The sequence below is a fragment of the Bos indicus genome, chromosome 4 (assembly GCF_029378745.1).
Source record: "Bos indicus isolate NIAB-ARS_2022 breed Sahiwal x Tharparkar chromosome 4, NIAB-ARS_B.indTharparkar_mat_pri_1.0, whole genome shotgun sequence".
In the NCBI taxonomy this organism is placed as follows: domain Eukaryota; kingdom Metazoa; phylum Chordata; class Mammalia; order Artiodactyla; family Bovidae; genus Bos; species Bos indicus.
In genome coordinates, this window is record NC_091763.1 from 81,454,515 (window position 1) to 81,598,693 (window position 144,179).

The following is a 144,179-nucleotide window of genomic DNA, read 5'->3' on the forward strand; positions in this document are numbered from 1 at the left end:
TTCTTCTCTCCCCACTGGTCCCTGGAAACCACTACTTTACTTTCTGTATTCCACTTTCTGTTAATTTCACTACACTAGAAATCTTATGTAAATGGAACCACAAAGTATTTGTCCTCTTGTGATTGGCTTATTTCACTTAGCATAATGTTCTCAAAGTTCATCCATGTTGTAGCATGTGTCAGAATTTCCTTTCCTTTTAAGGCTGAATGATATAATAATAATATAATATGTAATATAATATGTTATATAATAATATAATGTATAATATAATAATAATATGAAGGAATGATGCTAAAGCTGAAACTCCAGTACTTTGGCCACCTCATGCGAAGAGTTGATTCATTGAAAAAGACTCTGATGCTGGGAGGGATTGGGGGCAGGAGGAGAAGGGGACGACAGAGGATGAGATGGCTGGATGGCATCGCTGACTCGATGGACGTGAGTCTCAGTGAACTCTGGGAGTTGGTGATGGACAGGGAGGCCTGGCGTGCTGCGATTCATGGGGTCACAAAGAGTCGGACACGACTGAGCGACTGATCTGATCTGATCTGATAATAATTTTAAGGTTGAATAATAATAAAATGTGCATGCATATGCCACATTTTCTCTATCCATTCATCCATCGATGGATATCTGGGTCACTTTCACATTTTTACTATTGCAAATAATGCTTCTATGAATATAAATGTCTCTTTGAGATCCTGGTTTTAATTATTTTGGGTATATATTGGACTGTATGGTAATTTTATGCTTAAGCTTAATTTTTGAGGAATTGCCATATTATTTTCCATAGTGGCTGCATCATTTTACATTCTCACCAAATGTACAGAAGAATTCCAATTTCTCCACATGCTCACTAACACTTATTATCATCAGTTTTTTTTTTTTAAATAATAGCCATTCTAATAGATGTGAGGTGATATTGAGGTTTTATGTGCATTTCACTATTTATTAGCAATGTTCAGCATATTTTCATATACCTGTTGGCCACTTGTATGTCTTCTTTGGATAAATATCTATTCAAGTCCTTTATTCATTTTCAAATCAGTTTGGTTTTGTTGTTGTCGTTGAATTGGCCCTGTAATTTTTTTTTTTTTTTTTCGGCTGCACCACACAGGATGTAGGCCCCCAGTTCCCTGACCAGGGATCAAACCCGCATCCTCTGCATTAGAAGAGTGGCATCTTAACCAATGGACTGCCAGGGAAGTTCCCACCCATGTAATTCTTTATGGTTCTATTTCTCTAGGTAACTTTTGTCCATGTCCTCCACTTTCTTCTTCTTTTTTTCAGCAAAGCATGTAGCTTCTTAGAACTCTGGTGTGTCATCCCAGTATTCATTTAGGAATGAAAATGAACAAGTTGGGGGAAAAGAATGAAAAAAAGCAAAAGAAACATAGTAACTTCTGGAACCTGGTGAATTATACATTTCACAAGAAATCTTTTGAAGAGGAATCATTTGACTCATGCAAGCTGAAATGTAGAGGCAGAGCAGACCAGCTAGTTTACATCTTAACATGGGCTCAACAAAATCGCCTGGATCCACCTCACACTGCTGCTTCTGGGTCTATTCCATTCTGAGACAGCCTTTCCCAGTGTGGTTTCAAGGTGGCTGCCAACAGTAATTTTCTTCCTTTTCCTCCTCTGTTGCCACTTCCTCCTCCCTCTCCTGCACTTGCTCGAGTAAACTTTGCTTTGACATAATTATAGATTTACAGAAGTTCCGAGAATAGCAAGACTTATTTCTGTGTCTGCTCTGTAAAGGAAAACTCACTTCCTCTGTGTGTCCTTCACTCCCCTACTTACGCACTCCACTCCACTTCTGACACCAAGTGTGTGATATATAGTATATATATATTATATATATAATATAACTCGATTCTGACACTAACTACTCAAAGAGTGTCAGATCCCACAACTGAAGGGCTCAGTCCTATGAGATTGCATCTGCCTTTCCAGATGCCAACAGAAATTCCAGACCAACTGGCTATAAACTGGAGATTCTCATAACCCCGTTTTCAAGTTCAGTTGCCTTGCTAGAATGGCTCACAGAGCTCAAAAATATTTATTTCCAGATGAACAGTCAGATGAAGAGGCACATGGGCTAGGTCTGGAAGGGTCCTGTGGAGAAGAGCTTCCGTTCCAATGGAACTGGGGTGCACCACCTCCTCATGTGTGGAAGCTTTCACCAACTAGGAAGCTGGTCAAATCTTGTTGAAGAGTTTTTGTAGAGCTTATTGCCAGCCTCCTCACCTTCCCAGAGGTCGGTAGGTGTGGCTGAAATTTCCAGCCTACTCATCCCTTTGCCTTTCTGGCGACCGGCTCCATCCAGGGGTTATCTTGGTACCAGCCTTCAGTAACTCATTAGAATGTACTTAGGTGTGCACAAAAGGGGCTCCTTATGAATGACAAGACATTTCTATCATTCAGGAAATGCCAAGGTTTAAAAGTAGTGCGGTGGTAAAAGATCCACCTGTTAATGCAGGAAATTAATGCAGGACATGCAAGAAGCATGGGTTCCAAGCCTGGGTCAGGAACCACTGGAGGAGGAAATGGCAACCCATTCCAGTGTTCTTGCCTGGGAAAGCCCACGGACGGAGGAGACTGGTGGGCTACAGTCCATGGGGTTACAAGGAGTCGCACACAATTGAGCATGCACGTACACACACATACACACAAAACCCTCCTAAAGGAGCTCAGAGTCAGAAACTATGACAAGGACTAAATATATTTCTTGCTGTACCACACCCCTTAATCAGGTTCCCCAGTTACTTCTTATCGCATTTTCTTTTTCATTCTTTTCCTGCCCCCTACTTTATACATTTACAATCTGCATGTGTATGTGTATAATGGCATTTTTTTTCAACCACGGGCAATGAGTCATAGATGTAATAACTTTTGATCTCTAAATACATCAATGTGCATCATCTAAAAACAAGAATACCAACCACAATATAGTTATCAAAAAACAATGATTAAAAACAAGATATTAGTTCAGTTCGGTTCAGTCGCTCAGTCATGTCCAACTCTTTGTGACCCCATGAATTGCAGCACGCCAGGCCTCCCTGTCCATCACAAACTCCCGGAGTTTACTCAAACTCACGTCCATCTAGTCAGTGATGCCATCCAGCCATCTTATCCTCTGTTGTCCCCTTTTCCTCCTGCCCCCAATCCCTCCCAGCAGCAGAGTCTTTTCCAATGAGTCAACTCTTCGCATGAGGTGGCCAAAGTACTGGAGTTTCAGCTTTAGCATCATTCCTTCCAAAGAACACCCAGGACCGATCTCCTTTAGAATGGACTGGTTAGATCTCCTTGCGGTCCAAGGGACTCTCAAGAGTCTTCTCCAACACCACAGTTCAAAAGCATCAATTCCTCAGCACTCAGCTTTCTTCACAGTCCAACTCTCACATCTATACATGACTACTGGAGAAACCATAGCCTTGACTAGACAGACCTTTGTTGGCAAAGTAACGTCTCTGCTGTTCAATATGCTATCTAGGTTGGTCATAACTTTCCTTCCAAGGAGTAAGCATCTTTTAATTTCATGGCTGAAGATATTAAACTTGATATAAAAACTCAAGTTTTCTTGATTTCACTATATATTTCGCTAAAAAAGCTATAGATTTCACTAAAGGTCCCAATAACAACTTTTATAGGGGAAAAAAAATCATGGGTTATGAATTGCTTCTATTGTCAGTCTCTTTAGATATTGCTGAATTCTCCATAAGCTTGTAACATTTTGCATTCTCTGCCAGGAACATATTATAGCAGTAGCTGTATTCTTACTCCCACCCAAGGAGAAAAAATAGGTCCAGGTAAGCCACCAATGGGCTCAATTTCTTGGTATTGAATCTTTTATGCCCTGATTGGTCTCATTTGATTCATGTGTTCTTCTCTGAATCAAGAACAGTTGTCAGGGGACATAGGTATGCTGTTCAACTTAGCCTGGATCACATACTTCTTTCCAGGAGCCATGGTGGATTCACTGAAGCATGTGGGCTCAAAGTGTGGGAAAGGGGCAGTTCCTCAAAGCAAAATTCAGGGTACCATCACCACAGAGTAAAACTGTGTAAAAACAATGGCAACTACAACAAATATCCAATACATTCTCCCCTTAAAGGATGTCCAACATCTGTACCAAAACAACAAATGTTTACTGAACCCAGCAAAAGAAGAACAAATATATCAAAACTCGAGCGTAGGTAGTTGTTGGTTAGTCCCTAAGTCGTGTCTGGCTCTTTGCAACCCTATGGACTGTAGCCTCCAGGCTCCTCCATCCGTTGGATTTCCCAGCAAGAATACTGGAGTGGGTTGCCATTTCCTTCTCTAGGGGATCTTCTTAACCTAGGGATCGAACCCACATCTCCTGTGTCTCCAGCATTGGCAGGCAGATTCTTTACAGCTGAGCAGATTCTTTACAGGAAAGCCCAGAGCTAGGTAGACTCCAACCTAATTTTTCATTTTCACATATTAAAATTTTAATTTTATTTATTTATTTAGGCCACACCATGGAGCACACAGGATCTTAGATCTCTGACCAGGGATCCAACCCATGTCTTCTGCATTCGGAGTGCAGATTCTTAACTACTGGACCATCAGGGAAATCCCTCATGCAGTAAATATTTTCATCTCTCTTCTTTTATTCATGTTGTTCAGTCACAACGTTGTGTCCAACTCTTTGTGATTCATAGCACAGAGATATTTTGACCTAGCCACCGCCTCTGTTTTGTTTTATTTTGTTTGTCAATTTAATTGATTCTCACAACAGCTCTAGGTAGCACCAGGAAAGGTCCATGCCCCGCCTGACCAGTGCTGCTTGCTTCACCTACACCATATTCACCTGACTGACCTTCCTACATACTTGCCCCAGGCTCTAGCTAGTAATTTTTCTTTTCAAAGGATTGGTGGTTTCCTAGGTAACCCGTGAGCCCACGGACAATCTCCTCTTCCCCCAGGAGCAAGGCCTGCTGCTGTGTCCTGCCCGCTGTCGGCTGCACACAGTGAAGACTTGCTACAGGTCCAGGACCCTGCTTCAGATGTGCAAGCTCTCTCATCCATTAAACCACTGACATCTTTGTCACTGAGTTGAGACTCTTTCTTTCTCTTTAAAAATTATTTTCGCCATGCTGTGTGGCATGTGAGATCTTTAGTTCCCCGACCAGGAATTGAACCTGAACCGCATCATTGGAAGCTCAGGGTCCCAACCACTGTACCCTGAGAGGCAATTTCCCTCTTTCTTCTGTCTTAAACCTGGCAAGTGCAGTCCCTGCTGGCCCATGGGGTGCAGCCCAACACATATTCTTTCTACTTTTGAAAAGTATGTCTTAGGAAAATAAAAGTATGTGCTTAAAATCACTTTACTAAGTCTTACGCAAGTAAATAAACTTAAACCAGGTTTTTTGTTTGTTTTGCTGTTGGTGCAAGCCACAGCTCTTCTAAGATTGTGACCTTTTTAAAGTAGCTTCGATGCTATTTTCATCCCTGTTTCTCACAAACAGAAAATCTTAAGAATTTTCATCATTAGAATGTTTATTTTTTTCTGCCTTTTCAAATGACAGAGAGTTTTCATCTTTCATAGAAACTGGAGGGCTCACTGTGTAGCATGGTGATTTGTTGCTGTTCCATATTTCTTCTCAAGCTCATTTTTCTTCTGATTGTACAGATTCTAAATGGTCAGTTGCTGTCACAGCAGGTCTTCACATTCTTGCTGTCCTGCTCTCAGCCCCGTCTTCTGGGCAGTTTCTTTAAGGTCAGAAACATTAACCCTCCCAGACATGTCACACAAGGACAAGGTGAATTCTTGTTTTAGATCCAAAGAGTATTTGGCAAAGTGTTTTCTGAACCTAAATGCTTAGTGTAGTTTGAAGTACACACGTCTTATTCTCCTAGTCACTAAACCTCAAAAAATATCCTACCATTCCTTAACATAGGAATGAACTCCTTTTTTATTTTGTATAATTAACTTCTAACTTTCTGCCTAACAGAGACCAGAAATACCATAAAAAAAAAAGAAAAAGTCGAATTTAAATGCCTCTCTCCATTCTTAGCCAACAACCAGACTAATAATAACCAGGGGAAATTCAGTGGTGGCCTGCCTGCCTCTTCTTGTATTTAAAGAGAGAAGATACAGGGGTTCCCTGGTAGTCCTGTGGTTAGGACTTTGAGCTTTCAATGCAAGGAGTGTGGGTTTGATCCCTTGTCAGGAGACTAAGATCCCACATGGTGCACAGTGTGGCATAAATAAATAATAATTAATTATGTATTTTTTGTATGAATAAATGTGATCACCCCAAGGAGGCAAGGTGAACCCAACCATCAGGTATCAAGCTGGTGACTACTACCTAGGGTCTCTCTTCTCTTCCTTTGGCTTGTTACCTGGTGAATGAACTATTTGTGGGTATGACTGGCACTTGTTACAGGAGGAGAGAGAAAAGAATAGAGGAGAAAATCAGAGCTATCACATGATAGATGTTTTGTGAGACTCTTGCTTCATTTTTACACAGATATACCAGCGGCTCTGTTGCCTGCTGGCGAGCATGCGTTCTGAGCATTACAGGCTGGCTGGCCTGTGTGCTTCTTTGACCTGTTTCTGTCTGTTGGGGCACTAACACCCTGAGCTGTGCTGCTTTGTGCTGCATTTCCTGAGTCCTCCCAAGCCTCCTTCACACTTGTAATCAATGTTTGTTGTAAGTTTTGATCATTGATGTTTAGGGTCTGGAGAATAGCTTTGAGACCCCCTTTCAGGTTAGCCATGGGTCAGATGTCTCATAGCTTTTGCTAGATGCTACCATGCTGGAGGAGGTCACCCCTCTCCAGACCCCTGTGGCTACTTGGGATCCATACAGTGAATAGCAACGGAAGTTTGAATGGTTTACAGACAGCATTGCAGTCGGTACACAAGATGGAGCTTGCTGGAGAGTTGCTGCTTTTTTTCCCATCACAGAGTCATCCCTAACTAAGGATGGACACAAGGATCAGCATAATTAGCTATACTTCAGGCGGTCATCTTAGCCCTGGCCCCAGCTGCACATGTTTACAGATGTGTGAGTCATTCGTTTCCAATGGTCAGCCATCTGGTCCAGCCGATGGCAGCAACAATTCCTGACCCAAGGTTGCATCCTTATAGGTAAAAACTCTAGGAATCTGTACCTTCACTAAATATTATAAACCAAGGTCACACATACCTCTGCACCTACAAAAGCCACAGTGTGAGGGCTCACCAGGATACTTCTTACCTCATTATTGCAGTTTCAACTATTATTGATAATGACCAATGCACACATTTCATTTTGCGAAATATACAACACTGAACTCAAACAGGTATTCAACAGAACTCTCACCTCCTAAACCAGTCTCAGGCTGCAGGCTTTGTAGAACACCATAATGGACTATTTATTACAGGTTCAAATTCAATTAAATGAAGCATGGCACATTTTAGTCACTGGTCCAATATCAGGAGTGAATTTTAGTAAGGAGTCTAACTCTGTCGTTGCTATTTGACTGTTGATGTCTTTCAACCTCTGTCCCTTACCTGGCCCTCTTGTCCTACAACTGAAGGCAATAACAAAGCACAATGAGCTGCCTCCCTTTGCACCAACAAAAAGTTCAGACCACAGACAATTTGGCCCAGCTCCACCCCCAACCACCAAAAAATTCCAAATCTGTCACCTCTCTTTGGTTTCGTAAGCTGTGTTTGGACCTTCCTTGAGAGCCTGCCCTGCTCTTCCCAGAAAGCCTCATTATGTGCAGTAATAGAATTCTTTATACCCTCTTGGTGTGTGTGGTATGTCAAATTGTGAGCCAAATTTTTATACATTAATGTATTTATTTTAATTGAAGGCTAATTACTTTACAAGATTGTAGTGTTTTTTGTCATACATTGACTTGAAGCAGCCATGGGTGTATGTGTGTCCCCTATCCTGAAGCCCCCTCCCACCACCCTCCCCATCCCATCCCTCAGGGTTGTCCCAGTGCACCAGCTTTGAGTGCCCCGCTTCATGCATCAAACTTGCACTGGTCATCTATTTCACATATGGTAATATACAGTTTCAGTGCTATTCTCTCAAATCATCCCACCCTCACCTTCTCCCACAGAGTCCAAAAGTCTGTTCTTTATATCTGTGTCTCTTTTGCTGTCTCACATATAGGGTCATTGTTACCATCTTTCTAAATTCCATATATATGCGTTAATATACTGTATTGGTGTTTTTCTTTCTGTTTTATTTCACTCTGTATAAAAGGCTCCAGTATCATCCACCTCATTAGAACTAACTCAAATGTGTTCTTTTTAATAGGTGAGCAATATCCCATTGTGTATATGTACCACAGCTTTCTTATCTATTCATCTGTTGATGGACATCTAGGTTGCTTCCATGCCCTAGCTATTGTAAACAGTGCTATGATGAACATTGGGGTACACATGTCTCTTTCAGTTCTGGTTTCCTTGATGTATAGGCCCAGTAGTGGGATTGCTGGGACGTATGGAAGTTCTATTTCCAGTTTTTTAAGGAATCTCCACACTGTTCTCTATAGTGGCTGTACTAGTATGCATTCCCACCAACAGTGTAAAAGGATTCTCTTTTCTCCACACCCTCTCCAGCATTTATTGTTTGTAGACTTTTGGATAGCAGCCACTCTGACCGGCATAAGATGGTGCCTCATTGTGGTTTTGATTTGCATTTCTCTGATAATGAGTGATGTTAACAAACACTTTTCATGTGTTTGTTAGCCATCTGTATGTCTTCTTTGGAGAAATGTCTGTTTAGTTCTTTGCCCCATTTTTTGATTGGGTTTTTTATTTTTCTGGTATTGAGCTTCATGAGCAGCTTGTATATTTTTGAGGTTAATTCTTTGTCAGTTGCTTCATTTGCTATGATTTTCTCCCACTCTGAAGGCTGTCTTTTCACCTTGCTTATAGTTTCCTTCATTGTGCAAAAGCTTTTAAGTTTAATTAGGTCCCATTTGTTTATTTTTGCTTTTATTTCCATTACTCTGGGAGATGGGTCATAGAGGATCCTGCTGTGATTTATGTCAGAGAGTGTTTTACCTATGTTTTCCTCTAGGAGTTTTATAGTTTCTGGTCTTACATTTAGATCCTTAATCCATTTTGAGTTTATTTTTGTGTATGGTGTTAGAAAGTGTTCTAGTTTCATTCTTTTACAGGTAGTTGACTAGTTTTCCCAGGACCACTTGTTAAAGAGGTTGTCTTTTCTCCCTCGTATATTCTTGCCTCCTTTGTCAAAGATAAGGTGTCTATAAGTGCATGTAGTTATCTCTGGGGTTTCTATTTTGTTCCATTGACCTATATTTCTGTCTTTGTGCCAGTACCATACGGTCTTGATGACTGTGGCTTTATACTATAGTCTGAAGTCAGGCAGGTTGATTCCTCCAGTTCCATTCTTCTTTCTCAAGATTGCTTTGGCTATTCGAGGTCTTTTTGTATTTCCATGCAAATTGTGAACTTATTTGTTCTAGTTCTGTGAAAAATACTGTTGGTAGCTTGGTAGTGACTGCATTGAATCCATAGATTGCTTTGGGTAGTATACTCATTTTCACTATATTGATTCTTCCAATCCATGAACGTGGTATATTTCTCCATCTATTTGTGTCATCTTTGACTTCTTTCATCAGTGTTTTTTAGTTTTCTTTATATATGGGTCTTTTGTTTCTTTAGGTAGATTTATTCCTAAGTATTTTATTCTTTTCATCTCAATGGTGAATGGAATTGTTTCCTTAATTTCTCTATTTTCTCATTGTTAGTGTATAGGGATGAAAGGGATTTGTGTGTATTAATTTTATATCCTGCAACTTTACTATATTCATTGATTAGCTCTTGTAATTTTCCAGTGGTGTTTTTAGCATTTTCTATGTAGAGGATCATGTCATCTGCAAACAGTGAGAGTTTTACTTATTCTTTTCCAATCTGGATTCCTTTTATTTCTTTTTCTTCTCTGATTGCTATGGCTAAAACTTCCAAAACTATGTTGAATAGTAGTGGTGAGAGTGGGCACCCTTGTCTTGTCCCTGACTTTAGGGGAAATGCTTTCAGTTTTTCACCATTGAGGATAATGTTTGCTGTGCATTTATCATATATGGCTTTTATTATGTTGAGGTATGTTCCTTCTAGGCCTGCTTTCTATGCCTGTTTTTTTTTTTTTTTTAATCATAAATGGATGTTGAATTTTGTCAAAAGCCTTCTCTGCATCTATTGAGATAATCATATGGTTTTCATCTTTCAGTTTGTTAATGTGGTGTATCACATTGATTGATTTGCAAATATTGAAGAATCCTAGCATCCCTGGGATAAATCCCACTTGGTCATGATGTATGATCTTTTTAATATGTTGTTGGATTCTGTTTGCTAAAATTTTGTTGAGGATTTTTGCATCTATGTTCATCGGTAATATTGGCCTATAGTTTTCTTTTTTTGTGGCATCTTTGTCTGGTTTTGGTATTAGGGTGATGGTGGCCTCATAGAATGAGTTTGGCATTTTACCTTCCTCTTCAATTTCCTGGAAGAGTTTGAGTAGGATAGCTATTAGTTAGCTCTTATCTAAATTTTGTGAGCCAAATTTTAAGTGTGGGGTCCATGTACTTCCATGGGAGAGGCCAGAACAATACCAATAATAAACCCATTTCATGTTAGGTAAAACAGTGACGCATTTTTTAAAAAATAGAAAATAAACATCTTCTTCAAAATAGAAAAGCATTTAGTGAGAAGAATGGATTTTTTAAATTAAAAATGTTTTAAGGCCTAACTTAATAGAAGATAGTTGATCTTAATAGAAGATATTTGATTCTCATCTGATTCTTTATTCAGTTCAGTTCAGTTCAGTCACTCCATCATTTCCGACTTTTTGCAGCCCCATGGACTGCAGCATGCCAGGCTTCTGTGTCCATCACCAACTCCCAGGGCTTACTCAAGCTCATGTCCATCAAGTCAGTGATGCCATCCAACCATCTTATCCTCTGTCATCCCCTTCTCCTTCTGCCTTCAATCTTTCCCAGTATCAGGGTCTTTTCAAATGAGTCAGTTCTTTGCATCAGGTGGCCAAAGTATTGAAGTTTCGGTTTCAGTTTCAGAATCAGTCCTTCCAATGAATATTCAGGACTGATTTCCTTTAGGATTAACTGGTTTGATCTCCTTGCAGTCCAAGGGACTCTCAAGAGTCTTCTCCAGCATCACAGTTCTTTATTAGTCTGTTGCTATTTGTTGCTCTGGTTAAAACGTTTGAAGAAAATTCATCCTCACTGTTATGCAGTTTGAAAGGGGAATGATATTTTGTTTTTAGGTGATTTTTATATAATTGTGGCTGTTGTTTCATACCACCCCAACACTACATAAGTGGTAGTTTCCCAAATTGTAATATGTAATCCAAAACTGTATCAATGAACTTTTCATATTCTGCTACATTAAAACCCATTTTGTACTTCAAATAGATCTTTTTACCCATGCGTGGTTTCTTAACATCATGGATTGAAAATGTGGAAAACACTGATTTACTGAGTTCTTCAAATCTCACAAAATTTGACACATTTCATTATGTAATATAAAAAATATCACCTTTGTTAATATGGCTATAGATCTTATCAGAAAAGTTTTTATATATTGGGAAACTGTCAAGTGCATGGTGGTAGGCACAAGTTTCCCAGACTTCTGATTGTTATTTGAAGGATCAGATTTTATCATTGGCAACAAATGCTGTCAGTTGTCTTCATTTATTAATTTTTGTGGAAATACCTGCTAAATACTCAAATGTGAATAACTAGTTTGGCAGGTGTTCTTTTCAAGTAAAAACAATGTTCCATGGAAACGCAATTCAGTTTGCAATTCAAACAATAGCTCAACTACTCTTCGTGGACAATCACTATATTTCAGTATGCCATAAAAGTGCTTTATACATGTTTATTTCATACACAGGATATTAAGAAGATGTGTAGGCATGTATCAAGATTTGATAACATTTATGACTTTATGCTGCTTTATGACTGCTTTATGACTTTACTGGCTTTTTTAAAAAGTGTATGGAAGACTTCTTGGCTGTCCATCTGTAACCTGCAAACATAACCTTGTTTGGAAATAGGGACTTTGCAAATGTAATCAAATTAAGATGAGATCCTGCCAGATTGGGGTAGGGCTTCTGATAAGGAGAGAGACATTTGGAGACAGAGACACAGATACAGAGAGAGGAAGGTTATGAAGCTGTGGGGGCAGAGACTGGGGTCATGAAGCTTCAAGCTGAGGAATCCGAAGGAAAGCCAGTAGCCCAGAAGCTAGAAGAAGCAAGGAGAGGTTCTCCCCTACAGGTTTCAGGGGAAGCCCGGCCCTACCAACACCTTGATTTCAGACTTCCGGGCTCCAGAACTGAGAGGAAATAGTTACTCTAAGCCACCTCACTTATGGTACTTGGTTACAGCAGCACTAGGAAATTAATACAGTATCTTAGAAAGCATCCATTTGAGAAAAGTGAGGGTCACTAATTCTAAATAGTTCTTAGACATCTCTAGGTCTGAAATTTAGGTGGAAACATGGCCTTGTGCATGTGACCTTTACAGATATGAGTTTGTTTTTTTTTTTTCTTTTATTGGCTGCACAATGCAGCATGTGGGATCATAGTTCCCCAAACAGGGATCAAACACCCCCAACAGTGAAAGCGTGGAGTCTTAACCACTGAGCAACCAGGGAAGGCCTAAGATACGAGATTTTAAAGATAACAGTGAAAACTTATTGAATTGCCATGTTAAGTCAAGAGGCCTTATAGATATAACCTGTGTTTTTCTGACATTGGCCACTAGCTCCAACTCCCTGGAAAGACCCATTTTTCCTCCACACATTTTTAGGAGTCTCTAGGGCAGGGCCTGGGCTTCTCTGGTGGCTCAGATGGTGAAGAATCCTCCTGCAATGCAGGAGACCTGGACTCGATCCCCGGGTTGGGAAGATCCCCTGGAGGAGGGTAAGGCAACCGACTCCAGTATTCTTGCCTGATAAAGGAGCCTGGTAGGCTACAATCCGTGGGGTTGCAAAGAGTTGGACACAGCTGAGCTAAGCGCACAGCACAGTGCAGGGCCTGGCCTGGGGTGAGACAAGGGGGACAGGGCAAGTGCTTCCCCAAGTGCTATGCCCAGGGCTTGCTCTTACTCTACTTCCGGCCCTGCCCCAGAGTGCTCACAAGTGTGCATGAACAAAAGGACATACGTCCAAGGGTGTCCAAAGACACCCTGGACGAGGCTTTCTGGGTGAGAAGTTAGAATCTGCATTTTCTTGACACTTTCTGGGTAACTCTGAGGCTGACTCAGGTTGGGGACTGGGTCACAGCCAGGCCCAGAAATATGATTTAAAATGTTTCTTTTTGCTTTAAGCTGCCACATTTATATGGGTTTACAGCATAAATTTTCCAAGGAAAGATAACACAGTGTCACATTTGTAGCAAGGAAGCCTGGGGGACCTAGGGAAGAGGAGAGGCTGGAAATGAAGAACAAATGAAATCAAGACTGAATAATAAGGAAAGTACAAAGAATTAATGAGATTCCATTTGTATGAAATATCCAGAATAGGCAAATCCATAGAGACAAAAAGTAGATGAGCATTTGCCATGGGCTGGGAAGACCAGGACTTGCAGAATAAGTGTTTAATGAGTACAAAATTTCCTTTTGGGGAGATGAAAAAGTTCTGGTGAATGGATAAATTATGGTATATCAGACGAAATATAATTCAGCACTGTTAAGCAATGATCTATGAAGCTGTGCAAAGAAATGGAGGAAACTTAAATGCGTATTACTAAGTGAAAGAAACCAACCTGACAAGTCTACATACTGTATGATTCCAAGTACAGGACATTCTTGTGGAGATGGTAAAAGATCAGTGGTTGCCAGGGGTTAGTGAGTGGGGAGAGATGACTGTGTGGAGCACAGAGGTTTGGAGGGCAGTGAAAACATTCCAGATGATACTGTAATGGTGGATATGTGTCATTACAAACATGTCCAAGCCCATAGAACGTACAGCAGTGAGACCGGACCCTAAGGAAAGCTATGGACTGAGGTGGCACTAATTCCCTGATAGCCTGCATAAACAAACTGAAACCTAGGCCAGGGTTAATGCACTCAATTCCCAGAAAACAAAATTTAAGGACAAACAGCCAAGTAGATTTCCCCCAAAAAGGCAACTGCTCAGGCTATAGCCAATGAAATCATTGCTTTATTTCTGCATCCTCCTATAAAAGCCTTTCCCCAATTCCTGTTGGTTCTGTGCTCCTAACTGCTTTGGGTTTTGTTGTTGTTGCTGTTTATTTCTTCAGTCGTGTCCAACTCTTTGCGAGCCCATGGACTGTAGCCCACCAGTCCATGGGATTTCCCAGGCAAGAATACTGGAATGGGTTCCCATTTCCTTTTCCTGACATTGGGATCAAACCAGAATCTATTGCATTTCCTCCATTGGCAGGCAGATTCTTTACCACCGTGCCACCTGGGAAGCCCGCTTTGGTTTGGTACTGCCCAATTCAAACTGATGTTTGCTGAAATAAACTTTTCAATGGTGTCATGTGCATTAGCTTATCTTTTAACAATCTTGGTGTGCTCAGTGTGCACAGAGATGGGAAGAAATCACTAGGACACCCTCCAGCTCCAGGATGCTGTGATAAAAGTGATCAGACAATCAACCAGACTCAGAGGAAATCTCAAGTTGTTAATCAGGTTTTCTGAATCCACAGATACTTTCTCCACTAGCTTACTGAGATGCAGCACTTTTTTTTTTTTGCACCTTGGTTATTTCACTCTACAATTTATTTCAAAGGTATTTTCACATCAGCACATTCTTAATTATGCATTGCAGTCAGCCCTGCTGTAAGAGGCACAAATTTGTGCACACAATTGATATATTAGGGAACAATCTGAGCATAATGGGAATTTTGCATTTGCTTATGTGTGATTTCTTCTGTAGGAAATGCTAAATGCACACAGAAAACAGCACATTGCTGGACTGAAGCCATGGAAGGGAACTGCACACGGGTACCCACCACAAACATCCTTCAGGACTGCAGCTTTCTGCTGCGCTTTGAGTCACACCCTGGCAGATGCAGTGCTTCTGAAGAAAGGACTCCACTCAAGGAAGAAGCGATCCACCCAACCTGCATTTCACTTTTACCAAAGAAATGCTTGAACCTGTTTTTCTGGAGAGTTCATTCCAAAACACCAGAAAGGCAAAATCACAAGTAGCTGAGACATTTAAAGAGACACTCAAACTTCTTAAATGCAAGAGAATCTCATTCCCTTCTGACATTAAAAAGATTCTGAACACAGATGTGGGAGGATCAGATTAACACCACTGGAGAAAAAAGGTGACAAAACTATGTGGCCAGGAGGTGGCGCTTGGCGTGCATGTGGCTAGGACTCTGCCAACCCAGAAGCTGCCTTCTGGAAAAGTGAGGCTGGTAAGTCATGACCTTCCAGAGAATTGAGGTTTCTCCAGCACTGCTGGTGGTAAGGAGACTAAATCGAGAGCTTAGTGGTCCAATAGCAAAACAGAACAATGAAGAATGACTTTTTTTTTTTCATCTTCCACTCACTCCTCAAACTCCTTGGGGTACCCAAGAATCACCCAAGATGTATTAAAATGTATAAAAATTATATATTAGAGACACTGATGCTGGGAAAGATTGAGGGCAAGGAGGAGAAGAGAGTGACAGAGGATGAGATGCTTGGATGGCTCAAACTCAATGGATATGAGTTTGAGCAAACTCCAAGAGATAGTGAGGTACAGGGAAGACTAGTGTGTTGCAAACCATGGGATTGCAAAGAGTTGGACATGACTGAGCAACTGAACAACAACCCAAGGTTCAGAACTACTGAAGTCTGCATTAAAAGAAGCATCCCAGGGAGTCCTGGTGTAGGTGAGGTTCTTAGGTCACAGCCATGATAATTTTAGGAAAAATAAACACATTTTACAATGTTAAGTTTGGGCATGATAACTGACATTGAGTCTCACCTCTCGGTTTACACATCACAGGTATTTTTTTTTTGACTCAGAATGATCCTTGTCTCTCTCTCTCTCTTTTTTTTTTTTTGGCCTCACACCGTGTGGCTTGTGGGATTTTTGTTCCCTGACCAGGGATTGAACCTGGATGGACCTTTGGCAGTGAGAATAAAGTCCTGACCTCTGGACTCCCAGGGAATTTCCCCAGATGACCTTTTTATTGTGATAGAAAATGAGGAGTCACTCAAGTCAGCCCACAAGCACAGTTCCAGCTTCCGAATTCCCCATCCTTCCTCAGCCACAAGGCCCCTGTCAAAGAGAGGCCAGACCTGGGTCACTTCAGTTCTCAAAACATGAGAACCAAGATAAGCAATAAGCTCCAAGGATATATTGTACAATACAGGAAATATAGCCACTATTTTCTGATAACTATAAATGGAATATAACCTTTAAAAATTGTGAATCAGGACTTCCCTGGTGGTGCGGTAGATAAGAATCTGCCTGCCAATGCAGGGGACACAGGTTCAATCCTTGGTCTGGGAAGATTCCACATACCATGGAGCAACTGAGCCCCTGTGCCCCAACTACTGAAGTCCAAGCTTCTAGAGCCTGTGCTCCGCAATAAGAGAAGCCATTGCAACGAGAAACCTGGACACAGAAACAAAGAGTAGCCCCTGCTTGCCGCAATTAGAGAAAGCCTACATGCACCAATGAAGATCCAGCCTAACTAAAAATAAATAAATACATTAAAAAAAAATTGTAAATCATTAGAATTCCCCGATGGAACAGACTGGTTCCAAATAGGAAAAGGAGTATGTCAAGGCTGTCTATTGTCACCCTGCTTATTTAACTTATATGCAGAGTACATCATGAGAAACACCGGGCTAGAGGAAACACAAGCTGGAATCAAGATTGCCAGGAGAAATATCAATAACCTCAGATATGCAGATGACATCACCCATATGGCAGAAAGTGAAGAGGAACTAAAAAGCCTCTTGATAAAGATGAAAGAAAAGAGTGAAAAAGTTGGCTTAAAGCTCAACATTCAGAAAACTAAGATTATGGCATCCGGTCCCATCACTTCATGGGAAATAGATGGGGAAACAGTGGAAACAGTGTCAGACTTTATTTTTTGGGGCTCCAAAATCACTGCAGATAGTGACTGCAGCCATGAAATTAAAAGATGCTTACTCCTTGGAAGGAAAGTTATGACTAACCTAGACAGCATATTCAAAAGCAGAGACATTACTTTGCCAACAAAGGTCCATCTAGTCCAGGCTATGATTTTTCCAGTAGTCATGTATGGATGTGAGAGTTGGACCATAAAGAAGCTGAGTGCTGAAGAATTGATGCTTTTGAACTATGGTGTTGGAGAAGACTTTTGAGAGTCCCTTGGACTGCAAGGAGATCCAACCAGTCCATCCTAGAGGAGATCAATCCTGAGTGTTCATTGGAAGGACTGATGCTGAAGCTGAAATTCCAATATTTTGGCCCCCTGATGCGAAGAACTGACTCATTTGAAAAGACCCTCATGCAGGGAAAGATTGAGGGCAGGAGGAGAAGGGGACGACAAAGGATTAGATGGTTGGATGGCATCACTGACTCAATGGACATGAGTTTGGGTAAACGCCAGGAGTCGGTGATGGACAAGGAGGCCTGGTATGCTGCAGTCCATGGGGTCACAAAGAGTCGGACACAACTGAACAATTGAATTGAACTGAACTGAACTGATGGTTCATTGGTTAGGACTTTTGGTTTCCACTGCAGGGGGCACAGGTTCCATCCCACACATCGCATGTGCTGGGTTCAGTCATGTCCGACTCTTTGAACCGCATGGTGAGAGCAAAAAAAAAAATTGTGAATCACTATGTTGTACACCTGAAATTTTTATAGTATCATGCAGCTAGACCTCAATTAAAAACAAACCAAAAAAACAAAAAACAAACCAACCCTGAGAACTGGATCACCTGGGAACTTGTATACAATAGAGTTTGGGGGGCTCTACCCCAGACCCATAGACCCTGGAGGAGTGCCTCAGTAATCTGTGTTTAACATGGCTCCTCAGGTGATGCTGAGGCTTGAAAGCCGCACTTGGTTACCTTATCCAGACCCTAAAACTTACCAGCATCCTCAGTGTGCAGATCTCACCACACTGCTGAGCACAACCAGCGGTGGGAGACATTGTGGAGGGTGGAGCGGGTGGGACGGGTAGACTGGAGCCAGCCTGCTTGTTGCTCAACCTTGCTCCCTAGTCAAGCATGAACCAGTGCCTTGGAGCCTGCCTATCTTTTCTGCTTCTTGGAAAGGCCACACTCCAGTCCATATTTTCCACACTTTTCCCCAGGAAGTGTATCTGATAGCAGATCAATTTTTTCAGAGCCTGCCTGATTTGCAGCCCCACCCTTCTCTCCCTCAGGCCATCTGGATGCCCAGACATGCAGACCTAGCCCCAACTTAGGGCCTAGTACAAGCTGTCCCTAAGAAGAAGGTTTGGAAGGAGGACCAGCCCCACCCTCCATGGACTAAGTCATCTGTGTTCTCATCTGCCAGCCTGGGTCCTACTGCTCACACAGACTTTTTTTTTTCAATTGGAGTATAGTTTCTTTACAGTGTTGTATTGGTTTCTGCTGTAGAGCAAAGTGAATCATCTATCAGATCAGATCAGTCGCTCAGTCGTGTCCGACTCTTTGCGACCCCATGAATTGCAGCACACCAGGCCTCCCTGTCCATTACTAACTCCTGGAGTTCACCCAGACCTACGTCCATCGAGTCAGTGATGCCATCCAGCCATTTCATCCTCTGTCATCCCCTTCTCCTCCTGCCCCCAATCCCTCCCAGCATCAGAGTCTTTTCCAATGAGTCAACTCTTCGCATGAGGTGGCCAAGGACTGGAGTTTCAGCTTTAGCATCATTCCTTCCAAAGAAATCCCAGGGCTGATCTCCTTCAGAATGGACTGGTTGGATCTCCTTGCAGTCCAAGGGACTCTCAAGACTCTTCTCCAACACCACAGTTCAAAAGCATCAGTTCTTCGGCGCTCAGCCTTCTTCACAGTCCAACTCTCACATCCATACATGACCACAGGAAAAACCATAGCCTTGACTAGACGAACCTTTGTTGGCAAAGTAATGTCTCTGCTTTTGATGTGCTATCTAGGTTGGTCATAACTTTCCTTCCAAGGAGTAAGCGTCTTTTAATTTCATGGCTGCAGTCACCATCTGTAGTGATTTTGGAGCCCAGAAAAATAAAGTCTGACACTGTTTCCACTGTTTCCCCATCTATTTCCCATGAAGTGATGGGACCGGATGCCATGATCTTAGTTTTCTGAATGTTGAGCTTTAAGCCAACTTTTTCACTGTCTGCTTTCACTTTCATCAAGAGGCTTTTTAGTTCCTCTTCACTTTCTGCCATAAGGGTGGTGTCGTCTGCATATCTGAGGTTATTGATATTTCTCCCGGCATCTTGATTCCAGCTTGTGTTTCTTCCAGTCCAGCGTTTCTCATGATGTACTCTGCATATAAGTTAAATAAACAGGGTGATATATAGGTATATATTATTTTTATTCAGTGGCTTAGTCGTGTCCGACTCTTTGTGACCCCATGGAATGCAGCACGCCAGGCTTGCCTGTCCTTCACCACCTCCCGGAGCTTGCTCAAACTCACATCCATCGAGTCAGTGATGCCATCCAACCATCTTATCCTCTGTCGTTCCCTTCTCCGCCTACCTTCAATCTTTCCCAGCATCAGGGTCTTTTCAAATAAGTCAGTTCTTCGCATCAGGTGGCCAAAGTATTGGAGCTTCAGCTTCAGCATCAGTCCTTCCAATGAATATTGAGGACTGATTTCCTTTAGGATTGACTGGTTGGATCTCCTTGCAGTCCTAGGGACTCTCAAGAGTCTTCTCCAGCACCACAGTTCAAAAGCATCAATTATCGTGGGCTCAGCCTTCTTTATACATATATACATATATGTATATATATATACATATACCTATATATATTCCCTCTTTTTTAGATTTCCTTCCCATATAGATCACCACAGAGTATGGAGCAGAGTTCCTTGTGCTATACAGTAGGTTCTCATTAGTCATCTATTTTATAGTAGCGTATATATGTCATTTCCAATCTCCAAATTCATCCTACCCTCTCCCTCCTTGGTATCCATACATTTGTTCTCTACATCTGCTCACACAGACTTCTGATCCTGGTTGTTTGGCTCTTCAAAGCTGAGAATCCCCTGCCCCTTACAAGGAGATCTGTGATAACTTGTCTTGCCTACAAAGCCCAACTCCAGCAACGCCTTTGTGACAACTTTCCAGGTACCCATCTCAACCCCTTCCCAGGAAAAGTGAGCCAGCTTGCTTCTTCTGGGCTCCTGGGACCCCTTGGGCTTAATTCAGGATATTTACCTCACTGTATTATGTCATCCCCTCTCCTGAAATCCTTTTCGGATTCCCAGTATCTGTCTACTCCCGGCCCGAAGGAGAATGTCAGTAAATGTTCCTTAGATGAGATGAATGTCTGATTCCCTTTGATTGGTATACTGTGCTTTATGTATCTAGAGTGCTAGTACTCAGGGTAACAGAGCTGGCACTCAAACAAGGATGCCTGGGGCAGGTTGGTGAGCCAGAGCATTACCATTCCTTCTGCCTCTGTCTTATGTTAGGCCGAACAGTTTGGACCCTCTGCTGCTCTCCCTTCTTTTTACCTTTTGGGAACCAGTCCAGTATCCCTGGATCCCTGCTCTTCCAGACCTCAGGCTTCCGTGTCTTGCTAACCATTGAGACCCTAGTTGGGTTTGTCAACTCAAAAATATTTTCACAACCTGAAAGTTGAGAGTTCTGCTTCATTGAAAGTGAGAAAGAAAGTGAAGTTGCTTAGTCACGTCCAACTCTTTGCAACCCCATAGACTGTTGCCTACCAGGCTCCTCTGTCCATGGGATTTTCCAGACAATAGTACTGGAGTGGATTACCATTTCCTTCTCCAGGGGATCTTCCCAACCCAGGGCTCGAACCCAGGTCTCCCGCATTGTAGACAGATACTTTACTGTCTGAGCCACCAGGAAAGTCTTCATTTGGCAGGAATTTTTAGGACTTCAAACCAGTAAGTCAGCATCTCAAGTAACCCTGAGAGAACTGCTCCATGGAGGTGAGTGGGGAGCTAGGATGTATAGCAGTTTTGCAACAAAGGACAGGTAGTCTGAACATCAAAAGATGATTATAAATTTAAAAAACCCAGATATCCCAAATTAAGGAATTTCACACTTTTCTGTGTATAGGAAAGATGCAAGAGTCTGGACTCACTGACATTATTCCTTTGCTATGAAAGTGAATCTGTTAGTTGCTAAGTTGTGTCCCAGTCTTTGCGATCCCTTGGACTGCAGCACACCAGTCTTCCCTGTCCTTCACTATCTCCTGTCCTTCACTATGTCCTTGCTCAAATTATGTCTAATAGATTTCCATTACTGGAAACTATATCATGTTTTCTTTTTTCAACATATTTTAAATATAATTTTTATTGCAGTATAGTTGCTATACCACATCATATTAGTTTCTGCTGTAGTACAAAATTTTGGCTGTGGACAGACCAGCTTAGGAAAAAAATTGAGTTTTACGGGTCTTCTTTGACTTCCAGCTGCCTCAGTCATCTCCTCAGTTTTGACATTTCCTCCACTTTCTCGGTGGGTTACCTGTTTCCCCAGATGCTCAGGGGCCCCAGAAAGACCCTCAACCTGATTATAACCCCCAGCCTGTCTTGCTCTGCAGTTAGAAAGCATTTCCCCATGCTTTATCTCTTTGGCATCACACAATAACTTTCTGGGAGGGGAGTACTTGGAATGCCTGGGTGTCTGTCAGAGAAACACAAGACACCACAGAGTGTGAATCAGAGGAATTCTATGTGTACAAAAATACCCTCTCCCTCACTGGGCTGCCTCCTCCAAGACAGAGCCATTTACTTGCTTACCGAAACTGTGTAACTCAGATTGGGACTTGAACCCACAGTCTTTTAACTGAGATCACACACCTGATCTCAAGACTTCAAGAAGCTCAGGTTCTTGATGTCTCATGGCAGAAAGAACTCAGTGAGAGATAAGTGATAGGTAAGAAGTGGATTTATTTATAGAGAAACATAGACAGTATGGTCATCTCAGGTGAGAGTGGCACCAGGGTACAGGGTTGTCAGTTTTTACAGGGGTGGGTAATTTCATAGGCTAATGAAGGAGAGTACTCCAGCTCTTTTAGGGAAGGAGTGGGAATTTCCAGGAACTGGGCCATTGCCCACCTTTTGACCCTTTATGGCTGGCTTCAGATCTCTCCTGACACGGGGGCGGGGGCAGTCATTTATTGTGCTGCTGTGTTACAATAATTTTATACTGAGGCTCAAGGTCTAGTGGAAGTCAACTTGTCTACCATCTTGGCCCTATTTGGTTCTAATCAGTTTATGTTGTGTCCTCTGGCTATGTCATTCTTTCAAAAGTTGTGCTCCACATCCTTCCCTCCTGTTTCATTGAAAAAAAGTGAAAGTCAAATTTGCTCAGTCACATCTGACTCTTTGTGACCCCATGGACTATACAATCCTTGGAATTCTCCAGGCCAGAGTACTGGAGTGGGTAGCCTTTCCCTTCTCCAGGGGATCTTCCCAACCCAGGGATCGAACCCAGGTCTCCCGCATTGCAGGCAGATTCTTTACCAACTGAGTCACAAGGGAAGCCCATGAATACTGGAATGGCTAGCCTATCCCTTCTCCAGCGGGTCTTCCTGACCCAGGGATTGAACCTGGGTCTCCTGCATTGCAGGCAGATTGCTTATCAACTGAGCTATCAGGGAAGCCTCATTACTGCATCATATTGGAGGGTGATGTCACTCCCATGACAAAAGGTTTGCCCATATTTCTAAAAGGTCCTTTGAAGAAGCTGCTTCTCATGTACTCACTTACAGATGGTTAAATGCTTAACAGGGAGAGGAACCAAAAGCTGCACTGTTCCAATTTGCTGCTTATTGTAAATGTAATTTAAGAATAAGATAGGACTTCTCTGGTGGCTCAGTGGTAAGAACCCACTGGCCAAAGCAGGAGACATGGGTTTGATCCCTAATCTGGGCTTCCCTGGTGGCTCAGATGGTAAAGAATTTGCCTGCAATGTGGGAGACCTGGGTTCCATACCTGGCTCGGGAAGATCCCCTGGAGAAGAGAATGACAATTCTCCTTCTCTTGCCTGGAGAATTCCATAGACAGAGGAGCCTGGTGGGCTACAGTCCATATATGTATATGTATATATACATAAATATGTATATTCTTTTCCATTATGGTTTATCCCAGAACATTGAATATAGTTCCCTGGTCTATACAGTAGGACCTTGTTGTCTATCCATTCTATATGTAATTTATCACCAGTAATATTTTTTACGGAATCAAATAGGAAGCTACAATGCCAGATGTCCTGTTCAATATGGAGCCCAGGGAGTATTCAGACACTGGGCTGAACTGCCAGTGCAGGAAAAGTAAGAGACGGGGGGTTGATCCCTGGGTTGGAAAGATCCCCTGGAGGAGGATCCACTCCAGTATTCTTGTCTGGAGAATCCCATGGACAGAGGAGCCTGGCGGGCTATATAGCCCAGAGTTGGACAGGACTGAAGCAACTTATCAGGCAAGCACACCTCATTCCCACAGCTAGAAGGAGGCAGCCCTGGTGCTAAAGACTCAGTATCTCTGGATCCACACCACCCTTTCAGCCAGAGCCGCCCGCTTGCCAGTCCCCAGCTTGTTGCATTCATTTGGGTCTCTTCCAATCAGCTAGAGTGGGAAGAGCATTGTGTCAGCAGATAATCCTGTTTACGAGTCCCCATTCATGACTTGTCTCTGGACACACCCTTCTCTCACTACAGCCAGCAGCATTCTTTTCCCTTCTCTGAATGTGCCTCCCACCTCAGGGCCTTTCCCTTTGTGAGTATCCTGCTGGAAATTTCTTGCCGTTACCTGGCTTACTCTTTCTCCATAGGAAACTGAAAGTTCTATAGGTGTCCTATAGGATCAGCTATCTGTCTTCTTCACACTTAGTAATACCCGACACATAAAAAGTACCTGCAAAAGCACCCAGGCTTTAGGTGTTCTTCCCCATCAACGTGAGTGGAAAACTACAGCGACTCCTGAGATGGGAAAGCTTCCAACACCGCCATGCAATTTTAGAGTTCTTCAGAATTCTATGTTATCTTTGTACCACTAGGAATAAAAAGCCAAGGGGACATGTTGCTAAGCAACTAAATGGTTGTTCTAAGTAGTTATTTACAAACAAAGGAGACAAATAGAATTCCTCTCATTTCTTTTTCTTTTTTTGGTCACTCAGCATGTGGGATCTTAGTTCCCGGACCAGGGATTAAACTTATGACCCCCGGCACTGGAAGCACAAAATCACGACGATTGGACTGCCAGGGAGTCCTGAGATGGGTAGAATTTCTGTAAGATACTGAATTTAGGAACTGTATTCATTTACTTCTTTTGTACAATGTCATTGAAAGACCTCCCTGGAAGAAGCTTTCATTCACAAAAGTGACGAAAAGTATAAACTACCGAGGAATAAATTTTATTTATAAAAATAAGTGTGTAAAAGTGACATGAAGAAAACTATAAAGCTTTGTTAAGAAACATGGATTTTAATAAACACAGGGGAATTCTGAAAATTAAGATAGTAAATCAACCTGTGTGTCCTGCACTATCCAAATCAAAATGCTAACATTCATTTCCCTAAGATTTTTAGCACATGATACTAAAGTACATCTCTATGAAAATAACATGCAAAGATACACCAAGAATTGGGAAAATGGGAGAAAGTGTCCCTTTCTGGAAAGAAATGACTGATAGAAAGCACAAAGTTTGCTTCTGGTATGATGGCGTCACATGAGAATTCATCTGCAAAAATTCACTATTAGCATGAAAAAACACATCAGTGAAAATAAGTTATTGCTATACTTGACCTCATAAGCTCACAAAGATCATACTGAGTGAGAGAAATCAGACACAAATGTATGTACACTGAATGAAAACGTTTACATAATGTTAAGAGTCAAAATCAATCTGTGATATTAAACTTTAGAAGAGTGGTTACGTCTGGAAAGGTGAGAGCAAGAAAGGTTGAGAGGAAGCATGAAAGGGGTTGGGGGTTCATAGTTTTCTGTTTGTTGTTCTGGGTGATATTTACACAGGTGTGCTCCTTTGTGATGCTGGGTCACGCTGTCCACCTATGATTTGTGAGCTTACTGTATACATGACATGTGCGTGTGCATGGTAACTCGCTTTAGTCGTGTCCGACTCTTGGCGACCCTATGGACTTTAGCCCACCAGGCTCCTCTGTCCTTGGGGTTCTCCAGGTAAGAACACCAGAGTGGGTTACCATGCCCTTCTCCAGGGGGTCTTCCCCACCCAGGGATTGAACCCGTGTCTTTTATGTCTCCTGCATTGGCAGATGGATTCTTTACACTAGTGCCATACTTGAAGCAAAAAGTTTGTTTTTGGGGAATTCCCTGAAAGTCCAGTGTTTGAGACTGTGCACTTCCAATTCAGGGTACAAGGGTTTGATTCCTAGTTGGGGAACTAAGATCCCCCATGTCACACAGTACAGCCAAAAAATTGAAAAAATTAAAGTTTGTTTTTGGAGCCTTTCTGTTTGCCTCCTTGCATTCGAGAAAGCAAAACAGGTCACCAGCAGCTCTACTGGAGCCATCTAAGAAAATTCAGCCAGGGTTCTTGCTCTTGCTGCCTCTGCTCAAACCAGCACAGTCTGATCCATCAGTACATGAAGGATATTGGGTTCATTATGGATACTGGACTAAGTGAACATCCTCGAATGGTTATCCAGAACATCCTCATGGCCAAAACAACATAAAATAAAAATTTTAAAAATCTTTCAAAAATAAAATCAAAAGTTTGTTTTCCAAGAAAGTTCTATGCATTCCCTTTGACTTTGCAATTTCCAGAAATTTTTCCCCCTAAGAAAGCTATAATAAAAGCACCCAAATATGTACAAAGATATTCATTGAACACCATTTGTAATAAATAAAAATTAGAAACCATATAGATATCTAATGATAGGGAAACTAGATAAATAATTTAGGAGACATGTGTATACTGAGATACCACCCAGCCAACTGTAGATGATATAAATCTGTATTTAGACCTAGAAAAATAACCTCACTATAAAGGCTCACATGACAAAAACAGGGAAACATTAATACTTCCAAATATTAATACAACCCCAAAATGTTTTCTGTGGTAACTTGGATGGTCATGGCAAATGATTATTTTTCCCATTGCTCCTATGTATTTTCTGACTTTTCTATAAAACCCTTATCTTTAAAAAGACATTTAGTCATTTTATTCGAGGAGGGCATGGTAACCCACTCCGGTATTCTTTCTGGAGAATCCCATGGACCGAGGAGCCTAGCAGGCTACAGTCCATAGGCTTGCACAGAGTCAGACATCACTGAAGCAATGTAGCATGCATGCATTTTATTCAACCTTAGACAGCCTCATTGTCTTGGGTAAACAGATGACTTGCCTCCCCTGAGAACTCAGGGTCTATGGACAGATCTGGAATGATGTTCCAGCCCCAACCTTGTGTTAGCCATGCTACTTTGGAGGTGTTACCTCAGTATAAGAGCTTCCTTTTACAGACAAATAAAAAATGAGATACCTTTTAAGGGTTAAGAATTAAGAGTATTTTAAATGATTCACATATGTAAAGTGTGTATCCTTGAGCAACACACACAAAAAGACATCAATAATTGTCACTGCCCTGCTTTTGCTAGGTTCCAGGAACTTAATTTCAGAGTGTGGATTTCAGGTACAAGAAATCATTTCAAAAGATGCCTACTTTTCCACGGGATTAGAAAATAGTCTACAGTCTCTCTTGCTCTGATCAAGTTTGTTTTTCCCCTGTGTCAGTAGCTTTTAATCAGAATTGTTGACAGTACTCGGGCCGTTTTTCTTCATGAGAGAAATGGGATTGCCCTTCGAGGGCAGAGTATTCTAGTTTAATTCTGTCAGCAAGTGGAGTGGCCACGCTGTGTTCCCCATTTCATACCTGAAGAGTCAATACCACAAGGGGCGGAGGAGGTGCTCTGGTGATACTTCAGACCCGATTTGTGTAGGTCAGCATCCCTGGAGAACAGCAGGTGGGTGCCTTCACCATTGTATCTCTCTATGGGACAGGTAACCTAGTGACCTCACACAGACAGGACCTGCCATTCCCCACTGACCTGGCCCCAAAGTTTCAGCCTCCTTAGTGTCTTTTTTCCAATAAGCTAAACAAGAAGGCCAGGCTGCAGATATAAGCACAACATTTGGTTGGTAGAGAGAAACCTGGGTTCCTTCCAAACCCACTCCATGGATCCAGCATGTTGAGTTGCACTCCCCAACACAGCAAGACTTCGTATAAACCCCAATGCCTTGCTGATGTTCCAAAGAGGAAAATGCAGTGATCAGAAGCTTGCCAGAACAGGAAGCATGTTAGGACATGAAAATTACATGATTTGTGAAGCTGAAGTTCATTTACTCTAAGACGGTACAACATTAGTTTTTTTAATTATGATAGGAACTAAAAACAATGTAAACTGTGAACCTCTTCATATGAGGAGATTGGTCAGGGAAGAAATATGTGTAAAAAATCTTATTTTATCCACTGAAACACTGTCTTATTTCCTCACTGTTCCAAACCACAGTAGCAGTGAAGACTTATATACCCCTTAGTAAGATTTCATATACATTAAATGGTTTATTCTATGTAACTACTAACAAGGCAGGTAGTATTTATTTTCCATTATGATTTAGTACAGGATATTGAATATAGTTCCCTGTGCTATACAGTAGGACTTGTTGTTTATACTTTGTTTATATATAATCGTTTGCATCTGCTAATCCTAAACTCCCAATCCGTCCCTCTCCCACCCCTCCTTTGGCAACCACAAATCTGTTATCTATATCTGTGATTCTATTGCTGTTTTGTGATTAAGTTCATCAGTGTCGTATTTTAGATTCCATGTATAAGTGATATCGTATATTTGTCTCTGACTTACTTTGCTTAGTATTGATATCATAATCTTTAGGTCCATCCACATTGCTGCAAAGGGCATTATATCATTCTATTTTATGGCTGAGTAATATTCCACTGTATATATTTATACCATTTCTTCATCCTTTCATCTGTTGGTGGACATTTAGGTTATTTCCATGTCTTGGTTATCGTAAATAGTGCTGGTCTGAACATTGGGCTACATGTATCTTTTTGAATTACAGCTAGGGTTAGAGTTGTATGTATGCCTAGGAATGGGATTGTTGGAACATATGGCAATTCAATTTTTAGTTTTTTGAGGAACCTCCATACTGTTTTCCATAGTGGCTGCACCAATTTACACTCCCACCAACAGCGGAGGAAGGTTATCTTTTCTCCACACCTTCTCCAATATTTATTATTTGCAGACTTTTTGATGATGGCCATTCTGATCATTGTGAGGTCATTGAAGTTTTGATTTACATTTCTCTAATAATTAGTAATGTTGAACATCTTTTCACATGCCTATTGTCCTTCTTTGGAGAAATATCTATTCATATCTTCTGCCCACTTTTTGATTGAATTGCTTGTTTTTCTGTTATTGTGTGAGCTGTTTGCATATTTTAGAAATTAAGCTCTTGTTGGTTGTGTCATTTGTCAATATTTTCTCCCTGTCCATAGGTTGTCTTTTCACTTTGTTTAGGTTTCCCTTGCTATGCAAAAGCTTATAAGTTTAGTTAGGTCCCATTTGTTTGTTTTTGCTTTTATTTCTATTGCCCTGGTAGGCTAACAAAAGTAGACATTGGTACAATTTATGTCAGAGAATGTTTTGCCTATATTCTCTTCTAGGAGTTTTATGGTGTCAGGTCTTACATTTAAGTTTTTAAGCCATTTTGAGATTGTTTTTATGTATGGTGTGAGGCTGTGTTCTAACTTCACTGATTTGCTTGTGACTGTCCAACTTTCCCAGCACCACTTGCTGAAGAGACTGTCTTTTCTCCATTGTATTAATATATTCTTCCTTCCTTTGTCAAAGACTAATTGACACAGATGTGTGGATTTTATTTCTTGGCTCTCTATCCTATTCCATTGGGCCATATGTCTGTTCTTGTTCCAATACCATGCTGTTTTGATTACTGTAGCTTTGTAGTATTGTCTGAAGTCTGAAAGAGTTATAAGAGAGGTAGTATTTTTGTTTGTTTGTTTCACTGGGTCTTCATTGATACACAAGGGCTTTCTCAAGTTGTAGTAAGTAGGGGCTACTCTTTCTTTGTGGTGTACGAGCTTCTCATTGGGGTGGCTTCTTTTGTTGTGGAACACAGGCTCTAGGAGCACAGGCTTCAGTAGTTGTAGTTTGCAGGCCCTAGAGTGTGCAGGCTTTAGTAGTTGTGATGCACAGGCTCAGTAGTTGTGACTTGCAGGCTCTTGAGCTCAGGCTCAGTGGCTGTGGTACATGGGCTTAATTGCTCCTTGGCTTGCGGAATCTTCCCAGACCAGAGATTGAATCCATGTCCCCTGCACTAGTAGGCGGGTTCTTATCCACTGTAACATCAGAGAAGTTGTGGGTAGTATTTTTATCAACATTTTAAAGCTGAAGAGACTGAGATTGACATTTGCACAAACCTGGGCAGCACAAGCCTCCTTATTCTGCTTTGTCCTTATTCAGCTCTTGCAGCTGCTTTTGTAGTCTGACTAAAGATCAGTCTCCCTTTCTAGGCCTCTTGGTGATGAGACCAGAGCTGGTTTTCTGCCACCAATTGAGGTTGGTGATCCTAGGTTACCTGTAGTTGTCTAGAACTGTTATTGCTGAAATTGCTGGCACTGCTCACTGCCAGTCAGATTGCCAGTGCCAGTAATGTGTCACCCAAATGGAAACCCACTCCATTGTCCCACCAGGGCTGTTGTTACAAGTCTGCCAGGAGGGAACACTGATGATGCTCTGCTTCAATCTGACAGGGATTCTCAACTTTAGCTGCACATTGGAATCACCTGAGGAACTTTCAAGAATCTGTTGCCCAGGCCATGCCCTAGACCAATTGCATAGAATTTCTGGGGATGAGTATTTTTTAAGACTTCCGGGTGAGCTACGGTTGAGAATGACTGTTGGTTGTCACTGGAATAGGGGAGGCCAGATCTCTATGGAAACAGTCTTCAAACTGAACTGTTTGTAAACCCAACACAGGGCTGTGATCTGGCCTCCCTTTTTTTCTAATTTGTTTACAAAAAGTACAAAGCTTTGAAATGGGCTGGATTCCCATTTTCTTGTTACAGAGAACATAAAGATAAACATTCTGTAATAAACATGTGGTATGCATTATTCCTTCAAACTAGGAGGGACAAAATAAAAGATAACACTGTCTACCGGATAGTCATTATCAGAAAGAACAGTCACAGATTGACCATTTAATTGTTTTAATTTTTTTTCCTGCACTGCATGGCTTGCAGGATTTTAGTTCCCCAACCAGGGATCAAATCCAGGTTCATAGCAGTGAAAGTGCTGAGTCCTAATCACTGAACTACTAGGGAATTCCTCATTTACAAAAAACAATTATTTATTTGGCTGGACCGGGTCTTAGTTGCAGCCCTCAGGATCTTTGATCTTTGTTGTGGCATGTTAACTCTTAGTTGAACGATGCAGGATCTAGTTTCCTGACCAGGACTGAACCCAGACCCCCTGCATTGGGAGTGAGGAGTCTTAGCTACTCGATCACCAGGGAAGTCCCCCCCACCATTCTTTAAATTTAACAAGTATTTATAGAGCATCTATTCTATGCCAAGTATTATGCTTGATACTGGGGAAGACAGATAAGCAGTTAGTTCAGGAAGCCTTCCTAGAGGAAGTGATGTCTAAGCTGAGATCAGAAGGATGGAGAACAGCAAATAGCCTGGTGAAAATGTAGGTGGCACAGCTGGAACAAGGAGCAGGGTAGAGTCTAGGCAGAGGGAAGAGCTTATACAAAAACTTCAAGGTACATTTTGAGGATCCATGAGATGTGATGAGATCCATGAGAGATGTGATGATGTAAACTGTGGCCCTTTCATGAAAGGTTTTGTGAGCTTTGGGTTCCAGAAGCCATAAATTAACTAGAAGAGTGAGGAAGGTGAACACAGCACAAGGAAAGATTTCTCTGTTCCACAGGGACCCCTCTTGGACCAAGGCTTCATTGCTCTGGGGTCTACTTTCAGTTGATGCTGAAGCTCCAATACTTTAGCTACCTGATATGAAGAGCTGACACATTGGAAAAGACTCTGATGCTGGGAAAGATTGAAAGCAAAATGGGAAGGAGGCAGCAGAGGATGAGATGGTTAGCTAGCACCACTGACTCAATGGACATGAATCTGAGAAAACTCTGGGAGAGAGTGAAGGACAGGGGAGCCTGTTGTGCTTCAGTCCATGGGGTGGCTAAGAGTCGGACACAACTTAGCAACTGAATAAAAACAACTGAGGTGGGAAACAGAGTCCAGTGGTTCTCAAAGCATCATCAGAATCAACAAAATCTGTATTTCAGGGGACTTGGATCTCTTACATAGCATCCTTATTCCTGTTGGCAGAGGTAGATTGGTTCCTGCCTAGTTCATCCCTCTCCAGGCTGCTAGATCAGAAGTGGGCACTGGACTTTCACTGGCTTATTCCTTCCAAGACCTACCCAGAGAAGTGGAGAGAGACACATGTTCTTGAGTGAAAGAATGAAGACATTACACAGTACACCGTTGAGGCCACAGGTCAGGAGAGATCTGAGCTGGCTACAGAGATTCAGGAATGACCTGTAGAGATGGCATTTGAGCTGAGAAGTGAGCCTAGGCCAGTACCCAGTGGGATGCCTGGCAGAGGAGTCATGTTTCATCTTGGTATCATTTTCCTGAGCTTTGTAATTGTCCTGATTCCTTTTTTTCTTGTCCCCAACTGTATTCCTAGAGTAAATGTTGTTTAGTCACTAAATCATGTCTCTTTTATGACCGAATGGACTGTAGCCCACCATGTTCCTCTGTCCATGGTATGTCCATTTCCCAAGTAAGAATACTGGAGTTGCCATTTCCTTTCCCAGGGGATCTTCCCAACCCAGGTATGGAACTCAGGTCTCCTGCATTGCAGGCAGATTCTTTGGCACTGAGCCAGTAGGAAGCCATTTATAGTATTTATTTTATAGTATTTATAAATACTATAAAAGCCATTTATAGTATTTATAGTAAATACTACAAAGTCCCTAATGTAGTAAAGTTGTGTGGCCTTGCCTTAAGCATAGTGAAGACAAGACGAGAGATAGGGTTTAGGGATTTTCCTAGCTGTCCAGTGGTTAAGATTCCATACTGCCAGTGCAGGAGGTGCAGTTTCCATCTCTGGAAGGGAACTAAGATCCCATACGTCTTGCTGTGTGGCCAAATGATTAAAAAAAATAAAATAAGATATAGGGTTTTATTCAGCTCTACAGCAGGCTGGAGTAAAGATCTCAAGGAGGGGGCTGTGAAGTGACCCAGATGAGAGAGAAATAAGCTGTGTTCCTGGGAATTACAGAAATGGGGGAGGGATGGGGGAGAAGAACTGGAGAAGCCAAACTAGACAACGGGAAAAAAGAATTAACAGAATAAGCTTAGGGACACAACACTGAATACACTTAATAAGAATATATTTTCTTTATTAAAAATTAAATACACTATAGTGATTTTTTTTTAATTAAGTGCTGTGTACTTGGCACTTACTCTACACATTTTTTCCTAATTATAGGGACACACCATGGAAGAGGGGTTCACAGTCCTCAGTCTGAGTCTGAGTGACCTTTCAGAGCCTCAGTTTCCTCATTTGTAAACTGAAAGGTCACTCAGTGTCTTGCTCATTAGAAGCACTGGAAATGACCTAGGCTCTGATTCAGTTACTTCCTAAGCAAGTGACCTGAGGTTGGTTCCTTCATCTGAAACCCTCAAAGACAACTGGCCATTGAAAGAGATCCCAGGCTTAGAAGACAGGCTGGAAGGGGCTCTAATCACCCTCCACCCCTTCTCCCATGTTCCAAGTCTCAACACTCATATTTTACAGATGAAGAAACTGAGGTAGGATACAAGGCCAGGTCAGGAATCCAGGCTCCTGGATGAACCGCTCATTCCTGATTCTGAAGCCGAAATTGCTTCTGGATCATCTCCAAATATCTTCTCTGTGATTTGAGGAGAGACTAATCCAAGGCCACGATGTGAAAAACAAAGCTAGTGGCCGCAGACTCTAGTGCCGATGGAGGCTGAGTGCCTCCTTTCTGCGCTGGTGCTGCGGATGGACTAGGGAGCAGGGTGGATCCGGTTTCCGGTTTTCAGGCACGACAGACGGAGCAGTCTCTGCCCAAGGAGATCCCATCTCCTAGAGCGGGCTGGGGGAGGCCCACGTGGGCGCCTCGGGTGCAGCCAGCTTACAGTCACCAGGGAAACAGCCTTCGAGATCTCAAGGGACCAGGCTCTCCCTTCTTCCCACGCACGGGCAGAGGAATATCGACCAATGAGATAGCGGGAATCCCAAGACGTCAAAGGTATCTAGGCAGGTGTGGAAGAGTTGGCCGCGAGCAGAGGCAGACGCCGGAGCCACTAGTCAAGAGTTTGGAAAAATAGTACCTGGCAAGGAGTAAGTCTGAGATGCGCAGCTTCCTCTCCTCTTAGATGTTCCACAGGCACGTCCTCTCATGCGGTCCCCAATTTCACTTCTCCCCTCCCCTCAGATGATACTCTTGAATTCAGTTCATACTTATCATACTTATCAGTAATTACCTTAAACGTAAATGGGTTGAATGCCCCAACCAAAAGACAAAGACTGGCTGAATGGATACAAAAACAAGACCCCTACATATGTTGTCTACAAGAGACCCACCTCAAAACAGGGGACACATACAGACTGAAAGTGAAGGGCTGGAAAAAGATTTTCCATGCAAATAGGGACCAAAAGAAAGCAGGAGTAGCAATACTCATATCAGATAAAACAGACTTTAAAACAAAGGCTGTGAAAAGAGACAAAGAAGGTCACTACATAATGATCAAAGGATCAATCCAAGAAGATATAACAATTATAAATATATATGCACCCAACACGGGAGCACCGCAGTATGTAAGACAAATGCTAACAAGTATGAAAGGAGAAATTAACAATAACACAATAATAGTGGGAGACTTTAATACCCCACTCACACCTATGGATAGATCAACTAAACAGAAAGTTAACAAGGAAACACAAACTTTAAATGATACAATAGACCAGTTAGACCTAATTGATATCTACAGGACGTTTCATCCCAAAACAATGAATTTCACCTTTTTCTCAAGCGCACATGGAACCTTCTCCAGGATAGATCACATCCTGGGCCATAAAGCTAGCCTTGGTAAATTCAAAAAAGTAGAAATCATTCCAAGCATCTTTTCTGACCACAATGCAGTAAGATTAGATCTCAATTACAGGAGAAAAACGATTAAAAATTCCAACATATGGAGGCTGAACAACACGCTGCTGAATAACCAACAAATCACAGAAGAAATCAAAAAAGAAATCAAAATTTGCATAGAAACGAATGAAAATGAAAACTCAACAACCCAAAACCTGTGGGACATGGTAAAAGCAGTCCTAAGGGGAAAGTTCATAGCAATACAGGCACACCTCAAGAAACAAGAAAAAAGTCAAATAAATAACAGTTCTCAACGCTGCCCATCCATTTACGCTAGGAGTGGTGGCCATGGTACCGGAGGGTGGAATCCATCGCTGTGTTTTGATTCTGCCTGGAAAAGCTGAGTGGGATTCAGGTGGCGATGGGAGAGGGGCCCTTTTCATGAATGTGGATGTCAGAGGAGGGAAGTACCATCCTGGGAAACAACAGACTAAAGTGTACCTGAGGGGAAGGGAGGGCTAGTTAGAGCCAAGTTGTAGGGAGAGGAATGCCAGCTGTATCCACTTTGTCCTGCTAGACATGGCCAGCACACAGTGGAAGATGTGGGTATGTAGCCACAGAGGCCAGGCTGGACATTCCTACATGGCATGCATCTACTTACTATTTGTGTGTCTGTGGGGTAGAGATGGGGGAGTGGTATCTTTTGGACCCAAAAGGCCAACGTACTATTCCTCAAATGACTGCAGAACCTGGTTCAGCCTAATCTGGGGAGGGTTCCTGAAAGGAGGTAAGTCCTCCTCCTTTCCTTTGTTCAGTGTGTATTAAGGGTCATCTTTGCTCCAGGCTTTGTTCCAAGGACTGGGGATACAGTAACGAATAAATCAAGGTTCTAGTCCTCAAGGAGTTTGGATTACCAGAGGCATTAGAACTGCAATTCTAGACTTTATAGCTCAGCTGCTGCTTTGATGTAGCTTAAAAGTCAGAAATCTAGATCAGATTTTTTGTGTCACTTTTGTGTCTTTTGTACTTTTCTGTCACTGTACAACTCGGCCCCACCCCAATTCTCTGGGACTATGAGCCCAGAACGTTGTAGCTGGGACCTGAAGAGGGAAAGGATCACAAGGGACCGGGGATGTCCAGGAATGAAGACATGTTCACTAATTTATCAGCTATGACCGACCCATCTATGTCAGTATTCACCTAGATGGTGTGCCTGAAAATGCCAGCACTAGAAGTCTTAAAGAATTTCCCCCAAAAGAAAAGTTCTAAGTTCAAAAAGTGTGAGAAACAGAACTTTTTTTTTTTTGAGTACAGTTAATTTTCAATGTATTAGTTTCAACTGTATAATAAAATGATCCACCTAAATATACATATATATTCTTTTTAAGTGGAGTAGGAAATGGCAACCCACACAAGTATTCTTTTTAAGGTTTTCTTATTATAGGTCATTACAAGATAATGAGTATAGTTCTCTGTGGTATACAGTAGGTCCTTGTTGTTTATTATATATATAGTATGTGTTAATCTCTTAATTTATTTCCCCTTCCTCTTTCCTCTTTGGTAATCAAAAGTTTGTTTTCTGTGTCTGTGAGTCTGTTTCTGTCCTGTAAGTAAGCTCATTTGTATCATTTTTTTAGATTCCACGTATTAGTGATATCACGAGTATTTGCCTTTCTCTGTTTGACTTACTTCACTTAGTATAATAATCTCTAGGCCCACCCTTGTTGCTGCAAGTGGTACTATTTCTGTTTTGTAGCTGAGCAGTATTCCATTGCGTGTGTATATACCACATCTTCTTTATCCATTCATTATTGGACATTTGGATTGCTTTCATGTCTTGGCGATTATACTGAATAAATAGTGCTGCTATGAACACTGGGGTGCAGGTATCGTTTCACATTAGAGTTTTCATCTTTTCTGGATATATGCCTAGGAGTAGGTTTGCTGGATCGTACGTCCACTCTATTTTTAGTTTTTTAGGCAACCTCATTCTGTTTTTCATAGTGGCTGCACCAATTTACATTCCCACCAACAGTGTAGAAGGGTTTCCTTTTCTCCTCAGCCTTTCCAGCATCTGTTTGAGATTTTTTTTGATGATGGCCATTCTGACCAGTGTGAGGTGATACCTCATTGCAGTTTTGATTTCATTAATGATTAGTAATGTTGAGCATCTTTTCATGTGCTTTTTGGCCACCTGTATGTCTTCTTTGGAAAAATGTCTCTATCTTCTGCCCATTTTTTTTATTGGGTGGTTGGGTTTTTTTTTTTTAATATTGAGCTTCATGAGCTGTTTGTATATTTTGGAGATTAATCTCTTGTGGGTTGCTTCATTTGCAAATATTTTCTCCTAGTCTGAGGGTTGTCTTTTCATTTTGTTTATGGTTTCCTTCACTGTGCAAAAGCTTTTAAGTTTAATTAGGTCTCATTTGTTAGTTTTTGTTTTTATTTTCATTACTCTAGGAGGTGGATCAAAAAAGATCTTGCTGCGATTTATGTTGAAGAGTGTTCTGCCTGTGTTTTCCTCTAAGAGTTTTATAATGTCCAGTCTTACATTTAGCTCTTTAATCCATTTTGAGTTTATTTTTGTGTATGGTATTAGGCAGTGTTCAAATGTTATTCTTTTATATGTAGCTGTCCAGTACCACTTATTGATGGCCATTCTGACTGGTGTGAGGTGGTACTTCATTATAGTTTTGATTTGTGTTTTTCTAATAATTAGTGATACTGAGCATCTTTTCATGTGCCTTTAGGCCATTAATCCCTTCTTGGTCATATCATCTGCAAATACTTTTTCCCATTCTGTGGGAGATCTTTTCGTTTCATTTTGTTTATGGTTTCCTTTGCTCTGCAGAAGCTTTTGTTTGATTACGTCCAATTTGTTTATTTTGGTTTTCATTCTCATTACTCTAGGAGACAGATCAAAAAAAATATTGCTGTGAACACTCAGAAATTTTAATATGCACTATGCAGTAGATAGGGTGCAGCATGTCCAAATGTTTCTTTCTCCCCAGAAGCTTTTACAAGCACATTAAATCCCACAAGGGTCTGTGTCTTCTAAAATGCATCTCTACATGAGTATATATGTGTGTGTTATTGCAGAGAGTTTTTGGGAGGAAAAATAAGCTATACAAATGGTGGCCTCAGGACGTTCCTGGCAGTCCAGTGGTTAAGACTCCATGCTTCCACTGCCAGGGGCATGGGTTCAATTCCTGGGTGGAATGAAGATCCCATATGTGATGCAGCATGGCCAAAACAACAACAACAACAACAAAACAAAATACAAAAACCAAATGGTGGCCTTTGGGGAGCTGGGTGGGAATTAGGCTTTCTTTACACTGAACAGCTTTCAAGGCTTTTGGCTTATGATTACTATGTGACTAAGATGGTTAAGAATCCACCTGCAATGCAGGAGACCCAGGTTCAATCCCTGGGTGGGGAAGATCCCCTGGAGAAGGAAATGGCAACCACTCAACTATTCTTGCCTGGAGAATTCCATGGGTGAAGTCCTGATAGGCTTCATGAGATCACAAAGAGTCGAACATAATTGAGCAACTAACACATACGTTAAAATAGATACAATAAGTTTGTGGAAGCTTAGATGAGTCTCCAAGCTGGATGTCTGGTTGACATCATATTTAACTGAATCCTCCTTAAGAATGACAGCTGTCACCCTCCCCTGAGAACCAGCATAAGAAATATCCCTCAGAAACTCATCATCCAGCCTGATGTAAGAATGACATTGAGGATGCTATAAAATAGAAAAGCAAAAGTGAAAAAGAACACTCCAAACGGATTTAACTACTTTTAGTATAAAACTGGATCTGCCATATTTCTAAAAGCTCTGATGTGCTGCCAGAGTTGAGACCCACGGGGACTGGGAGTGATATGAAAGACACGCTCCTCTGCTAGCCATTCCCTTGTGTTGGGTGAAGCCCTGGGCATGGGGAATTCTAGAGGGAGTGAGATTCAGTCTCTATCTTCAAATGGCTCCTGGAGCAGGAAGTTGCTTTTTATCTTAGGAAAAGATTTTCCAGACAGAGCCTCAGCTTCACTGGAGCTGGGTTTGCCCAGAGAGAACTGAGTTTGTCAAGTCAGCCTTGGGAGATAAAGAGCTTTGGGTCACCTGGAACCAGAGGGTAGCCTGGCCCATCCAGGCATTTCTGAGAGCCTCCATGTCCCAGACCTCATTCTCAGGCCTAAAACTGTAAGTAGGGACAGGGCTGGCTTGTGTAACAGCTGGATCTGGAATTTGCCATGGAAAAAAGTTTTTTCAATTGCCAGCCCTCTACAGTTTTTAGTATCCCAGATACAGATTCACCCAACCTTTAAAAAATTTATTTATTTTTATCTTATTTTTTATTGAAGCATAGTTGATTTACAATGCTGTGTTAGTTGCTAATGTTCAGCAAAGAATATATTTGTTTCCATTATGGTTTATCATAGGATATTGAATATAGTTTCCTGTGCTCTACAGTGAGACCTTGTTGGTTATCTATTTTATATGTAGGGTAGTCTGTATCTGTGAATCCTAATTTATCCCTCCCCCACCCTCCAAAGAGGGGAAACACTTTTGTAACTTTAAGTTTGTTTTCTATGTCTGTGAGTCTGTTTTTGTTTTATAAATAAGTTCGTGCGTGTATGTATGCTCAGTCGCTTCAGTCGTGTCTGATTCGTTGTGATGCCATGGACTTCAGGCTGCCAGGCTCCTTTGTCAATGGGATTCTCCAGGCAAGAATACTGGAGTGGGTTGCCATGCCCTCCTCCAGGGGATCTTCCTAACCCAGGTCTCCTGCATTGCAGGCAGATTCTTAACCCACTGAGCCACCTGGAAAGCCTGATAAATAAGTTCATTTGTAACTTATTTAAGTTACAAATAATAAGTTCATTTCAATCTAACATTTTAGATTCCACATAAAAGTGGTATCATATGGTATTTGTTTTTGTCTGACTTCACATCCTATGATAGTCTCCGTGTCTTGGCTACTATGAATAGTGCTGCTATGAACATTAGGGTGCGTGTATCTTTTTGAATTTAGAGTTTTATCTGGATACATGCCTAGGAGTGGGATTGATGGATCATATGGCAACTCTATTTTTAGTTTCTTAAGGAACCTCCATACCGTTTTCCACAGCGGCTGCACCAGTTTATATTCTTATCAACACTGTAGGAAGTTTCCCTGATATCCACAACCTCTCCAGTATTTATTATTATTATTATTTAAATTTTTTATTGGAGTATAGTTGGTTTACCATGCTGTTTCAAATATATATATACATATGTACATATATATGTGTACATGCATGCTAAGTCACAACCCCATGGACTGTAGCCCACCATGCTCCTCTCTCCATGGGATTCTTCAGGCAAGATCACTGGAATGTGTTAGCTGGGCCCTCCTCCGAGGGATCTTCCTGACCCAGGGATCAAATTCATGTCTCCTATGTCTCCTGCATCGGCAGGCAGGTTCTTTACCACTAGTGCCATCTGGGAAGCCCACATGTACATATATCCACTTTTTTTAAGATTCTTTTCCCATTTAGGCCATTACAGAGTATTGTGTAGAGTTCCCTATGCTATTCTAGCATTTATTATTTGTAGAATTTTAATGATACCAAGGCTTTTTAAAAACTCTGGCAACAGAGAAATCATTCCATGGGAGAAAATGTTCCAATTTTGGACAACTGTAATTCTATCTTAAGTTTTTATCCTGAAATAGTTATAGGCTTGTAGAAAACTGTAAAACTAATCCAACAAGCTTCCTATACCTCTCACCTATTTCCCCCAGGTAGTGACATCATATGGGTGTAGTACAGTGTCAAAGCCAGGAAATTGGTACATTACTGTTCTAGACTACAGGCCTTATTCAGTTTTAACCACTTGGAAAAAAAAAAAAAAAAACACTGTATTCATTTGTGTGTATATATATCGACGCAGCTTGATCGCCTCTGGAAATTTCTGTCATCACCACCACAATCAAGATACAGAACTGCTCCACTGCTGAAAAAGAACTCCCTCCTGCTGCCTTTTTGTATTTACACCCACCCCTCCCCCTCCTCTTCCTGGAAACCACTAATCTGTTCTCCATCTCTAGATGGAGAATGTTATATAAATGGAATCATACAGTATGCAATCTTTATTTGAAAGATAACAGCTTTATTGACATATAATTCCCATACCATGCGTTTCATCCATTTAAAGTGTTCGGTTCGATAGTTTTTTTCACATATTAACATTTGCACAACCATCACCACAGTCAATTTAGAACCTTTTCATCACCCTCCAAAGAAACCTTATCAGTCACTCCGTTTTTCCCAAACCCCCAGTCCTAGGCATGCGCTAATCTACTTTCTACCTCTATAGATTCACTTATTTTGGACATTTCATATAAATAGAATCATATGTGTTTTTTTGGTGACTGACTTCTTTTACTTAGCACAAAGTTTTCAAGGTTCATCCACGTTGTTGCAACTGTAGGAAGAGCTGAAACAAGTCGTACTCTGTCAATAATAAGATACTGAGCTGTTTTTCAAAGACAACAGAGCAAAACCATAAATTATGCACAGAAGAGAAAATTTTGACCTTTAATAACACTCGGAACTAAAGTTCCCCCAACCCCCTTGTGTTGGGTGAGGCCCTAGGCATGGGAAATTATAAAGAGAGTGTGATGCCCCCCAAACCCCAGAACTAAACTATGGAGACATGACTGGAACTTGAATGCTAGAACCCTTTCAGAACCCAGAAGATCCACTGCCGAAGCCTCCTCCCATATCTTCCCATAAATGCCAAGTTCCAAAGCCCTCCATTTGAAACCTGTCCCACCAGCATATCTGCATACTAATCCATTCTCCCCCAACTCATAAACGTTTGACTGAATCCCAGATTTGGGAAACAGATTTGAGCTAGGCCTCCTATCTCCTTACAGGTTCATGTTGCAATAAAGCTTGTTCTTTCCTCAAAAGCCAGTGCCACAGTATTGGCTTCTATGCACATGGGGCAGCAAGCCTTTTGCTCAGTATCACTATAGCATGTACTTCATTCCTTGTTATTGCCGGGAATATTCCCTGTGTGGATAAACCACTTTGTTTATCTAGCCATCAGTTGATGAACATTGAGTCATTTCCACTTTTTGGCTGTGATGAATAATGCTGCTGTGAACATTTATGTACAAGTTTTTGCATGGACATATGTTTCCAATACTCTTAGGTATACCTGAATGAAATTATTGAATCATGTGATCACTCTGTTTAATCTTCTCAAGAATAGCCAAACTGTTTTCCAAAGCAGTTATACTATTTTACATTCTCACCAGCGGTGTATGAAGATTCTGATATCTCCACAACATCACCAATACTATCTTTTTGATTACAGCCATTCTTTTCTAGTGAAGGTGAAGTAGGATCTCATTGTGGCTTTGACTTGAATTTCCCTAATGTGTAAAGACATTGAACATCTTTTTGTTTCACTTGAAAAAAAAAATAGGCAAATTTATTGTAGAACACTTAGACAGTTACAGATAAATGGAATGGAAATACCTATGTATCATTTTGGAAATCAGCCATGATTTGAATTTAAAAATTGTTACAAGCAAAATTTAATCTCATCATGATGCTTTCTTTTGTTTCTTCTTTTCATTTTCTTCTTTTTTTTTTTTTTCCCCCAATCTCAGCAATGTACTTCTCAATTTCTTCAGGATTTAAAATCTTGAGGGGTTGATCTTGCCTCACAACAGCAAGCTCTATGTTTTTGCCACCTGACTGAACCATTTCCAGAAGGACCCTGATAGCCAGCTTAATAGTCAGATGGTTTCAATGGCTTCCTCAGTATAATTCTCTAGGAATTCACGCACTGACTTGGCAACCTGGCCTACAGCATTGGCTTTCCAGGCATGGTATGTGCTGGGAGGTCAGTCTGATAGAGTCGGGGGTGCCATCAAAGTCAAAACCCACAAGGAGGGCAGAGATGCCAAACCCCCAGCGCTCCTTGCTCTGTGTGTAGCGCTGCTTCAGACTGGCGATATAACAGGTGATGTACTCCATGGTGACTAGGTCCTCCACAGTCAGCCGGTGGCTCTGGCATTCCACCCGGGCCCTGTTGGTGACTATCCTTGCGTTAGCAGTGAGTCGGCGAATGCCATGCAGACATTATCATCCAGAGCACAGACCTTCCGCCCTGTCCTTTCATCCTGCAGTTTGGCCACTGACTTCTCCACACCAAGAACAACAATGTCTTTTCCTCGAACACTGACCATGGTCCAGCCCTTCTTCATGGCCTCCTGCAAGTACTCCACTGGGAAGAGGTGGCCGTTGGGAGAGAAGACGGTGATGGAGCGGTTACAGCTCATGCCTGTGGAACGTCGCTGTTGGGCTGGGAAAAGCGCACACTCACTGCCACGCAGCCAGCGATTCACAACGTTGCTGCGCCAGCACCGCACGCCAGCCCGTGCCCCCGCCTTTGTTTTGCTTTTATCAAGACTTTATTTCCATCAGTAGTGTATCAGACTTCTAGTTTCCATATAACTTTGCCAAGCCTGCATAGTATATATGTGTATGTATTATATATCCAGTATAGTTGATTTACAATGTGTTATTTTTTGGTGTACGGCAAAGTGATCCAGTTATATATATATATATATATATATATATATATATATATATATATATGTATGTATATATAAAGAATATATATATATGTATATACAAAGAATGTATATATATATATATTCTTTTTCATATTTGCCTTCATTATGGTTTATTACAGGATACTGAATATAGTGCCCTGTGCTATATAATAGGACTTTGTTATTCATTCATACTATATAATCCTGAATGCCCAATCCTTCCTTTCCTTTGCCCTTGACAACCACAAGTCTGTTCTCTAGGTCTGTGAGTCTGCTTCTGTTTCATGGATAAATTCATTTGTGTCATATTTTAGATTCCACATATAAGTGATATCATATGGTATTTGTCTTTCTCTTTCTGACTTCACTTAGTATGATAATCTCTAGATCCAAACATGTTGCTGCAAATGACATTATTTCATTCTTTTTTATGGCCGAGTAGTATTCCATTTATATATTCATACCTACACACACACACACACACACATATTACATATTCTTTATCCATCATCTATCAAGGGACATTTATGTTGTTTCCATGTCTTGACTATTGTAAATAGTACTGCAATGAACATTGGGGTACATTTTGTTATTTCAAGGGAATTCTCTTGATTTTTAAAAATTTATTTTTGACCGTGCTGGGTCTTTGTCGCTGCACATGGGCTTTCTCTAGTTGCAGAGAGCTGGGGCTACTCTCTAGTTGTGGTGCAAGGGCTTCTCATTGTGGTGGTTTCTCTCGTCGTGGAGCATGGGCTCTAGAGAGCACAGGCTTCAGTAGCTGTGGCTCCCAGGCACTAGAGCCACAGGCTCAATAGTTGTGGCACATGGGCTCAGTTGTTCTGCAGCATGTGGGATATTCCTGGATCAGCCTGCATTGGCAGGCGGATTCTTTACCACCAGGAAGCCCTTCTTTTTATTTTTTTAAGGGTTTTTGTGGGTTTTTTTGGTGTGGATTATTTTAAAAGTCTTTATTGAATTTGTACAATATTACTTCTGTTTTATGTTTTAGTTTTTTGGCTGCAAAGCACATGGGATCTTATTTCCCTGACCAGGGATCAAACAAACCTGTACCCCCTGCATTGAAAGGTGAAGTCCTAACCTCTGGACCACCAGGCAAGTCCCAACAATGAGATTTCAGTGGCCGTGTCAAGCCCACTGTGAGCCAAGAACAAGGCTCCAGCCCCTTCCAGCTGTCTCCGTGCAGCCCATCCCAGTCTTCTCCCCGTGTTTGTCCGCTGAAGCCAGAGTTTCAGCATCCAGCACCCAGTGCCCACATGCACTAGCCGATGTGCGTCTCAGTCTGGAGAGTGCGAGGAGGTGGCACAGACCACCTATGCAGGTCTTGCTCTGTTCTGTGTGCTGCAAACTGCCTGTTTCACTGAGCCTCTGAAACTCCTTTTCTGTCCTGACTGATCACCCCACTGGTGAAAGGCCTTCCCAGGCTGCGGGAACCTTTTGTCTTTCACAGCCCCCTCCCAGGGGCATAGGTTCTGTCCTGATTCCTTTCTCTACCCTCCTTTCATCCTACCTGGTTATATGGAGATCTTTCTTGCAGTTTTGGGTGTCTGAGTTAGGCCAGCATTGAGTAGGTATTAGATGTATTTTGATGCATTTGTGGGAGGAAGTGACTTCCACATCCTATTGCACCATCTTGATTCTGCCTCTGAGCATCTTTTCATGTGCTTATTGGCGATTTGCATATTTTCTTGGGGGAAAAAATATTTATTTGGAACTTTTGTGCATTTTTAAATTGGGTTGTATTTTAATTGTTGAGTTGTAGGTTTCTTAATAGTCTAGATGCAAATTCCTTATCAGATATAAGACTTGCAAATATTTTATTTTGGGGGTTGTCTTTATGCTTTCTTGATGGCATTCTGTGAAGCACAAAAGTTTTAAATTTTGATGAAGTTCAATTAATTTTTTTGTTCTGTGTGTGTTATAGCTTAGTAGGCTTTGTTGAATCTAAGGTTACAAAGATTTACTTCTCTTTTCTTCTAAGAGTTTTGTAGTTTTGTCCTCATATTTTAGGTCAGGGATCCATTTTGAGTTAATTTTGTATATGGTATGAAGAAAGAATACAACTTCATTCTTTTGTTTGTGGATATCCAGTCCCAGCATGATTTTGTTGAAAAACTACTCTTTTTCATTGAATTGTCTTGGCACCTTGGTCCAAAACAGATTGGCTCTAAATGTGAAGATCTGTTTTGGGACTCTAAATTCTGTTCCATTGTCTATTTGTCTATTCTTATGCCAATACCACAGTTGTTTTTTTTTTTTTTTTAACAGTTACTAAGACCTGCAGGAGGTCTTAGTTGCAGTCCGTGGGCTTACTTGCTTTGAACCATGTGAGATCTTAGTTCTCCCACCAGGGATGGAACCCATGTCCCCTGCATTGCAAGGAGGATTCTTAACCAATGGACCACAAGGCAAGTCCCAAAACTTTATTTATAGTTTTGGAAGAAACCACCAAGCTGTCTTCCAAAGGGTCTATACCATTTTGCATTCCCACCAGCAATGAATGAGAGTACGTACTGCTCCGCTTCCTCACCAGCACTTGGCGTTGTCATTCTAACAGGTGTGTGGTACTATCTCCTTCTTGCTTTAGTTTGCATCTCCTTGATGACCCATGATGTGGAGTGTTTTTTCATGTACTTGTTTGTTATCTGAATATCTTCTTTGGTGCGGTGTCTCTTAGGGTCTTTGGCCTATTTTTAAAAAATTGGGTTATTTTCTTAATGTTAAGATTGAAGAATTCATTGCATATTTTGTACCACAGTCCTTTAACAGATGTGTCTTTTGAAAATATTTTCCCTCAGTCTGTGACTTGTCATCTAACTCTTCTGACAGTGTCTTAAATTTGCATTTCCCTAATGGCTAATGATGACGAACATCTTTTCATGTTTATTTGCCACTTAGTGAAATGTTTCTTTTGTCCATTTTCTAATTGTTTTTTCTTTAATGTTGAGTTTTGAGCGTTCTCTGTATATTCTAGGTATGAGGACTTTGGCTACATGTAATCATATATTTAAGAAACTTAATTTCAATTATGTGAGTAATACATGAATGCATCTTTCATTTAAAAATGACAGGATAGGACTTCCCTGGTGGCTCAGTGGTAAAGAATCTACCTGCCAATGCAGGAAACACAGGTGTGATCCCTGATCTGAGAAGATCTCACATGCTGAGGAGCAACTAAGCCCGTGCACCACAGCTATTGAGCCTGTGCCCTAGAACCCGGGAACCGCAACTACTGACGCCCGCGCGCTCTAGAGCCTGTGCTCCACAAGAGGAGCCTGTGGACCACGACTAGAGAGTAGCCCCTGCTCACTGCAATTAGAGAAAAGTCCATGTAGCACAAAGACCCAGCACAGCCAAAAATAAATACTTTTTTTAAAAAAGCAGTCAACCTGACAATCCCCCAGGTTGACTTAAAAAAAAAATTTTTTTTAAGGATAAAGTTTAAACCCTCAAATCCGTTCCCTTTTCATTATTCTCTCATGAGTAACCATTATTATGTATTTCAGGTATATTCCTCTAGATTAAAAAAAATGAGCTTTCTCAAGATAAACAAACTTATACAATGTATATGGTGTTGTTTGTATATGGGTTTTACAAAAAAGTTACAATGTTTGTACCATGGTCAAAGATGTATTTTTAAATTTAAAAATTAAAAAAGCTTTTGGCAGCATTGTGTGACATGTGGGATCTTAGTTTCCCGACTAGGGATTGAACTCATGCCCCCTACATTGGAAGCACAGAGTCTTAACCACTGGACTGCCAGGGAAGTCCCAAAGATGCATTTTTGACCCAAGAATATTGTAAAGACTTCTCTATACTGATAAATATCTCTAGTCTGTTCCTTCAAACTGTTGTATAGTATGGATTGTCTATGTTTCTTCAGCCATTCCTGAGTTTCTAGACATTCAGGTAGTTCTCAGAAGTGTTCTTCTAGTAAGCAGTGCTACAGTGAACCACCGTGGGCATGACTCTGGGCACATGTGCAGTTATTTCTTTAGAGATATAGAAAAAGGGAATTTTATGAATGCTAAGGTATGTGGTTTTCATATTTGAAGACTCTGCCATACTGCCCCCTCCCCCACCTGGATGTGTTTCCCCACATCTTGGACAACAATCACTTATCTTTTGACTACAAAGTCCACCCACTATTTTATATCCCAACTATCTCTAAGTGCTGCACTCAATATGCCAGCAAATTTGGAAAACTCAGCAGTGGCCACAGGACTGGAAAAGGTCAGTTTTCATTCCAATCCCAAAGAAAGGCAATGCCAAAGAGTGCTCAAACTACTACACAATTGCACTCGTCTCACACGCTAGTAAAGTAACGCTCAAAATTCTCCAAGCCAGGATTCAGCAATATGTGAACCGTGAACTTCCTGATGTTCAAGCTGGTTTTAGAAAAGGCAGAGGAACCAGAGATCAAATTGCCAACATCTGTTGGATCACTGAAAAAGCAAGAGAGTTCAGAAAAACCTCTATTTCTGCTTTATTGACTAAGCCAAAGACTTTGACTGTGTGGATCATAATAAACTGTGGAAAATTCTGAAAGAGATGGGAATACCAGACCACCTGACCTGCCTCTTGAGAAACCTATACGCAGGTCAGGAGGCAACAGTTAGAACTGGACATGGAACAACAGACTGGTTCCAAATAGGAAAAGGAGTACGTCAAGGCTGTATATTGTCACCCTGCTTATTTAACTTATAATGCAGAGTACATCATGAGAAACGCTGGGCTGGAAGAAGCACAAGCTGGAATCAAGATTGCTGGGAGAAATATCAATAGCCTCAGATATGCAGATGACACCACCCTTCTGGCAGAAAGTGAAGAGGAACTAAAAAGCCTCTTGATGAAAGTGAAGGAGGAGAGTGAAAAAGTTGGCTTAAAGCTGAACATTCAGAAAACTAAGATCATGGTATCTGGTCCCATCACTTCATGGGAAATTGATGGGGAAACAGTGGAAAAGTGGAAACAGTGGAAGAGTGGAAACAGTGTCAGACTTTATTTTTCTGTGCTCCGAAATCACTGCAGATGGTGATTGCAGCCATGAAATTAGAAGACGCTTACTCCTTGGAAGGAAAGTTATGACCAACCTAGATAGTTATATTGAAAAGCAGAGAGAAATTACTTTGCCAACAAAGGTCCATCTAGTCAAGGCTATGGTTTTTCCTGTGGTCACGTCTGGATGTGAAAGTTGGACTGTGAAGAAAGCTGAGTGCCAAAGAATTGATGCTTTTGAACTATGGTGTTGGAGAAGACTTTTGAGAGTCCCTTGGACTGCAAGGAGATCCAACCAGTCCATCCTAAAGGAGATCCATCCTGGGTGTTCATTGGAAGGAATGATGCTGAAGCTGAAACTCCAATACTTTGGCCACCTGATGTGAAGAGCTGACTCACTGGAAAAGACCCTGATGCTGGGAGGGATTGGGGGCAAGAGGAGAAGGGGACGACAGATGAGATGGCTGGATGGCATCACCGACTCGATGGACTTGAGTTTGGGTAAACTCCAGGAGTTGGTGATGGACAGGGAGGCCTCACGTGCTGCTATTCATGGGGTCGCAAAGAGTCGGACATGACTGAGCGACTGAACTGAACTGAACTGGAGACTAAGGAGACCTGAAGACTAAGTTCAAAGTGAATTCCAAGCTCCTTCTAAGCCAACTTCCAGGTGTCCAGGAAAATCATCCAAATACTTTTTCACCAAATTGGCACCCTTTGCAAAGATCAGTCTGTAAACAACAGAGTTGGTATCAGTTCAGTTCAGTCGCTCAGTTGTGTCCGACTCTGTGACCCCATGTACTGCAGCATGCCAGGCTTTCCTGTCCATCACCAGCTCCCAGAGCTTACCCAAACTCATGTCCATTGAGTTGGTGATGCCATCCAACCATCTTCTCCTCTGTCATCCCCTTCTCCTACTGCCTTCAACTTTTCCAATGAGTCAGTTCTTTGCATCAGGTGGCCAAAGTATTGGAATTTCAGCTTCAGCATCAATCCTTCCAATGAATATTCAGGACTGATTTCCTTTGGGATGGACTGGTTGGATCTCCTTGCTGTCCAAGGGACTCTCAGGAGTCTTTTCCAACACCACAGTTCAAAAGCATCAATTCTTTGGCACTCAGCTTTCTTCACAGTCCAACTCTCACATCCATACAGGAGTACTGGAAAAACTATAGCTTTGACTAGACGGACCTTTGTTGGCAAAGTAATGCCTCTGCTTTTTAATATGCTGTCTAGGTTGGTCATAAACAATAGAGTTGGCATATAATGGTGCAATGCTGAGGGCGCCAGCATACAATTCCTCGGGCAAAGGCCCAGAAGTTAGCTCTCACACCTGCTCCTTTCCCTTCTAATTCAACAAGTCTTGACTCTTACTTTTGGGTTGTTTCACTTTGCCCTTAGGAGAACTTTCTAGCTGCTAGGAGCTTGGAAGCAGCTGTTTTCGAGAAACTTCAGCTGTTTTCTTTCCTTAGGGCTTTTGATAAAAGTGATCTTGTTCTTCTATCAGATTAGCTGTGTAAGTTATCACAGTTCTCACGGCTTTTTTTTTTTTTTTTCCTTTCTTGGCTGCACTGCATGGTTTGGAGGATCTTAGTTCCTTGACTGAGGACTGAACTTGGCCCCAGCAGTGAAAGCTCCGAGTCCTAACCACTGGACCGTCATGGCCTTTCTTAAACAGATGTTAAATGCTCTCTGGGCCCCTCACTCTCCCCAGAAATGGTGCTTCTGTAAGGATTGAGAGTACGGATGGCTGAACGTCCCTCCCCACCTACCTTCATGCGTTTCCAGGCAGCTGTCCACAACAGCTGCAGGCAGTGCTGCTGGAGCAAATGACTAGGAAATTTTTTGCAGTTAAAGAAATGTAGGATACAGGCTTCTTGCCTGCCAAAGAATGCTGCCTCTTGACTGATGTTATGGAAAAAGCACTGTAAGGCTGACTCCACAGCTGAGCTCTGCACAAGGTTTTCCCTCCACACTTGATTTCTCTCTTAGCAACCAGGCTGTATGCCCAGGAGGCCTCTTGGTTCACAGCAACCTCTGCAAGCTCTGAAGGAAATCAGCCTGGGGAAAATCCTGGATGTTCCCCCCCCCCGTAGTACAGGCCCCTCTATCATTAACTCTATCCTCTACTCCTTCACCTGCAGGGATTCAGAGCATGGACTTGGGACTGGACTACTTTGTTTCCAATCCGCTAATAATTTTGCCATTTTTTAATATTCAACTTAGTTTTTCCATCTGGAAGATAAGGGCAAATGATAGTAAGTACCTCAAAGAGTTAATATTAAAAAATATACAGTATCTTGCATATAGAATGCACTGTTTGCTATTACTCTGAGTTTACAATCATAAGAAATAGGGTGTCTGGCCCAGGATAAGGAGACCTAGACTTAATCTCTTTTTAACTTGCTTTCCTTGTAACACATAGGTACTTTCCTGTGTGAATCTCTATACTTGTCCTGAACTCATCATGCCTGTCCTTCCACCTGTTATATTCGCAGCAGTGCCCACAGTAGGTGGTTCATAAGAACCTATCACAAACTAAGGGCATGAATGAAGGCTTCCATTGGTCTGTCCACTCTTGACTTTCAAAGCAATTTGCTAAAGGGGACTTTTAATGATGCATTTTTTTTTTTAAAGGATTAGTTTGAAAACTGTTAAATTCTGGTAAATGCTTTGATAGTTTTAAATTTTACGTTCCCTTATAAAATTTTGAAAATGACATTCTGATTCACTTTGAGACAACTTAGTCTAACCTTTGTTTAGTATATAATGTTCAACATCATGCCCCCGATTGGTGTTAAGAATGGGTCCATACAGCAAGATTAAAATTATGCCAATTATAAATGTGCTCACTGCTTATGAATTAAGAAATTAAAGTGAATCGGATCTTGAAGGGTTGTGTTCAATGTTGGGGCAGATCATTTCCAGCCCAGGGGCTGTGTGACAGCTAGTAGGCCACTGTTTTCCAGACATCAAATGTGAGTGAATGCCTGAAGTATGATGAGACGGCAGGGGGAGGGGGGATTCCTCCTGCCAGTTTGGAAATGGAGTTGTCTCTGGGGATCAGTCTGATTTACAAAACGAAGATAAAGCTGCCACCTACCCACTCAGGAGTCGAGTAGTATTCGAAAAGTACGTACAATGGAGGACTCTCGTGACAGCAGAAGAGTGCCTTCCATGCAACTGTGCATGTCGGGGCTCTGCCATTTCGGAGCCTTGTTTAAACCTGAGTAATGATGGCCCTGTGACCGAGCACATCTGGCTCAGGACTCTTCTCACACAGAAGTTCCTAAACTGATAGCTCAAAAGACTGAGGTGTTTTCAAGTCTCTGGTAAGGATGCCCAGGTTGAATTTTACATGTTCTACTGTAAACATCAAGTAACACCACAAACATTTAAAAAAAGGAAGTTTATTGGTCTTTAAATGGCTCAAATTGCAAATAAACCAGTCGGGTAGTGGCATCAGCCTAAGACATGTGATGCATCTTTGTCATTTGGCTTCATAGCACCTCAGTACCCAGGAGAGGAAAGGTCTCAAAGCAAAGTCACAACATTAGTGGTCAGGACCCCTGGTTAAATGAGACTGCAACAAGTACACATGGAGACCGCTGGGCCCGCGGGGCAGCGCTTATATGGGGAACTTTAATTCTGCACACGGCACAGCCTATGAAAAATAGGAAATGAAAGATGTACATCTCAAACCCTTTAGGGACACATATTTAACATGACAAGCTGGATGTAGTATCTAAAGAGTTCAGTTCCTAAATAGCCTATTTGTGTTAACTTTACGGACACATCTGTTATCTGGAATGCCTGAACACATCTTTGACTTGCTGAGATTAAGACTGAGCATAAAGAAAGCAAAACTTTATTGAAACAACTGCCCTAGTCCCATTCCAAAGAAAAGAAAAATCTGATAGTGGTATTTTTCCCATTGAAATTATGTCCCTTCAGTGGGTATGCCGTACAACAGGAACAGAGCCTACTGTTTGGTGGCAAACATGTTTTCTGCACTATCCTCAGGTTTGGCTGTTCGATGTTAACTTTAGGAAAATGTAACTACAGTATTCTTCATTATGAACACAGACTACATACACTCCTAGTAACTCCCGCACAGCCAAACTGCAACCTCAGGAATACAAATTTAGAAGTTAACAGATGGCAAGCACAACTATTTTCCTGAAGTGGTCTAGTGCAAAACGCATTAGCACCGTGGACACTTTTCCTATGCCCTGCTCCAAAGAGATCAAAATCTTAACACATATTCACCACTTGCATAAAAGGATTTCCAGGGATCAGCATCTTAAAGAATAAGGGTTCACTGAGACATACTGAATCCTCATAGTCTAAAATTATCTTACAAGTATATGCTGGTCCTTCATTTTTAAACTACCTTACAGTTAATTAAAAGCAATCAAGGAGCTCTGGAACTTCATTTTCAAGAACCAGAGTATGGCACACATTTTACATTTGGACAGACTCTAGCAGTTATTTCTTGAGCATCTTCTATACAAAAGTGGTCCTCCATCCTGACATATATTCTCTCACCAGGACACATGGGCAGTGGGCCCACGGCACCATGAGGATGCCAGATACAACCCAGAATGATGTAACCAGGTATCTTTCAGTTTCTAAATTAAGGCATATTAAAAAATTTCCATGTACAAGTTTACACCACTTTTCTAAGTTAATCACCAGGTAATTAATGCAGGTTCACAGATGAATTACTCTCAATTGAACTATATGTAACAATCATGCCAGTCACTTTTTCTTCTATATTTTGCATAACAATGGTTAAAAAAAAAGTGGTACAGTTTAACTATCATGTTCACAATTGTCATTTCTTTTTCAAGGCAGTAGAAGACCAAGCCATTTTAAAATGATTATAAAATTTAAGCTTTATAATAAACCAGAGGAAGTAGCCTTTCCTCCCATTGTCCACCCCCATTCTCACCTCTCGAACAGTTCAAGAAAGACTGCCGGCAAAACACAAGCGCCCACGCTACATTCAGGACCGTGATAAATGTAGGCAATTATGAAATAAGTTGAACTTTGCTTCTTGGTGAAGCCACACTAATTTCTTTTTAAGTGAATTTGACTTTCAGTGCAGTTCCAATTCATGCTTTTAGAGATACATAACAATTTCCAAAATGTTAAAGTAATTTCAGTCAATTGAGCCTTCAATGGCAAAGCTTATAAATTATATTTATTAGTATGGTCAAGATAAGAAAGGAGTTTGGGCTCTGATTATAAAATGCAGCATCTTTCTCTGATTCTCTTGGCTAAACTTTTCCTCTTCTTTTTTCCATTCTTTTCTTTGCTGTCTTCCATCTTTCTGGCCCGAATTTCCCTCATTAAATCAAAAAATACCTACAAAGAAAACAGAATAGAGCAAGTGGATAATTTGTGCCTGGTACATCTCTGAATCACAGCAGTAAACATTGGGAGTACTATATGAATATTAAAGAGCTCTTATTTGGGGAGTACAGGGACAGCAAAGTATAGAACTAAAGTCTGCTTCTTCCAAGTACGTTAAAAAAATGGGAAAACAGGAAGATTTTCTGAATTACACTTTAGGGTAAAATCTGCTTACATAATATAACCTAATCTTCCATCTGACTTTTCAACATAAAAATAAAGAAGCACTGCAAGTGATAGCTCCGAAGATGTAACCCAATGGATTACATTTAAGTAATTAATAATTAGCACATATATTTTATCAATTACAATTTTAAAGTAATTTAATAAAATTTTCACTTATTAACCTTTCTTCAGCCCTTTTAAAAATGGAATTTAGAAAGATGGTAACAATAACCCGGTGTACGAGACAGCAAAATAGACACTGATGTATAGAACAGTCTTATGGACTCTGTGGGAGAGGGAGAGGGTGGGAAGATTTGGGAGAATGACATTGAAACATGTAAAATATCATATAAGAAACGAGTTGCCAGTCTAGGTTCGATGCACGATACTGGATGCTTGGGGCTAGTGCAATGGGACGACCCAGAGGGATGGTATGGGGAGGGAGGAGGGAGGAGGGTTCAGGATGGGGAACACATGTATACCTGTGGTGGATTCATTTTGATATTTGGCAAAACTAATACAATTATGTAAAGTTTAAAAACAAAATAAAATTAAAATAAATAAATAAATAAAAACAGCTGTGGAAAATGACTGCTTCCTTTATTATTTTGATACCAGGCACTAGAAAACAATTGCTTGTTGCACAGTATTTGAGGATTTATCAATTTTTGTCTGTCTAGAAATTGGCAAGTAATGGGAGATATTAGCATAATAATTTAAAAGCTATTAGTGTAATAATTAAAAAGTTCAATATCACTAACAAGTGTCTGTGCATGCATGCATGCTAAGCTGCTTCAGTTGTGTCCGACTCTGTGCAACCCTATGGACTGCAGCCCACCAGGCTCCTCTGTCCATGGGATTCTCCAGGCAAGTGTCTGAGTGCACACTGAGTAGGGCCTGAAGGATGTGGACTCACGCTGTGGCTGAAGAGTTGCTGCACGTTACTTTTCTGCAGCCACTGAGGTGCTTGTGAAAAATGCATCTACCTGGTGGCAGCCACAGGTAATAGATTCTTGCATATCCCCCTGATACACACAGATGTGTGCTTGTGTGCATGATGTGTTTCAAACACAGATGGCAGCAAACTACAGTTACTGCTACTGTTCTATATTTCATTTCTTAATGCTGAAGATCAGCACATTTAGCTCTACCTTCATTTTTAAAAAAATACTTATTTTTGGCCTCCTGGGTCTTCACTGCTGCTCGAAGTTTTCTCTAGCTGTGGTGAGTGGGGACTACTCTTGGTTGCGTTGCACAGGCTTTTCTCACTGCAGTGGGTTCTCTTGTTGGCGAGCACAGGCTCCAGGTGTGCGGGCTTCAGTAGCTGCAGCTCCCAGGCTCAGCAGTTACAGGACACGGGCTTACTTGCTCCGCGGCATTGTGAGATCTTCATGGACCAGGGTCGACCTGTGTCCCCTGCACTGGGAGGCAGTTTCTTATCAACTGTACCACCAGGGAAGTTCTCTTCATTTTTTTTTAATGGCTGTACAATATTTCATTATATGGATGCACCAGCCTTTAAAATAGTCTGTTATTGGACACTTTGATATTTCCAGTCTTTTGTTTCTACAGATAATGCTTCAGTGACTACTGCTACATGGATGTATGACTTTATATAAATTTTAGAACTTGAATTGGTGGGGTCATAATTTTGATAATTACCAAATTGCCCTTCTACGAACATATGAGAGTTCCTTTTCCCTCCTCCCCATACTCCTGTCAACAGTATTATTATCAGTCTTGTTCCTTTATTCCCCAAGGTAACAGGTAAGAAAAAAGTCCTATTTTTAAACTGTGCTTCCTATTATAAGTTAGACTAAGCCGCTTTTAAACTTTAAAGTACTTTGTAGTTCTCTTCTATTACAAGGGTGTCTATATTTTTTGACTGTCTTCCCATTGGGTTGCTGGTCTTTTTCTCACTGTCCTGTGATAACTCTGACAACGTGCATGACTGTACTTCCCCCGGGCCTCTGATGCCAGCAGGTGACACCACAGGACTGCTGCAAGCGTCAGAGCCGGACAGTTACTGTTCACCTCTCCTCCCCACTCCCCTTAGTTCAAATAGGTTTTAGTGTGTGTTCTACCATCTGCTCCAGATATTAAACAGGAGGAAACAAAGTATATATATGCTATGATACTGTTCTGTGGTGCCTTTCAAAACCCCATACACACTGAATCTTAAACTATATTTCATTAGTATTTTGAAAAACATTTGCTGTAACTAGCGGAAACTGGTTCACTGAGTAGAACTTTTGTAGCATGTTGTAAAGATATCCTGGACTTAGAGGAATCTGACTGTGTGACTGGAAAAAAAAAAGTGAGCTTAAAATGACAATGCCTTTAAACCTACAGTGAACAGGCAGAAAGAACCTCTAAACTTTTAACATCATGATTTCTGGACCAGGGTTATGGATCTCCAGACACAGCAGACTAGTCCACAAACACCTGCAGACACCTAGGGCAGCGTTACTTCAAGTGCAGTCCACCACCCCACCTGCACACCCAGGAGCTAACGAGACCTGCAAATTCTTAGGACTGACCCCAGAGCAAATGAATCCAAGTCTCTGGAGAAGACCCAGGAACCTGTGTTTATCAGGCTTTATAGGCAATCCTTCTGCATGTTAGTTTTTCTGAGGCACCTGTAGGGCTGAGATACTCGGGGACTGAAAAGGTCTCCCTGGAAGGGCTCCCCCCCCCAGAGCTGCTCCAGCCCCACCAGCAGGCTTCCTGAATGCTGACAGTGGTGTCAGGGGGAGGGGGGGCGGTGGTGGGCAGCTGAACGGCACCTGGGAAGGCTCCAAAGTGTTCCTCACCTGGTCTCTAGGAAGGGCCCAGCTGCACAAAGTGCAAAGATGAGGGGAAGAGGGCAGAGGAGCTCTCTTTCCCTTGGGTGGAGAGAGGGGTGAGGGGGTGGAGAACAGAAGTGGAGGGTGGGGAGTGCAGCTGTGGTGACAGAGATTTCAAAACCCTCTCCCTCCGGGCTCCTTCATCTTGGGAGCCACCTTCACTTGGGCGAACTTAAGTGGGGATGGGCAGGTGTCAGCGCAGACATTCTCCAGCCAATCAGGAAAAGAAAAGGAAAGAAAAAAGAAAAGAAAAGATTCTCCAGCCAATCAGGAAAAGAAAAGGAAAGAAGAAAATAAAATAAAATATTCTCCAGCCACAGGAAAAGAAAAGGAAAAAAGAAAAAAGAGGAGGGATTCAAGTCAGGAATCTGGCCAGTGCTTTGCTGTGGCTGTCTCGTGTTTTTGCGCCCTTTGGGAACCTAAGGACAAGGTGAAGTCAAGAAAGTCCTAACAGCGTACTTGAGCATTCAGGGCTGATAAACATCAACGTGTATTAAATTTCTCTCTGAAAGTCTCAACAGAATCTCTAGACACAGATGGAGCCGAGTTAAGCAAATCAACCCGTTTTAACACGATGTTGTGGTGAGGAGGGTCCCCTTTTACCTTGTCGACATTGGCCCGCGTCTTGGCAGATGTTTCCACATAGTTAACGTTCCACTGATCGGCTCTGGTTTTCGCCTCTTCTACGGAAACCTGCCTTTTATCTTCCAAATCTGATTTGTTTCCAACGAGCAGAAATGGAACATTCTCATCTTCTTTTACTCTTAAAATCTGCTCCCTGGATAAGAGGAAATGAGCAAGAAATATCTCTATGTGTTAAAATAACCAATAACGCATGCAGGCATTTATTTATGCTTCTTAGCAATGAACTCATTTATTACATGGGAGGAAACAAGCAGCATGTCTTCCTTTATCTACCCTCAATCATTTGAGCTTCACGTTCACTTCATTGATGGAGGAAAAATACACCAAGGAAGAGTACAAATATGGCAGTAGAGGCATGAAGTGAAAGTATCAAATGCAACTTCATTCTAAATGCCTTGTTTTTAAAACCTTTTTTACGTTCTGAGAATCTCAGATGGGATCTTAGTTCCCCAATCCGGGGCTGAACCTGCACCCCCTGCAGTGCAAGTACAGAATCTTAACCACTGGACTGTCAGGGAAGTCCCTCTAGAGGCTTTTTCAAAACAAACTCTTTACATTAGAATGATTTCAGATTTACAGAGAAGGTGTGAAGAGAGGACAGAGATCCTGCATGTCCCCACGCCCAGATTCTCCATTGTCAACACACTTGATCACAATTTATGAAGTACTACTGATACAAATATACCTTGTTATACTGCAGTTAGCTTTACTGTGCTTTGCAGATACTGTTTCTCTTTTGTAACAGACTGAAGGGCTGTAGTCGCCCCGTGTCCAGCTAGTCTATCGGTGCCACTTTGCCAACGGCATTTGTTCACTTTGTGTCACTCTGTCACATTTTGGTAATTCTCACAATATGTTAAACTTTCCCATTATCATTAAATTTGTTAGGGTCATCAGTGACCTTTGTGATGACTATAATCATTACCGGCATTTTTGCTTAAAGTGATGCTCCCTTTGGAGTTGGAGAGACAATTATAGAATTTTAGAATAGAAAAGCACCTTTACAAACTGGTCAAGCTTCATTTTTATCTTGAGGAAAGTGAGAACCACAAAAAGCAACAGGGTTTTCTAACATTGCTATCGAACCCTTATAAGCACTGTAAGTTATATGCTAGCAACTGTGCCAAACGTGGGTATCAGGGATACTGAAATGGGTAAGAAAGGGGTTCTGCTCTCAAGTGTTTTTACCTTGTCAGGAAAAACACACAGCATACAGAAATCAATCTCAGTGTCAGTGTGGTGAGTGTGCTACTGGGGCTGTGCAGAGTACATCACAAACACCGATGAGGAAACAGTGGATTCTGCCTTCGTGATAGGAGGCCCAGGAAGGCTACATTTAGGAGCTGACAATTATTAGAGAAATGCAAATCAAAACTATACTGATGTACCACCTCACACCAGTCAGAATGGCCATTATTAAAAAGTCTACAAATAGCAAATGCTGGAGAGGGCATGGAGAAACAGGAGTCCTCTTCCACTGCTGGTGGGAACGTAAATCTGTGCAGTCATTGTGGAAAACAGTATGGAAGGTCCTCAGAAAACTAAGAATTACCATATGATCCAGCAACCCCACTCCCAGACATATATCCAGACAAAACTCTAATTCAAAAAGATACATGTGCCCCAGTGTTCTTAGCAGCACTAGTCGCAATAGCAGACACAGAAACAGCCTAAGTGTCCATCAACAGATGAGTGAATGCATAAAGAAGATATGGTGCCTATAAAATGGACTACTACTCAGCCATAAGAAAGAATGAAATGATGCCATTTGCAGCAACGTGGATGCAACTAGAGACGATCATACCACGTGAAGCAAGTCAGAAAGAGAAATCCCACATGGTATCACTTATGTATGGAGTCTAAAATATGACATAAATGAACTTATCTATGAAAAAAGACTCACAGACATAGAAGAGAGGCTTAGGGTTGCCAAGGAGGAATGGGTTGGGGGAGTTTGGGATAAGCAGATGCCAACTATTACATGTAAAATGGATACACAACAAGGTCCCACTGGATAGCACAGAGAACTACACTCAAAGCCTATGATAAACCATAATGGAAAAGAAAAAGAAAAAAAAAATTAGGTATGTAAAACTGAATCACTTTGCTATATAGCTGAAATTAACATGTCATTGTAAATCAACCATACTTCAATAAAAAATTTTTAAAAATCAACTACAATAAAAAAATTAAAAAGAGGAGCTGACATTGTGCTACACTTTGCAGGTCAGATCATGTGGAGTGCCTACTATTCTATCACCATTCAAACCACCTTAAAAATGGCTTTCCTACTGCTGGTCAGTTACCAGGAACATTTTTTATTTATGGGAAGGGCAACACATTGGAGGTAGGACAGAATGAATGATTCACTTATTTTCTGTAATAGCAGCAGCCCAAGACTCTTTCTCTTGGCATAAAAATACCTCATTCCCTTGAGATACCACTTTGGCTTTGGTGACTATGGTGACAAAATGTATTCCATTACTTAGAACAGAATCTGCTACAGAATAAGCACTCAAATATTTTTTGAAAGAATGAATAAGCACTGACACGAAACTTTCAGTATGTCTCCCAGGGTTACAAGTTACCAGAATCTGCCACTCTTTGCACTTTATCACGTACAAAAAACTTTTCCTTACAGAAACCAACAAACTTAATTTTACAAATAACTTTACATTTCCTAGGTTTCTCAGTGACATGCTCTTTTGCAAAGAAGGTTCTCTTAGAATCTTTTGAGTTCCTGGGACTTTCACGTATACATGACGAGGAATGCTTTGTGTAAGCCCTGGTTCAGTTTCCTGCCCAAACACTAGGGATGACGTCTTTCCTCATCTTTGGAAATCCTTGTTGTCCTTCAAGGTTATCTAGCTCTTGAAGGCCTCCAACTCCTCTCCTCTCTTGGATCCCCTGTAACAATCGCTGTCCATATCTTCTTTATCACTGACACTGGGTTTCATGCCTTATTCAACTCGGCTGTGTGAACGTTGAAAACAGAGGATATATTATATGCTTCTTTTGTGCCTGCCCCCCCACACCAAAGCAGACCACGTGTATGTGGTAATAATAATAATCATAATTTTATTTTTATTATGTGGTAATAAAATAAAAATACATAAAGAATATTTGTTTTTATTCCTGCTGTATTTATGACACTACTCAAGAACTTATTTATGCTATATTTGTCTTATGTATAGAGAGAACATCTCTCCCCTTTTTCACTTCCCCAATCCCCTGCCCCAAATCAAGTGGAGGACAGATTTCGATTAAACAAACAGTAAATAAGATATTAAAAAGATTGTATAACAAGACAGTGTGTCAATCTATGGTGGTATTATTTCCACTAAAAGTTCAGTGTGTGTTATCAAAGTGTCTACACTGTGAGGAGGATGGCGACGTGCCTGCTGGGCACGACACAGGTTCCGAGACACCCGTGACTAACACAGAAAGACTCAGAATCTGGGTCATAGATCCGTTATGGGATCCAGGCATCTGCTTTTACGGCAGCAGTAGTACTGTACTCCAAAGGGAAATACTTCAGTAACACATAAGGAGACTCTGCGTATGCAGGCTGTCACACACTCAGGCTGCACTGCAGCTGGCGCTGGCAGAGCTGGCTGTGAGGTTAGGTACAGTGCACTGAATATGTGGGTACAAGCGCACAGAGGACAGAGTCACACTGATGTCAGAGAGGGACTAAACACAGTTAGAGGGAAAGACAACCAGGTTAAGAGCCTCTAGCTGTCCACTCGTTGCTGAGGAGGCAGTTGTTCTGCAGTGTCATGACACGACTCCCTGACATACCTGAAGTCGGCTGTGGCTGCAAAGGATTCCATTTCTGTAATGGAGAAGACACAGAGGAAGCCCTCGCCGCTGCGGAAGTAGTTATCTCTAATGGCAGCGTAGTCTTCTTGCCCAGCTGTGTCCAGGATGTCAATCTGCACTTCCTCCCCGTCCAGCACCACCTTCTTCCGATAGCTGTCGGCTTTGGTCGGCTCGTAGTCCTCCACAAACTGGGAATGAGGAAAAGCACTTCCATTTCTAAATCATCTTCACTTTTCAAAGGTTCTTATTTTGAAAGACAGATTCACATGAAGGTGCCAAAATAGTACTGAGAAGCCACATGTAACCTTCATTAAGTTTTCCCTAGTGGTAAAAGCTACATTCGTTTAAATTTCCTTTATAGACAATTCAGAGGTCTTTTCTTTTACAAAAAGTGGAGGTTGAACAGCTCTAGGTCATTGACAGCTTGAAAACCATGACTCTTTTCTGCCTTAAAATGTTATACCTGCAAAAACTATTACATAGGTATTTTATCAAATGTTTAAGAATCCTTTTTTGTGACTCCAAATATAAATTTTCAAGTCAGAATTGTAGAAAATGACTTCAAAGTAAGTCAATATTTAGGTAAGGATTGAAAGTATGGCTAAATCTTTTCTTTCTCCAAAATGAACCGAGTCAAAAAAGTGCCTTATACCACTCTGTAGAATGTCAAATCTTGAACTTTGAGATTTTCCCCCAGTCTTCCCATTTTTAAAAATAGCACAATTAAACAACTTTACAATTGTACTTCTAACTTTTACTCTCTAAATCTCACCTTGATATTTTTGATCAGTGTATCATTGTTGGTGTGTGTGTATATAGATATACACACATACTTTTGTGGGCTTTGAATTAGTTCCTATAAATATTTATCTGATATCTTATTTATTTGCTCAATGTCTAAATCCCCATACTAGAATTTAACCCCTGGGGGCAGGGACCTTGACCAGTCTATTCATCAATGTCTCCTCAAAGCCTAGAAGAGTGTCTGGTATATGGAGACACTCAACAAATATTTACTGAAAAATCAAACACAGTGTATTTGTAACTGTAAAAGATATAGAACATTCTACCATAATTACATGCTATTATTTCACAAATATAAAATATTTATAAACATTTATGAATATTTAATGGATATATTCAGTTATTGTATCTGATAATATTATGACTATTAAATGAAAGCTTAACCATTCATCAAACATCAGACATATGAACATTCTTACTTTTGACTGCCTTACTGTCAAGAAGGGTACTGACTTCAGGATTAATTTAAAGAAAAGCAGCTATTCAGGTGACTAGTATGAAGAACAGAACTGAATAGATAAATTAGCAATTCCATTTAAAATACCATTTCAATTTTCCCCCTCCAAATTGTTTAAGCAGGACAACTGGAGGATTTAAGTGTTCTGTGTGAGAAGAAATTAATACAATATTGTAAATCAACAATAAAATTTTTTAAAAAATTTCTGTGTGTATGAAAGAAATGCTGATGAGCAGGCAATGAAAAGAGACATTGGGTGATAAAAAATCTGCAGGATATTTTTCTCAGAAGACTAGGTTTAACACTGAGTTACTCATCAGAGGTCACTCTACATGGGCAGGTTGGGTAACTTCTGCTTTCTCATCTGTAAAATGAGGATACCACTACCTACCACACAAGACTGTTGTGAGGACCAGGTAAGAAAGAGTAACCATAAATCCTTACTTCTATTTGGGAGGCAGAAGAATTGAGGATAAATGCTAAAATTTGATTAGCAACTCAAATCATTTAGCTTTAATAACAATGCTCTATGGAAAAAATACATTGCTGTATATACGCTGAGACCTTAACTTTGGGGCCATAAAGTCTAATACAAATACATGCACACAAATCTATAACCTGTTAAGTAATTTTATTTCAGGGACACAGCCTTCACCTGCTTAGTGGTGACTGTAGTACCAGGCCAAATATATAATAAATTACTGATTATTTTCATTGAGTTATTAAAGGATATATATATGTTATATATATATATATTATATATGTTGACCTCAAGTCTCAACTAGGTACTATATCTACCAGTTCTATTAATTCAAGGTGGGTCTCACTATTAAGACACTAAAAATTAAAATTAAAAAAAGGCACATATTGCTCAGAGAAAGGTACTGTTTTCACTTTTGTTCTGTTTTTTAAAAGCATACGTTTTTAAGGACCTTGAATTCTCAACTTGGTAAATCAAGCTGCATACAAATGTTGGCTCTGAATTTAAAACCAGGAAAAAAATGATCAGTAGCTTTCAAAGACTCAAACACAACCAAAGCTAAGCTAGAGAAATACTCTCTGAAAGCCCAAACTTTGACATCCATGATACAATCAGCACTTACCTCATCATACATGAACTGCAGAGTCAGAGCAGACTTGCCCACACCACCACTGCCCACCATGATGACTTTGTGTAAGGCCAAAGAATTCTGACCCTTGGGCTTATTTGCAGCCATCTTGTGTCACAGAGTTTTCACCAAAGGATTAAGAAGAATCTAAAAAGAATGAAAGAACAAGTAATGCTCAATACATTCTTTGTCAGAATTCCAGTGTATGAAAGAGATATGAAGTCCTTAGGCTTCAAGTTACTAGTTCCCATTCTGCTAGGATTTTAAACAGATGGCAAATGAAGTATGCTCATTTGTGGGAAGAACCACTTATCAGAAAACACCATGGCAATAAGACAAGTATATGACTCAAGGGCATTTCTCTTATAATAGTTCTCAGTCATGAGTTTGCTGACCGAAAGCGAAAACTTCCCAGGACAACCACATGCTGACAGTAATGGAGTATTAGCTGTACGAGAATATGGTCACGCAGATTACAAAGCAGGCTGAACGACCACTTTGTTTCCACATTAATCTCTGTTGGCAATAACTAAAGAGACGTTTCTTCTAACTTCAGAAAAGAAACCACATCCTGACAACTTGGAAGTTGAAGTATAAGTAGAATCTAACACTGTGCACCCAATTCCTGAGGATCGTGTTGCTGGAACACTTGCATATACTGTGATGGGATGGGTAACCTAACTTAAATACATGAATCAGCGTGCCCTCACTTTCCTTAGCACATGCATTTGTTTACCACATTTGTGTGCTCAGTGCAGAAAGACCAGGTTCCCCCAGAAGCTGGAGTGGTGATGCACACCAATGGTACCCAGTTACCTTCGGTCATGGTTACCAGTCCTTAGAAAAAGAGGCGGTGACGTCAGAGCAAACACTGAGTCTGTGTGGAGGCCCATGCAAAGAGACTTTTTGTTTTTAGAGGCTGGAGGGGGGCTCCTTCTTTAGAGGTACCTTCTCAGCATCTCTGACTTGTTTCGGTCACAGCACACCTTTCACAAGCTGCAACTCGCAGGAACACCCCTCACGCTGCCCACTTCTCCATCTCATGCTCATTCATCTCGCCCAGTCTGGCTGCATCAGACCCACACTGGTCTCCCTTGATTCTTCATGTGCTCTTCTCTGCCTCCTGGCCTTCATCATGCCGTTTCCTCCATTTGGCATATTCTTGGCTAACTCCTCTCAGTTTTGAGGTTTTGGCTTACCCGAAACTCTCAACCTAAACTAGGCTCTTCCCTGCTCTGTGCTCACATGGTACATGATACCTTTCCTTCATGACCATTACCACGAGCTGGAACTGCTCAAGTGTGCTCTTCCTAATAGAGGTCTTCTTCCTAAAATATTGGAAGCAACTTGAGTATGGGCGCTATGTCTGCTGGTTTACTTGGCAACATCAGTACATGTGTGTCAAATGAACAAACAAATGTCAGAGTCTGACTTAACCTGGGGAGTGCTTTGGATGGTACTGGTATAAAGCAGTTACTGCTACTAGAGATTCCATCACAAGTTCAGGTGAGGACAGTCTGCTTTGGGTTTGTGCTCCACACACTGGTTGTGCAGGGCACCCAAGAGCTGGGTGCTGCTCAGGCCGCCCCAGAAATCATGCCCATATTCCTATCTGCCCAATATAGAAAAGTCTTAAGGAAAAAAAAAAACAAAACCCAAATCTTGCTATCCATATAACAGGAATAAGTTGAGACATATTTGAGTCACAGCATACCTTTCACAAGCTGTAACTTGTGAGCATAACTGAGATCACACTATATACGCAATTTTTGATCCTATTATTCTTATGTCATAAACATTTTTTAGTAGAGGCAACCTGAACTGTGACGCGTATGATAAGGAATCCACATTTGGAGGCTAACAGTTCAATTTAACTCAATAAACAAGGATTGAGTCTCTCTTTTTCCTGGACACCGAGGACAAAATCATTGGATTCTAAATGATTACCACTGCTCAGAAACAGTGAACATTAATAGTGTACTTCAGATAAGTAGAAGTCTAAAAGACACCTCATCTAAGAAAGCTTATGGAGCATGCTGTTGCTGGCATTCCTAATGAAGGCAGGAAATGACTTACTTCTCACTCTTATGATCTTCACTTGCTGGAAGCTGTAATCACTTCATGGCTACATAACTACCATTTTATTTTTAAAACAGTTATACCACAAGAGCTGAGGGTGTTACTGTATCAATTAATATTCTAAGAGTTGAGTATGTATGCTTTTAAAGCAAAAAATTAGTTAGCAGTTAGACCAACTGGGTTAAAACACTTTCCCTTTCAGAAAAATTTACAATTCAGTCTGTGACTTAAAAAATGCAGAGATTCCCAAAGACATTTTCCCAAAGTGCAAACATTCCTCAGTAACTATGAGGTGCAGATCCCTTACTTTTAAAAGGCTATCCAGGAAAAGATCCCACCAAGGAGACACTCCTCAGCCCCAATGAAACAAACCTGGCTTTCCACAGCTCAGGTCCCAGTCCCTGGTCTAGATGTTGGAACCGAAGACAATACACACAGAAACAGACTCTTCCACTGGTGGTACGTGCAACGGAGAGCACAGGGGCACCGGGACAGACAGTGGGGACGGGCTGCTTTAACCAGGACGCCCAAGGGTGACTCCTGTGATGAGGCAGCATTTGAGCTGAGATCTGAATTTTATAAAGACACCAGCCAGCTCTGAGGGAAGAGAACTCTAGACACAGGGAAAGAGGTCCAAGACAGGAGAGGGTGTGCCACATTCTCGGGGCCAGACGAAGGCCAGAGTAGATGGAGTCTATGAGTATCAGGGAGCGTAAACAGGAGGTGAGACAGAGAGAGAGCAGAGACTAACTCATAAAAAGCCGTGAAGGCCATGGAAAAGTGTTTGAGTTTGATTATAACTGTAATGGGAAGCCTCTGGAGAGGGTGTAAGCAAGACTGTGACATAATTTCATCTATTTTTAAAGATTACCATGGCTGGTGTGTAGAGAATGAATGGAAGAGGTGCAAGGGCTGAAAGCACAGGAATCTCTCCCACAGGCCATGACTAAGTTTGGCAGATGGAGGCTGCCAGTGACCTTGGGAAAAGTCATTTCATCAATGAGATAGAAACCACAGCTGAATGGGTTGGGTTGAGGAGAAAACAGAAGGTGCAGAAACAAACTTTGAAGACAAATGGAGAAACTGGGCCATAGATGAACACATTTTAGTGTAGGTTGCTTCTTAAATATTCTTAAGGGATATGACAACCATTTAGAAGAGGCAGAAATTAATGATGAAGAAGAGACAGTGCCTCTAGGAGCAAAGTGACCATTAGTTGCAGACCAGAGGAGTAGGGGCCCAGGGCACACAAGAGCAGGGACACTGCCTCCTTCGTACCAGGTGTGGTGGTAAAGCAAGACATACAGACTGCAGGTAGATCTGGCTATTTATTTAACTGCATCTGTATTTCCTCAATGAAATATGACTCACAGAGCAATTTAGTGAGGGAGTTGGAATTCAAAAGTAAGCCTGTCTAGATAAGATCAATGGAACATTGATCAGGATATACAGAAATAGATCCAAGTACAGACTACAGTTTAGTGTGTAATAAAGGTGGCGTTTCAAGTGGAGAGTGGGGGAGTGGGGGAAGGAAGCATGGAGGATAATTCACATGGTAATGGGACAACTGGTGAGCTCTGGGGAAAAAAAAAAAACTGTTAAGTGTATCAGAGGTTTAAATGACACAATGAAATCACGAAAGCACCAGAAAAAAAAAAAATCCCACAAAATTTCCGTTTTATAATCTTAGAATGGGAAAGGCATAAAGTACTATCTAAAACCCAAGTCATAAAATAACTTTGATAAGTTTTACTACTTAGAACAATTTCTATGTGGCAAAAACGTCTATAAGCAGAATAAAAAGATAAACGGAGGCAAATACTTTGTGATCTATTTCAAAGAGGTAATTTCTCGATATAAAAAGTTACTACAAATAAAATCAACAGTAAGATACAAATGGCTCTAGTAGGTTCAACCTTGTTTATAAAAGAAATACAAATAATAATCTTAATAATAATCTAATCAATGGAGACTCAATTGTTTTACCCATCAGACTGCTATTAATATGTTTGCAAGGACCAGTAAACTATTGCCTCCTTGGTCTACTTTTTATATGGTCTGTGGCTAAGAATGGCTTTACGTTTTTAAAGGGTTGTAAACAAAAGAAAACTAAGAAGAATATGCAACAGAGAACGTGGACAGCAAGTCTAAATAATCTCTTCTTTCCTCTCATCTACAGAAAAAGCTTGTTCCTTCCTGGCAGACAAACAGGCACATTCCTTCTCTGCAGTGGAAGTATAAACGGGAAACACGAGCTAATTAGTAACCACAGGAAAAGTTTGTGTTGCTGTTGTTTAGTTGCTAAGTCGTGTTCAACTCTTCTGTGACCTCGTGGACTGCAGCTTGCCAGCTCCTCTGTCCATGGGATTTCCCAGGCAAGAGTACTGCAGTGGGCTGCCATTTCTTCCTCCAGGGGAACTTTCTGACCCAGGGATTGAACCTGTGTCTCCTGCATTGGCAGGCAAGCTGTTTACCACTGAGTCTCCAGGGAAGCCCACACAGAAAAACAGATGCTCTTTACCCACTGATACAGAGGGAGCCAAAATATACTGGTAAAGTGAAAAAATATAAGATACAGAACAATACACCTTGTAAGCTATGAACTGCATAAAAAGATGAGAAAAAGGGGATTTAGAAGTTCACTTGTTTATCTACCTGAAAGAATATAAAAAATGGTAACCCAGGGTTGCCTGTGAGAATGGAAACTAAGTCACTGGTGAACAGACCTAGGATAACGGCATTTGGCTAACCACCATTTTGATTTTTGTATAATGTGAACATACAACTTGTTTTTAAAATCAAAATTAGTCATACAATAAACTAATAACGTAAATCTGCTTATTTCCCACGTCCACTTGGTAAAAATATTATTAACTACTTTCCTGGCACATTAAACAAACTAGGAATTAGAGAACTGTACCTGAATTTTAACTTCTTGGAGAAGTTAGACTTCTCATGGAGAAATACGACTTCTCCATGTATGTGTATGCATTTGTGCTTTCCCTCTGCAATTAAAGAGTTAGGGATCCCTGAACTTCAAATTGCTTGATTTGGTTCCTCAATTACTTTCTACCTCTTACTGTTTAAGAAAAATTATTTTTTAATTACACAACTGCCTCCTCCCTGTCACCTCTGGGTAACATTTCATCCCCATGACTTACTTTTTTCCTGCAAGTGTGTACCTGTTAATCCCTTCACTGTTTGTTCCCTCACCCCCAGCCTGGCAACCACCAGTCTGTTCTCTGTATCGATAAGCTTCGTTTTGTTTTTTTTTTTAGATTCCACATACAAGTGAAATCCTATAGTATTCATCTTTCTCTGACTTATTAGCATAATGCCCTCAAGGTCCAGCCATGTCACAAATGCCAAGATTTCACTTTTTTTAATGGCTGAGTAAGAGATTACATTGTACATATATGCCACATTTTCTTCAACCATTAATACGCTGATAAATGCTAAGGTTGCTTCCACGTCTTGGCTACTGTCAGTAATGCTGCAGTGAACGAGGGGCTGCATATATCTTCTAAGTATTTTCATTTCGTTTGGAGAAATACCCAGAAGTGGAATTGCTGGATCATATGGCAGTTTGAGTTGGTCAGATGGCATCACCAGCTTGATTGACATGAGTTTGAGCAAGCTCTGGGAGCTGGTGATGGACAGGGAAGCCTGGCGTGCTGCAGTCCATGGGGTCACAAAGAGTCAGACACTACTGAACAACTGAACTGACAGCAGTTCTATTTTTAAAAAGTGATGTCCCAGAACAATACTGTAACATCTATGGTTATGGGTGGCCTTCAAGTTCTCAACCTTACTGCATATCTCTGCTTCACCCAGAAGCTAGATACCTACACCATGCTCACAATGTTGATTTAAATGATCAATTACATGATTTTTTCCCTCCCTATCTTCCTCCCATCCTCCATTAACAAATACACTCAGTGCTTGCCTTATTAAAATACATAAGGCACAGTTCTAGGGTCTGAGGATGTGAAGCTGAATTCCACAGGCCCAGGTCCCTGCCCTCCTGTGTTTAGTTAACAGGTACCCATATTGTCTTAAGGGACTTCCCAGGTACGTGGTGGTGAAGAATCCACCTTCCACTGAAGGAGACACAAGAGATGTGGGTTTGATCCCTGGGCCGGGAAAATCCCCTGGCATAGGAGATGGCTACTAACTCTAGTATTCTTGCCTGGGAAATTCCATGGACAGAGGAGCCTGGTGGGCTACAGTCCATGGGGTTGCAAAGAGTTGGAAAGGACTGAGCAATTGAGCGCACACACATTTACCGAATTAAGTTTCCTGTCACTGTAACAAATACCACAAATTTATAGGGGTTTTTTGGGGGGCTCCAAAATCACTGCAGATGATGACTGCAGCCATGAAATTAAGACGCTTGCTCCTTGGAAGAAAAGTTATGACCAACCGAGACAGCATATTAACAAGCAGAGACATTACTTTGCCAACAAAGGTCTGTCTAGTCAGGGCTATGGTTTTTCCAGTAGTCATATGGATGTGAGAGCTGGACTATAAAGAAAGCTGAGTGCTGAAGAATTGATGCTTTTGAACTGTGGTGTTGGAGAAGACTCTTGAGAATCCCTCAGAGAGCAATGAGACCCAACCAATCAATTCTAAAGGAAACTGGTCCTGAATATTCACTTGGAGGACTGATGCTGAAGCTGAAACTCCAATACTTTGGCCACCTGGTGTGAAGAACCGACTCACTGGAAGACCCTGATGCTGGGAAAGATTGAAGGCAGGAGGTGAAGGGGATGACAGAGGAAGAGATAGTTGGATGGCATCGCCGACTCAATGGACATGAGTTTGAGTAAGCCCCAGGAGTTGGTGATGGACAGGGAAGCCTGGCACACTGCAGTCCAAGGGACTGCAAAGAGTCAGACACGACTAAACAACTGAACTGAAAACAACACAAAATATATCGTCTTAAGAGCTCCTGTTGTCAGAAGTCCGAAATGAATTTTCAGAGGCTAAATTCAAGGTGTCAGTAGGGCAGGTTCCTTCTGGAGCCTCCAGAGGCGAATCTGTTCCCTACCGCTTCCACTTCTAGGGACTGGCTTTCCTTGGCTCCTGGCTGTATCACCACCACCTCTGCTTCTGTGGTCATGCAGCCTTCTCCTTCACTGCACTCAAACCTTCCTCTGCCTCCCTCTTACAGGCAGACTCATGATGAGGAGACTTGTGATTACATTTAAGGCCCACAAGGATAATCCAGAAAATCATCCCCAAATCCTTAACTTCATCACACCTGTACCCTTTGCCACAGGAGTTAATAGTCAAAGGTTATGGGAACCATGGATATCTTGTAGTTGGGTCATGATTCACCTTGCCACACCAGTAGGAAGTTGGTCACAGTGCTTTAGACCATAGATCTCCAACCGAGACTCTAAGGTCTCTATTTTAAACTTTATGAAAATTTCTAAGAAGTGATCAATCTAGTTCTCCAATACGGAATACTCTACCAAGTAAGGTCTCAAACAATACTCCTTGTCCACTAAAAACAATAAACTCAATGATCTTTTTATTTCCAGAGTTCATCACTACCTTTTTTAGACTTTCAAAATAGAGACACTTATCATTAGACTTTAGTTTAATAAAACCATTAGCTGGCAGAAATTCTTACTGAGAGATTCCTTGTTAAAAAGAGATTAAATGAAACATCTCTTTCCCCTCCAATTTGAATAGCCCATAAAAGGCTATGATCATGGAAGTTCAGTTCCGAGCGAATCATTACAAACCATTACTAAGCACAAGTAGGTAGAGGCCAAGTTAGTGACTCATCCTCCAAGTGAAAACTGGTTCATACAGACAACTCCCAAATGACGATCCCTATCTGCATTAAGAATACCTGCTCAATAAAGAAATTTAGTAGAAAATAAACAATTGAGTTAAAATATACTTGACCAAGAAAGCAAGATACACAATTCTAATTTGAAAGGGATTTGAATCTATTCAGGTTTATTACCAGGCTCAGATACAGATAGTATCACTGGCGCATTTTTCCAACCATTTAAAGAACATCTCTTATAATACAATTTAATATTTCTCAGCATACAGAAAGCCTCCAAATTCTTTTTTGAGAGCTAAACATTGATGTAAAGTTCCTAATAAACAGAGACTAAAGAAAAAGCAGACTGGTGATCTATAATGTAAATATGATGCAAAAATTCTAAATAAAAAATGTTAGAATTCAGCACATTAAAAGAATAAAAGTAACCAGGTGGGATTCAACCGCATTCAACCAGATACACAGGATATCTTTACATTTTAGAAAATCAATCTAATTCTTTACATTAATAGAAAAGTCACAGATTATACGATCTGGAATGATATCTGATAAAATTCAAAGTCCACTGCTTATACCAATGATGCTTTCACAGTGAGGCCAAAAAAATCAACTGAAAAATTACTACAAATGAGAGATTTCAAAGGTAAATGGTTATATAATCAATACATTATGTGAAAAATAAATTTCTTTCCAAATAAGCAGTTAGAATATAAATGGAAGGCTCAATTTACACCAAGACTCACAAAAGAACACATAACTAAGAATAAAATGAACAGACTGTAAGATATTCATGAAGACAATTTAATAACAATACTTAGGTAACAGAAAAGGGGACTAAATGAAAATAGATCCTGTTCTTGGGACAAGACTGTATATTGGTAAAGGGACAAAACTCTAATAGGAAAGATGATTAATTTCTAATATATAAAAATTACTTCACAATGAAAAAAAATTTTGACCATTGAGTCGAGACACAAAGGACCTGACTTAGGAGTCATCTGAACTATTTCCTAGCTTTCTTCACCCTTAAATTGGTGAAGATAATTTCTGATGTTAAAAGCCGACTTTAACATTTTCTTTTAAAGCAAGCTGATTACATACAATAATATTGCCCTTTTTCTGAGCTTTGATAAATGTATACAGTCATGTACCACCACCACAATCTAAGCCACACAACAGTTCTATCACCCCAGAAGGTTTTCTCTTGCCTCTTTGCAGTCAGTTTCCTATGACCACTCCATCCCATGGCAGCCACTGTGGCAGCTACTGACCTTAGTTCCTATTTTCCAGCATGTTATATATAAATGGACCATACTGTGCATAGCCTTTTGTGCCTGTTTCTTTCACCCAGCTAAGGCTTTTGAGATATTCATATTGTTATACGTATCAGTAGGATGTGCCCTATTTTTTTTTTAACTGTTGGACAGTATTCCATTGTCTGGAAGTAGCATAATTTATCTATTCACATTTATTCAGGGCATTTCCATTTTTAAAATTTTATGAATAAAGAAGCTATAAACAGAGGTGTACCGGTCTTTGTATACCTATCTGCTTTCATTTCTCTCGGAATACCTTGGAGTGGGATTGCTAAACTGTATGGTACGTAAATGAATGAGACTTCCAGTTGCTCCCCGTCCTGGTACAGTCACAGCCTCAGGCTTTTCATGTTAAGTGGTCTATTGGATGTGTAGTCATAATTACATTGTGGTTTTTAATTTGCATTTTCCTAATGACTAATCATGTTTGGCATCTTTTAATGTGGTTACTTGCCATTTTATGTCCTTGGAGTTAAAATCTTTGGCCCATTTTTTAAAATTGGTCTTTTTTTTTTTAAGTGATTCATAAGAGTTCGTTGGATATTCTGGAATCGAATCTTTTACCAGAAACATTATCTTGAAAGTATTTCTCCCAGCCTGTGGCTTATCTTTACATTTTCTTAATATGTTTTCTGGAGAGTAAGAAGCTTTTAATTTTGATGAAGTCCAATTTATCAATTTTCTGTGTTTCATATTTTGGGAGTCCTAATCTTTGATAATTTTTAAATGGCAAAGAAGCTACTATAATTTGAATATTTATAAATAAATATTATTAAAAAGTTATTATTAAAAAGAGAAAATGGAAGCACATCCAAGTGAAACATAATATAAGTAGTAACTGATACCCTGAACTCTTAGAAGGTCCTTCTTTATTTTAAGGTATTTGATCAGCTCAAAAGAAGCAACAAAGTCAGCAAGTCCCTGAGGCAATGTTTTACTTCTGAAATGTAATAACTTAGTATTTTCCAACAATCCAAACTGCAATGAATAAGGAGAACACAAAATTATAACAAAGACTGAACTAAAAAAAAAATTACATTCTGTTTTAAGGGTTAAGATGACTTAACAATTTGCCTTGTCTGCACAATAAAATTTATTTATCTGACTTGCCAGACACGTTGTCAGACATCAAAGCATAGACTCACATTCAGGGAAGGCTCAAAATTGCTTTATTTCCTTCGATCTCAGTTTGTTTGTAAAACTAAGGTTAAGATGAATGGCACCTGTAAGATGTCTAAATACACATCATTTAAGTATGGGTAATGTGAACATTCAGGCATCTTTTTAGAAGGCCCTACCTTTATATGCCAGGTATATTCAGGCCCCATCAGTATTAAGTTACTACCAGCAGCACAAAGGTAAAGCCCTCACCACAGTTAAGACTAACAAAAAATGTCTAGAGCTCAGGAGAAAGTCATGACTAAGCTGACATTTGAAAGACAAAGCATCAGCAGATGAGGTGAACTTTGGGGATGGTGGTGAGAGATGAAGCTGTAAGTAAAACTGACTAAAAACAGAAGTTTACATGCCAGGAATTTCGTTTTTTTCCTCAGTGATAAAGAATCTGTCTGAAATCCAGGGTTTGATCCCTGGATCGGGAAGATCCCCTGGAGAAGGAAATGGCAACCCACTCCAGTATTCTTGCCTGGAGAATCCCATGGACGAAGGAGCCTGGTGGGCTACAGTCCATATGGTCACAGAGAGTCAAGACACGACTGAAGCGACTGAGCACGAACGCACTCAAAGAGAACCACCAGGAGTTTTTAAGTCTAAGAGTACGACTCAGAAGGCAGGAAGAACAGTTGCAAGGCTCCACAGCAACTGTGACTTGAGTGTGGACTAGGGAGAAGAGGGTGATGGATTTGAGATGTTAAGATAAAAAACATCAATCAAATCTGGGGACAGATTAAATGCGAGGGGTGAAGGGACAATTCAATCCAAAGTACCCAACTTCCCTTTTAAGGCTAGAGTTGATCGGGGTAAGGAAAGGAAGAGAAACAAGCGGCCTTTTTAGGGGAGTGGGGGTGTGTGAAAAGAGTTGGTGCTAGGAAATGATGGAAATCGATACTGATCTTTTACTAGATCAAAATATTTTAAAAGAAGAATGTAAGTATAGTATAGTATAGTATAAGCAGTTTAGTCTTATACTAAGTATAGTCTAAGTATAAGCAATTTTCTCACTCCAGTCCCAGAGGTTTCGCTACCATGCTATGACTTGATTTCAGCAACGCTGAGAAATAAATAACAGGGTGGAACCTGAAAGGTGGAAGAGAAACACTGACCAACTATTATTTACAGCTATTTTAACATTTGTCTTTGAACCCCTAAATGTGTTTTAAAAATAAGATTATGTAGAAACATTTAATAATTATTAATTATAAAGAATATATGTTTTGCTTCTGCATTCCTATGCTAACTATGGCAAGATACATAACAATAATCTTGAGTTCTGAACCAGGTTGAGTATTTTACCTATTTGAAAATTCAATACATATTATTTACTGAACTTAACAACTACAAAATTAGATGAATAGTCAAAGCCTAAATTTAATAGAATAAAAAAGTATGATTTATGTAATTTATACCTGCTTTAAATTCTACTGCATCTGAGCTATAAATTAGGTGTATAACTACTGCTATTTTGAATTTCTCTGATATATTTATAAACCTGATATTGGCTATGAAAACTCTAATTAAAAAAGTGGAACCAGATAAAAATAACTGAATTACCCATGTCTTAAGGATCCAACTTAAAAATAGGGCATTTGATTAACTGAATGACATTAAAGTGTAAGTTGCTCAGTCATGTCTGACTCTTTGCAACCCCATGGATGTAGTCTGCCAGGCTGTTGTGTCCATGGAATTCTTCAGACTACAATGCTGGAGTGGGCAGACATTCCCTTCTCCAGGGGATCTTTCCAACCCAGGGATCGAACCGAGGTCTCCTACATTGCAGGCAGACTCTTTACTGTCTGAGCCCCATATCAAACTACATACTACAAGAAATACTGACAAAAAGTTTTAACCGTAAACAGCTGTTAGCAAATGAAATACTTTAGAAGAATCTAAGTATGGCCTCTGGTTTACATGAAGACATCTGTCAGTGCCCACTTTGCGATTCATGTTTCATTAAGTTATTAGCTCTCTCTTTGTACAGTGGCTTCCCTGATCTTTTGGTTTGCTTTTGGATTTTCTTTCTGTCTCTTCTTCTTATGTCCATTTTCTGAGTCAACATATATTTATTAAGGACCAGATACTGTGCTAGGCATTGGGGGGGGGGGTGCTGGTGGGTGCCTATACAGATGAGCAAGTCAGAATCCCTGACTTCAAGATCTTACAATAAGTGACAGATGTGGGGGAGGATGTTATTAAGTTGCAACACATAAGTTTGCCCTCTGCATCCCTTTCCACCTGCTTTTTCTATGTTCTTTTGGTTAACTTTATAGCTGCCATTTTTATTTTTGAATTTAATTTAATCCCATCATCCTATAGATATAGAAAGTCTACTTTAAAACTCTTATATAAGACATTATGGCTGTTTAGAGTTCTTCTAAATGGATAACCATCTATTTCTACATTTAAAATACTTTCCATGAGGCATATTTTAAGGAACTGTAATGAGTTAATGGATTGTTTAAGGTTTATTAGATATACTGGCCAATGCTTTTCAAAAGTGCTATACAGTCATTCACAACATTCCTATTAGGAATGAACATTCTTTTAAAAAAATCTGCTAATTATATAATGGGGGAATGATCTCACTGTTTCTAATTACACCTTTGATTACATGATGAGGGTAATCATTTTTTCCATGTTCTTATGAACTCTGTGAATCATATCCTTTACTCATCAGGCAATAGTATCTCATATTACACTTCTTATTCTTTCACGTCTCCCCTGGCTAGGCTTTCTTTCCTCTTATTTCCCAGTTCACTGTAGCAGGTTTCTTCTGTAGCTGGGTAGATCTGCTACCATGACAGATCAGCAGAAGTAATAGACTCTATTATCACTGGCATTTTAGTGGAAATGACTTACTTCAGGGTTCATGGGCAAGGAACAGGTTGACAGGTAGGATCATTTTCCAGATATCAAAATAAGGAGGGTATTATCTGGGGCACTAGCTCGTGCATCAGAACTCCTAGTCCTCCTCAGGTTGAGAGTTTAAAAACAAGGTTTTTTGAAAGCAGATTTCCAAAATCAGCGTGGTAAACAATGTTGCACAATCTTTGCATGGATTGGATGAGTAGGCAGCATATCCAATTAGCTCTTAATATATCCTCTTTTACTTACTACCATGTCCCAGCATCTCTTCTGCTCTCTGCTGCTACAGACTCAAGTTGGAAGTCTCTTCAGGAGTCTGTGGGGAAAGAGAGACTGCATTGGCAGCTTCCCTCATGGCTATGCTTCACTGGGGCTTTCTCCACTCTGGTTCATCCACCAGTACCATCTGTCTTCTGTCTTCTGGAACCTGGAAAGTGTCTGCTTTGCTGATGGTCATTCCATCTGTTCCCACTCTCAGTTATGGATTTACAAATTTCTGCCTGTAAATTTTTCCCCTCTGTCATTTCATAGGGAGTTAGGGCTATAGTGGAGTAGGACACATTAGTTTAGTCTGCTGGCCTTCCCTGTAAATGACTTAAAACTCAGAGTTGACTTGACTTGGAATCCTCAAATATTCCAAATTTTAAAATTATGAAAAGCTGTATTAAAGACATCTAATTATAAGAATTATAAGAATGTTCATACTACCCTACAATTACGCTCATTTCACACACTAGCAAGCTCATGCTCAAGGTACTTCAAGCTAGGCTTCAAAAGTACATGAACCAAGAACTTTTAGACATACTAGTTGGGTTTAGGAAAGGCAGAGGAATCAGAGATAAAATCGTCAACATCTATTGGATCATAGAAAAAGGGAATTCCAGAAAAATATCTACTTTTGCTTCATTGACTATGCTACAGCCTTTGACTGTGTGTAGTAGTCACTCAGTCATGTCCAACTCTTTGCGACACCACAGGCTGCAGCCCACCAGGCTCCTGTGTCCATGGGGATTCTCCTGGCAAGAGTAATGTAGTGGGTTGCCATGCCCTCCTCCAGGGGATCTTCCCAACCCAGGGATTGAACCTGGGTCTCCAGCCCTGTAGGTGGATTCTTTACTGACTGAGCCACCAGGGAAACCCCAAAGATACAGGCTGCAGATTGGTGGTGGTGGTTTAGTCACTAAGTTGTCTGCCTCTTTTACCCCATGGACTGTAGCCTGCCAGGCTGCTCTGTGCATGGGATTCTACAGGCAAGACTACTGGAGTGGGTCGCCATTTCCTTCTCCAGGGGAATCTTCCTGACCCAGGAATCGAACCCAGGTCTCCTGCACTGGAGGCAGATTCTTGACTGTGTAGATCACAACAAACTGTGGAAAATTCTTAAAGAGATGGGAATACCATACCACCTTATCTGTCTCCTGAGAAACCTGTATGCAGGACAAGAAGTAACAGTTAAATCAGACATGGAACAACAGACTGGTTCAAAATTGGGAAAGGAGTACATCAAAGCTCCACTACATTGTCACCCTGCTTATTTAACTTATATGCAGAGTACCTAATGAGAAATGCCAGGCTGGATGACTCACAAGCTGGAATCAAGATTCCTGGGAGAAACAACAACCTCAGACATGCAGATGATACCACTCTAATGGCAGAAAGAAAAACTAAGATCATGGCATCTGGTCCCATCGCTTCATGGCAAACAGAAGGGGAAAAAGTCGAAAGTGGCAGACTTTATTTCCTTGAGCTCCGAAATCACCATGGATGGTAACTGTAGCCAGGAAGTTAAAAGATGCTTGATTCTCAGAAGAAAAGCTATAACAAACCTAGGCAGTGTATAAAAAAGCAGAGACATCACTTTGCTAACAAAAGTCCATATAGTCAAAACTATGATTTTTCCACTAGTCACGTATGGATTTGAGAGTTGGACCATAAAGAGGGTGAGTGCCAAAGAACAGATGCTTTTGAGCTGTGGTGCTAGAAAAGATTCCTGAGAGTCCCCTGGACAGCAAGGAGATCAAACCAGTCACTAAAATGTTCACTGGAACTGTTGCTGAAGCTGAAGCTCCAATACTTTGGCCACCTAATGCAAAGAACCCATCCACTGGAAAAAACCCTGACGCTTGGAAAGATTGAGGGCAGGAGAAAAAGGGGGTGACAGACGATGAGATGGTTGGATGGCATCAATGGACAGGAGTTTGAACAAACTCCAGGTGATAGTGAAGGACAGGGAGGTCTGGCGTGCTGCAGTTCAGGGGTTGCCAAGACTTGGACGTGACTTAGCTACTGAAAAACAACAACAGCTCTTTCAGAGACCACCTGCTGAGTTTCTGTTTTTGTGGAATTGTGGGCAATCAGTCGGACACAACTGAAGCGACTTAGCAGCAGCAGCAGCTAATTCTTTCAAAGGAATAACAAGGAGCTGCTGAAAAAACAGAAAGAAAGAAAGAAAGAAAGTATAAACTACTCACCTTTGAAATTCTGACTTGCTACGCATGGTACCACCCACCTCTCCAGACAGGTTAACATCTTGGTATGTTCTGTAAGATGCTCACTGTTAAGTGTGGCCTAACAAATATACAGGAAATACCACTTTTTCAAATAAAAACCTCCTTTGACAATGAATATATTATCTGAACTCATTTAATGACAACCTGAATATTAAACTCGTTTACCACAGGTTCACTTCCAAGGGCTATCTATCCTGAATGCTGTTGAATACTCCTCATCTTACCCTTAGTGTTGATCACCTTGCCACGAATGTACGAAGTACACAGGCATGGACGAATAGACTTAAGCTGCCTCATCAAGTTCTCACGATCATAAAAATAACATGTGGTCATCATATTTAATGTGGAGAGAAAAGAGAAGAGGGGAAAGGTCACTTCTGTGCTCCTGTCATCCAGGGTTAGTATTTCTCAATTTTTATCTTACAGGTCTATCTTACAAAAAGCATTCAACCAGTCAAGAAACTAGGAGGAATATTCTAAGAGGAACAGAAAAGAAGAAAAAAAAAGGAGATTAAAAGACTCATAATACCTGGAAATGGTACAATAAACATTGGAGGAGAATGAATAGTTTCACTTAGTGAGACACTTTTTCAATTACCTGATTATCTCATGGAACTCTCAAAAGGCTTTATAATCATTATTTCTGTGAGAAAATTCACAGAGTTTCAAACTAACCACACACATAGAGTTTCAAATTAACAAACCCCAAATCTCATTGCTGATATGGAGCCAGGATTTTTTAAAAAATCCAGATCCTAAGTGTTTACCATCTACAGTTTACTACCACTATGGAAGAAAATGTAAGAATGATTTTTGTACAAGGTTTGGGGCACAGACAGGTTAAGATGCAATTTCTTTTAAACATAAAAAGATAATTTTCATGGGTGGCACAGAAAAGGTAGCCAAATCATTTTATTTGGGTAATAATAGTAGTAACAAAAGAGCAGAAACTGTACCCAAAAAAGCCATATTACAATTGCATTTATGAACACAGAAATTTTATAAAACATGAACATTTGAATTTTACCTCTAAATAAAAGAATAATTCAGTTGAGTCAAATGTGTTTTATCCTAGGAATACAATAATAGCTTGATACTAAGAAAGCTATAAAATAACAGTCACATGATTAGGCCCAATGAGAAAAGCCATATAATTACCAAAAAAAAAAAAAAAGAAAAGAAAAAGGCATCAGAAAAATTCAGGACTTGTTGATAAAATATTTATGAGTTCAACACCAGAGGTTACCCACTGTTGGTGCACATATGTATTTCTAATGAAATGCTTCATACACAGCTTTAAGAGCCATTTTTATACAGAATTCATTTTTATACAATATACTTCTCTCTTTTTTAATATATAAAGTGTATTTGCCACTAGAGCAAGCTCATCTCATGTGCAGAGAACATGATAGGGGGAGGTAGAAAAATGATTCGTAATTCTCTTTTCTGGGTTTTAATATTCTTGTCTACAGCCACCAAGGAACAAAGTAAAAAATTTTGTTCATCATTTTGGACTTACCTAGAGCCCACTTACCCAGATTTCAAAACGCTGGTCAATCATAAGAGTACAACACACAAATTACCATCCGTGAACAAAGACAGATACTTTCAAATGAAGCTGCTTCCATTTTTTCTTGGTTACATTAAAATTATGAATCATGTAGGTATGCTACACTGTAAGTCACGTGAGTCAGGATAAGTTACTACTCAACTGTAGCCTGCTTACTGCTGTTCATGCTCTTTTCCATGAAAAGGTAAAAGTGCATTTGAAAAGTACAAAATTCTAAGTTATATGAAAGATAATGTGGTGCTACAAACTAGGAGGAAAAAAAGATTTTGGAATTCCCTGAAAATCATGAAAGTGTCTTGTAGCGCTTAGATTTTTCTTCCCAAGATTGAGTATTGATAAATCTTAACCTGAGGTTTGATCATATCTCAAAGTAAAAAAATGACCATAATTTGTAGAGCCATAAAATTAAAGTTTCAGTTAATGATCAGACAACTGACTATATAAAAAACATACAGGTCTGTATTAAAAAGAAACTTCTACATTAAAAGAAAAATCACCTGAAGGAAACATTCTCTCATAGGTGGTTTTAAGATGGAATATGAATTAGAATCATCTGGGGAGCTTCATAAAAATGTTATTTACCCAGGACTCATGCATGAAGCTTCTCATTCACTGGTCTAAGACGGGGACAGTGTATACGTATTTTGTAAAAAGCTGCCTCGGTAATTCCAGTTGCATCCTAGTGATGGCTAAGAATCATTGCTCTCTATGTCTATCGATAAAGTTGAACTGCATGACACTGCCAACATAAGGTTTCCCTTTTTACATACAAAAATAGCAATTTCATGATTCATCTGATAGAAAGTGGTCAAGTGGCCAAGGATTAAAAACAGCCAACAGTGTATGACTTTGTACCAGGCACAAAGTTCTTTATACTTGTTGCTGAAAGTCTGGTAACACCAGTCAACACATGAGCAAAAATAAACCCAAACTTCACATGACAAGGTAAGAGGGACAGAGGGGGAGCTGAGACAGAAGATGAACTGAGTTAGAGATGAGGCCACAGGGCAAATTACTGTTATGATTGGGATAAACAACACTGGGGTGGGAGTTCCCTGGTGGTCCAGTGGTTAGGCTCCTCTGTCCATGGGATTCCCTAGGCAAGAAAAGGCTTCAATTAATACAGAGGACAATGATCCAAGAGATAACATTTGGAAGGTCCATGCTCCAGAGAAAGTGAGATTTTTCCTGGAGATCTCATTCAATACAATATCTTTTGGTATAGTAATCTACTTTTTCCAATTTTACATGTGATATGATTTTAACAAGTTACTTTCATTTTTGCCTAAAAGTTTTACCACAAGATATTTTTTAAAGTCAGGTAAATAAAATGTAACTGAACCACAGATGAATTCTTAAAATAATCCCCTCATTTTTTCATATGAGGAAACAGGGCTTGAGAAGAGTTAAGTCACTTGCAAGAAACTCAGCAGAAACCTGCGACAGAGTTAAAAATGGCACTCACCCAGGATGGCATGATCCAGCAGATTCTATGTATCTGTGCCAGTGTAGTTAGATCAGATGTGAAATCACTGTGTTCTCTAAAATGACATTTGAAGCAAATATCCCTTATCCACTCTCATTCTTTTACTCTATCCCCAAATCTGGGGTTCAGTTCAAGGTGTGGGTTGAGCACGTTTGTTCCACTGAGTAACTGGTACCCACTTACAGGTCTCCACGTTCACCAATCCACCATACTGGAGGGTTGAGTTAAAACTAATGGAGAAATTTAACTCACCTGAGGGACTGGCTTCAAAGTGATATAGTGGTTTTATGCTATGCCAGGTGTTCAAAAACATGGTCTTGGTTACACTGTGACAGGTGTTGAATGATGACAAAGAGACTTACTACAATAGACTCTGTAACAACAAAGCATTCTGGTTGCCAAAGTGGCTGCTGCTCATAAATTACCCTTTTTCCTTTTTGGGTTCTTGCTGTAGTTAATAATCAGTAGTGGCCTCACAGAGAACCATAACTAACCAAATTATTGAACCTTAACTCTAAAGGTTTGAAAGGAGAAACATTTTAAGGCTCTTACATGTTATTTTATAAGATTTCATATTGGGAACCAGCCAGCATGAACAGATGAGACCTGCATTTGTTCCAGTTCTAGCAGACTAAATTCTTAGGCCTAAATATAGTTGTCATTCTCATAAAATCAAGAAGTAGTCAGAAGCGAGAAAATTCAAATAGTTCTGAACTTTGAATTGCTAGTTATGTTTCAGTTGACGGGCTACAACTATAACGTACAAAGCACGGGAACAATTAATTTAAGATATAAGAATAGGGTGATCCTGTCACCCCCAAAAGCTATATACATACTAAAATACCAAAGGGACTGACACAAATACTCTTATTATTAATACTGTCTGCCTTTTATATAAGCACCACCTACCACAATAAAAAGTAAAATTAATTTGACATGGCTTACTTAAAATTCTCCAGACTCCATGCTGCTTCTGGGTTAAAATTTAAATTTCTTAATACTGTTTTACCTATATTATCTGTCCCTTTTCTACTCTTCTCTACTAAACCTCATATACCTGAATCCTGATGCATTTTTCAATTTCTACGAGTGAAATATGTATGGACAATTTGGGGAAGTTTGAATTAAGTGATAACGAGTAAAGTGGATTTGTAGGTAGTTGAACAACATGGTACCAAGGAAAGTTAACAGATCCTACAGGGACTGGCATGACATACTACTGTCTTGAATAAAGAAATAAAAAGCATGGTTGAAGTGAGTTTATAATCATCACAACATTTTCTGGATGTTATGTTCAGACTCACATATCTGTTTTTTAAACAGCAGTAATAATCTGGAGTTCCAGTATGAAGAAACGATTGAGGAATAGGGGTAGAAAAATTGTGGCTATCAAAACTTTATCCAACTACTGTGTTAGCCTGTATCATTTTAAGAAGTTTATTTTTAACAGCTTTGAGGTATAACATAATAAACTGTACATATTCAAAAATTTGCCTTATTATAATTCCCTCCTTCCCACTCCCCCACCAATACATCAATCTGCTTTCTGTAACTATAAATAAATTAGCATTTTCTAGAATTTCTAGAATTACGTAATATGTACTCAATCTGGCTTCTTTCGCTCAGTGTAATTTTGAGACGCATCCCTGTTGTTGCTGTATCAATAACTCATTTCTGCACAGTATGCCACCAGTATGGGTACACCACAATTTATTTATCCACTCACCTGTTGATTTACATTTGAATTTAGTTTTTGACACCCCCTGACAAAGGTGAAAAAGGAAGTGTGGTTAAAAAAAAAAAAGCATCAACAATGATAACCACAGAACAAATTAGATATCCATATACCAAAACAAGGACTTAGATCCATATCTTCCACCACACACAGAAATTAAGTCAAAATGTACCCATTCCCATATATAAAACCTAAAACTAACTACAACACTTCAAGAAGAAAGCATAGGGTTAAATAGGTATGTGGTCTTGAGTTAGGCAAATTTCTTATATATAATACCAAAAGTAAAACCCACAGAAGAACTAGTACTAAACTAAACTATATCAAGTATGAGGTTCTGTTTTTTTCTCTGACTGGGTCATCTGTATCACTACTAGCTTTTGTTCTGTTATTTAAATTCTTTTTCTTGTGTTTAGAAGCAAGGCATGCTTGTAATGACTGTAACAGACTAATTTGGATTCCTGAAGCTGATTCCGCTCGAGAATAGTGGTGTTTTTTCTCCTTTTCTTTTATTTTTGAGAGGAGGGAGGATTTTTGTTATCAGTCCTTTTATTAAAAAATAAAATACTGAACAATCTTTAACAGGAAGGCAGATTGATACTGTATTCCAATTCGTGTATCTAGTTTAGAAAATGCGTTCCCCACCTGGTGCTCCTGGGAAGGAGTGCAGGAGACACGGTATGTAACTCTGTCCTTTGTGAAGCTGCCTCTTTCCCCCACCCCCGAGTGTGTCCAGTATTTGATGAATTTCATGAAAGTAGGTGAAACTTGACTTGCCTCTTTTCTAGGATGCGCTATATATGTGACTTTCAAGGAAATTTGTTTGCCACTGGACGATCTTTTTAAAATTTCTAACTTCTTTCATTGATAAGTGAAGGACAGTACTGCACCTTCTGAAATATATTAAATGGATTAAGCTAATTAAAAAAAAATTCCCTGTCCAACAACAACAACAAAAAAGGGAAGGTAAGCCACAGACCAGGAGAAAATTTTTAGAATTTAAAACTAAAATTACTGGGTAAAGAGAAAGGCAGACTTTGGCTTACTGGCAGGAACTCAAAAATGAACTGAACTGTATATAAGCTACCATCAAAGAATTCAAGCAAAGAAAGAAAGGGAAATAGAGGAGACTGAGCTGATTAAATTTAAATTCCTTCTTACTCTATAAATATACATTTTAGCTATTTATAAGATGACCAACTTAATGCATATTTGATATCATATTAAATCAATGGTGAAAGAAGTTCTTGATCCATAAAACCTGATAAAAATGTTTTCAGTTAGAACATTTTTTGCCTAATAGGGTGATGTAAATAAATGTGTAAGTAAAGATAAAGATTCTTTACCATCTGAGCCACCAGGGAATCCCTTAGAGGTTCTATCTAAACGGAACCTCTTAGTGAAGCATTCCTGGCCTTCTCTCCAGGCCTAGGTGGGTAACTCCTCACTGCTCAGTAGTCCAGAGTATTTTGGACAAAACTTCTTCTAGTTCTTCCCACCACATTAATTATTGGGAGTTTTTCGATAGCAAAGAGCACCCCACCTCCAATTTTGTAATCTCAAATTTAGCACAGTATCTAGCAAATAACTAGTATATACATATACAGTTGAAAAAGAAATTAAACTCTTGAAAATGACCTTGGAGAACAGGTAATCAGTACTGGTAAAATTCTGAGACATTCATTCCCCTTGGAAGGCTGGCACTAGTTAAGAACTGACTGAGGTGATGGAGAAACCAGCCACAGAGAAAGGCAGACTGCTCCCATATCTGATAACGCCTTGTTGTATTACCTGGAATTACAATGCATTATGCAGTATGGACAAGCTGAACACTGGTCTCAGAGGCTAAGTTAGCTTTTATGAGGCTAATGTTTAAAAAAAACCCTAAAAAAGAGAAAATGGAACTGTCAGAGATAATTCTGCTGAGCTGAGCTGAGCTGTCACGCAGTTTTCTTAATAAATACAACCATGTCAATGTTATACAACATTTGATTACAAAGAAATTCAGTCTTCTGACGATAGTGATTTACTAAAATCACTATAGCAAATTGCAAATCTCTACAAAATTTTTGTGCTTCTTACCTTATACATGGATTACAAGGTTATATATGGATTAGACCCGTGTTCTGTTCCTATATCCAATCCAATAGTTTTACTTATGTAAGCTATGTTTACAGTAACTGAATTATTTTCACAAATTAACCTGACATGTAAATATCCCATTCCCCTTTGAGAACCCAATAAAGTTCATGGAACCTCAACACAGAAGACCCACTATGATTCTAGTTAAAAATTAATCTAAATGCTATAAAGCTTATACCTAGTTACTGCTTTTGCTGAATTTTTAGTGGATTATCAGCAATAACTGCTTTAAAGAAATATGGCTGGCATAGAGAATTGGTAAAGAGGATATTTACTGTAACATTATGCGTAACAAAAAATGAAGAATAGCTGTAAAACAGAATTATAAAACAATTATTAAAAAGTGACACTGACACTGAAAAATGTTCACAAAATATGTGAAAGTAGCTTACAAATAGGATTTATGTATAAACTTTTAAAACAGGTATGTACTAGTACAGACAGGAAAAACATTAGATAGCAAAATGAAAATCTGGTACGAGTAATCTGAGGGCTTCCCCAGTGGATCAGCAGCTAAGAATCCGCCTGCAACGCAATCAAGATGAGGGTTCGATCCCTGAGTTGGGAACATCCCTTGCAGGAGGAAATGGCAACTTGCTCCAGTTTTCTTGCCAGGAAAATTCCATGGACAGAGGAGCCTGGTGGATTACAATCCAAGGGATTGTAAAGAGTCAGACATGACTGAGTGACTGAACAAGCATGCAAGAATAATCTAAACAGGGGAACATGAAAAATGTTTAATTTCCAGAGCTTTTCATTTATTTCTATGCCAGTTTTTTTTTTTTTTTTTTTTAATACCATGAATACTGCTTTTACAACCAGGAATAAAAAAGCTTATTAAAAAAACAGAAAAAATATTTAAAACAGTGTCTGATTGGGCTTTAAGAGACTCAAACCATCACAGGCTGCTTTGGGCAACTGTGAGGAGAGGGACACACACAGCAAAGCTGCAAGTACACAATGCACTGAACTCTGTAGACAGTCAAGTGGGTCTGTGGTAGGCAGCCTCCAGGAGGAGGCCCAACAACTCCCACTTCCCGGTATTCACACCCTCATGTAGTCTCTTCCTATACTATACCAGCCTTGATCTGTGTGATCAATGTAATACAGCAGAAATGAAGGCATGTCACTTCCTAGAACTGGTAATAAAAGACTGGAAGCCTCCATCCTGGACTCTCTTGTAATTCTCTACATGGGAAACCATGTGTGAGCAGTCATATGTGAGAAGCCCAAGTGGCAAGGAACGGAGGTCTCCTGCCAACAACCCTGTGAGCAGGATAGGAAGCCGACCCTCTGGACTTAGACAAGCTTAGGTGCTCGCAGTCCTGGCTGCCACTTTGATTACAGCCTCCTACGAGCCTGAGTCAGAACTATACAGCTAAAGCTACTTCCGATTCTTCCCCCACAGAAACTGTGAGATAGTTAGGAGTTTGTTGTTTTAAGCTGATAAGATTGCAGTCATTTGTAATGCAGGAGAGCTGACTATATACAGTTAGCTTACAGCTTTGGAGACTATAGAGTCCTAAGAACTCATCTCAGGATAAAGCACCTAGGCTATAGCTCATTTTGCTCAAATTCATGGTTCTGATTTTTCTCTTGGTCTGACCCAAATCAGAAAAGATATTTGAATACCTTTGCAAAAGGTTCAGCTCCTTAGATTTGACTTCTACTTCCTTCCTTCCCCCACTCCTATTTCATCCCATCTTCTCCTTTAGTTACTATAAATCTAGGGTCACCAGACTCCTGTAAAGAGCCAGATAGTAAATATTTTAGGCTTCTCTGGAGCAACTACTCAAGCCTGCTGCTGTAGTTGGAAAGTAACCATGGACAATATCTAAATAATTGGGCATGGCCTTGTTCCAATAAAAGTTAAAAGCAGGCAGTAGATGGAATTTGGCTGCAGAATTGTGGCTTGTCAACCCTTGCTACAAATGAAACTGATCAAGATCCTACAAGACTAATGCTTCTGCTCATGCAGCGCATCCCATTTCCTCTGTTGATTCAACAGATACTGTTCCAGAAATCCCCCACCCTCCCAATTTGCCCCTCTGTACCGGATGCAAACATGTTCTTCTCCTATCTTAAAAAATTCTCAACCCTACTTCCATTTCTTAAACTCACTGTATCAAATTCTGCTTCTTTCCTCTCCCTAAGCCTGCTCTTACCCAAGCTTTTGTTAAGATCATCAATGATCTTCAAATCACCAAGTGAAAAGGTGAAAGTGTTAGTCACTCAGTCATGTCTTGACTCTGTGACCACATGGACTATAGCCTGCCAGGCTTCTCCTGTCCACAAATTCTCTAGGCAAGAACACTGGAGTGGATACCATTCCCTTCTCCAGGTGTTTTTCCCAACCCAGGGACTGAACCCAGATATCCCACATTGCAGATTCTTCACTGAGCCACCAGGGAAGCCCAAACCCAACCAGAAATTCTCAGTCTTCAACACACGTTGCTTAGCAGCAGCGGCCGAGATAATCACTCTTTCTTAAAATACATTTTTTCTTTGACTTCCAAGATACCTTAATCACATTGGTTTTTTCCCCCCCTCGAATCTCTTTAGCTATTACTCTTCCATTACCATCATTTTAAATTCTCGTGTTATCTTAGGGTTCATCTTGGACCCCTTTTGGCTAGCTATAGTCTTTCCTTTCATGCTCTCACTCAGAATACTTTTTTACATGGAAAGACACACAAATTTATATCTTCAGATTTCATTTCTCCTCTGAACACCTGGCTCATATTCAACTACCAATTCAATATCTTCAACTGGTTGTCTTAACAGGTAGTCCAAACTCAACTGCCCAAACTCCAAACTGTCCAGACTCTACTCCTATCTAATTTACCTACCCCAAACTACCTCTCTTAGTTATCTCTTTATCAGTAAATGGCAATTCATTCTTTCTCAGAGCAAAACTACTGGAATCATTTTTGACTCCTCTTTCTTAGGCCACACCTGATCTGCTGGCAAATTTAGAGGCTCCATCCTGAGAATATATCCACTCCTCAGAAGACCTCCCATGATACTCAGAATAAAATCCTTACTATGGTTCTTTTTTTTTTTTTCTTACTATGGTTCTAACTTTTCTTGCCATTCCTTCTACTAGAAGATAAACATATGGCCCACGTCCTCATATCCTTCAGGATTCTGGTCTGTAGAATGTAAGATCCATGAGCGCAGGGAGTTTTTGTTTATTGTTGCATCTCCATTACCTCAGCAGTACCTGACACATACTAAGTCCTTAAGAAATATTTGTTGAATGAGTTAACTGTGAAGAGACTCCCCCTGCAAAAAATCCCCCAAACCAAAACCCAGATCACTTACAAAGTTGATGGAAAACTTATTAGCAAAATAAATTGTGTATATTAACGTTGTCCTCAATTTACATTCTCATAGTGTTTGTAAAACATAACCAGAGCCCCTGATAACTTATAGCAAAAAGGATGGAATATGAGTCAACACACTGAGATTTTGCCACACATTAGCCTGCAAAGACTAGTTTTTCCGACACTTACCTAACTTCTGACGACCATGGTTTTCAGATCTGTAAAATGAGGACTAACCCAGGAGCCTTGGACTCCTTTAAAATCTACAAACTTCCAAAAGTTGACATATAACTTTAGGCTTGTGTGATGACAGATGCTTCCAAACCCACAGGGAGCAGACCACAGCTTCTATAAAGGTGTGTTGATAGGGAAGTACAATTCTGACTTCCTGGAAAAAATGACATGCTATATAGGAGAGGTATCATACCAGCTGATATAACCTGGTGACACAGAAGTGAAACAAGTTTCACTTTTACAAGATGAAAAGAGCAGTGGGGATGTATGGTGGTGATGGTTGTACAACAATGAGAATATACTTAATACTTACTTAAGGGCTTAAAATGTCCAAGGTGTTAGGTTAGATATGGAAAAAACTGTCTTCTGGTTTCCAACAATAACAATGGCAAGTTGGTAGAAATTTTCATTTTTTCAGATTTCAGTAGAAAACCATGTAAATGAGTCCCTAAAGTTATGTAAGATGTGTGAGGTCACACAGCTAATAAATGGCTGTGCAAGAACTCAAATATAGGCCTATGAAACCCCAAATCTACACTATTTCCAATGTACTATATACCATAAGATTAAGTTCAAGGACACAGTATATCTGAGATAGTCGCACACACTGATGGAATTCTGATTAGACACACAATTAGTTGGATTCTACCTCTAGTATATTTACAAAAATCATTTTTATAGCTGAGTTATAGGTCACTATGAAGATATTTCCAAAATTCATGGGTAAGTCCCATAAGAGCAGAGGCTATGCAGATTTAGTACCAAAAACAACCTGCTTATAAACTAATAGGAATATACTCAGTTATATTTCTGAATATAAACTAATAGCTTATATTAGTTTAAATAATAGAACCTTAAATAAGTTCCTGCTTATTTTTAAAGGAAAAGATGCTAAAATTTATGGATGAATGCTTACAATATTCTAACATTTTATGATATTTGTCAAAATGATTCTATAAGATACGCATCAAACAGATGAATAAAAAACAAGACAAGACTGTACAAGGGATTATGCATCTTCAATATTAATTAACGGAGAACTGAAGAGAGTCCATCTGATGCTTCCAACTGTTACTGCTTATAATGACATGGATATTCAGAGAACTCAAGCTGAAAATGATTAAAATAGCCTGTTCTTTCTCCTCTGTTCCTCATTTCAGTGAATGACATCATCACCCACTTGGGCTCAAGAATAACTAACTTCATGGCTATTAGGATGGCTGCTACTACAAACAAAACAAAACAAACACAAAACAGAAAATAACAAGTGCTGGTGAGGATGTGGAAAGACTGGAACCCTTCTGCACTCTTATTGGGAACACAAAATGGTACAGCTACTGTGGAAAACCGTATGGTGGTTCCTCAAAAAGTTAAAAACAGAATTACCATATGATACAGCAATTCTACTTCTTGAGTATATATACCCAAAATAATTGAAACCTTCATAAGAAAAGAGAAGAAAGAAAGAAAAACAAGGTAGGGTCTCAAAGAGATATCTGTACACTCATTCACAGAGCATTCATCATAACAGCTAAAGTATGGAAGAAACTCAAGTTCAATGGATGAAGAGATAAGCAAAATGTGGTATAAACATACAATGGAATAATACTCAACATGAAAAGCAAGGAAATTCTGCAGTCTGCTACAGAATGGATGAATCTTGGGACACTGGGCTAAGTGAAATGAACTAATCACAAAAAGACAAATAGTGTATGATGCCATTTAGCTATGGTACTTAGCGTAGTCAAAATCATAGACAAAAGGTAGACAGTGGCTACCATGGGCTACAGGGAGGGAAGACTGGAGAGTTATTGTTTAATGAATGCAGAGTTTCAGTTTTACAATGAAAAGAGTTATGGGGATAAATGGTGGTGATGGCTGTAGAACAATGTGACTGTATTAATACCATGAAACTGTACACTTAAAAATAGTTAAGATGCTAAATGTTACGTTACTGTATTTTACTACAAAAAAGGTAGAAACAAAAAAATAATTACACAGAATTTAAAAATTAAAAAACAAGTACATTACTAGTTATCTATTGCTCCATAATAAATTAATCTAAAATTTAGTGGCTTAGAATAACAAACACCTATTATCTTAGAGTTTGAGCAGCTTAGCTAGTGTAAAGTTTTTTGTGGTTTAAAGGATAGCAACAACAAAAAACTACACAGAAAACTATAAAACACTGCTAAGAAAATGTAAACACCATCTAAATACTGCTCTAAGTCATGTTTATGGACTGGAACCCACATTATTGCAAAAGTATCAATCCTCCCCAAATTTATCTACAGACTCAACTCGATCTCAATAAAAATCCTGGCAGGGTTTTTCTTTTTGGTGGAAACCAACAAACTGATTTTAAAATTTGTATGGAAACAGAAACATCAAGAATATCCAAAACAGCACCAAAGTATGTAGAAGGTTGTCAAACTAGACTGTCCTGCCAATAAATCTATTTTACTTTTAATGATATATACATTTAAGATGTCAAAATAATCTCAAATTTATAGAAAAGTTGCAACTATAACCCAAAACGACTTTTTCCCTGTGCTATCTGATAGTAAGTTGCTCACTCTATATCACTTGAACACCTCTGCATTTATTTTCAATAAATGAGGACAAGCATCTACAAATCATAATGCAGCCACCATAACTGGGAAATCAGCATGAACACATTTCTACCAGAGACTCCTCAGACCTTACCCAAGATTCTGCACTGGATTAGAATCATGCACTGCATTTAATAGTCATATCTCTTTGGTCACCTTCAGTTTAGAAGAATTCCTAATATTTTCTCTGACTTTCATTAAGTTGGGAATTTTAAAGATTACTGACCAATTTTTTCACAGAATGTCCCTTAAGTGAATTGTATGATGATCAGATTCAGGTTATGCATCTCTGGCAGGAAGAACAAAAAAGTGATGCTGTTTTTTTTCTGCCTTCATTTCTTTTTAATAGGTTTCATTTTTTTAGAACAGTTCAGGTTCACAGCAAAATGCTTCTTTGTATATAAACTTGTACTGGGACATAGTAATTCCAAATTATTTATGTATTATCTATGGCTGCCTTCTATTTACAGTGGCTAAGGTGTGTACTATAACGGACCATTTGGCCTGCAAAGCCTACAACATTTAACACTTGGCGCCTTATGAAAATATTGCTGACTCTTATTATATTGACTAAGAAGACTTATTAGAAAGCTATAAAGACAGTGTGGTATTAGTGAATGGATACAGGAAGAGTTGATAAGCTTGTAATATGCCCACTTTACATCTCACCTGAATACCAATTTGAAAATTCCTAACCTGTTTAAATCTACAGTTTCACTGGATTTTGAATACACTGATTAAACACACACACACACACACACACACAAAGGGAAGACATTCTGATGGGTTTGTAAGAACTGACATCAGGGGAAAAGAAAATAAGCAAGACAAACTTCATTAAAAATCTGTCATTAACTGCTGGATGAAACTGAAAACTGAGGCGCATTACCAAGGAAACCCATCCAACAACACAGTTCTCCCATTCTAATCTATATACTTTATAAAGCATTGATTTCAACTATGACAGCCATTACAACAAATACAAAACAAACTCAACCCTAAAACCAGGCCTTTGAATCACGAAGTGTTAATAACCTCCACCAGAAAGAAGACCCCATGTGTGTAGGGGTTCTTGTATATACTATGGTCTGGCATCATCTGGAAGAGAGCTGAGACAATTTATTTCTTACTTAATTTTTCCAGCTTTATTGAAATATAATTGACAGTAGACTTATATACAAAGTATACAATATGATCATTTAATACACTGATTACTTTTATGAATGAACCAAGTCTTTTAAAAGCTGTAATGAAATATTCAATTATACTGCTCTCACTAAACAATATTTTAGTGCAAAGTATTTTTTTAACTACAAAGAATAAAACATTTTCATTTAAAATAGTTAATAAAATCTGTTATTTTTCAATTTGTATTTACAGTTTATGGCACACATCATATAATTGCACAGTAACACATGTACATGATTTGAAAGTAAATATACACATGAGAGTTTCCAGAACTCTGTACCGATGGAGGTACACGATCAAAAAGAGATTACTCCTCTGCAGGAGAGGTACTCAAAGCATAACTAGTTCAAGAATAGGAAAGAACCAATTTTAGAGTATACATTTAGAAACTCAAAGAGGAACTTGACAGTAATTTTATGTTTGTTCAACTTAATTTTTAAAATGGGCTTGTTTTCTGTCTTCTTAAATTTTCATTTTTCTAGTATTTTATTTTTTACTATATTTTACAAAAGTATCAGTCTGCTGTATACAGAAAACTTAAAAAATAGACCTTTATCAGAGATTATTTCAGAAGCACTGCTGCAGAGAACACTCAAAAGGTAAACTTGATCATGATGCTTCCTAAATTTTTCCAATGGCTCCCCAGAGGCCTGAAATGAGGGGCTTTAAGATCTGCCCACAACTCTCCCAGTCCTCTCTGCCCTGGGCCCTTTCTGGAACACCCCTCAGGAATACACCACACTCGCTCTAAAGTGCACGGCATGAATTTTATTCCCTAGTTCTGAACACTCGATGTCCAACTCAATGTGATTCATCTCCTTTATCAAAGTCCTGTTCATCCTCCTGTGGTCACTTCTGGGGAGTGCTCCCTGTCACTTCAGTGGGGGTTAAGTGCCTTCCCTCATGTGTGTCTAGCACAGTGCCTGGCACACAACAGTGCTTTTCACTCAATAAATATTTTATTAAACAAAACTTATGTTCAATATTCAATATACCTGTCTCCCCCAAAATGTTCTATACTTCTATTCCAAACTTTACACTGTAGTGAGAATAAATGGATGTCTATGAGCTTCAAATACTAAAAAAAAAAAAAACAACTATAATTTCTAAAGAAAAAAAACTCTCAATTACTGTCTTTCTTCTCTTTTTCACTTCATTTATGAGACCATTTTTGCCATCATGTCCCAGTTTTGGAATGAAGAAAACACACATTAGTAACAAATTTCATCTCAAAATTACTTTCATATGACTGCCTTAAAAGGGAATGTTTCTTTTTGAACCCATCTGCTCGATTGTGACACTGTGACACAGATTTCAAACAGAAGTTTATTGACTAATATAACAAAAATAACCTACAAAAAGGAATTTATCTTCTATTTATCCTTGGCCTAAGAGCTTTATTGTAACTGATAATACTTTATACTGACATTAAGTTGAAAACGAATTCTGACCCAAATGATGTTACAATTATAATCAAAAAAGCACTTCATGTTTTTAAGATTTAAGGAAACCTGGTCATATCATACTTCTTGATTTATCAGTAAAGAAACAGCAAAAGGCAATCCATAAGCAGAAACAGTTTCTTACATTTTGCACAAATCTGTCAGATAATGACATACATTCTACACTGCACAACACTGTTCTTAAGATGTTACTAAAATTTCACTAAGAACACAGAAAAGCTTACTATCTTACAGTTCTCTACGGCAGTAATGCTCTGATAAGGATTACTTCTGAGTTTTAAACAACCAAAAAAAGACCCTATAAATATTCTGGACTGTACATTTTAACTAGTCTTTTTTGATTGAAGAACACATTGTCGATATTTGTATCAAAGCTTTAAAGATGTAATAAAATTAGATACATTTTAAACTCATAAGAATAACAAAGAGTAGTTATTTCACTACTTACATTGAAAGAACAACCAAATGGACAGCTAGGATTTGGAGGAAAATGAGATGAAGGCTGAAACTAAAGTATTTCTGGAGTAATACAATCTTCTTCCTTTACTTCCTAATTTAAGAAAAAAGCAAGCAACTGTTAACTAGATAATCTTAAAAGTATTCACATATATTTTTATTTAAAACTTTAAGTTATGTTTCACTTAGTCTAGTAACAGCATTCTCTAAATACTTAGTAACTGACAGCACGGGACGTGGACCAGTCAAGTTGTGATAAACCTTAACACATCCATGATGGGAAAACCCTGGGAATTCAATCAAAGCTATAAAAGATAAAGTTCAGCTCCCCAAATCATCAAAGAGCCATATCTCCTGTTTACCAAGTATACTTAACACTCAATATACACACACCTGGTGTAGTGGTAAAGAACCTGTCTGCCAATGCAGGCGATGCGAGAGACATGGGTTTAGTCCCTGGGTTGGCAAGATCCCCTGGAGTAGGAAAATGGCAACCCACTCCAGTATTCTTGCCTGGAAAATCCCATGGAGAGAGGAGCCTGGTGGGCTACAGTCCACAGGATTGCAAAGAGTCGGACATAACTAAGCACACACACACATATGTATACGCACATCAAAAAATAATAGTAATAACCATGAGAATTTCTCAACAAGCCAGTAATCAAAATAAGCAACTGAGCCATCAGAAGCAGTATTTGGATAGGATGATATTTTAATTTCTGAGTTGTATTTGACAAAAATTGAGTTCAGAATTTCATGTCAAACAAATTCTTCAACTTAACTGAACAGTTAAAATTTTTTTTCTTGATAACCCAGAATCATAATGATCAACTATTACCCTGTTCTCAGAGGTGACTACGAATTTAGGGCAGTTTTCCCTAGATTCAATAGCTCTGGAAGATGGAACTCTAAATTCTAATGTCACGCTGTAGTCTTTCTGCCTCATCCTTTCACAGTTGTCCCTCACTGATCACTAACTGCCTACGTGCCTTCAGAGCACCTCTCCATCCCCAAAAACTGTCTGGAAGTAAATTACCAGGCTTATTGCACTAGATATAAAACGAGAGTAAGTAGGTTCTGAAAGACTTATTACTATGCTCTTGAGCACCGGACACATAATAGCCTTTAGCATTAGGACCTTACCTTTCTACTTTGGATGTTCAAAGGTATCTCCACCCCCCACCCTGTATGTTTTGAAACCTTACTTTCTAATTCTCAATGGGGAGCATCTTCTACCTCATAGGGTTGTGTTTGGAAGATTAAATGGAAATAATGAATCTGAAGTGTTTGGGTGAGGGCCTGGCCATGGAAGGAAAACTACAAATTCCAGTTACTTCCTTCTCCCTAAGTACATTTCATATTTCAAGTTGTAAAGTTTGACCCCAGATAAGTGAATGTTGCTGTATTATTTTTAGAAAAGTGTGACCAAGATGGTTAGGGAACTAACTAAATACATGAAGGATGTGTCTGAACAGGCAGATGCTTGGGAAGCTGGCAAGGGAGTTGCATGGCTGCCATCTTCAATTATTTGAAGACAGGTACATGTGAAAATGACTATTCTTGATTCTGTCAACAGATGCACTGTTTAACAGGGGCTCAAAAACATATTTGTGTGCTAAGTGCTTCTCCAGAGAAAAGAGGAATAAAGAGAAGCCATAAGGTAATAGACTACAGTTCAAAACAAGGATGGATTTTTAAATTAAGACATCCAGAAATAACACGTATTTCCACAATACCACTACAAGTGGTTAAGCAATGGCTAGTGGCTAAGGAGTTTTTGAGGAGATTTTTGTAAACAGTGGAAGAATGTATTAGCTGCCCTTTGAAGACCTGTTCTAACTCTGTAAGAGATGATACATTTTATACAGTCCAAAATCAGAAGCTCTTGTTTCTGCATTTATTTTCACACTAAAAATAACTCCTAAAGAATACTGGCAAAGTATAGACGCAACACAAGAGCCACAGTGTTCAAAATTATTTGTTTGACTTCATGATAGTACTTACATATCAGCTGTATGACTACTCAAGAGTTTAGATTAGAAATGCTCCGAGTGATGAAAAGTATTCTCTTTTGAGCAGGGAAATCACAACTGCATCAATAGCATCGTCACCATCACCATACACTCAATGTCATGAAAAGGAACTGGGAACAAGCCTTACTTTAGGGAAAAAAAAAAAAAACCGCTTTGAAGATGAATCATGTAACATATGGACACAGACAGAGCTTGAGAATCCAAGTAAATGAAAGAAGAGAGGAAGGAAACTAATTATAAAAATGCGTTTCAGCAATCTGTAGGAATGCAGGAACTCCAAGAGAGTTGGCTATAACCCCCACTCAGACAGCTAAAGAAAACTACATAAAAAAACACGCAAGAGAAGTACAGAAAAATCAGCCACAATTATCAAGTTATCACTGTTAATGTAGGTCCTCCCCTCACTTCCATGGGAGAGATACCTGGAATGTTTTAGCTTAAACCAAATATCACCTGTGTTTGGTTAGGTAAGAAAAAGTGCTACTAGTAAAGGCTACTTTAATCAGCTAACAAATGTGATTTCCCCCTTAAACTTCAGATATTAATATCCTATTCATTACTTTTGGTTTAATTTCATAAAAGTGAGCAAAAAATGACCCGTTGCCCCTAAAGAGGCATTAAACACAGTTTGTCTGCCAGCACGCCCTCTTCTTGTGGGAACCATTCTCTCCTATTACAGTTACAATGGGACTATATATACGGGCAGGACTACAAAGCAGGACAAGAGACACAGGCCGGCCAGAGTACTCTACTCCTTAAACGAGTGAGAGAGACAGGCTCTTTGATGAATCTGGAGATGAATGTGGCTACCACACAGTCTGCCAGTACGAAAAAAGAAAGAAGCAGAGCTGGGGAAGGAGACAAAGCCTGCACACTTCTGTTGTGCTTAAGGTAGCCTAAACCAGATTTCTGACTCTGACAACTGAATGAATGCTAACGGTTTATAGGGTCTCTATTTGCTTCTTACAGCTTAGAAAGGAAGAGTTTCTCACTGCTTAATGGCAGAATGAAGATAAAGGGGTCTACGCTGTCTTTGATTAGTCTTTAATTAATCTAGTACTTCAGTACTAGACATGTGGAAGAATTATAAACAGAAGATTTAGCTTTTATTCCAACTCTCCAAAAAGCCCCATGGCAAATTAGAAAAATTAAGCAAGGCTTGTGGTTAACTTCATTACACTCTAGGAGAAAATCTTTGAAAATCACAGATCTTAAGGACCTGTATCCAGAACTCACAAAGAACTCTTAAGACACAATGAGAAAAATAATCCAATTTTTAAAAACTGGGCAAAAGATTTCAGTAGACACTTCACTAAAGAAAACAGGTGGAAGACTAATAATAAGCACATGCAAAGATACACTATCATTCACTAGAGAAATGCAAATTAAATTCTCAACAAGATACTTATTTATACCCAACAGAATGGCAATACATTTTTTTAAAACATGATTAACAATTGTTCATGAAGATGCAGAGAAACAAGAATTCTCAAATACTGCTGGTGGGAATGCAAAATGATGTATTAAACATACGGCTACCACACAACCTAGAGGTTTCACTCTACATTACCAATGAGAAATGAAAACGTATGTCCATTAAAGACTTCTACATGAATGTTCATAGCAGGATTATTCACAATAACCAAAAAGGGTAAACAATCCAAATGTCCATCAACCAGTAAAAGGATAAGCAAAATGTAGTATATTCATAGAATGGGAATTAACTACAAAGGGGTATAAGAGATTTTATACTAAAGAGATGAATATGTTTTAAAACTGGATTATGGTAATGATTTATACAACTCAGTAAAGTTACTAAAAAATCACTGTAAATCTAAAATGGGTGAATTTATGGTATGTAAACTATGTCTCAAAAGTTACTTAGAAAAAGTGAAAAGAGGCTAGAGAAGTCAAAGCAAGCAAGCAGAAATTATGAACCTTGACTGGGTCCTGGTTCAGAAGGAGAAAAACAGCCATTGAAGATGATAGGAGACAATTAATGAATTCTGAACTTGGACTAGATATTAGATGATGTAACGAAATTATTGCCAATTTTCTTAAATATTACAACAGTATTATGGTAATACAGGAGAATGTCTTCATCTTCACAAGACGTAAACTCAAGTACATAGAGGTGAAATTTCATGTCTCCAACCTTCTTTCAAACAACTCAGAAAAATAAAACCATCTACACTTAAAAAGGTAAAGCAAATGTAGCAAAACAATAACTGGTGAATATAAAGTGATTAGTAACTACTGGCTTTCAACCCTGTACTCTTATTAACTTTTTTGTAAACTTTTCAAGGCAGCAAAGACCTACTGTATAGCCCAGGGAGCTATAGTCATTGTCCTGGGATAAACCATAATGGAAAAGAATATAAAAAAAGAAAGTGTCTGTGTGTGTGTGTATATATATATGAATTATTTTGCTGTACAGCAGAAATTAACACAACATTGAAAATCAACTACACTTCAATTAAAAAAAAGAAATCTTTCAAAGCACAAAGTTGGGGGAAAAGATTACTCATTTTATATTCTCTCTTTAAACATTGTTTTTATTGAGGTAATACTGGTTTACAACATTATATAAATTTCATCTGTACAACATATGTTTCTACTTCTATATCCTACAATGTGCTCACCAAGAATTTACTTTTCATCTGTCACCATACAGCTTATCCCCTTTATCTATTCTGCCCTCACCCCTGCCCCTTCCCTTCTGATAACTAGTACTCTGTTCTCTGAATTCGCTTTAGTTTGGTTTCTTCCCTTTTTTTTTCTTTTTATATTCCACAAGAGTAAAATCAAAAGGTATTTATCTTTCTCTGACTTTAATGTTGTTACAGATGGCAAGATTTCATCTTTTTCATGGCTGAGTATTATCTTGTGGTGTATGTGTGTGTGACTGCATGTGTGTGTGTGTCTGTGTACACCACATCTTCTTTACCCATTTATCTGCTGATGGGCACTGAAGCTGTTTCTAAATCTTGACAATCATAAATGAGGCTGTGATGAACCTAGCAGTGCATACATGTTTTTGAATTCGTGTTTTCACATTGTTTGGATAAATACCCAGAAGTGGAACACCTAGATTATATGGTAGCTCTATTCTAGACTTTTTGAGGAGTGTCCATACTATTTTTGATAGTGGCTGCACCAAAAGACCGGAGAAGGCAATGGCACCCCATTCCAGTACTCTTGCCTGGAAAATCCCATGGATGGAGGAGCCTGGTAGGCTGCGGTCCATGAGGTGGCTAAGAGCCGGACACGACTGAGCAACTTCACTTTGACTTCTCACTTTCATGCACTGGAGAAGAAAATGGCAACCCACTCCAGTATTCTTGCCTGGAGAATCCCAGGGACAGAGGAGCCTAGTGGGCTGCTGTCTATGGGGTCACCCAGAGTTGGACCCGACTGAAGCGACTTAGCAGCAGCAGTAGCAGCACCAAAAGACGCTTGTTCCTTGGAAGAAAAGCTATGACAAACCTAGAAAGCATATTAAAAAACAGAGAAATCTGTTGCCAACAAACCTTTGCTAACAAAGGTCCATATAGTCAAAGCTATGGTTTTTCCCGTAGTCAAGTACGGATGTAAGAGTTGGATCATAAAGAAGGCTGAGAGCCAAAGAACTGATGCTTTCGAGCTGTGGTGCTGGAAAAGACTCTTGAGGGTCCCTTGGACAGTAAGGAGATCAAACCAGTCAATCCTAAAAGAAATCAACCTTGAATACTCATTTGGAAAGACTGATGCTGAAGCTCCAATACTTTGGCCACCTCATGCAAAGGGTCAACTCATTGGAAAAGACCCTGATGCTGGTAAAGATTGAAAGCAAGAGGAGAAGGGGATGAAAGAGGATGAGATGGTTGGATGGCCTTACTGACTTGATGGACATGAAGTTTGGCAAACTCTGGGAGATGCTGAAGGACAGAGAAGCCTGGAGTGCTGCAGTCCACAGGTCGCAAAGAGTCAGACTCGACTTAGTGACTAAACAACAACCAACAATGTGTAAGGATCCCCTTTTTTCCCCGCATCCTTGCCAACACTTGTGGTTTCTTGCCTTTTTGATAAAAGTCATTCTAGCAGGTGTGATGGAGAAGGCAATGGCACCCCACTCCAGTACTCTTGCCTGGAAAATCCAACAGACGGAGGAGCCTGGTAGGCTGCAGTCCATGGGGTTGCGAAGAGTTGGACACGACCAAGTGACTTCACTTTCACGCATTGGAGAAGGCAATGGCAACCCACTCCAGTGTTCTTGCCTGGAGAATCCCAGGGATGGCGGAGCCTGGTGGGCTGCCGTCTCTGGGGTTGCACAGAGTCGGACACGACTGAAGCAACTTAGCAGCAGGTGTGAGGTGATATCTCACTGTGTTTTGATCTGCATGTCCCTAGTAACTGGTGACACTGAACATCTTTTCATGGAGCACTCATTTTAAAATGCAAATGTAATAGGACTCACCAATATAGTTCACTGTGCATTTCAGAAAGAGGCAGAGATGAGGTATACTGTCATCTCTTTGGCTGATACAAAGATCAAATGAAATCACATACACAAAAGTGCTAAGTGTCAATTTTTAAAAATTTAGTCACTTACACTTTGTGCCTTCCTAGAACAGAAACACACAATTAAATCTAGCATCACATTTGATCACTCCTGTCTACAACTAGAGTTCCTCAATTTTGTAGTCAACACTGTACAAACAATTCTTCAAAGCACTGTCAGTGTTCAATATGAATAATTCCCTTTCACCACTCTAATTTGGGTATTTTGTCTTTCTACTCACTATACCACAATCTGTTAACAGTGTACTTTTAAACAATTTAGAGTTTTAATGGCTTAAATTCAGACACAGTAATGTAAGACAGGGATTCTGTTATGAATCAAAAGGACTGTTCCAGTTCAAACAAAAAGCACTGAATTAAACACTTTAAAAGTAAATTTATTGGTATGTGAATTATACCACATAAAATTGACAAATTCATTAAAAAAAAAAAAACCAGCCTCCCCATCCCCACCCCAATAAGCAAAGGACATAAAAAGACAGTTGACAGGATTAAAAAAAAATCAATGACTAATGAATGCGCAAAAAGTTCAAACAGTTGTAACCAAATATATGTATATATATAAACTTTAACAAAACATAAGAACAAGGGTGGGTTTGATAATCTGGCCAAAGCAAAGGACAAGAAAAGATAGAGCAAATGGTCAAGCTTTATTTTATTCTGAGGGATCAAGAAAGCTCAGCAAATAAGAATAAATGAAGTAAGAGACATAGAGAATTATTTTAGTTGCAGTGTAGACACATGAAATAGGAGAGCTTAGAGACTGACAGGGTAGTGGTAAAGTTACGGATAGTCCAAGCGCTAAGAGACTAGGGCTGGTGTCCCAGAAACTTAGGATCTCAGAGGACAGGGAGTTTCTGTCACAGGAAAGTGTTTTAGGCAGAAAGATGAAGGAAGACGAAATGTCCTCAGACTAAAAAGATGGGGGCAGGGGAAATAAGGCAGAAAACAGAAAACAGAAAAGATCAGCCAACTGCAAGCCCAGATATCAGGGTAGCAGCATGTAGCAGAGGATGAGACCTGAGGATCCTCGGGGCAGGAGAGCCCCCAACCACCACCTGCCCAAGGTAGAACTGTGGATTAGGAGGCAACAAGACCCACAGATAAAAAGGCAACATAGATCCCAGGAAAAAGTGGAGACAGATGACTGGCCACAGACCAAGAGTACTCAGCTGGGGGGCGAGAGCTCCTCAACCTAGAGACCTACCAGCGTTTCTGGGACAACGAAGATGGACTTACAGGCCACAGACTGGGATTTGAGGGGACTTCTAGGGAAGCACAAGGGACAAGAAATTAATAAATATCCCATCACCCTGCACTCCTGGGAAAGGAAATAGAATGACTAAAACAGAAAATGAGATGTGGACTGCAAGTTCACAAAATGGACCTAGACAATCTTGAAATTGTAAGAATCTACAGAAAATAATGCTACTTGAACTTTCTGGGTGAAGTAGATAGCAGTGAAATGAACGTGTTCTCCAGAACATGGGAGACTGAGCACTGGTGTGTGTCCATCGCTGCCATGGGAATGCAATGTGCCCAGCATCCCAGCATCTGATTCCACACCAACATATACCTCCAGCCAGAGGCCTAGAGCATTTACAAATGAATTCTGGAGGCCAAATGGACCCAGGCCCTACAAACTTGCCTACAATTACCCCATATCTGTGTACCATGGGCCACCCCATGGATTACTCATCTAATTACAAATCTGACTTGCCTTATTGACTAAGGACTTAAGCCATAATCACATCAATACAAGGTGAGCCTAATTCATCTGCTAGGCACAGAAACCACTTAAAGACCATGAAAGCCTAGAAGGAAGCTCTTAGATTTTCATAGACCTATGGCTGCTTTTAACCTGTGGCACCCATGACTCACTGAGTGAAGATTACAGTGGGGTTTGGAAGAATTATATGGAGAGGCAGGAACAGAACTCAGGAATGGTTGTATGAACTGGGAAACTAAGGATCAGTACCTCATCTCGACTGTCATTACACTTTGCTGCTGCCCACTAGGTAAGTCAAGCTTCCTGCCTCTTGTATCTATCGACATTAGTATCGCAGAAATAGTGAAGGACTGTAGTCATGGCAAGGAATTTCCAGTTAAATTAATATCCAGTGTAATGTTTATCTTTGTACATGCACAGGGAAGATAATACAATGAACAATCAGCATCTCTATCAAAGACACTCTTAACACTACTATTTAACATAGTTCTGGAGATAGTAATCAATGCAATTAGATATGACAAACAGAAATATAAACACTGGAAAAGAAAAGGATAAAACCTTTATTTATAGGTGATATAACTATATATTGCAAAGAGTCAGACACAACTGAGTTACTGAACAACAAGTAACTGTATATCTGGGCCAAAGAGAAGCAATGATAAAATACAATGGATAAGAAAATTCTGTTTATAATAGTAACAACAAAAGACAAAATAAAAAATATGTAGGAATAAACATGAAATGTTCAAAACTTTTGTAAAGTAAATATAAATCATTCTGCAGAGACAAAATAGTGGATGTAAGAAAATGAAAAGATTTCGCTTATTTAAGATTAAGGTGTTCCAACATCATCAAGAGATCAGTTCTAAGTTAAATAGTAAGTTTAATGAGATCTCAATAAAAATAGTGAGCTTTTCAATGGACTAGACAAACTGATGCTAGAGTTCAAATAAAAAAAATAAGACATGCAAGACTAGTAAAGCCCTACCAGATACTGAATCATATACAAAGCCTTTATGATTAAAACAGTGAAGTACTTACTGGTACAGGAATAGTCAGACATACAAAAGAATGAAACACACCCAATTACATATGGAAATCTAGCACATGATAAAGGGAGCAAAGTTTTTTCTTAGAAGTAGCATTAGAACAACTAGAAAGTCATGTGGAAAAGATAAAATTAGATCCATTCCTTACATCAAAACAGAAATACTCCAAATGGATCACAGAACTGAATGCTCTCTATATTATAAATAAAACTGTTTTAGTACTGAAGAAAGCATGGCTAAATTCCTCTCTAACCTGTGGGTACCAAAAAGGCTCTCTATGACTAAAAATCTAGATGCAATAAATTTAATATATTTTATTACACAGAAACAAATTTTTGCAAGTCAAAAGAAAAAAAAAACAAACACACGTACCACTAGCAATGCCAAAAGATAACTGGGTAAAGTATCTGCAATACGTGGCAAAGCTAAATGACTAATATTCATAAATATAAAGAACTTTTAAACTCTGAGGAGAAAAGACCAAAATTTATTTAGAAAGTGAGCAAATAACGTGAACAACTTTAAACATACAAAGAAATGGCCCTTAAACATATGAAAAAATGTTCAATTCACTTGTAATATGAGAAATACAAATTAGAACTACACTGAGATACCATTTCTCATCTTTCAGATTAGCAGAAGCTGCAGTACTCATATACCACAGGTAGGAATTCAAAATACTACAATCCTATAGAAGAAAAATTTGGCAAATCTAACAAATCTTACACATGCATTTACTCTGAAGATATGCTTTCACAGTACAAAGAAACAAAGATTAGCATTATAACATCATCTGTAATTGAAAGATACTAGATATTACTTGGGGTTTCCCTGGTGGCTCAGAGGTTAAAGCGTCTGCCTCCAATACAGGACACCTGGGTTCTATCCCTGGGTTGGGAAGATCCCCTGGAGGAGGAAATGGCAACCCACTCCAGTATTCCTGCTTGGAGAATCCCATGGACGGAGGAGCCTGGTAGGCCACAGTCCACAGGGTCGCAGAGTCGGACACGACTGAGCGACTTCACTTCACTTCAGATATTACTTGTAGTGTAGTGTGTTAGTACTCAGTCCTGTTCACATCTTTGTGACCCAATGGACTGTAGCCCCTCAGGCTCCTCTGTCCTCGGAATTCTCCAGGCAAGAATGGAGTGGGTTGCCATTCCCAACCCCGGGATCAAGCCCTGGTCTCCTGCATTCCAAGTAGATTCTTTACCATCTGAGCCACCAGGAATAAAGATGTCATTAAGAACTGAGGAAATGTGGGAACTTCTGACAAAGTCCTGTGTAGGCTTTTAAGAATGCATGGGTATACTATAGACTGTGGTCAACAAAATTTATAATAGGCTAATGAAGGCACTGTCCATAGTAGTATAAGGTAGATTTTATGGCAGATCACAAGGGGAGTAACTAGCCCAGTCTTGAAAGCTGTTTTTTTGCGTGTTGTTTTGAGGGATGGAGTTGAGAGAAAAAAAATCGAATCAAGATACAATTTTTGGAGAGGTATAAGTTAAACTTATATATGAAATTAAGGATAAAAGGAATTTGGATTTTTTTAATTAGCAAGAAGGAGGTGTCAAAGGGTTTTAAGCATGGGAATATCAAGACTGCTCTAACCCCCAAACTGTGGCGAAAAGACTGGGCGGGGAGACCCCAATCAGAGGCTGAAAGGCTGCTACAAGAATCCAGAATAGATCCAGATAGGGCAGCAGAACTAAAGCATCTGCAACCACTCAGTAGTGGGGCAGCCTCATTTTCAATGGATTACTATGCTAGCTTCTCAACTGCACAAGAAAGCAGAGATCCTGTGGTTTAAAGACTACAATTATGATCTATTTAGAAACTGGGGATCTTTGCCCCACCTTCACAGTGTATTTGGGGGTAGAAGTCATTTCATAATCCTGCTGTGTTTTATTCTCCAAGATGACATTGACAAACCCCGATATGTAGTTTCAATAAGTGAATTCTGCAATGAAACTGGATCCCAGACTTCAAAGAGATTATGTGTGTCAAGCATTATGTCCGTCTACTCAATCTGATACAGGACTCTAGTTGTGGTGTATTTAAGAATACTCATGTATTTTATGGAAGCCTGCTTTTTGGGTCAGAGAGAATACCCTCTGATGTTGAGAAATTAAGTTTTCACCTGCAGATGTAATAAGTCAAAGATGCAAATTCTTTTCTATAATTTATTCAAACATCTTTAAGAACTCAAAGCTTTAATTTCGTTTTTTCTATATTTTAACCAAATCCTTATGAGTGCAATAAAGTAGTAAGAAAGATGTTTCAGAGCTAAAGAAAACAAAACGAATAACTGTCACTAATGGGGGCTGGAGGATAAGTTCCCGTATCTCCTTCGGTCCAAGAAAGAGCTAAAAAACAAGATTTCAGGAAAGGTCACCACAAACAAGCCTCCAATAGTCTTCTCAAATAGGGACTATTCAGCTACTTGAAAGGTAAAAAGTAATCATCAAACACCAAAGTTGAGTTCCTAATAGTTTACTCTCCCAGGACATTTACATGAACAACACCCAACCATTTTTTCATCATGGCACATGCAGAAGGGGATGACATATGAAATACCATAAACAGATGACTGGCTGCTGTCTGAAGCCACCTGGCCAGGGTCAGTGGTTACCCCAGGCCCCATCTGATGGGCAAGAATACTGAGGAGATCAGTATCTTTGCTTTCTTAAAGCTCAGCTAAATCAAAAATTGAATTTTTTTCCCCCAGTCTTTTAGGATTAATTGCAATAGCCAATGCTCTCAGCAATCATTACTTCAAAATCCAGATGATATTACTCACTAGTGGCCCAGCTTCCAGCAATTAACTTCATTTAGCCTTAGTAAACTATGGAAAAGTTACCTCCTGTAGTGTAGAGATTAAAAATAATACAAGTAAAGTTCTTATCACAGTGCTTGGCAGGCAATCAATGTAGGAGGACTGCTAGGGTTGTTAAAATAAGGGAAATCTGACCTCTGTATAGTGGTTATGTCACTGAGATAAGAAACTGCAGGCTTCGGTCTCCTTAGTGTCTAAAATGAAAAATTTCATAAAACAATGAAAACCATGAACCGTCTCCCTAATTCTTCAAAATCACAATCTTTTCCCCATGAATACTCACAGCCTCTTAATCCAATATTTTAAAAGTAACTGTCTTTGCAATCCATGTACATGTGCATATTACACTGGTACACACAGATACGAGAAGTGATACTGATATATTTATTTCTGTTCTGCAGAAGCTAAGCTTGGAAAACCAGTGCAGGACCAGACATGGAGAGAAAATAAGGTATCAGCGCTTTTTTATCTGAACCTCACTACAGTGAAAATAATCCAACCATCCACAGGCAAAAATTATCTCCCTGCAAAAATGGTAGACAACATTCTTTCCTATAATTAGCCCCCTTTCACTGAAAGCCCCGCAAAGAAAGTGTTGTATGAAGAATTACTTCAAAATAATTGATACAGATGACTGCACACTCAGCAGACACACTGGAGAACAGCATCTGGATCGCTGAAAAATCGTGTGAAAGTGGCTAATCGGTAAGTCATGTCAAGGTCATAACAAGAGAACTTGTTATGTCAGACTTCATGCACCCATGGGGAAAAAAAAAATGAGCCATTATAAGCAATTTTGCAATGTACCACACTATCCCACAGTGGTAACTCCCAATTCTCTCTGTTTGATTAAGATAGGGTATGGTTACAAACTCCAAATGCAATTTACTATCACCAGGAAATCCTGATAATCCTGGGCAAAAAAAGCTCAAGTGTAAACATTTCCCACTGAATACAAGTTATTATAATACTCAATCACAACACCCCAAATATAATTTTAATCTTTCATGGTAGGATAGTTTTGGAAGGATGGCAAAGGATTCTTCTTGATTTGTCCTTTGACCATGCTAAAGAACGGAAAGACAAAGCAAAATCTGCATGTGCCCCCAAACTGAAACAAAAACACACAAAAAAACACCTTAGCCCAACAAAATAAATGACTACTAGAAGGCAACTGTGAGATCACCTACACATTCATTCACTCGGTGAAGAATTGTGTGAATAACTTCTATATTCTGGGCACATGCCATGTAAGCACAGGGATGAGAAAGACATGACTCTGACCCTGAAGAAATTAAAAAACTAAAAATAATGTTTTAAGAATCACAAGTCATTTTATAATATTGCATTAATAGAGACAAAAACGTAAGCTAATAAGACACACTGAAATACACTAATAAACATAAGCTAAGAGGAATACCTTTCCTTTAGTGGAAATGAGTTTACTAATGAAATGTGTTATTCAATATGTGGAGCATGATTAAAGTCGGAATTTATTTCCAGGACAAGAATTAACTCATGACACATATTTTATAACGATCCTCCCCCCCCCCCCGCCTCCCCGCTCCCGACACAATTCGTAAATTAGGTGCTTTTTAGCTTGACAGGTAGGGCGTGGTCCTGGAGTTCTCAAACAACGTCAATGACACTTGGATGAGCTCTCACAAGTCTGGACATTCAGGTTCCCAAGAAAAGGCCAGTCAACTCCCTGATTCTCCCTAAACCTTGAAACAACACTGCCACCTCTCTGCGCCCTCACCTCCGCCCACTTACACACAGATACCCAGCCTGGAGCACACACATCACATCTTTCACTTTTGGAAAACCTTTAGAACGAACCACGGAGGAAACACCCCCTTGCTCAAAACACCCTTATCGCGTCCTCGCTTCAGAGGCTTGATTCCTGACTATTGGCTAAACCTGTGCAAGAGCCCTGGACCAGCTATTTAGTTCAGTGCGGACCATCTAATGACTTCAACCTGTAAAACCCGTTCCTTTAACTGGCACAAAACCCTACCAGAGATGTTTAAAAAGCAACTGCCCGCAAACAGACAAGGAGTGGAAGAAAGGGGAGGGGAGAGGGGCGGAGTGAGGCGCGGGGACTGCGGCGACGGGTCCCCCAGGTCGCGGGCACCGCCCAGGCGGGGACCTCGGCGCGGCGGGCCAGAGATGCAGGGTGACCTTCCGACGAGGCCAACTCAAAGGGGTGCCGGGCTCGGGGGACCCCGCCGCAACCGCCCGCTCTCGAGAGGTGCAATAGTCCGCACAGCGGCGAACACGGCGCCCCGGATTCCAGCTCGGGCTCGTCCCGCAGCTGGTTCCCGGGCAGAACGCGGGAGGTGCAATCTCGGCGTCCGGGCCCTGCGCCTGGGCCTCGGATCGCCGCCGCCCAGACACACCCCCGCCGCCCGGGCGGGCGGCCCCAACCCCTCCCGGGCCGGCCCGGGTGGGCACCGCTCACCTGCACCGCAAGCCGGTCAGCCGCCCCGTGGGCTCCGGAAGCCGCGGCTGAGCTGGCTCCAGCCGGACAGTGCTCCGCTCTTGTAGTCTAGGAGGCTCCGCGCCGGGAGCGGCAAAAGGAAGAGTCCGACAGGCGGCGGTGGAGCCTGGGCGGCAGGAGGAGGTGGAGGAGGACTCCGGGCGCTCCGCTCTCGGGAGATCCACCCTCCTCCTGGCCGCTCTGCAGCAGCTGCCGCCGATCACTTCCGGGGCGCTGGGGAGTGGGGCGGAGCCGGCTGGGAAGCAACTTCCTGTCTGCGAGCTGAGAGGAGGGTGGGGGGCCGGGGCTGGAGAACAATGGCCGGAGGGCGCGGGCTCTCCTGTGTCCACTCTCTGAGTGTTGAGGGCGGGCTTCACGGCCTTTAGGGCGGCTCCACCCCCGGCTCTCTGCGCCGGCGAGGTGAAGTCACCTCCCGGGGGCCCGGGAGTGGCCGCGGGCCTCGCTGAGTTTCCCGGATCTCGGCGCCACGACGTCCTTGTCTGTCTTCTGGGGACCAGGAGGGGGTTTTTGGAAGGAGGGGGAGAGCGGAGGCCGCCATCTTGCTTCTAGAGGGCAGCCCCTTCTCCCGGGGCGTCCTAGGGTGGAGGCAACTCTAATGTGACCGGGGTTTCCCGAATGGAGCCGGCGACGTGGCTCGTCGCGGGCCGAATCCCGGGAGATGAGTCAGTCGCCTGCTCTGCCTGGAGGGTCTGGTGGCCGCCCTGGGCCTCCTATTCTCCTGCTGATCCCTAGAGAACTCTTCATCGGCGGATAGCCTGGGATCCTTTCCTGAGGATTCCTGAGCCTCCTACGACACTGCAGCTCTGATGTCTTGGTGTGGCATTGAGATCAACCCGTAGCTTCATCGTGTAATTTGGGAACCTAAATTGGAAGTAGTTCCACTAAATCGTTTGTTTTATTTAATCCATCCACAGGTTCGAAATAAGATCGTTAGACTAACATCCGTTAGCAGCTACAGTCTTGTCTCTTGATACTTAACTCCCTTCTCCAGCCTCCCCACCCTCCAACTGAGTATCAACTCTGCGCTTGACACAGTCCATTCAAAGGATGCCCAGTCTAATGAAAACAAATAATTATGGTTGGAAGTGTAGTATATCAAGATGTAGAGAGAAAAGAATGGGTGAGTTTACTGAAACTGCTTTAAGCTTTTAATGTGGGGATTTTACAGCACCAAAAAGGGGTGGAGTGGCAAATCCAGATCCTGACGTGCAGCAAAGGAACAAATAGTATTGAAAAGTCTGAGAAGTAATTCGATTTCAAGCCTGGGCTGCTGAAAAAGATGAATCTGAAGTAGTAGACAGGAGCCAAACATGAACCGTCTTATGCTGTGCTGAGGCAATGCATAGAGGAATGACCTTGGACAGATTGATAATACAATTTAAGTTGGTGGATAGATTAGCTGAGGGGAGGAGCAGGGCAAGCAGAGAGCTTGTAGACCAGGGGCCATTACAGAAACCAAGAGAAAAGAACCATAATGTGCGTGGCAGTGAAAATCCAAAGATGAATTCCTAAAGTACAGGATGCCAAGTGAACTGGTTATGATAATTGATTCATGGGGGGCAGGTGCTTGCTGGGTAAAAGAATAGAAATGACTATAAGTATGCCTTGTCCTGCTTTTGGGGGAAGGATAAAGGTGTATTTTACAAATAGGGAAGGATTGGGATGGGGTAGGGTGCAGAAAATAAGTGCCATTTTGGACCTGGTGGACTTTAAGCATGGATGGTGCTGTCTAATGGCAGTTGCTATATATATCTAGAGCTCTGGGTAGGATGTGGTATGAAGTAACAAACACCACAGGCTTGTATTACCACATTCAAGCCAACTGTGCAGTCTCACTTCATTGAGCACAGATTTAAAACCACTTCTCCTTTCTCCCTACTTTTTCTTGGGAAAAATGGTGAAATATTACATTTAAAAAATCCCCATGTGGTGATATATGCCTAATGGCCTTCTAAGGACAATAAAAGTTAGGCTTGTGCCAGTTGCTAAATTGCTTCAGTCATGTCTGACTCTGAGATCCCATGGACTGTAGTCCACCAGGCTCCTCTGTCCATGGGGGTCTCAAGGCAAGACTACTGAAGTGGGTTGACATTTCCTTCTCCAGGGGATCTTTCTGACCCGGGATCGAACCCACATCTCCTGTGTCACTGCATTGCAGGCAGATTCTTTACCACTGAGCTATCTGGGAAGCCTATAAAAGTTAGGTTTGCAAAAGCTGAATATGACAATTATAACTAGGATAGCATAGTATTTTTAAGAGTCTTTGATTTTTATTAAAAGCAGATGAGTATTTATTTATTTGGCCTCATGGTACACCATGGGGGATCATAGTGCCCTGACCAGGGATCAAACCTACGTCCTCTGCTTTAGGAGTGCAGAGTCTTAACCACTGAACTGCCAGGGAAATCCCTATCTTACTTTAATTAAATTTTAAAAATTTAATAATTGACAAGGCATTAGTTAAACTGGCCATAGATGGAGGATTGAGGATGGTAGACTGCAGAGATACCTGTTGAATGGAGAACTAGAAGGAGGATGACTTTCAGAAGAGTGAGCAATGGAAACACAATGAAAGACAACTTCAAGTTAGTCAGCCTGTCTCAGCTGCTTCTTGGTTGTTTACAGCTATGCTAACCTAGCTTAAAACAGTCAGAAATAGAATGGATCATTTTTGAGCAGAGGCTTCAGAAAGCCACAAATAGCAAAAGCCCTATAAATAATAGCTACAGCAACAAACCAAAGACTAATTATTAGTTATTCTATATTCCTGTATAACAGCATTTTTTAAATACACACAAAAATAAACTCTCACCTTTAGTTCTTAGATTATTCAAATACATTATTCTCAATTTTCCTGGAATAGAATTACATTTAGGTGTAGTAAACAACCATGTAATGGATAATATACTTAACTCTAAATGAGAACAATGATCTTGAGGTCCAAAGTTCTTTTCACCATATGACCCCAGCAAAGTCATTTAACCTCTCAGTGCCCTAGCTTCTTTGACTATAAAATAGAGTTAATAATAACTTTCTACCAGTCTGCCTCTCAGAGATATTACAAGAAATAACATATATTGCTTTAAAAGCTCTTTGAGGTACTTGGATGAAAGGGCATAATGGTAAGTATATGTTATTAATAATCAGCACTAATATCCAGTAGAATGCATGAGCATTTCAAAATTTGCTGCCTGAACAACTCAAAGAACAGGAAGGATTCTGTTTTAAAATATACTTGGATTTCTTCTTGACTTGTTCATTTAATTTTTATTGTTTATAAACCTACCTTATTTATGAGGAAAAAAGGTAAGTTTTAGTAACTATAATTCTTACATTTGCTTGTAGCTAATTATGCTTTTGGGAGAAGTATAAGGTATGTATGCTTTTGTCAGAATTACATTTTAGAATTAATGATCAGTTTACTGCAGTCGTTTAACTGGAATTTTCTATTAAAGCATTACTCACATCCCCATAGAATAGTAATTTACATGTAGTTACATGTTTGAAGTATGAAGGTAAGTGCATAAATCTGTCATTTTCATCATTGTTTAATCAGAAGGTCTTGTCCAGCATCTATTTCCACAGTAGATGAAATTTTGCCCCTTAGATTGCTGCCCTCAGTATTTCTCTTTTGAAAGGTGTATGTGTATATAAACATTCATTTAAATATATTCATGGCTATATAATGTGCATATTTATTTTTATATACCTGCTTATATATCAATTTATAAAAAATATATTAATGTACAATAGCTATACATATAGTAATGACAAAAGCCGCCTAGATGTATTGGGAGTAAGGTGAGAAAGTTGTTCGTTACTAGCAGTTTGTCCCTATTGGTGGAAAAAGAACTCAAAATACACGTTTTATTATTAGTAGAGTTCTAAATATTATCTGTAATACCCGTGGTATATTAACATTTGTATTTCGTTTTGTTTTCATAACAACTTTGTAAGACATGCATTGTTAAAAAAAAAAAATAGGCTCAAAGGGTTTGAAGATTTGCCTAAGAGCTGAAAGACTCGCCATAAATTGTCATGTAGCCAAGTCAAACTCAATCTCTTATCCTGAGACTCTCAAATTAGCCTTCTTTCTAGGACTTCATAGATTGCTACCAGCTTGATATGGCAGTTATTTGCATTTCTGGCTTATGATTGATTGCCTGTTAGAATCTCAGAAATCTAGCCAAACTTAAATTTTTAAAACTTCAACTGCTATTCTTATGTTTATAGAAATGCCTTTACCACCTTGAAGACAGACATTTTGTTTTATTCATCTTCATGGTGTCAGGCGTAAGTAATTAAAATATTTTAGGGATAAAAATAAAAAGTATATTGTGATGATTAGTTGAATATGAAAAATATGTGATCACCTTAGAAGCTTTTAGGTGTGTGTGTCCATTTTTAGCACATTTAGGTAAAATTTTGTTTTGATTTGTTTTTTAGCTTAAGTTTATGAGACTCATAAGTTTATGAGACTCTGTTTCCTGCTTCACTTTTGCTGACATTAGGCCTAAAGGGGTAGGTTTATATAGGTACCATGACAGTCACTTGTATAATGTTTCTGCCCTAATGTTGTGGCCACTCTAGTGAGAATGCATGAAGAATGGAGGTCTGACATTTAGACTTTATAATCTTGCCCTTCATTTCCACTTTTGTGGACCACATATTTCCATACTTGTTCTGTTGGGATTAAAGGCTAAGACCACTAGATCAATGGTTCCTAAGTGTGACTGCTAACCTTCAGAACCACCTGTACAGACAGTCCCTGATTTTATGATGGTGTGGAAGCAATACATGTTCAGTGGAAACCATACTTGGAGTTTCGAAGTTTGAGCTTTTCCTGGGCTAGCCATATGGGTACAATACTCTCTCTCATGAGGCAGCTTCCAGTCAGCTGCGTGAACACGAGGGTAAATAACTGCTTTATCTCCAACCATCCTGTGCCCAGACAACCATTCAGTTTTTCATCTTAACTACAGTGGTCAATAAATTACATGAAATTTATAAAATAGATTTATTATAAAATAGGTATTCATGTTAGCTGATTTTTCCCAACTGTAGGCTAATGTAAGTGTTCTGAGCATATTTAAAGTAGACTGAGCTCAGTTATGATGTTCAATAGGTTAGATTTTTGACTTATGTTATTTTCAATTTATGATGGATTTATTGAGATATAACCCCATCATAAGTTGAGGAAGATATGGTTAGCTTTAAAGCAAATTTAGATTCTTGAGTCCCATTCTAAACAAAGTAAGTCTTGGGTAAAACCTTATATGTATATTTATATAAATTTAAATATATAACAAATATAAATAGTTCTGTTTATAGCTATAACACCCTCCTTCAAATTCTAATCAGTTAGGGTTGGGAAGTTCTGGTTTACTAACTTACCCAGTGTCACCCAGAACCCTAAATAGAGCTAGAAATGGACTCAAATTTTATGAATCTGAGTTAAGCACTTTTCACTGGACTTTTTCTGTCCTTTCACTGACTATGTATGATGGGGTGGAATGGAGAAGTGAAGGAAAAAATAGCAATTTCAGTTTAAAATTTTTTCCTACCATATTCTGTTCCATGGTTTTTGGATTAAATGAGTTAATATCTGTAGAGTACTTAGAACAGTATCTGGCACATGTCTAGTACATGTAGGTGAAATGTTAAATGAGTAGGTTAAATGTTAAATGAATGCTGTTGTCTAATTAGAGCATTTACTTTGCTCAGGGTTAATAAGGTAAAATTGAATTAGATATAAACATTTTCTATGTAGAAAAAAATGTGTATAACAGTGGCATCCTCCGCTTTTGTGTATGTATGTTTTGGAAACCCTGAATTTGTATAGCTGAAAATATCTCTATGCTGCTGCTTTTCATCTTTTCTGACACATTAAGAGAAATGTTAGTAATTATTGAATGAACTTTGGGATTTGCAGCTGTGTAGTATTTTTATATTCTTTCATTTAAGATGTAATTACAGTTAAAGTGCATTGGATGATGTATTTTGGGCTTCCCTGGTGTCTCAGACGGTAAAGATTCTACCTGCAATGCGGGAGACCTGGGTTGGAAAGATCCCCTGGAGCAGGGCATGGCAACCCAGTTTAGTATTCTTGCCTGGAGAATCCCCAAGGCCAGAGGAACCTGGTGGGATACAGTCCATGGGGTTACAAAGACTCAGACACAACTAAGTGACTAAGCACAGCACAGCAGAGCATGATGTATTTTATACTGTCCTTCTATCACTGAATTAGCTCTAAAATTGATTTTTACTATTGTGAAATCAAGTATTCATTTTTTAGAAGCCATTGTCTGCTTGGATTGATCTTGCAAATGAAATATTTCCCTTGAATTAGGGAATAGATATGCTTAGTTCTATTTAATGTCTGTCCTCTTCAGGTTTCTTTCATAATCTTTCAACCTTGAATAAGTTTTTATACTTTTTAACTATAAATAAAATTGTGCATTTTTCTCACCAGTAAATGAAGAATCTATTTTGATATTTTAAAGAGCTCTTGATTACATTTTGACAGAGTCTGTGAAAATATACCTCTGGTCAGAATCTATCATTGTGAAAATAAATGCCCACTTTAGTTTTGTTCAGTTTTATAAGTTGTATTATTTTTCAGAAGAATCACTGCATACCTGTCATCAATATCTAGTGAAAGTGAAAGTGTGAGTTGCTCAGTTGTGTCCAACTCTGTGACCCCATGAACTGTAGCCCACCAGGCTCCTCTGTCCATGGAATTCTCCAGGCAAGAATACTGGGATGGGTTGCCATTCCCTTGTCTAGGGGGTCTTCCTGACCTAGGGATCAAACCCGGGTCTCCTGCATTGTAGGCAGATTCTTCATCATCTGAGCCACAATTCTTGGGCTTCAATGGCTTCTATTAATATATTCTTGTGTGTCTGTGTGTGTTTGGGTGTGCGGGTGAGTGTGTGGGTATACAAATACACAGAATACTTTCATATCTTCCTGTAGAATACAAATCTAGTCTTTAATATACTTCATTAAAATGAATTATTGTATTATAAACAAATTGATTTGTCCTGGAAAAGAGTAAAGGTGGGGATAGACTAGAACAAAAAGGTATTTATAAAATCAGGAGGAATCTGGTAGGTAGCAGGGATTACACCAGAAGATACAGATCTAAGAAACCAAAAGAAAGAATTAGATGCCATCCATTGGGAAGCAGTTGACTATCTGAGTCCAGAGTCAGCCAAGGAAAGGGAATTAGATTACCATTTATTGAATATTTACTATATTTGAAACATTGTACCAGGCACCTTACAAAAGAAGGGATGTCTGGCTATGTCCCATGAATCTGGATGGTTTGAGTCTTGGGGAATCAGAAAGAGGCATAAATCTCTTTCCTGGTTTTCCACTGAGAAAGAATTACACTATACAAGTCAGTCCTCCTGTAAAGGTTAGTGGGGTACATATTACGGTCAAGACACAAATCGCCTGAGTGTTCTTATTTTTGCCACATTATCCTTTCTTTGTTTTCTTTCTCTTTTTCTCCATTTAAAAAATCACCCATTAAACTTCCTCTACTTCCCATTCCATCTATTCTTCACTTCCTGTCTCTCCATCTTTACCTCTTCTCTCAAGTCATTTGCTCAAGAACTTTGCTACATGTATCAGCCCAATTTTTAACTTACCTAGACTACTGTGCTGGATATTTTATAGACATTCAAGAGATTATTGGCTATGAAAATATTTTATAAGTATAAGCAAATGGCATTTCACTTATATCCTGGGATCTTAGTCAAGGGAAAAACTGCATATCTTTATACTCTTAATAGGCGTTTTCGTTGACTTCAGGATTATTCCATAGTTTCATTAATTTTCTGACAGAAAGAAATCAACGGAGGATGAATAGATACTATGATCTTTGGGTTTGGCCTGAAGGTTATTAAGGATTTCAATGAAAATGGAATCCATGCAGAGGAAAGGCCTAAAACAAAACAGATGAATTAGTTTTCTAATGCTGCTGTGACAGTTATCATAAACTTAGTGGCTTAAAACAAAACACACTTATAATCTTACAGTTCTGCAGATCAGAAATCCTACCCAGTGTTCAGTTCAGCTCAGTCGCTTAGTCGTGTCCGACTCTTTTCGACCCCATGAATCGCAGCACGCCAGGCCTCCCTGTCCATCACCAACTCCCGGAGTTCGCTCAGACTCACGTCCATCGAGTCGGTGATGCCATCCAGCCATCTCATCCTCTGTCTTCCCCTTCTCCTCCTGCCCCCAATCCCTCCCAGCATCAGAGTCTTTTCCAATGAGTCAGCTCTTCACATGAGGTGGCCAAAGTATTGGAGTTTCAGCTTTAGCATCATTCCCTCCAAAGAAATCCCAGGGCTGATCTCCTTCAGAATGGACTGGTTGGATCTCCTTGCAGTCCAAGGGACTCTCAAGAGTCTTCTACAACACCACAGATCAAAAGCATCAATTCTTTGGCGCTCAGCCTTCACAGTCCAACTCTCGCATCCATACATGACCACAGGAAAAACCATAGCCTTGACTAGATGGACCTTGTTGGCAAATGCTATCTAGGTTGGTCATAACTTTTCTTCCAAGGAGTAAGAGTCTTTTAATTTCATGGCTGCAGTCACCCACTGCAGTGATTTTGGAGCCCCCAAAAATAAAGTCTGTCACTGTTTCCACTGTTTCCCCATCTATTTCCCATGAAGTGATGGCACTGGATGCCATGATCTTCGTTTTCTGAATGTTGAGTTTTAAGCCAACTTTTTCACTCTCCACTTTCACTTTCATCAAGAGCCTTTTTAGTTCCTCTTCACTTTCTGCCATAAGGGTGGTGTCATCTGCATATCTGAGGTTATTGATATTTCTCCCACAATCTTGATTCCAGCTTGTGCTTCTTCCAGCCCAGCGTTTCTCATGATGTACTCTGCATATAAGTTAAATAAGCAGGGTGACAATATACAGCCTTGACATACTCCTTTTCCTATTTGGAACCAGTCTGTTGCTCCATGTCTGGTTCTAACTGTTGCTTCTTGATCTGCATACAGATTTCTCAAGAGGCAGGTCAGGTGGTCTGGTATTCCCATCTCTTTCAGAATTTTCCACAGTTTATTGTGATCCACACAGTCAAAGGCTTTGGCATAGTCAATAAAGCAGAAATAGATGTATTTCTGGAACTCTCTTGCTTTTTCGATGATCCAGTGTATGTTGGCAATTTGATCTCTGATTCCTCTGCCTTTTCTAAAACCAGCTTGAACATCTGGAAGTTCACAGTTCATGTATTTCTGAAGCCTGGCTTGGAGAATTTTGAGCATTACTTTACTAGCGTGTGAGATGAGTGCAATTGTGCGGTAGTTTGAGCATTCTTTGGCATTGCCTTTCTTTGGGATTGGAATGAAAACTGACCTTTTCCAGTCCTGTGGCCACTGCTGAGTTTTCCAAATTTGCTGGCATATTGAGTGCAGCACTTTCACAGCATCATCTTTCAGGATTTGAAATAGCTCCACTGGAATTCTATCACCTCCACTAGCTTTGTTCGTCGTGATGCTTTCTAAGGCCCACTTGACTTTACATTCCAGGATGTCTGGCTCTAGGTCAGTGATCACACCATCGTGATTATCTGGGTCGTGAAGATCTTTTTTGTACAGTTCTTCTGTGTATTCTTGCCACCTCTTCTTAATATCTTCTGCTTCTGTTAGGTCCATACCATTTCTGTCCTTTATCGAGCCCATTTTTGCATGAAATGTTCCCTTGGTATCTCTAATTTTCTTGAAAAGATCTCTAGTCTTTCCCATTCTGTTGTTTTCCTCTATTTCTTTGCATTGATCACTGAGGAAGGCTTTCTTATCTCTTCTTGCTATTCTTTGGAACTCTGCATTCAGATGCTTATATCTTTCCTTTTCTCCTTTGCTTTTCGCTTCACTTCTTTTCACAGCTATTTGTAAGGCCTCCCCAGACAGCCAATTTGCTTTTATCCCTGTCTCCTGTACAATGTCATGAACCTCCGTCCATAGTTCATCAGGCACTCTGTCTATCAGATCTAGGCCCTTAAATCTATTTCTCACTTCCACTTCCACCCAGTGTTCACTGGACTACAATCCATCTGTTGGCCAGGTACATTCTAGAGTCTGCTTGTTTCCCTTGTCTCATGGCTTCCTTCACCCTCAAGGCCAGGAGCATCGTGGGCCTGCCATCTCTCTGCTTCTCACAATTCTTTTTTCTACTTCTAAGGACTCTGGTGATTACATTGAGCCCATCTGGATAATCAAGGATAGCTTCCCTACCTTAAAATCAGCTGATTAATTCCATCTGGGACCTTAATGTGCCTTTGCTATGTAACCTAACCTAATCAGAGATTCCAGGGATTAGAATATAGACGTCTTTGGGGAAATGGGTATTATTGTTTTTTATGTATTTACTTATTTTGGTGCCTCAGGCAATAAAGAATCTGCCTGCAATGCAGGAAACCCAGGTTTGATCCTTGGGAAGGGAAGATGCCCTGGAGAAGAAAATGGTGACCCACTCCAGTATTCTTCCGTGGAGAAATCCATGGACAGAACCTGGCAGGCTACATTCCATGGGGGTCCCAAAGAGTCAGACATGACTGAGCAACTAACACTTTCACAGTTGAGTTAGAGAGAGGGGTGTTATTCCATCTACAACAAAGGAGAGGATCCAGGCAGTCCTTAAAAAAGGGACAAATTATGGCTTTAAGTAAACATCATACTTTGGAGGAATAGATGGCAACAAAGAAGTGCTAAAGACAGGACAGTTCATGACAGTGGAAATAACATTTTCATAGATTGGAGGAAATAACTTGGATATGTCATGTAATTGTCACAGAAAATAACACCAAAGTCAATTTGTACTGGCATAAAATATTAAAATTTCAGGAAAGAATTCAAAGTGTACCACTTAGCTCTTGAAAGACTCAAAAATAATGACCTTGGGCAACTATATGCAAGTCACTCAAACAAAGCCTGTTTCTCTGAAGTTTAATAAAAATTACAAAAAGGATTTTACTCCACAATTACACAATTTGATGAATTTTGTATTGTAAAGTGCTAAACAATTTTATACGTCTTCTTATAACTCCTAGATAGTGTACTCTTGGAGCTTAATATTTTAGTTCTATTTTGATATTCTGTCTGGGATCTTCTAGTCTGCTTCTAAACCTAGAGAGAAAACCCTGGGCCTGTCTTTGTGTATGCACAAACACAGAAACTGGGGGGTTCTTGTTCCCACCACTTACCCCATTCTTCCTCCATGCTCAGAAAAGGCCATGAGGGTGGAGTAGATTTATGTAGCACAGAATAACAGTTTCACTTTTTCCTCTCATTCTTGCTGGGCCACAAAATTATCATTATCAGACAGTGAGATTAAAAGTATCTGTTCCTTTAGTATTTGCCTGAGGTTTTCTAATGTGAAAAACCTAACTACAGGTGGAATGTAATACACTAGCCTTCTTTTAGTTGCTGCCACTGCTGCTGCTAAGTCAAGTCGGTCGTGTCCGACTCTGAGCGACCCCATAGACGGCAGTCCAGTAGGCTCCTCTGTCCCTGGGATTCTCCAGGCAAGAATACTGGAGTGGGTTGCCATTTCCTTCTCCAATGCATGAAAGTGGAAAGTGAAAAGTGAAAGTGAAGTCGCTCAGTTGTGTCTGACTCTTAGCGACCCCATGGACTGCAGCCCACCAGGCTCCTCTGTCCATGGGATTCTCCAGGCAAGAGTACTGGAGTGGGGTGCCATCGCCTTCTCCCTTTTAGTCGCTAAAAACCTATTAAATGAAAAAGTCTAAATCTTTAGTTTCTGTGTATTTTTGAAACGGCCATTTAAAAACTACAATCTATGGCTCTCCTCTCTTCTGTTTCTGACTCACTGTGCTTATATTTTCTTTTTTCTGAGCACAAAAAATCTAGATGTCCCAAAGAAATAAACATGGAAGAAGTAAATTAATATAATAATGGAATTTTAAAGTTGTAGAAGACTTCGGAAGTGGTCTAAACTAGAGAGTCTCTTTAAAAATGGCTTTACTATAATCCATGGTGTATGTGCTGTGTCATAAGTCACTTCAGTCACATCTGACTCTTTGCGACCCTATGGACTGTAGCCCACCAGGGTTGCTGCCCATGGCAGTCTCCAAGAGTGCAAGAATACTGGGAGTGGGTTGCCATTTCCTCCTCCAGGGAACCATCCTGACCCAGGGATTGAACCCGTGTCTCCTGTGTCTCCTTCACTGCAGGCTGATTCTTTACCACTGAGCCATCAGGGAAGCCCATGATCTGTGGAGGAAGGGCAACGGTCCTGAAGCCCACCAGTTTCCATTTTCTAATGAAAAGAGATCAGGGCTGGTAAATGCATCCATAGAAACTGAAGTAGAACCAGAATTCTAGTCATCCTCAAACCAGCTAGTCAAAAGGATAATCTACAGATAATCTACACTCACCTATGAGAACTGAAGACAGGTGTTGCTTTCTGGGGACCCATGGGAGCCAATGGTGCAGTTCCAGTCAAAGTCCAAAGTACCAAAAGAGCTAATGATGTAAGTTAAGTCTGAAAGCCAGCAGAGCAGAGACTCAAGAAGAGCCAGTGTCTCAGTTTGACTCTGAAGGCAGGAAAAGGGCTGATGTCTCAGCTCAAAGGCAGTCAGGCAGGAGGAGTTCTCTCTGATTTGCAGGAGCATCAGCCTTTTTATTCTATTTAGATCTTCATCTGATTGGATGAGAGCCATCCACATTAGGGAGGGCAATCTGCTTTACTCAGTCTATTGATTGAAAGGTTCATCTCATCCAAAAACACTCTCACAGATACACTCAGAATAATCTTTTACCAAGTATTATGGCACCTCACAGTCCAGTCAAGATACCATATAAAATTAAGCATCACAACCCAGGAAGCAGGGTGACAGCTCGCAGTAGGCTGCAACTCATGCTTACAGAGTTACTTTCACCTGGTCTGGTTTCCCACCAAAGCAAGAATCTCAACATCGTTGCTGGGTGGCCATGTTACATTGACTTGAAGAGTGTCTCACTGTAATTTCAATTTGTCATACTTCTGTGGAACTACTCAGAATAAGTCTGTACTCTGTTCCATAGTATAGGCTATGCTAGCCTTTCAAATAAATTAAGACCCCTGTTATATTCTCCCAAGTGATTTTTTTCTAAGTTAAATATTCCCAGCTTATTCTTCTAATCTGTTATATGATTTCTCTGACACACTGCCATTTTCTCAGTTTTCACAAAATGTGATGCCTTAACCTGAACACATTATTCTAAATGTGTTCTAACTCCTTTATACTGAAAAATAAAACTTTGAGTCCCCACTTAACATTCTTCCCATAAAAGGAATTTTTTGTTGAGAGGATCACTGAAACCATTTTTTTTTACTATAATACTAGTAATGAAACTAGCCTTAATACAAGCTGTCCAAGTAGTTTACATAAATGAGCCTCACATACACACACACACATATATATGTGAATCTCTTGACTGAAATATATATACATCACATTTCCTGCAATGTATCACTTTTCTTGAGACTCAGAGTCAGTGGATGTCACACCGAATACCTAATCATCCTGATTTTCTTAGGTGTCTACCCATCTCTTGTGACTCATTCCTAGCACAGGAGTAAATCCTGATTGGTCTAAGCCAATTAGGATGTTTCCAAATGGGAGCAATCCCCCTTCCAAGGAGATTTGTTTAATGGCAGGCATGTGATACAGTTCTGGCCAATTAGACATGTAGGAAAGTTGGCTGGAGTTGCTTCTTAGAAAAATTTTCTCATTTATAAACAGGAGATCCCAAGAAATGGCCTCTTTCCTGCCTCTGGATGTTATAACTGGATGTATTACCAGGAACTGCTATAGCCATTTTACTATCAGCTGAAAATGTCAGAGTGAAGATATCGAAGGAACTGGAGTCCTTGAGACCACCAAAGCCCTCCTCTAAAATTTTCTGCCCTTAATCTGTGAAAAAAGAAAGTGAAAGTTGCTCAGTTGTGTCCAACTCTTTGTGACCCCATGGACTATACAGTCCATGGAGTTCTCTACGCCTGAATACTGGAGTGGGTAGCCTTTCCCTTCTCCAGGGCATCTTCCCAACCTAGGGATCAAACCCAGGTCTCCGACATTACTGGCAGATTCTTTACCACTTGAGCCACAAGAGAAGGCCACCCTTCCTCTGTACTTCCAATCATACGAGACAATGAATTCTCTTATTGTTTAAGTCAAACTAAACCAGGGTTTTTGTTGTTGTTGCTGCTGCTGCTGCTGCTAAGTCGCTTCAGTCGTGTCCGACTCTGTGCGACCCCATAGACGGCAGCCCACCAGGCTCCCCCGTCCCTGGGATTCTCCAGGCAAGAACACTGGAGTGGGTTGCCATTGCCTTCTCCAATGCATGAAAGTGAAAAGTGAAAGTGAAGTCGCTCAGTCGTGTCCGACTCTTCACGACCCCATGGACTGCAGCTACCAGGCTCCTCCGTCCATGGGAGTTTCCAGGCAAGAGTACTGGAGTGGGGTGCATTGCCTTCTCTGAGGGTTTTTTTGTTACTTGCAGCCAAAGTCATCTTAATTTACAAATTCTGTCCCTGAACACTTCAAAAACTGAGTTAACCGTTGACTCACAGTTGGTGGGAAATCCAATATCTTCCCAGTTTCTCTTTGAATTTCTTCAGGCTGACATTCTCCAAGTCCAATGTTTTGATTCTATTGAATGCTTGCTGTCTCATCTCATCTCTTTTTATGTCCTTTGGGAAAGTGTTTTCTTATGCAGCCATGAAACATGACTTTTCTTCAATATTAAAATAAAATCCACTCGCATAAGACACATAAAGTTGTGTGTACGTGTGTGTGCATGTTCCAAACTTTACTGAAGGTTTAGGGTAATGGAATAGAGTTTACATTATTCAAGTAAAACATCTTAACGTGGATTATTAGACATTCTTGTTTTAAACATTCTCAGCAATTCTATCGGAATATTTCACTGGTTGCCTTCCATAGTCACTGGTCTCTGGTTTCATTCTTCAGGCTAATCTCTTCAAGAAGAAGCACTTCATCAAAATTCTCAGAGCTTGTTTTCCGATCAGTTTAGTTTTCCACCTACTTAGGGACTCCAGTTTACTTTTGCATATCAAAATTCAGCACAGTTCAGTTCAGTTCAGTCCCTCAGTCCTGTCCGACTCTTTGCGACCCCATGAATCCCAGCACACCAGGCCTCCTGTCCATCACCAACTCCCGGAGTTCACTCAGACTCACGTCCATCGAGTCAATGATGCCATCCAGCCATCTCATTCTCTGTCGTCCCCTTCTCCTCTTGCCCCCAGTCCCTCCCAGCATCAGAGTCTTTTCCAATGAGTCAACTCTTCACATGAAGTGGCCAAAGTACTGGAGTTTTAGCTTTAGCATCATTCCTTCCAAAGAAATCCCAGGGCTGATCTCCTTCAGAATGGACTGGTTGGATCTCCTTGCAGTCCAAGGGACTCTCAAGAGTCTTCTACAACACCACAGTTCAAAAGCATCAATTCTTTGGCACTCAGCCTTCACAGTCCAACTCTCACATCCATACATGACCACTGGAAAAACCATAGCCTTGACTAGATGGACCATTATTGGCAAAGTAATGTCTCTGCTTTTGAATATGCTATCTAGGTTGGTCATAACTTTTCTTCCAAGGAGTAAGAGTCTTTTAATTTCATGGCTGCAGTCACCCACTGCAGTGATTTTGGGGCCCCCAAAAATAAAGTCTGACACTGTTTCCACTGTTGCCCCATCTATTTCCCATGAAGTGATGGGACCAGATGCCATGATCTTATTTTTCTGAATGTTGAGCTTTAAGCCAACTTTTTCACTCTCCTCTTTCACCTTCATCAAGAGGCTTTTAAGTTCTTCTTCACTTTCTGCCATAAGGGTGGTGTCATCTGCATATCTGAGGTTATTGATATTTCTCCCGGCAATCTTGATTCCAGCTTGTGCTTCCTCCAGCCCAGTGTTTCTCATGATGTACTCTGCATATGTTAAATAAGCAGGGTGACAGTATACAGCCTTGACATACTCCTTTTCCTGTTTGGAACCAGTCTGTTGTTCCATGTCCAGTTCTAACCGTTGATTCCTGACCTGCATACAAATTTCTCAAGAGGCAGGTCAGGTGGTCTGGTATTCCCATCTCTTTCAGAATTTTCCACAGTTTATTGTGATCCACACAGTCAAAGGCTTTGGCATAGTCAATAAAGCAGAAATAGATATTTTTCTGGAACTCTTTTGCTTTTTTGATGATCCAGCAGATGTTGGCAATTTGATCTCTGGTTCCTCTGCCTTTTCTAAAACCAGCTTGAACAACTGGAACTTCACGGTTCATGTATTTCTGAAGCCTGGCTTGGAGAATTTTGAGCATTACTTTACTAGCGTGTGAGATGAGTGCAATTGTGCAGTAGTTTGAGCATTCTTTGGCATTGCCTTTCTTTGGGATTGGAATGAAAACTGACCTTTTCCAGTCCTGTGGCCACTGCTGAGTTTTCCAAATTTGCTGGCATATTGAGTGCAGCACTTTCACAGCATCATCGTTCAGGATTTGAAATAGCTCAACTGGAATTCCATCACCTCCACTCAGCACAGGCACTGCTAAATTAAGAGATATCAGTCTATGTTGGGTCTTATTTTGGGGGGTTATAGAAAAATTGGCATTTTAAAAAGTTTTAGTCTCTCTATTCTTCCTATTCTATTAGAATTTGCAAAAGGAAGGAAGCAATACAGTGAGTAATTTTCCCTCTGATATGGATTCTACAACCCCACCTTAGACAAAAGAAGCAGCTACAGTCACTCTGAGTTTTAAATAACATTATCTTTTCTGTGATACACAAGGATGTGTATCATCTGTAATACAGTAGTTCAGTAAAGTTGCTCAGTATTGTCCAACTCTTTGCGACCCCATGGACTGCAGCACGCCAGGCCTCCCTGTTCATCACCAACTCCTGGAGTTTACCCAAAATCATGTCCATAGTCGGTGATGCCATCCAACCATCTCATCCTCTGTCATCCACTTCTCCTCCTGCCTTCAGTCTTTCCCAGCATCAGGGTCTTTTCAAATGAGTCAGCTCTTCACATCAGGTGGCCAAAGTACTGGAGTTTCAGCTTCAACATCAGTCCTTCCAAAAACACTCAGGATTGATCTCCTTTAGGACGGACTGGCTGGATCTCCTTGCAGTTCAAGGGACTCTCAAGAGTCTTCTCCAACACCACAGTTCAGAAGCATCAATGCTACAGCGCTCAGCTTTCTTTATAGTCCAACTCTCACATCCATATAAGACTACTGGAAAAACCATAGCCTTGACTAGACAGACCTTTGTTGGCAAAGTAATGTCTCTGCTTTTGAATATGCTATCTAGGTTGGTCATAACTTTCCTTCTAAGGAGTAAGCATCTTTTAATTTCATGGCTGCAGTCACCATCTGCAGTGATTACAGAGCCCAGAAAAATAAAGTCAGCCACTGTTTCCACTGTTTCCCCATCTATTTGCCATGAAGTGATGGGATCGGATGCCATGATCTTAGTTTTCTGAATGTTGAGCTTTAAGCCAACTTTTTCACTCTCCTCTTTCACTTTCATCAAGAGGTTCTTTAGTTCTTCTTCACTTTCTGCCATAAGGGTGGTGTCATCTGCATATCTGAGGTTATTGATATTCTTCCTGGCAATCTTGATTCCAGCTTCTGTTTCATCCAACCCAGCCTTTCTCATGATGTACTCTGCATATAAGTTAAATAAGCAGGGTGACAATATACAGCCTTGATATATTCCTTTTCCTATTTGGAACCAGTCTGTTGCTGCATGTCCAGTTCTAACTATTGCTTCCTGACCTGCATACAGATTTCTCAAGAGGCAGGTCAGGTGGTCTGGTATTCCCATCTCTTTCAGAATTTTCCACAGTTTGTGGTGGCCCACACAGTCAAAGGCTTTGGCATAGTCAATAAAGCAGAAATAGATATATTTCTGGAACTCTCTTGCTTTTTCAATGATCTAGCAGATGTTGGCAATTTTATCTCTGGTTCCTCTGCCTTTTCTAAAACCAGCTTGAACATCTGAAAGTTCACGGTTCATGTATTGCCGAAGCCTGGCTTGGAGAATTTTGAGCGTTACTTTACTGGTGTGAGAGTTGTGCAAATTGTGCAATTGTGCAGTAGTTTGAGCATTCTTTGGCATTGCCTTTCTTTGGGATTGGAATGAAAACTGACCATTTCCAGTCCTGTGGACACTGCTGAGTTTTCCAAATTTGCTGACATAGTGAGTGTGGCGCTTTCACAGCATCATCTTTTCGGATTTGAAATAACTCCACTGGAATTCCATCACTTCCACTGGCTTTGTTTGTAGTGATGCTTCCTAAGGCCCACTTGATTTCACATTCCAGAATGTCTGGCTCTAGGTGAGTGATCACACCATTGTGATTATCTGGGTCATGATGATCCTTTTTGTACAGTTCTTCTGTGTATTCTTGCCACCTCTTCTTAATGTTATGCTTCTGTTAGGTCAATAGCATTTATGCGGTGAGCAGTGGCTGCGGCAAGTGGCGGCTGCATGCCAGGCGCTGGAGCAGCTTAGAGGTGATACCCCACATCCAAGGTCAGTAGTGGTGGCTGTGAGGAGATACTTACATTCAAGGTAAGAGAAACCTCAATAAGACAGTAGGCACTGAGAGAGGGCATCAGAGGGCATACAGAGTGAAGCCACAATCACAGAAAACTAACCAATCTAATCACATGGACCACAGCCTTGTCTAACTCAATGAAACTAAGCCATGACGTGTAGGGCCACCCAAGATGGAGGGGTCATGGGTGGAGAGTTCTAACAAAATGTGGTCCACTGGAGAAGGGAATGGCAAACCACTTCAGTATTCTTGCTTTCAGAACCCCATGAACAGTATGAAAAGGCAAAAAGATAGGACAGTGAAAGATGAACTCCCTAGGTAGGTAGGTCCCCAATATGCTACTGGAAATCAGTGGAGAAATAACTCCAGATAGAATGAAGAGATGGAGCCAAAGCAAAAACAACAGTTGTGGATGTGACTGGTGATAGAAGCAAGGTCTGATGCTGTAAACAGCAATATTGCATAGGAACTTGGAATGTTAGGTCCATGAATCAAGGCAAATTGGAAGTGGTCAAACAGGAGATGGCAAGAGTGAATGTTGACATTTTAGGAATCAGTGAACTAAAAATGGACTGGAATGGGTGAATTTAACTCAGATGACCATTATATCTACTATTGTGGGCAAGAATCCCTTAGAAGAAATGGAGTATCCATCATAGTCAACAAAAGAGTCCAAAATGCAGTATTTGGATGCAATCTCAAAAATGACCCAATGATCTCTGTTCGTTTCCAAGGCAAACCATTCAATATCATGGTAATCCAAGTCTATGCCCCGACTAGAAGCTGAAGTTGAATGGTTCTATGAAGACCTACAAGATCTTTTATAACTAACACCCAAGAAAGATGTCCTTTTTTCATAGGGGACTGCAATGCAAAAGTAGGAAGTCAAGAAACACCTGGAGTAACAGGCAACTTTGGCTTTGGAGTACAGAATGAAGCAGGGTAAAGGCTAATAGAGTTTTGCCAAGAGAACACACTGGTCATAGCAAACAGCCTCTTCCAACAACACAAGAGAAGACTCTACACATGGACATCATCAGATGGTCAACACCGAAATCAGATTGATTATATTCTTTGCAGCCAAAGATGGAGAAGCTCTATACAGTCAGCAAAAACAAGACCAGAAGCTGACTGTGGCTCAGATCATCAAATTCAGACTCAAATTGAAGAAAGTAGGGAAAACCACTAGACCATTCAGGTATGACCTAAATGATTATACAGTGGAAGTGAGAAATAGATTTAAGGGACAAGATCTGATAGACAGAGTGCCGGATGAACTATGTATGGAGGTTCATGACATTGTACAGGAGACAGGGCATCAAGACCATCAAGGGATCAAGACCATCCCCAAGAAAAAGAAATGCAAAAAAGCAAAATGGCTGTCTGAGGAGGCCTTACAAATAGCTGTGAAAAGAAGGGAAGCGAAAAGCAAAAGAGAAAAGGAAAGATATACCCATTTGAATGCAGAGTTCCAAAGAATAGCAAGGAGAGATAAGAGCCTTCCTCAGTGATCAGTGCAAAGAAACAAGAAAACAATAGAATGGAAAAGACTAAAGATCTCTTCAAGAAAATATATTAGTAGTTACTGTAATATTATACCAATTATTTGGGAACTAGTTATTTATTCAGATATTATTCATTCTTAAAATTTTATAGTTTGGTATATAAATTGTATATAAATTGGTGTATAAATTGGTATATAAAGCTGTTAAAGAAAAGACATTTATAGTGTATTCCAATGTCTTTTCCCCCCAGAGACCAGCAGAGTTTGGCACATAACTGTTTCTTGCATTGAGTTCAGCGTGTGGCCTGACTCTGCCCCTTTGCAGTGTCCTTCATCTCCTCTGGAACATGTCCCAGGGTGACATGTTCCTCCTTTCCTGGTTATACCATTGGATGTGAACTTAAATCTCCTTTATTCAGAAATTTCCTGTGCAACCCTCCAGAAACATTCCATATAAATATCCTTGTCAATAAAAAGAGAACAGTTGAATGGAATGCTTGGAAATGTTCCAAGGTACTTCCTCAACATCAGGAAAAAAAATCCCCAGTCTATAATGTTTCTACTCACGAACCCAAAGAAACAGAATTGGAAGGGTAAGTCAAGACAAATATAAAAGTCCTACTGGTAGGGAGGTCTGGAGAAAAGTAGTGTGGCAGCTTCTTTACAACAGAGAATTGAGACAGGTACACCAGAAGAGGATAAAGGAGGCAGTCCTTTTTCTAAAAAGGTTTATCTCTAAAAGGTAAAAAAAAAATTTAAAGCATGTTTTGATGGGGAATAATAGGGTTGGTATAAATAAATACAATACAGATGTCTAGATATGGAGCAGATTTTTCTTGAGTAAAGAAAAATGAAGTTCTACTTCTGTTAATGGTGAGTAGCTTGTATCACATCAACCATTCCATAGGTAACATTTAATAAAGTCTGGACAAAATAGAAGAAAGCAACTATATGAAGGCACTGAAAAGTGACCAAAGCAGGCAGAAATTGGAGGGGAGTCAACAATTGGAAGAAAGGAAGGACATTGGGTGAATTCTCCCCTTTTCATAACTCTTTACCTCAGGGCAGGCTCCAGGCAGCATCATACAGAGAGCTAAGGCTCAGAAACTTATAATCTTGAGTATTCAAAGTTAATGCTTGGAGCAACCATAGCTGAAATGTTATGGAGAATATTCCAGAAAGGAGAGAGCCACAGCAAGGCCCCCACTTAGGAGTACAAACTCTGGCTGAAAACCTGGCTCAACTCTGTACAGGACAGAATCCAAGCAGCTTATACAAGGCTAAAAGAACTGACAGTTTTCAGCTGCTGCCCAACATGGAGAGGTAAAGTTTAGAGTTTGAGTTCTGCGAAGCGGTCAGCTAAAACAAAAATCAATATTCTTGAGAAGAACATAACAGAGTTTACAGTCTCTGCAATGTATTATTCACCATGTCTTGGATACAATCCAAAATTACTACACAAAAGAAGAAACAGGAAAATATGACCAGTGCTCAAAGGAAAAGACAATCAAGAGATCAATCCCAGGATGCTTCACATGTTGTAGTTAGCTAACAAGGATTTTAAGGCAATTATTATGACTGCACTTAAGGATGTAAAAGAAAATTTAATTTTAATGGGCAAATATATAGGAAATCTCAGCAGAAATAGAAAGTAAAAAGAAATAACCAAATGAAAATTCTAGAATTAGGTGTTAAAATATCTGATATAAAAAATTGACTGAATGGGTTTAACTGCAGATGGTGATAGCAGAAGAAAGAATTAGTACCCTTAAATACAGGTCAATAGAGATTATCCAATCTGAAAAAAACAGTGGAAAGCTTGGGAAAAAAATGTGCAGAGCCCCAGTGAGATTTTGAACAACATCAAGCAGACTCTGTATAAGTGGAGTGTTGTAAGGCAAGAGAGAGAGAGAAAGAGAGAATAACTGATCAAAAATTTGAAGAATCAATGGCCAAAGTAAAAATTTGAAATTTCAAAATTTCAAAAAAGTGAATTTCCAAATTTGGTGAAATATCCAAGATTCTTGGCAAACACCAACCAGGGTAATGAGGGCACATCATACTGAAACTACTGAAATTAAAAATGAGACAACATATTTAAAGCAACCAGAGAGTCAGTACATTGTGAACAAGGCAACAATGATATGTAATGCTGCTGCTAAGTTGCTTCAATCATGTCCAACTCTGTGTGACCCCATAGACCGCAGCCCACGAGGCTCCGCCGTCCCTGGGATTCTCCAGGCAAGAACACTGGAGTGGGTTGCCATTTCTTTCTCCAATGCATGAAAGTGAAAAGTGAAAGGGAAGACGCTCAGTTGTATCCGACTCTTAGCGACTCCGTGGACTGCAGCCTACCAGGCTCCTCTGTCCATGGGATTTTCCAGGCAAGAGTACTGGAGTGGGGTGCCATTGTCTTCTCCAATCACAGCTGACTTTTAATCAGAAGTCAGAAGGTAACTGAATGGTACATTTAAAGTTCCAAAAGAAAGAAAACACTAGAACTCTATACCTATTATATACCTAGTAGAAGTATCTAGAATTTTACACCTAGAAAAAATACTCTTTAAGAATGAAAGTGAAATAAAGGCATTTTAATATGAAAGAAAACTAAGAGAATTAATGGCCAGTAAGCTAGCACTACCAAGAATGCTAAAGAAATATTTAATACTACATACCAAACAGAAACCTTCATATTTTTAGTAGTTTGTTTGCCAAGAAGTCAAACCTGGAACAAAGTTTCAATTGAAGTAGTTTATTGGGTAATATTATGTGCTGAATTACGTGCCATATCTCCTGCCCCCTGCCAGATTTATATGTTGAAGTCCTAATCCCCAGCACCTCAGAATGTAACCTATTTGGAGGTAAGGGCTTTATAGTGTTGATTAAGTAAAAATTAGGTGTTCAGGGTAGGCTCTAATCCAAAATGATGGATGTCCTTATAAAATGAGGACATCTGGGCATGTGGAAAGACAGCAGGAATGTGTGTGCACAGGAGTGACCACATGAGGACACATAAAGAAGCAGGCCATCTACAAGCCAAGGAGAGAGGCCTTAGAAGGAACTAAACCTGCTGACACCTTCAGCTCAGGTTTCTAGTCTCCAGAACCATGAAAAATACATGTATGTGGTTTAAGCCATCCAGATGGTTGTATTATATTTTATTATGGCAACTTTAGCAAACTAACGTATTAGGGGATACTAGGAAACATGGTAGAGAAGTGGGGATGGAAGAGAAAGGCAGCCAGTAAAAGGTATATTATTAAGCTCTGTGGGTACTCCTTTGTTAAGGTCTGAGGGAATGGTGCTAAAGATCAAAGTAATTAAGGGGACAAGCTTTTGGAGTCTGGCAGATATAGATTCAATCTCACTTCTTTACTTATCTATAAAATAAGGATATCACCACTTAATGAGAATAACACAGTCCACTTAAAACCCTTAGCCAGTATTTGACATATTTTATGTGCTCAACTAGTATCATTATTTTATCATTTGATTCCATGACAACACTGTGAGATTAGTATATGTGATAATTTATTTACAGTAATTAAAAATCATTAAAATTTAAGTTATGTTGGGAATCTGAACAGTATTGTGAGTGATTTATAGTGTTTGGTACAGTGTCTTAGTAAATATTCAGCATATTAAATACTTTATTACATTCAATAATAATTCATTTATATATGCATGATTGTCATGTCAGTGTAACTGAGCCATACTGAAATTATATTTCTCTGTGTTCTGAGTTTCCTGCTGCTACAATCATATTCTGTAAAGTATAATAGATACATATTGTATTAGTGATGCTTGTCAGGTCTTTCTTCCTCTAAGTGCCAAGGTTTGGAAGGGGACTCTTGGTGAGTCATCATCTTGGTGTCTTGTGGTGACAGGCGACCTTATTGTCTGCCTAGTGCCTCCAAGCATGGCTTCCTGAAATAAGGCTACAGTTCCCTAAATGCTGACTGGTTGCAGTGGTTTTGTTATTGCTGTAGACGCTGCCACATTCCTGGAATTACCCTTGATAGACCTCCTGGCAAACAGGAAAATATTTTATAACAGATGTCAGGTACTCAAGTAAATTACCTTTAATTATGAAAAATACATAGACTCAGAATTAGTGATCAAAATAGGTTAATTTTTTATTAGCAGTAAAGAGGTATACAATTTTAAGTACAGAAATTTTATCTTCACATTAAAAATACTCAGATCATATAACTGAGACTGAAAAACCCAAATTACTTCAAAATTTTATTAAGGGCCTGTTGAGAGCACATTTTTTAATAGTTTTATTTTTATTAATGATTTTATTGATTTCAAAAAAAGATAAAATCAATTTATATATATAACTGGTAGTAGGAATAGGAAGATTAAAAAAGGAAGGATTGGAGGGACTTCCCTGGCAGTCCAATGGTTAAGACTCTGAGCTTCCATTGTAGGAGGCACAGGTTCAATGGGGAACTAAGATCACATGCCATGGCACGGCCGAAAAAAAAGAAAAGCATTTGATTTTATGTTCATTCATTCACTGAACAGATATTTATTAAACAGTAAATACTACCAAGCACTACTCTAAGTATTATAATCATAACTAAAAAACACTAAAAAAGAAAGAAAAAATTACCACCCTTACATTTGAAAGAAATGTCAATAAACAACACATTCAGAAAAAATTATGAAAGAGTAATGACCAAGAAACAATCCCTTATGTTAGCAAATGTCAAAGAAACAATCAGTTAAACCCTCAATGATGAGTCAGTGATAGCTTAATTATTTTCAACTTGGAAAATGATTTACCAAAAAACAAAAAACATAAAAAGAGAAACAACCACATTACAAATCCTAATAAAACCACTAAGGCACTATTCACAGAATAGTGAAAGAATGGTGTCTATTTAAAAACTTTTAAACCACATGCCAACAAGCAATCCCAATTTATTATGTATCTGTTCCAATAAGATAAGATTCCAGGAATAGAACCAAATAAAAGTTAAGAGAAAAATGTAACTGTTACTGAATATTCTCACATGTCCGGTGGGTTCCCTTGGATACTTGTTATACCCCTACTGTGTGTTCAGGAATTCTATTTCTTCATTCAGTCAGAGGAATCAGGCTCTGGCAAATCGAGTCATATAAATTCAAGAGACATGAACAAGCTAGACTGATTGCGTCACTTTATTTGTTAATATCTTTACAGAGGACAAAATCCCCCTAGACATTCAAGACACCCTTCCCAGAACAAAAGGTACTTCAATGAATTTAAGAAAATCTCCTTAAGACTGTGGGAAAATGAAAACAATTATCCTGTGGAATGTTGTTACATGTCTATTGAGATTGGAGGGCATCATGGACTTAATGGACATGAGTTTGAGTAAACTCTGGGAGTTGGTGATGGACAGGGAGGCCTGGCATACTGCAGTCCATGCGGTTGCAAACAGTCCGACATGACTGAGCGACTGAACTGAACTGATTGAGCATTTACTCAATGTGTGTCCAGCACTTTACTAAATGCTGAGGAGCCAGATTTTGGTAATATCTATTCAACCCTTCAAAGAGCTCACAAGCTAATGAGGCAACACTGAGGAGTACCTGTAACAAGCTCTGTGGTGGGTAAGAGGTACCAGGGAAACACAGTTATTATCTCAGCCTTGGGAGAATGAGTAATGGTTTTCCTAGTGATGATACTTTAGTTGAATTGAAAGGAGGAGACAGTGGAAAACATTCATTCCAGCAACAGCAACAAATTTACAAGCACATGGAGCTTTAGGAAACAGCATTTGTTGTTATCACTGATGTGTGAGGTCACCTGACAGATGATGACATTGGAAATGAAGGCTGGGACCAGTTGTTTCAGTCATGAGGAGACATGCAAGAGAACAGTAAGATCAAACTTGTGTTTTAGAAAGATCTTTCTGGCAATGCTGAGTGTTCAGCTAAAGGAAACTTCCCTGCCCTCCCCAGGACAGTGTTGGCTACACACCAACAAATATATCTGCACTGATTCTTTTTCTCAAAGCCATCCAAACAATAAGCAGACAATTAACTCCACGTTTGTCTCTTATTAGACACTAGATCTCTGTCTCTTCATGGAGTTCAGGAGAAAATCTAAATAAACCAATGACAAGATTTTAAGAGAGTACACAGTAATAATACTACCTATTATGTATTTAGGTCTAACAATCGCCTTACTAGGTAGGTATGAAACCGACCTTTCGTGACAACAGGATTCCTCAGGAGTTTGGGGGTCATGAGGATTATTCTGGAGGTGAGGGTGGAGTAGGGGGTATGAGATGGGTGGGGTATTTGAACCAACATGGTTAAACAGAGAAGAAAATAGGATTTCTTATACAGCTAAAAACTGGGTTTGAGCTGTATATGCTGAGGAATATGAAGGATTTTTTTTTTTTTACTAACACCCAATAGGATTTGGGGTCCCCAATTATGTAAAAGAAGATAATTTATCTTTAAGTATTTTTAAAGGTTAGGACACTGCGTATTCTAATTAAGCAACCCAGGTACTGCAAAACTGACACCCCAGCTGAAGAACACATTTTAGATTTGGAACACCAACAGTTCTCTATAAACCATTAAATCAACAACTGACAGTTTCAATTTTGGATTTCAGATTCTAAACTACATGTGCTCTTGAGGTCATTAAACTAGCTATACAGAAAACTATGTAGAAAATTTTTGGTGAAAAATAGATTTTATGTTGTCAAATATAGTCATACACATTTTCTCAGCAAAGCTTTTGACTTACATGGGAACTTTATAGCTATCACTTTTCAACATTCATCAGTTTATAAGGTAAATTAGTTTCCATTTCTTCTAAGATTACAAGTGACTTATTTTTTATTATAAAATTCCTTTATTTTTGGCCACACCTCGTGGCATGTGGAATCTCAGTTTCCTGACCAGGGATTGAACCCATGCCCCTGCATTGGAAGGGCAGAGTCTTAACTACTGGACAACCAGGGAAATCCTTGTTGTTGTTGTTGTTCAGTCACCACGTCATGTCCTAATCTTTTCGACCCCATGGACTACAGTACGCCAGGCCTTGCTGTCTCTCACTATCTCCCGGAGTTTGCCCAAATTCACGTTCATTGCATCGGTGATGCCATCCAGCCGTCTCATCCTCTGATACCCTTTTCTCCTTCAGCCCTCAATCTATCCCAGCATCAGGGACTTTTCCAATTAGTCATCTTTTCTCATCAGATGACCAAAATACTGGAGCTTCAGCTTCAGCATCAGTCTCTTCCTGTGAATATTCAGGGTTGATCTCCCTTAAGATTGACTGGTTTGATTTCCTTGCTGTCCAAGGGACTTTCAAATCCTTAAAAAGCCTTTTAAACTAAAACTAAAATTGTATAATGTTTAAATTTCTAAAGTAAATTCTAAAAAAGGAATGTGCCAGCAAGGGAATAAATAGGAAGCTTTGTTTAATCTGTTAATAACACCAAGTAAGTGGATATAATCAGTGAACAAATTCTAACCAAATAGCCACATACTTAATAAAAGTGGGAAAGCCTTCTCCTTTGAGAGGAGACTATTATTATTAGAAAAGAAACACTGTGGAAATTTCTGCCACTGCTGTGCAATAGGTGGGGTAGCTATAATTTTTCCTACTTCCAAGCTTTGTCAAGCTTACAGGCTCCTTACATGTACAAAGGACTAAGTAACACTAACTTTTCAAAACCAAGCAGTCCACAGTAACATAGTAATTAAATCTAGGCTGGAATAAAGAAAGATTGGAGAAATTTTAATACCTCTAAAAGACAAGTATAGTGGTTTGGAGCATTTAAAAAGTCCTGGAAATCAGCAGTGAAGTGTTAGTCACTGAGTCGTGTCTAACTCTCTGCTACCCCATGAACTGCAGCTCCTCTGTCCATGGGATTCTCCATGCAGAAACCAAGATAAATTGGAACCACTTAGCCAAGAAAACAAACAAACAAACAAAAAAAAACCCTGAAAGTAAATAGTGATTTTAAAAAGTGAGGGAGAGACAGACAGAAGTTTGTGCTTTTAGAATATTTTATTCTAAGTTGTTATCCTTAAAGTAGTGGTTTTTAGACACAACAGCCTTTTCCTATTCACCTATTTAAAAAATTATGATAGGGCCCTAATTATAACCTAAAGGAGAAATGAAAGGAAGAATATTATCATCAAAAGAATCTGTACTTCTACACGTAATGCTTGGGCACAACTCCACTAAGGCATAACAGAGGAGTCTGATGGAGACAAGGGGGCAGTCTGGCAGGTGAGTTGAACTGGTGACTTGATACCAGGAGCAGTGTAGTTATCAGTTCCAAACACAACACAGTACAACATTCTCTATTAATGCAGTAGTCACAGCCCCTGAAAATTCAGTGTGTATTAAATTGTACTCCCACTCAAATAAAAATATCTCATGATTTTAAAGAAACCACGTACAAGGAAGGTTAAAAAAAAAAAAAGGATTGTTGAAAAAAGATAGAACTAAAAGTTAGGACACCTGACTTCAAGTCCTGAATTTTCCCCTCCATAGTGGACATCAGGACTTTTGGGTACTCAGCATCTGAGTGTCCTTTCTTGATCTGGGGGTCCTCTGCAGGGTGAAGCTTGTTGGGAGACAGGACTTTTCCTCCTAGTGTGACGTACCAGATATCCCCTCTCTGGCAGAACAAGTAATTGGACAATCTTCCCTGGGACTTAGAATTGGAAGAGGTTCAACAAAATCTTGGAGTCACAGTGGCAGTGGTGTTGCTGAGAGTCCAAGTGGCTAGAAGTGTCTGGGGGAAGCACTGCCCCCTCCTTTAACTTTCTGGGCTTGGTTCTCCCTTGGTTCCCGAAGTCCTGCAAGAAGTTATTCTTTTGGCTTCTGCTGTCGAGAGCCAATTTGATGATCCCATCTAAGGGTCACAACAGGTTCTGTTTTCTCGGGGCCTCTGACACGTTTCCTGACATACACAGTAATTAGAAGCCCTGACTTATTAAGGTTCCTTCTAGGCTTGATGTTTATCAGTCAGTAAATCTCTGAAGGCTGCAGTCAGGGGTACATCCTTTATATGTAGCTTAAGCTTCAGAGTTTCCAAAGGCTTTCAAGCCTATCATCTCATTTGGCTTGGAGAGACAGGGGCACTTTAACACACTGTAAGCAAAGTATTTACCCTCAGTGCCTGGAGATTATAAAGCCTTTAATAAATTATGGTTATCATTACTGACACAGATACATTTTTAAGTGAAAAAATAAAGCTGCTTTTTGTATATCTGGTATGATCTCATTTCAGTAGGGATTTGTTTTGCATGCCAATGAAACCTCTCTGAAGCTCTGATGAAACAATGAATTTCTAGAAAATAAAACTGTCCCATTTGCTAACATGTGTATAGAAAGATTCTGGAAGAATCTGGAGGGGTGTTTTATTAGTTTGCTATGCTATGCTAAGTCACTTCAGTCGTGTCCAACTCTGTGTGACCCCATAGATGGCAGCCCACCAGGCTCCCCCGTCCCTGGGATTCTCCAGGCAAGAACACTGGAGTGGGTTGCCATTTCCTTGTCCAGTGCATAAAAGTGAAAAGTGAAAGTGAAGTCGCTCAGTTGTGTCCGACTCTTAGCGACCCCATGGACTGCAGCCCACCAGGATCCTCCGTCCATGGGATTTTCCAGGCAAGAGTACTGGAGTGGGGTGCCATTGCCTTCTCCATTATTAGTTTGCTAGGGCTGCCATAATAAGACACCACAGACTGGACGATGAACAGCAGAAATTTATTTTCTCATAATTCTGGAGACTAGGTATCTGATGGCAACAGGTGTGATTCCTTCGGAGGCCTCACCCCGAAGGAGTGGAGGATGAGTGCAGATGGCTGCCTTCTTTTTGTGTATTCACATGGTCTTTCCTCTGTGCACTCATGTCTGATGTCTTTTTGTGTGTCAAAATTTCTTCTTCTTAGAAGGGTACAGGTCAGATTGGATTAGGGCCCATCCTCATAGACTCATTTTAACTTCATCATCCCTTTTTTTAATTTAATTTATTTTTAATTGGAGGATAATTGGTTTACAATACTGTGTTTGTTTCTGGCACATATCAACATAACTTCATCATCTCTTCAAAGGCCCTCTCTCCACATATAGTCACATTCTGAGGTTCTTGGGGCTAAGGTTTTGACATGAATTTTGGGGGAACACAATTCAGTCCATAACTGGTAGCAATATGGAAGATTTACTTTTCCCGATATATTTTTGTTTTACAATGTTTCTGTACAAGGAACCTAATTATTTTATAACTTCAAAAAGTGGTTAGAATAAAGCAAAAATACTTTGTGTTCATAATTAAAATATAGCTGTATTCTAGGCTTAGATAATTACAAACTGCATCTTCATTTACATGAATGTCTCCTGGGCTGTGTGAAATTCGAGGGCTGTTGGACAATTCTTTGTTGCAGGACCAACCTGGCAGGGCACGATGCACAGCATCCTCTTCCCCAAAGTACTGCCAAGGAGCATCCTTCCACCATCACTTTGGCAACCAAAAACTTCACTGATCATCATCACTTTAAGTAATTTTATACTAACATTTGCAAATGTTTGGAAGTGTTTTCTTCTTTCTCTCCATCTCCCCCTTTCTTTTAAGATAACATAGGGAGAAATCACACTAATTACCTTTAGCTATGTCAGTGGGAAGCCTGGCTGTGTCCCAGTCATGGCAGAGTACCATGATAGCTAAAGGTATCCAAAGATGGTTAAATCTCTTGCTGCATTTTATCTAAATTATAGGCATGATGCTCAGGAGCAAATATAATAATAGCTAATGTGTCGTGCTGAAGCTGCTGCTGTGAAGAGCCAATTCGATGCAAAGGACCCCGATGCTGGGAAAGATTAAGGAGAAGAGGGCAACAGAGGATGAGATAGTTGGATGGTATCACTGACTCAATGGACGTAAGTTTGAACAAACTCAGGGAGATAGTGAAGGACAGGGAAGCTTGGCATGATGCAGTTCACGGGGTCACAGAGTCGGACACAACTTGGCGACTAAACAACAATGTGTTGTGAGCACTGAATATGTGCCAGACACTGTCTTTAATGCTTTATATATAAAATTCATTTTTTTTTACAATAAAACTATGATAGGCACTAATATTTGAAAGATGAAGGAAGAGGCACAGTAAGGTGCTGCTGCTGCTGCTGCTAAGTCGCTTCAGTCGTGTCCGACTCTGTGCGACCCCATAGATGGCAGCCCACCAGGCTCCCCCGTCCCTGGGATTCTCCAGGCAAGAACACTGGAGTGGGTTGCCATTTCCTTCTCCAATGCATGAAAGTGAAAAGTGAAAGTGAAGTCGCTCAGTCACGTCCGACTCTTAGCGACTCCATGGACTGCAGCCCACCAGGCTCCTCCGTCCATGGGATTTTCCAGGCAAGAGTACTGGAGAGGGCTGCAGAAAGGTGCAGTGCCTTGCAAATGATGGTGCTGTGCTTTGAAGCAGACAATCTGGCTTCAGGGCTGCCACGCTGAGCCACCACAGGGTACATGCCCTCCCTTACTGAGTGCTCACTGGGTGCCTGACACCTAGTAAGCACTGTTCTTATGTATTTCATAGCATGTGATCTTCACAGAAACAATGAGATTGCTATCATCACCTCCATTTTACAGACTTGGAAACTAAGAGGCTCAAATCTCTTTGGTGAAGTAGACAGCTTATACACATACAATTCATTAACATATACAAAATAATGGCAAACTTAACCAAAATTATTACCACAATCAAATCAATATCGAGAACCAAATAAATTATGTAAATATGTATTCTCTTTCAAATCTATTTAAGTTAGCAGTCAGTCACTTCTCATTGAGCTTTCTGAGGTCTGAAGTGTCTTATTACTGGATATTATATTTTGTGTAGAATTGATTTACATGTGTGATATCAGTTTCCCCCAAGAATGAGTGCAAAATAACTCAGCTGGCTAATAGTAGTCTCAATTTTATGAACTGATTGATCTTTCTCTTTTAACACAGAAGCAATAGTAACAGATTCAATAAAGACTTCATTTTATCTGTTTTATTTTGTTAAGAGAGTAGCAGCCCCACAGATTTTTAAGAAAGCTAGTTTGCTCATGCTACCAAGAATGTACCCACATTCTCAGAGCACCACCTCAGTTACAGTTTGGTGTAATTGTTAGCATCAGCTGAAGTACAACCTTACAGTGACTCTCAAAAAATGTACTAAGGGCAAATAGGAATGGTTTTTCTTTTTTACATAGTTGGAAAAAAATATAAGCAAAATCTTCTGATTTCTTGTATTCCCCCTCCTTACCAGATAGTTGTCTGGGGATCTTCTTCTGATCTACTGTTTTGAATTAAGTGTATCTACCTTTTCCCCAGATTTTGATTTTCATGATAAAGTACATATTGTTCTTTTTCTTAAAAACCAATGCCTCTACAAATATTTTTCTTTTCTTATTGTAAAACAGCACAGTGACATTAAAGTAAGTTCTGAAAAAGGAAAAAAAAAAACCCTCTAATCCTACCGTATTAGTATCTTAGTATATTTGAGACTCATATTCTAGTTTTTATCTGCAAAAACATTTTTTACATAATTTGTACACATACATAAGAAACATTTTACAGTGACTTTTACTTTTGAAATACCATAATTATTTTCCCTGTTTCTATAGATCTCATAGTGATCATCTGTAATGAGTGCATTCACATTTCTGAGTGGATATATCAAAATATCCTTAGCAATTCTTTTACTGTTGGTCATTTAGGTTGTTTTTAATCATTATCTACTTTGCATAGGCAATAAATATCTTTTTGCTGAAGTTTCTTCTACGTGTTTAATTACTTTCTTAGATCAAATTCCTAGATACGGGTGTTTCTGATTTGATTCATACTCTGCTATATCAAACCAGAAGCTATACTGATCTTCAGCACCCATGTCTGTCTCTCTGCTCATTCTTCCCACTAATTGAACAGGATCTATCACGAATCACTCAGTTGGTTAGTGGCCTGACTTTCTCAAGTTGTCCCTTGGTTACTTCCTTGGTGACAGCAGTATCCTGTGATGAGGTCAGGAGCCTCATGTTTACTAAAGAGGTGGGGCCTGTGAGCAGCTGAGTGAACCTGGCTCACACCCCTGACCCCAGCTCTGCTGCTACCTTCATGAAGGCAGTCCTTTGTTCTAGCACACAGACAGAAAGCAAAACAGTCTCTGAGCTGGGGTCACAATACTATGCCATATTCTAGACATCCAATGAACCTCATACAGGCCTATAAGGTTAAAGTACAGACTAATAATATGTTATTTGGCATCTTGAATAGCAAAACAAAGTGACTTCAAATGAAAGTAGTTTAACTGGCTCCCACCTTGGATTTAAATGTCTAAATGCATTAAATGAGTTTTGGATCATAATCAACTCTATGGCAATGATTTCTAGGATGTGTGTGCTCAGTCACTCAGTCATATCCGGCTCTTTGCGAACCCATGGGCTGAGGCCCGCCAGGCTCCTCTGTCCATGAGTTTTCCCCAGCAAGAATACAGGAGTAGGTTGCCATTCCTCCTCCAGGGGATCTTCCCCAGCCAGGGACTGAACCCATGTCTTCTGTGTCTCCTGCATTGGCAGGTGGATTCTTTACCACTGTGCCATCTGGGAAGGCCCTGATTTTTAATATAGCAGATAGATTAAAAATTTGTGGTTAGTTTATACAAAGTAAAGACTTCATCATTGAAGGTTCTCAAAGTATGATTTGATGTTTCACTGTAGTTTATCATCATAAATTAGAATTTCTGGATATTGTAGGATCTGATATTTGAAGGAAGGTGTGTTATAGTATAGTTTCCAAATAAGAAAAAGAAAGATTTTATTCTCAGGTTATTTATGTTATATCCTCATTCCAGTCCAGCTTTACTTTATTGGCAAGGGCTGTCAGTATGATTACTGTCAAATCATTCATATTATTATTACAAGGGACTTGAAAAATCACTTTAGCTTTATGTTAAAAATTCTTTGTAAAACCTTACACTTATTTTATAAATAACAAAGCAGTATGATATTATGGTGACTCTGCAATCCATAAGGAAATAGACTTAAATATTAGCTGGAATGAGTTGTGTTTAATGTGAGGAAAATGTACCTAGTTGTGTATTTGTTGACTTAAAAAAGGAGGGTTGT

The 144,179-nt window shown here is 40.0% G+C and overlaps 1 protein-coding gene and 1 pseudogene across 2 annotated transcripts; both read right to left on the minus strand.

The window, feature by feature from the left end:
• Positions 1-41,843: 41,843 nt before the first annotated feature.
• Positions 41,844-42,693, minus strand: LOC109558113 (proteasome subunit alpha type-7 pseudogene; annotated as a pseudogene).
• An 8,686-nt stretch (positions 42,694-51,379) lies between these two features.
• On the minus strand, positions 51,380-110,132 carry RALA (RAS like proto-oncogene A). Of its 2 annotated transcripts, XM_070788055.1 has the most exons (6): positions 109,887-110,132; positions 95,205-95,306; positions 63,246-63,398; positions 60,861-61,069; positions 57,018-57,192; positions 51,380-53,355 (listed from the first exon to the last, which is right to left on the minus strand). In XM_070788055.1, exons 3-6 carry the CDS (start codon positions 63,357-63,359, stop codon positions 53,233-53,235), a joined length of 621 nt encoding a protein of 206 aa, XP_070644156.1. In that variant the 5' UTR covers positions 63,360-63,398; positions 95,205-95,306; positions 109,887-110,132; the 3' UTR covers positions 51,380-53,232. The 2 variants fall into 2 exon arrangements, with proteins under 2 accessions (XP_070644156.1, XP_070644155.1); XM_070788054.1 differs by lacking the exon at positions 95,205-95,306 and having other exon boundaries at positions 109,887-110,131.
• Positions 110,133-144,179: the final 34,047 nt, after the last annotated feature.

Coding starts and splice junctions, on each gene's coding strand:
- RALA (XM_070788055.1), bottom strand. CDS start 63,359: ATGGCTGCAAATAAGCCCAAGGGTCAGAATTCTTTGGCCTTACACAAA. Junction 57,193..60,860: donor GCAGCCACAGCCGACTTCAG/GTATGTCAGGGA, acceptor CCTCTTATCCAG/GGAGCAGATTTTAAGAGTAA. Junction 53,356..57,017: donor CGCGGGCCAATGTCGACAAG/GTAAAAGGGGAC, acceptor TTTTCTTTGTAG/GTATTTTTTGATTTAATGAG.